This window comes from Enhydra lutris, unplaced genomic scaffold (assembly GCF_002288905.1).
Source record: "Enhydra lutris kenyoni isolate GAN:26980312 unplaced genomic scaffold, ASM228890v2 scaffoldscaffold12, whole genome shotgun sequence".
Classification (NCBI taxonomy): Eukaryota; Metazoa; Chordata; class Mammalia; order Carnivora; family Mustelidae; genus Enhydra; species Enhydra lutris.
The window spans coordinates 71,842,367-71,979,124 of record NW_019154096.1 but is presented as its reverse complement, the minus strand read 5'-3'; the positions used below and the strand labels follow the sequence as shown (position 1 = coordinate 71,979,124).

Here is a 136,758-nt window from a genome sequence, read left to right as displayed (position 1 = left end):
GCAAGCGCGACCGTGACCATAGTCCCTGTGCAGCATACAAAGAAGGTGGCGCCCGCGGGGCTGGCGGAAAGCCAACGCCCAGACCCACGGTTACATGAAAAAATCAAAGAGCAGAAGCAATCAGAATATAATCATTCGTGTCAGATTCCTTTAAAAAGTTGTTTCGGGTGGGATGTGTGCTTGTACCCGCACAGAGTAGCTCCGGAGCGAGACTCCAGCGGCTGGTAATGCGCCGGGGCGGGGGCGGGGGGAGTCTGGGTGAGACAGGGGCTTTGTACCGCTGCATTTTTCACCACGTGCACGAGTGTCCGAAAACGTTGTTGTTAAATAAACGAGTTCATCTCTGATCTTCCACTTGAGTCTTCAGCGCTTCCTTGGGGACAGATGCAAGTCAGGACGTCACCTGGAGGGGCACCGGGGACTCCGGAGGTGGATCTAGGTGCCCTGGTGGCGCCAGGCCCCCGGCGGAGGCCTCCAGGCCAATGCTGAGCAGATGAACAAAGCTGACGCCTGAGGACCCAGGAGGAGACAGGTTCACACACGCCCTGCCCAGCCAGAGACGCCCAAGGGCGGGTGGGCTGGGACCGTGAACCTTGGGTGGAGTAGGTGTGGGAGGGTGCACAGGAGGCTTAGTGATTTTGCACTATTTTTTTTTTTTCCTATTTGGATGGTTCCCTCGTGCACAAGATATTTTTCCAATAAAAATAGTTTTAAAAAGTAAAATCCAAATATTTATAACCACCCTTGCCCAAAGCAGGTTCCAAATGTGAGCCATGCTAGAGGGTGGAGAAGGGTGCCTGGGACCAAGAGTTGGGAAACAGGAGGCTCAGCAGGGGTGAGCTGGAGAAAGACAAAGACGTTAGGGAAGTATTTCAAAGCCAGAACCTCATCCTTGTGGAAAGCGAGACCTTGACCCAGAATTCACTCAGCCCTGGATACGGGAGAGGAGTCAGCTCCGCTGACTGGGGGCGCTGAGTGCCTGGCTATCTGTGATTACCCCAAAAGCAGGGTGCCTAGGGGTGAGGGAAGTAATTAACAAAGCTCATCAGCCAGTAATGAGTGTCCCCATTGCGGTCCAGGGGACAGATCAATTAAGCAGGGCCTGTGGTGAAAACTTCTGTCTAGTACTCGTATCTTACAGATGAGAAAGCTAAGGGTCAGGAAGGATAAGTGACTCCCCCAGGGTCCCACTACCAGTTCAGAGGGGTGCAGCGAGGACCCCATCCTCCACCTTTCAGCCAAGCTACTGGTGTGAAATAGCAGATTAAAAACAAAACTATATGCTGGGTGGGTCTCCTGGCTTTTTCCCTAACAGAGTACAAGTCAGTCACTGATGGTTCCACGGAGTCCCCCTCCCCGCCTTCCCCTCCTTCCCTGCTCCATCTCATTTTCCCACCACACACACTTTACTCCCCCAGTGCTGAATAACTTGCATTTTCTGGAACATACCCTCTCCTGTCAAAAGCCTTTATTCTTTTGCTCATGCTCTCCCCTCCTCCTGAAATGCCCTTCCTCCTCTCCAGGGTGATTTAGTGTGACCTAGTGAAGCTGCCAGGAGACACGTCATATGATGGGCTCGGGAGTCAAAATCCGGCTTCTGGCCCTTCATTCTGTGACTTTTGGTAAGTTTAAGAACCTCAGGCACCTTCACCAGGAATGTGGTGGTCACTGCGCATCTAGTGACTGAAAAGGTTGTTTTGTGGCCACAAAACCACTCCTGTGATGGTTCACAACCTGAAAAGGGTGTTCGCAATGGCGATGACCAGGAAATGCAAGTCACAGAGGCCACATGGCTCTTCTGCCACATGGAAGGAAGAAGGCATCACCCCGCCCCGGGACCCATGCTGTTGGTGGCATCAAGGAGTCAGCGGAGGGACGCATGGAAGACGGAGCCATTCCCAACAAGCAGAACTCACAATGCCCAAGGTTTTAGAAAGACCGTGATCACATCACATCATGTCCCAGGCATGACCGCAGCTCCCCCGCTCCCCCGTCCCCGCCCTTAATTAACAGGGATCACTGCGAAGCCAGCCCATCGGAGGGCCCCACCCCCAAGCCCTTCGACTCCGAGGTGGAGAAATTAAAATCCCACCTGAAGGGTTAGGGAGATCCTGAACAGTCCACTCAGGAGATGTGTGTGTGTGTGTGTGTGTGTGTGTGTGTGTGTGTGTGTGTGTCTGCCTATGTCCATGTGAGGGCATCCATGGAAGGTCACAGAATAATTCAATTGAAATCTGGCATCAAGAGCCCGCCATTGATTACTCATCCTTTAATCCCAGCATTTCCTTTTCTGGAAGTAATGCTTTGGGTCTGAAAAGGCAAGTCTTTCTTTTCCTTCTGACCCTTCCGTTGCCGTTTATAAAGACAGTTTCTTACGAGATGCATATTTTTGATACATCATGAAAACTCATTTCTCACTAGGTCTTGGCACAGATTCCTAGAGAAGATTTTTTTCCAGAGGAAAGGGGGTAGTTCCAAACCACAAGGGTGAGTTCCGGAGAATTCATCCAGAATTCTCTATGTCATCTAAACGGCCTTTCAAGCCCGATTGTCTTCTGCGTTCAGGGTGGCCGACATCCATCCCCCAGCCGCCCCTTGCGTCCATTTCCCTCTTCTCTACAGAACCTCGGCTGGGGACTGGCTGCCCAAGTAAAAGATGACTTCTGAGCCAGTGTTGATTCCCTTCCCTCAGAGAACCAGGCACATTCCCATTATTCCCATCGGAAAGTATCATCTCCTTTGACAAAGGGCACACCGTTCTCCTGCGTCTCTAAAGACAGTCCCATGTCGGTTCATTTTGGTTTAGTTCAAGAGAAACGTCTCGAGCATCTGCCATGTGCTGGACACTCTGCTAGACACTGAGATGTGGCATTAAATACCAGAGCCGCTGCCCCCAAGGAGCTCAAAGTCTAGGAGTTTTCTGCAACGTTGGAAATGGTCTCTACCTGTCCCAGCCGGTAGCCACTATGTGTAACTAACTACTGATCCTTAGAAATGTGGCCCATGCAGCTAAGAAACTGAATTTTTATTTGTATTTCATTTTAATTCATTTAAGTGTAACCATAGGAGTGCTCCCCGTTAGCCATATGAAACGAGCGCCTATCACACTGGAGAGAGGGATAAGGAAACGAGTGCAGGGTGACCGGAAGGAACTCCAGGAGAGGGAGGAACTGGGAGTGTAAGGATGTCAACTGAGCTGCATCTTGAGGGCTGGGGAACAAGTCACCAGGCGGACAGGAGTGGGCGGCGCACAGGTGGGGAGTCGACACTGTGCGTCCACTCAGTTGGGGGAAATTGCCAGCTGTCAAGTGTGGTTGGAGGCAGGAAAGGGGTCTCCGTGGGCAGGAGAGGCAGCTGGAGGGGAATGCCAGGTTGTGAAGGGCTCCCGCTGCCCTCCTGAGGAATTTGGGCTTTATCCTGGCGCTGATGCAGAGCTCCCCGGGGCTTGGAAGGAGCTGCATTTTGGGCGAATCACCTTGCAGTGTGGATTCAGCAACAGACATTTTTAAACAGAGCTACATTCTTAGAGTTTAGGTTAAGAAGCACTTTGAGTTAAGCTGAAGATGCAGCTAAAGTAACTTAATCAGACAAGAAGTGAAGAGATTCCAATAGCTTGGTAACAAGTTATTAACTCATTTTGGTATGACCTCTTCAACGCAATCCCCTCCTTCAGAAATATTGCAAATGGTGAGGATGCTTAAAATATTTTGGGGAACTTTAGAGGCACTTTGGGAATATTAGCATTTCTAATATCAAATCACAAAACGTTCCTGTCCTGTAATTAAAGGACCCGTGGGAACAAGTCCTGGCCTGGCTGCTGTTCCATGCTTTCTGTCAAGCCTCCAAGATCTATAATTCAGATCTTTCATTAATTTAGACTAACCTGTCCCCTAAATCAATTGCAGAAGACCTGCCATCTGTGTTTGCATTAATCAGCTCTTTCCAACATATTTGCTCTAGAAAATTAAAAGTGCATGTCATATGACCAAATGTTTCCAGTCTCCTTGACCAACTCGATCAGACAGACCCAAGTTCAAATAGAACCACAGGCAGCAAGCAAAGTGTCATGAATGACAGCTTGTCCATTTTCTGTGACTCGGGAGCAGCGTAAAAAGCTGGCCAAGGTCACGTATAGAACATGCTGCCTTTGGGCGGGAACATGTGAGGTCAAATCAAAGAAATCATGAGCCAGAATTTTAAATGTGCTTGTAAAAAGAAATTTTTAAAAACGGGGAAGGGTGTTCAAGCCTTGAGTTATTTCATCATCTAGTTACATAGGCACTAAAATACACACAAACATCCAAAGTTCTGTAACTATGAGAAAGCGTTTACTGAGTTTATCAGGAGGATCTGGGAGATGCTTGGATGCCAACATTTTAAACCAACTTGACCTAGATACGGCCCAGATTCTTTCTCTACAAACTTTCATTGTTATTTTACATATACATTGTGACCTATACGGGCAAATGTTTATTTTTGTTTAATCCCTATACTAATAGGATCGGGAGAAATGTGAACTGTGAGAATATAAAAATGGTGCCCCTTTCCTAATGGGTGCTCTAAAAGCATTGGCCCCAAGTCATTGAGGGTGGAGGTCTCTGCTTCCATAAACCCAACCCAGCAGCTGGAGGGGGCCGCCCAGGTGGCCTTCTACGGGCTGTGGGTTTCCTCTACCCAATCACATTCTCCCACCCAGTGCCTTTTCCTATCTCCTCTGTCTGCTGCACTGGAAATATTTGTCGATATTCTTGACTTACCAGCTATAGGGAATATCTACCTTGAATTGCTTGACCCAGAGAAGGGCTGAATCAACCCTGGTTCTAGCTGTGAGGCCGGGGGTTCTCAAACCTGAGCGTGCTTAGAAGCACCTAGAGGGCTGGCTGAAGAACAGATGGCTGAGAGGCACCCCGAGTTTCTGAGTCATTAGGTCGGGGGTGGGGTGGCCTGAGGATTTGCATTTCTAGGAACTTTGAGGTGATGTTGCTGTTGGCCTGGAGACAGCACATTAGGTAACAAATAATCTATGTCTGTCTCCTCTCCCTTGTCCACCTCCCATTCCTGCTCTGCTGGCCCGTCTCCACATACACGCTGGGTGCTATCACCGGGGGAGAAGCATGGCTTCATTTAGGGGAACAGATAACCAGCCTCAGAGGGGCTTCTGCCGAGAGACCCCCGAGCAAGCCTTAGGAGTGAGCAGGAGTTAGAGACCAGTGGGCAAGGAAGGGCGGAACAGAGACAGCCTCTGTTTCCAGTTATTGAATATGGAGGAGCTCTGGCTTCATCTAGCGGTTTTAATCAGGAAAGGGATGTGGTCAGGTTTGTGGGTTGGGAAGACCACCAGGACCAGGGTGAAAACGGGTCTGAGGGATGGGGGTGTGGAAGGAGGGGGAGTCTGGAGGCAGGTTCTAGCGGGAGAGAAGGGTCCGAAAGTTTGCAGCTGGCATCATGGAGGAGCACACAGAAGCAGTTCGGCCCTTTGCGTAGGACCAGCTCCTCTCCTTCCCACCCAGCATCCAGCAGAGACTCTCCAGGGTCAGACATGAAGGGCACATGTCCCACTGAGCAGAACGGACTGATGGCCCCAGGCCTTCAGGAGCCGTGCCTCCCCCCCCCCGCCTCCACCCTCCTCAGCTGTAGTCAGTCCTGGATAGAGAATGTGTCCCAGTCTTGGGTGCAGGGGCATGATACATAGCAAAGGTATTGTCCCCTCGCCAAGCCAACTGCCTATCTGGTTCAGCTCCGGGAGAGGCATCTTTTCCTAAGCATATAAAGATACCTCAAGGGCTGGGTACCCTGAAAACTCTTACCTAAAGGGCTGGTGACCTCAGGGAGGGCATTCTCCTTTCTACCGTCCTCCTCTACAGGAGGGGTGACGGAGACCCCTGGTGTCCATTAGAATCCCTCACGCAGCTCTTTCCAAATGATGACATCCTGGAATTTGGCCAACTTTGATTAAATCCAGTAAATAATAGTAGTGGGTCAGTGTTGATTTTCTGATTTTGATGACTTTACTGTAGTTACATAAGAGAGAGTTGGTTTTTATTTTTGTCTTTTAAAAGAAAATATACATGAAAGCATTTAGAGGTCAAGGGCCTTCACTTTTAGATGGTTCAGAGGTGGAGAAACAGCAAGTGTGGTTGACCTGTGGGGAAGCTGGGGTCAGGGTAAGTGAGAGATTTATACTATTTTTATGACTTTGGTCTAATCTTAAAATTATTTCAAAATAAAAAAAACTTTTTTAAAACTAAATACCCCAGATCAGTTGAGTCAAAAACTCTAGAGGCACCAGTAAGCATATGAAAAGATGCTTAACATCATCGGTCACCATCAAATCAAGACCACAGTGAGCTTTTGATTCACACCTCCTAGATCACTTGTATAAAGAGTCTGGCGGGGATGGGGTGACTGGGGGATGGGCATGAAGGAGGACATGTGAGGGAATGAGCACTGGGTGTTTTATGCAACTGATGAGTCACTAAACTCTACGGCTAATACCATGTATGTTAATTCATTGATTTTAAATCAAATTAAAAAATTTAAAAGTCAGGGGCGCCTGGGTCGCTCAGTGGGTTGAAGCCTCTGCCTTCAGCTCTGGTCATGACCCCAGGGTCCTGGGATCGAGCCCCGCATCGGGCCTCTCTGCTTAGCAGGGAGCCTGCTTCCTCCTCTCTCTCTCTGCCTGCTTCTCTGCCTACTTGTGATCTCTGTCAAATTAATTAATTAATTAATTAATTAAAAGTCAGGTGATAATGGGAGATGGCAGAACTGTCAAAAACTGGGAACCCTCCCACCCCACTTGTGGGAACAGAAAATGGTGCAGCCACTTTGAAAACAGGTCTGGCTGTTCCTCAGATCATCACAGGGTCCCCCTGTGTGACCCTGTGCACTCCCCGTGCACACCCAAGAGAAACAGAAGCACGTGTCCACACAGAAACTTGCTCACGAATGTTGACAGCGACATTATTTGTAATAGCTAAAAGGTGGAAATCACCCCAATGTCTAGTCGCTGCTCTGTATCCACGCGATGCAATATTTCTCAGCCATAGAAAAGAATGAAATACTGGCTCCCGGGACAAAACCAAAGAACCATGAAGACAGGACTTTAATGGAAAGAAGCCAGTCACAAAAGGCCACATGTTGTATGGCCCCGTTCACATGAAATGCCCACCTCAGGGAAATCCACGGAGATAGAAAACTGGTCAGTGGTTGCCTAGGGCGGCAGAGAGGGTGGTGGGATAGGCAGGTAATCCTAAAGGGGAGAGGGGTCCTTTCGAGGTGATTGAAATGTTTCAAAATTGCGGTGATGTTTGCACACTTGGGGACATACTAAAACCCACTGAGTTGTATCCTTTTAAGTGGTGCATTGCATGGGATTTGAACTGTATCTCAAAGAATTGTCTTAAAAATGCTCTATGCGGCGTGATGGAACGTCCCTGATGACGACTTTTCCGAGGCCCCACCCCCACCCCAGGGACGCTAGTGAGCAGTCAGGCTGAGAACCACAGACCAGCCATTTCTCTGTGTTGACACCATGGGAACGCCCGTTTAAACCCTCCCGTTCTTCCACAGCCAGTGTGCATCCAAAATTCCATGGCTCTGGGAATTCTATTTGTCTAACTCCACAGCCTGTATTGGAATCAGCCAGGATGTCTTCAGATGGGACACCATCGCCCTCCCCCCGAGGGCTGGGAGCCATCTGGAACGGGGCATCTGACCTGCCCATGCTACCCGCCAGTACCAGCCCTGTGGGGCTCAGGTGGTTGTACGGACAGCAGACGCCTGTACAGCACTGAAGGCAGACGTTTTATCTTGATGTTCGTGTACTTTCTTCCCTGAAATTGATTCCGTTTCCCCCCCACCCTTTGGTACCTCTGAATCCCCTTTACCCATCTCGCCCAAACTTGCTTCTATTTTTGATGCGTCCTCCAGCCGTCAGCTGTCGGCACTCCTGGACGGCGTGGCACCCGCAGAGCATTATCCCTGATGAATCACGGCCAAGGTACTTTTCCACTGGCCCCTCTCCATCCTTTCTTAAAGCTGTGTCACTTCACGTGGTGGAGACTTGCGTCCCTCTTTCCCGATGGACTCCACTTCTTGTAGGCAGTTTCTGGGCACTCAAGCCTAGCCCAGTGCCTGGCACCCAGTCATTCAATGACTTCACTACGCCTTAAGGTGACTCCTTAAAAAAGAAGCGTCACCACTTTAGAAATAGATCCTGAAAATCACACCGGCCTTCCTGTCACAAAGACATGCCGTTTGAGAGAAGGGAGGGAGAAATAACCCAGCCCCCAGTGGCAGGAAGACCAAGCCCAACCACTGCGATCAGTCAAAGGGGAATCAGGAAATCCTCATTAAGGCTCCACTTTCCTAGTCTGAGATTCCAGAGGAAGCCCAGTGACGACCCAGGGGGATGCCGATACACTAAGTAAGAAATGCAGGATATAAAACTGTGCCTGCTGTTCGCTCCTGATTGTCCAGAAACTGATGGCCACACTCAAACATGAGCAGAACAAAGCCCGAAGTTGATTCTGGGTGGAGGGGTGAAGGGTGATGGATGGTATTTTCTGTACTAACCAGTAACCCTGGGAGAGGCAGACAATTAAAAGAAGGAAGAGAAAGCCAAAGCCTTTTCCATCAGTGGGAGCCAAGCTCCTAGGCAGGCTCTCCCTGCAGCAGGGGCTCCCGTCTGAGGACCCCCCCCCAACACTGGAAGGTGCTCCTACCTGTGGTCACACCTTGTCCCTCAGGCCCACCCTGTCCCACTGCTGAGCTCAGCATTTGCTCCGATCTTCTCTAGACTCTACTCGTTACTGCCTCCCACATACCCGGGGCACAGCTGAACGTGCACCAAGTGCTTAGCACTGAACAAATCCGAAGAATTTATAGATTGTTCCAAATCTGTATCTTCTGACATTTTAAAGCAAGGATGCTTTTCCATGCTTTTTAATCCACCAAGACAGTCATATGCCTTTTTGACGTCTTCCACAAAGCTCTGTCTGTCTCTGGACATGGCTTATTCGTTCCCTTCCTATTTCCCAGTTTCTGCGTCCCCAACATTAGTGGCCTGTGCCCTGCTCTCCGGCACAAGGAAATAGCTGTATGAGCGCCATGGAGGTGAGGACTCCCTGGATACCTTTAAAGGTGGTGTTCAGATATCACAACATAATTTTTAATCAGGACTGTTGGGTACTGGCATGAAGATAAACATACGGGCCCCTGGCATTGTTGGGAGCCTGCATCAGACTCAGACGTCAAGCAGTAACCTGATTTCACAAACACATGATTGCAATTAAGTAGGGTCTTTTCAATCAATGGCATTAAATCAATTAGCTATTCAGATGGGGTGAAAACGAATGTAGGTCCCATATCAAACATAAAAATTAATTCAAAGTGGATCATAGACCTAACTTTGAAAGTAAAAACAATGCAGAGTTCAGCGAAAGGCTTCAGGTGGGAAAATATCTTTATGATCCTGGGGTAGGCAGGGAGATTTCACAAAGAGGACACATAAATCACTATTTTAAAAATTGATAACAATGAGTTAATTAAAATAAAGAACTTCTGCTCATCTAACTGGAAAATCATCCACTGGGAAAAGATACTTACAACACCTGTTTCTAAACAAGGACTCATTTTCAGAATATACAACTCAACAACAGAAAGACAAATAGAAAAAAAAAAAAAAATCTGAGCCAAAGAATTCACAAAAGAAGATCTCCAGACGGCCAGTGATGTCAGGAAAACACTGATTAAAAGAATGACACATGCCCACAAAGATGGCTAAAATGAAAGTCTAACAACCCCAAGGCAAGCGGAATTTTAGGACCACCTCCAAGCTTTCCTCTGCCTGATATATACGCCCTGTAAAATCCCCTCGCCTTGAATGTGGGTAGGACCGTGGGTGGGATGCTGTGATTAGGTTGTATTAAATGCTGAAGACAGAGGACTATTACAGTTGTAAATAAGGTCTCTAATCAGTAATTTAAGCAACCGTGAGTTCTACAGCTGCATGGAAATGAATTTGGTCAACACCTGCATTTAGAGGAGGACCGCAAGCTGCCACCTCCTCATCCCCTCCCCCCAGCTCCTATCTACAAATTGTCTGCACCAGGCGCCAGACAGTGGGGCAGGAACTAGAATGTCAGCTCTCTGGGGACAGGTGCCTCTCTACCCCAGCATCTCTTGCACAGTCTTGCACATTGCAAGAGCTCAGCATAATTTAAATTTTAATTTTAAATTAATACATTGAGACATGGAAGAATGGGTTGAATGTGTCTAATGTAAGTGAAATACAGGATTTTTTTGTTTTTAATATTTTGTATATCTTCCTCTGAATTTAAAAGACAATTCTTTCTTCTATAGGTATTTTGCAATTTTGCTGGTACCTCTATGGGGTAGATTCAAATATTCATTGCACCCCCATAGGAGGATTATAGGATGTTGAACCATATAAAATTGCCATGTTTCATCATTTTTGACCTAATAAAATGGCGATCATATACAGTTCCACCTCATACTCCCCTGCCCTTTTGATGTCAGGCTTGACCATGTCATTTTTTCGGCCAGTGAAACGTGAGCTCTAATGGTATGTGTCAACTTCAGTTCTAGGTGAGGTTACACGACCGGCAAGCAGAGCCTTCCCTCTCCCGAGACCACCATTTTCCACATAGAGGTTGCTCGATTCACTCGCACTTCGCTGAAGAGGGGAGCTATAGGCAAGCCCTGACGGACGGACAGACAGCATAACTGACAGATCAGCCCGGATGGTTATAAGCCTCTGAGGTTTCGTGACTGCCGCAAACCCGGTGTACTCTGTCCGACCGTCTGGAGTCTGCCATTTGATAGAGGCAACTCCTGTGTGTCTCCCTCACCTATGTCTTCCCCTCCAGAGCTCAGCAAAATTTCTTGTCCCTAGGAAGCCCTTGGAAAATGACTGAATTTAATCAAGCACAGCATTTCTTCTGCTGGGAAAAAAGCTGGCTGAGCACAACCAAAGACGTTTTGTAACACTCACTAATGCCTGTTCTACCTTGAAGCCTAAGGACAAGAAGCAGTCATGAGCCAAACTCTATGATGTCAGCAAAAATCCCAGGACAATTAAGGCTCCTTAAAGGCTAAAATGAAACTGTTTCCAGAATCGGAATGAGATCCAGTTGTTGGCATGCCTCTGCTAGCTCTTCTTCCTGGGGACACCCCCGCCCCCGCACCCCCGTGACTCTAGGCAGGACGCTGGGGTGCCTCCTGCGACGCTGACACCGAACCCACGGCAGCGGGAAGGCGGGAGCCAGGACCGGACCCGGGTTATAGCTGTTGTTTTACGAACAACGGAAAAGTATCAAAGGTTTTTACCTGATAAGTAAACAATCTGATGTCTGACACGTGACACTAGACTGTAGAGAAACAGTGGAAACAGGGATGGAATAGAAATTTTCTCAGAAATCCTAAATTAGGGGCACCTGGCTGGCTCGGTCCGGGGAGCATGTGGCTCTTGATCCCTGGGTCGTGAGCTCGAGCCCCCACGCTGGGTGTAGAGATTACTTAAAAATTACTCTTAAAAATGCAATAAACAGAGGCACCTGGGTGGCTCAGTCGTGAAGCATCTGCCTTCGGCTTAGGTCATGATCCCAGGGTCCTGGGATTGAGCCCCACATCGGATTCCCTGCTCCGTGGGAAGCCTGCCTCTCCCTCTCCCACTCCCCCCTGCTTGCGTTCCATCTCTCGCTGTCTCTCTCTTTCTCTGTCAAATAAATAAATAAAATCTTTTTTTTTTAATGTAATAAACACTAAAAAAAGAAAAATACATGTCATAAATTAATAATATCAACAAAATTTTAAATACTTGAACCAGTATCTATGGAGAAAAAGAAATATATGTCAAAACAAACAAATAAAAACTACCTCTGAAAAAATTCTTGAGGCGAACGGGTTTCATGGTTGAATTCCTTGAAACTTTAAGTGAAGAGTTTTATGTTCTTTGAACTGAGAGAGAACATGAGAAAAAAGATGAAAAACTTCCCAATTCACTTTACAAAGCAGGCACATGCCAGTATCAAGCATAACAGAGAACATTCCTTCTCTCCCCCACTGCCAAAAAATATAAAAGTGAATATTATATATGGGCAGAGCTATGAAGCCACTAAACATAAGCAAATCGATCTGCACTGTATGAAAGAATGGAGTAAGAATGAAAGAATGCTGTCATTCAGAAGGTATTAATGTAATTTTTTCATATCATTCCAAATGCCAAAAAGTATCTAGTGAAATTCCATATCCATTCCTGACTGTGGGTTTTTGTTTTTGTTTTTGTTTTTTGGGGTTTTGGTTTTTTGTTGTTTTGGGTTTTTTTGTTTGTTTGGTTTGGTTTGGTTTGGTTTGGTGTTTTTTTTTGGTGAACAAAAAAAATAAGGAACTTCCCTAACATGATAAAGAATATCTTGGGACGCCTGGGTGGCTCAGTCGGTTAAGCATCCAACTCTGGATTTCGGCTCCGGTCACCATCTCAGGATCATAGGAGCATCAGGGAGCCTGTTTGCGATTCTCTCTCCTTTACCCTCCGCCCCTCCCTACTCTCTTTCTGTGTCTCTCTAAAAAAATGAATAGAGTAAAACAAAATAGAATAGAATATCTGAAGTCAACAGTCAGCACGATATATAAAAATAAAACACCAGAAACAATCCTATTACTATCTAGACTAAAGCAAGTGTGCCAGGCACTAGAGGTTCAGGACAATTCAATATATGTATTTATTTATTTGACAGACAGAGATCACGACTAGGCAGAGGGGCAGACAGAGAGAGGAGGAAGCAGGCTCCCTGCTGAGCAGAAAGCCCGACATGGGGCTCCATCCCAGGACGCTGAGATCATGACCTGAGCTGAAGACAGAGGCTTAACCCACTGAGCCACCCAAGCACCCTCAGGCCAATTCAATAATTAACAACCGGTTTCCTGGGGGGGGGACAGTTTATTATAAATTTTATTGATATGATTTGTAATTATATATGATTTAGCAATCCTAATAAAATATACAATACTCTTTATTGTGAATTCCATATAGACAACTGACTTTCACAGAGCGCTTTCTTAATCATGGATCGGAGGTTAGCAAACTCGCCTTGCAGGCCAAATCAGTCCATGTCCTGTTTTTGTACACCCTGCAAATTAAGCATGTTTTTTACATTTTTGAGTGGCTGAAAAAAAATCAAAAGAATTATATTTTGTGGCACAAGAAAATTATATGAAATTCAACTTGCAGTATCCACAAACAAAGTTATACCAGAATCAGCCCTACTCGTTTGTGTGCTGTCCACGGCTGCTTTCCCCCTGCAACAGCAGAATTAGTAGTTGCGACAGGGGCATATTGCCTGCAAGGCCGAAAACATCTACCATCTTGCCCTTTACGGGAAGAGGTGCCAACCCCTCGTCTAGACGATCAACAGAAGAATAAATCAAGCCCGAATTTGTAGCATTTGCCAATTTCCAGGCTAAGTGCTCCGACTGTGGCCAACTACCACTATGGCATCGATCTATTCAGAGCTGGGAGGAAAGCTCCAGAACACAGCATTGGGTTGTGCCTCGGCCTTCCAGGTACAGCACCTAGAAATAACCCCAAGACCATAGATAATGAGAAGGCGCAGTAGAATAACCAGGACGTGATGAGTTGTATTTATAACTTTCTTCCTAATGTAGCTTACTTCACTGTAAATTTACAGTCTAATCTTACTAATGGCTGTGTGTGCAAATGACGAGTTTGGCGAGGATGCGGGGAAAGGGGAACCCTCCTACATCGTTGGTGGGAATGCAAGCTGGTGCAGCCGCTCTGGAAAACAGCATGGGAGTTCCTCAAAAAGTTGAAAGTAGAGCTACCCTACGACCCAAGAATTGCACTACTGGGCATTTATCTGAAGGCTATAAACAAAGTGACCAGAAGGGGCACCTGCACCCCAAAGTTTATAGCAACAAAGTCCACAAGAGCCAAACTATGGAAAGAGCCCAGATGTCCCCTGACAGATGCACGGATAAAGAAGATGAGGTCCACATACAACAGAATAACACTCGGGCATCCAAGAGAATGAAATCTTGCCATTTGCAATGACTTGGATGGAACTAGAGGGTATTAGGCTAAGTGAAATAGTCAGAGAAAGACAATTATCATATGATCTCACTCATATGTGGAATTTAAGAAGCAAAACAGAGGATCATAGGGGAAGGGAAGGAAAAATAAGATAAAAAACAGAGAGGGAGGCAAACCGTAAGAGACACTGAACTGTAGGAAACAAACTGAGGGTGGCTGGAGGGGAGGTGGGGTAATTGGGGGATGGGCATTAAGGAGGACACGTGATGGAATGAGCACTGGGTATTGTATGCAACTGATGAGTCACTGAATTCTACCTCTGTAAGTAAAAATAAAAAATGGCTGTGCAAGCTTGCAAAATTCCCCCAAATTCAGCCATTGTCTTACCAGCCAGTCCCAGCACCACCACCTATATGGAGTGACCAATGGTATGACAGAGATGTCAGCCCTCTGGCCTGTGCCCACAGCAGGTTGCACAGAAATGGGAAGGACGCCCTTGTCTGTGCCCACCCTTCCTCCTGGTCCTTCATGCCCCTCCCAGCTCCAAAGTGAAGGTTTCGTTCACAGCCTTTGCCGTATTCAGGGACCCACCTGTCCCCTACCTTCATGCACACAGCGTCCTCTCTGCAAATCTTACTCCCCCAAAAGGCAAACCCTACAAGGAGAATCCCTAGTTGGGACAATCACCTGTCCACAGAGCCACCAAATGCAGCCAGACTCAGGGAGCCTCATCACAGGTTTTACGGGAACAAGCACGCTGACAACATTATAAATTTGGTGTAATTACTGTTTCTCAAAAGTAGGATTTTTTTGGAACTCAAAAATAAGGATTTGAAGATTCAAAAATACCATGGAAAAACATGCCTTTAATATTAAAATGTATTACAAACAATTACTAATATGGTATGATACTGGCAGAGAATTATTCAGAGTCTAGAAAGCTCAGAAATGGACTCCAGTGTAAACCATGACGGCCTGCGTGCTAAAGCCTGAAGCTCTGTGTCCCCCTCCAACTGATGTGTTGAGCCGAGCCTCCCAGGGGATGTACCAGGAGGAGGCCCTTCGGGAGGTGATAGATCATGAGGGCACTTCCCCCCCTTAGAAGAGACTGCAGAGAGCTGCCTTGCCCCCTCTACCATGTGAGGACCCAGTGGGCAGACAATCATCTGTGAACAAGCAACATGAGCCCTCATCAGACACCAGAGCTCTTGGTGCCTCAATCTGAGACTTTCAGACTCCAGGACTGTGAGAAATAAATTTCTGCTGTTTTTAAGGCACCGAATCTATGGGATTGTGTGATAACAGCCCACACTGGCTAAGACACTGTTATAAATGGTATTTCAAATCTGTGGGAAAAAATAGATTTTTAAAACTAATAGCACAGGGGTGCCTGGGTGGCTCAGTCATTAAGCATCTACCTTCAGCTTAGGTCATGATCCCAGGGGTCCTGGGATTGAGCTCCGCATGGGGCTCAGTAGGAAGCCTGCTTCTCACTCTGGCACTCCCCCTGCTTGTGTTCCTCTTTCACTGTCTCTATGTCAAATAAATTTTAAAAATAGCTTAAAACTAACAGCACAGAGGAACTGCTGAACTTGCTCGTAGGCGTCAGGTGGTGGAGTATATTGGATTTTTACTTGTTACTATTTGTCAAAATTAATTCCAGTTGTAACTAACCTATAGGAGTAAAAAGTTATAATAAATATATCAAGAGATACAAGGAGGCATGTTAGTAGTTTTGTGGAAAATTACTTTCTAAGCATGACACTAAAGGCAAAATCCATAAAGAAAAAAAAAAGATACCCATAAACAGAAGCATCTAAATGAGAGAGACAAGTGATAAACAAGGATAATATTTAAATACAGAAGACGAACAGAGAACAAAGATTAATAGTTCATACACATACAGTTCTTGGAAACAAACAAATTCAAGCAACAATAAGAAACATAGATAAGGGGACGCCTGGGTGGCTCAGTTGGTTAAGCAGCTGCCTTCGGCTCAGGTCATGATCCCAGCGTCCTGGGATCGAGTCCCACATCGGGCTCCTTGCTCGGCAGGGAACCTGCTTCTCCCTCTGCCTCTGCCTGCCATTCTGTCTGCCTGTGCTCGCTCTCTCTCCCTCTCTCTCTCTCTGATAAATAAATAAAAAATCTTAAAAAAAAAAAAAAAGAAACATAGATAAGGACAAACACAGGCAATCCACAAAAAGGACAAAGAGAAGTGGCCAATTAACATTTAAAAAAACCTGGACTTCCCATAATTTTCAAAGAAGCATAAAATTGAAATCACAAGAAGATATCCTTTCAAATCTGACTGCCAGAAATGACGGACTCCAGCACTGCCCAGGACACGAGGAAATGGGCTGGTCTCACGCACTATCGGCGGGAGCAGAAATGACACACATCCGTCCTAGGAGACCGGCAGGACCAGGTGTGAGACATGCACACCCGGCCGGGAGGCACCAGCCCTGGAGGCAAAGACCCAGCTTGCGGCATCGTTAGAATGGCAAAAAGTTGGAAACAACCAAAAGGTCCAGTGAAGGAATGGGTTGAGAATTTTCTATAGAGATACACAACTGAAGATTTAAACCTCAAGACATAGTGGGGTTGCTCCATAGTCACTGATACGTGAAGGTGTCTGTGATATTTTGTGGCGTGGAAGGAAGGCTACAAAAAAGCTTGCATCACATTGTCCCAAATACATAAACATGCTTATGCCCGCATGTAAATAAACACAAAGGCACGTCCGGAACAAAGCGAAGTGTGGGAATGTCAGGTGCCTTTTACATTATTTTGTCTGGGGCGTCAAATTGAATGTCAAATGGAACGTGCATGTGTGTGCAAGGGGCCTGCGGCCCTCCAACAGCTGTGAGCAGCTGTCCAAACTTCTGCGTGCGTGAAGGCCTTGCCCGGAGAGGTCGTTCCTAGCAGCGGGTCTGAAACCCACTTCCCATCTCATGGACGGCCCTTTCGGGCCTATCTAATCAACAGAGAGCTAGATTTGGGCTGTTTCCACTTCCTAACCTCTTCCAATTTTGAAGTCATTGGTTTTTAAAAGGGACTCCAGGAGAGAGAGAAAAGCTCGTTAGTCAGCCCGGAGTTAAAAGGCAGGAGCTTCAGCTGAATTCCAGCTGCAAGTAACTGAGCGGATGTTGGCCTGGGGAGGGCGAGGGAATCGGGTACTCTGGGGTCATCATGGCTTATGTTGTGGGAAAACTGAGAAAGCAATTCCAACGCCTCAAGGAGAAAGTTGCACGTTAGCGCGAACTAAAGGACGAGTGGAAGTACAAAGCCAAGACGACCAGGACACTGGCCTTCTGTAAAGAGCGGCGACAATTATGGCAGAGAGGTGGGGAAACCAGCAAACAGAGAACGATTCAGTTGCTCTGGGACGTGGGGTATACAAGAAGCACTGTGTGAGAAGGTGGAAGGGCTGTGAGATTAAGCTGTTAAGAAATTAACAGTTTAAATACCGTTCATATGAGTGTTTCGCAAACAGAGAACTCAAACTTGCTTTCCAGAGATCACAGGTGCTTTATGAGAAATTTTACATCTCGCACTTGAATTTTAATTTAATTTTTAAATAACTCATAAGGGGACACTTGGGTGGCTCAGTCAGTTAAGTGTGGGGACTCGATTTTGGCTCAGATCAGGATCTCAGGGGCATGAGATCGAGCCCCACATCCAGCTCCGCGCTGGGCATGGGGAATTTGCTAATGATTCTGTCTCCCTCTGCCTCTGCCTGCACGCTCATGTACTTCCCCCGGCTCAAATAATCTTAAAAAAAAAAAAAAAAAAAAAAACTCCTAAAATGGATCTAGATGGTCTCCTTATGCCTGAATGCTACCACTCTATTTCGATGTCAGTGTGTGTTTGTCAGCACCGTGGCACGAGGTAAGACACTGATGAAAGCGCCATGTGCCATACAAACCATTTGTGTGGTTTGTTCACATTTGTTCGTACATCTGAGCTGAAGACGTGAGCTCTTGCACTCCGTACTTTGCTCAGCTCCATGCAAACACATCTGAAAACGTAGAATGTATCATTGTCTAGGAATGTAACGTGTCAGAACTGAGTCTAGGTAAGACAGAAAACCCAAGCATATCCATTTTCATAGAGGAAATGGGAGATCGTCGGATACGCCCTCCCGCAAGAGGTTCAGAGGGCAACCCTAAGGGAAGCACCAACTCTGCAGAGTAGTAATCAGACGGGCCAAAGCAGAGAAGGATGGACGGACAACACGAGTGACATCAACCAAGACAATGAACACCGTGTATGCCAAAGTCACAAAGGAACACATACCACTGGGACCAGGGGCCCCTATTTGGAAACAGTAAGTAAGATTCCAGAGGGAGCAGATTTTCACCTCATGAAGGTACCAGAGGCAGGCGAAAATGGGCTTTGATGCGGCAACTTTCTGAATCATGGGAAGTTCTCCACATTTCCCATCCGCTCCTCTCCCCGCGGCCCCCACCACACACACATGCTGAAGAAAGCTAGTGCGGCTGGTCCAAGGGGCAGAGTTTGGGAGGGAGGGAGAGGAGGCAACAACGTTGAAGAGAATGTTTACATTTTGGTACCAGTTTGGGCCCTTCAAATCCCAAATCAGCATCTGGGAATGTACTTGTCATGTCACGTAGTTTTCACTCTGAGTTCCTTCTTCTCTCCCGGGACCTTGCGGAGGCCCTTCCAGCACAACGCTGGTCACCCAGTGCCTCGCTCCCTGGCCACGCCAGCCTCTGCCCGTGTGGATTTCCATGCTGCCGCAGGCTTCCACACTTACTATTTACGGCACTTTCTCTCTCTCCACGGATTCCTTGTGGACATGATCTTCATAGGTGTCCTGGGAATCGCCTATCATACACCAGAGACCGCAATTTGCCCAAGATCTTGTATTAGGTCAAAAGCTTCCCATCCTACAGGTGATTAGAACCAGTCCCTACAACTATTTCCAATGCAAGAATTTGTCATCCTAAAACAATTTGATTTTATAGTCCTTATTCTGGTAATCTTATTAAATTTATACGATGTCAAATGTCAGGGCTTAAAATCTCTCAGGGAGGTTGTGACCAGGATACTTAACATACTATTCTCAAGTGCTAAATTTAAATGTATATATAAAGAAATTATTATTTTCAAATTTCTATCATTTGAAATAGTATGGTTCTGGGAACTATTAAAAAGAGATTGAATGAAAGTTAAACTCATTTAATAGCCTGGAGATAGGACAAAATAAACAAAGAATAGTTTTTGAGACTTCTACCAAGGCAGTTAACACCGTAACAGTTGAGAACCCAAACTGTGGTATCAAAAGAATTGTGGACTTTTTTTTTTCTAAGATTTTACTTATTTATTTAACAGAGAGAGAGAGAGAGAGAGAGAGAGAGAGAGAGCGAGCGCACAAGCAGGGGAGCAGCAGGCAGAGAGAAAGGGAGAGGCAGGCTTCCCTCACAGAGCAGGAAGCCCAACTCGGGGCTCGATCCCAGGACCCCGGGATCATGACCTGAGCCAAAGGCAGATGCTCAACTGACTGAGCTATCCAGCTGCCCCCAAAAGAATTGGATCTTAAGTCTAATATTACCAAGTTCATTACCAAACCTGTAAAATGGGATGCAGGTGTGGCTATAAAGGCATCATTAAGAGGTCCTTGTGATGATGCAATTATTTTGTATCTTGACTGTATTTGTCAATATCCTCATTATAATATTTTACTACAGATTTTCAGCATATCATCACTGGGAAAGGCTGAATAAAAGATACACAAGAACTCCTACAACTACACGTGAATCTGTAATTCTCTCCGAATAGTTTAAAGAAGTTATCCTATGCAATTACGTATCTTCCCTAATTTCCATGATGAGTGAAATAAAGCGAACTAGACTACAAATAACTTTAAATTTAGCAATGACATAACCAGAAGGTGGCACTGTTACCACATGACCGTAGTCCTGTGGTGACTATGTGACTATGGTCACATAGTAAGGCACTACTCACTTTAAATGTCCGGAAAATGGAATACTAATTTTATCAATCAAAACTGTAAATGCTAACCCCAATTCAGTAATATTTTCAGTAGGTCTTAGATGAGGTTTGCAAAAATATAATTTCATAAATCATTAAAAAATAAAAATATACAAATAATTAATTTGGGGTCTGTATAACATGGATAAGATTGCAAATGGAAAATACAAACTCATCAAGTGTATTTTCATCATGTCTGATGTAGACTGTCATACCCGTAGAAAGACAAGGAAAATTCTTACCAAATCTGGTATTAATTCGTTATGTCTCTGCACTTTTTAATACAAGTATTTCCTGCCTCACCTACTGTTGTTTTGATAAAAGTACAAGAACCACTTAAAGAAAATTCCCGAAATGCAGCTAGAAGGGGAAAAAAAAAAGGCTGAGAAAGGGATTTCTATTTTTGTGAAAGCAACAAAGTTTAGAACTTTCTTGTTTTGGGTCTTTTTAAAAAATAAAAAGCATTTAAAATACTTTTCAGGGAAAGAAAATTAAGTTGCACCAGTTAATAAAGATTACTAAGAGATGGCCTTCATCCAATTCCATCATTATTCGATGCTGCCTATACAGCAGATACGGACTCTCTGTTACCAATAGTGGGTCTGAAAAAAATAACCTCTAACATGACAACGGCCCCTCTGAGAATCAAAACGCCCTCTGTCCTCCCCCTCCTTGGTCGTGCCATGTCCAGTCTAACCAGTAACCAAGCAGAGCAAAAGCAGCCTGGACAATTCAGAGATGCTTTGAAGCTAACATGTGTCACAGTACTTTTGAGGACATGTTTTTCTTTTGCTTTAGTGAAGCAAAATAAGCAAGCCCTTTTTTCCAAAACCAATCATCTTTCCTTGTACAGATATATCAAACTATGCCTTTCAAAGGTTACCAAATAATTAGTCTGTCCTTAAATATGTAACTTCCAGTCAATCACCCATATTTTCTACTAATTCTACTACCTGTTCACACCAGAGCGGAACCAAACCAAATGAGAAGTAAGTTAGAATTTTGAGTTTATTCTCAAGTCATTACAGTGTTCAACCAGTTTGACATTATAAAGATAACAGACATAAAAGTAAACACTGGGAAGCACACGTACATTCCCATTCTGAAAGAAGACATGTTATATATACAGAAAAAAAATGCAGCAAATATTAAGGTATTCAAAGTGATTTGTTGACAATTCAGATGTGACATATTTACAAGAAAAGTATAAGTTTTAAAATAATTAAATAATCTTCATAGAATTATAAAAGTATTGAGATAAATATTAGAGGAGACCCTGACAATCACAAGAACATTTTCCTATGCTACTTAATACAAGGGCAGTTCTATAAAAAGTCCCAAAATAGAACCAGTATTTTGCCACTATGAAATATATCAAATTACCAATACCAAAATATGCTGAAATGAACATGCAATGTAGAAGCTGTACCAAAGAAAAAAGCATGAGGCTCCTAAATATTGCAAACTGTCTACACAGGATTTCTTAGGTGTGTTCATGAAAAAGTAACTTTCAAAAGAGCCATTATAATGGATACGTTGGCAGAAAAAGTGATAGCTACTTAAAACTTTCCATCTACCATTTTCCAATGTAGCTGCAAAAAAGGAAAAAATAGAAATATAACTTTTTAAAATATTAGCTTATGAATAAAAAAGTTGAGTGGTGCACTTAATGCATTTAGATTTTTAAACTGATTCCATAATTCCCCTATAACAGATGGTAACCTCTGGACCCCACCACTGTAGTAGGAAATCTCTCTCCTTTTCTCAAACCAGACATCATCTTAGAAAATGCAAAGGAGAAAAAGGGACACATATGAATTCATAACAAAACAGCACAGTAAGATGGTAAAATATCATAAAAATAGCAGCATGTGAAATTCAAGACTAGTTTCTTAAAGCAAATGTTTAAGACTCAACTGTAAAAATGGTACTTCAAACTGGTCTATTACTCAACGCTTGAAACTAAGGGTTTTTAGAGCGGTGCTGACATTTACGATATCCCTGTGATTAAACATATACTCCAATTTGTGTTTTACAACATCTCTATTGCACACGTAGGAGAATAAAAGCATCCTGGCATCTTGACCATGAGAAGATATCTTACTGAGCACATTCAACTATGCTACTGAAAATTAATTTTATCCCAATGTTAAAAACCGATCACGTAGGACTTCTGAGCACATTATTCCAACAACATCCTCCAAGAGGAGAATACACAGGCGCTTGAATAGAGGTTAATCAGGGACAAAAAGGGGAGGCTGCAATCACACAGCTAAGGGCAGAGTGTCTTTACATATACACTTGAGGTCTTTCACTGATCCAAATATAGAAATAAGAACTATTTATAAAACCTTGATATGAAAATCAGATCACCCAGAAATTTCACACCAAATCATTTTCACTGTTTCATAAAAGCAAAGACTGCTGCAAGTCCCAAGTTTTTTTCCAACTCATGTCGAAGACACAGCTGTGTGACTTCTAATTTCCACCCCATGCAACCTACAACCCTCACTAACAGGTCCAACGATCTCCTCTACACAACACTGGCCACTCACCTCAACGCCCAGAGCAACAGAGATGGTTATCGTTTCCAAGCTGTCCACACTGTAGTATAAATTTTACAGCACCACAGACGTCATGATTTTAGATATCTTAGTCTGACAATATTTCATTCAATAATATTCACCAGTAAGAATATGTAAATATCAAGCATCTAATAGGAAATCTAAGTAGCATTTTAAAAACAACCAAAATAATTAATATGCATTTTTAATGTTTTAAGTTGTTAAACATTTAAACTGTCAAATTCACTAGGAAAAAATACCACACACACATTTTCATCACCCAAAAGAGAGCACACGAAGCTTCAGACAGTTGATACTGAAACAGGTTTTTTTCTCGTGTTGTGTTTTTTTTTTAAAGAAATTACATTTGGCCACTCCCTAGATTCTTGGTTTACCAGCTTATAAAGAGTACATCAAAGAGGCAGTATAATATGTGTATTAAAAACCATTTCGTCCTCTATCATCTTTGGCTAGAAGGGCCGAGGAGGCAGGTGAGGCTCCACGCGCTTCCGTCTCACACGTCACTGACCGGAAGGCTCGCGTCATCCAAGTCCACGGGGTCACAGTCCTTCTCCTGAGGGCCATTTCTACTTCGAGGTTTTAGCAGCGCTTGTTCAGTCACTTTGGAAGCTGGTTCTCCTGGAGAGACAGTCTGGACCTTGAAGTTCCCTGGCTTGACCTTGGCAAGAGATTCGTAAAATCCTCGCTTCTCCACGGTAAAGCTTGAGACCAAAGAGTTGCTGCGAGAGGCTGCGGAATGTGGGCTGGCGGCTGCGCCGGCAGAGCGGCAAGCGGGTTTGGATTCGGAAGCACAGCTGGGATGCTCCTGCAAAGACGGGTGGTGGTCAGACGCAGGCAAACAGTAACGACAGCATTAGTAACTCAGTGTGAGACTTTCTTCTCTGAAAAACAAACGAAACACACACACACACACACACACACACACACACACACACACAGAGAGAGCAGAAGCATGAGCCATGCAGCATACATGTGCAAGTTCTTTCCCAAAGCAATGCATTTTTAGAAGTGAGGTTAAAGCCGTGACAGTCGACAACCATTTCCACTAAGAAACCAGTTCTGTCACCAAAGCTTTGCCACTTGAAGACTCGGGCAGCCTACCCTGGGGTGCAGGGCTCCAGCTGCAACCGAACTGTGTTTAAGAAGGGGGCCTAGCAGCTCTGCCATCCTATTTAACAGCATCTTCTCAATCAACACTAGGAAAATCCTCCCACACATTTTAGGAAGATTAAAAAAAATTAAAATGCAGAATGTAAAAAGGAAAGGCCATATTTCTTTAGTAAGTGGAACTTACTGTTTTCCAAACCTACGGTTTTCTCTGACAGTCTGACAAATTTCGTTTCTCATCCCTGAATTTTGCTGCAACCAGTAGTGGCGCAGTCTTTTCACTGTTCCTTTCACGGCACTTTCTTAGTTTTGAGTATGTCATACATTCATACGGTTAAAGGTCTTAAAGGCAGCAAAGGGTACATATTTAATCACTTATTAAAACTGGAGAAATAACTATCAGTTGTGAATCTTAATTCTAATTTGCTTCTAATTAAGGATATCCTTAATATGACCATTCCAAATGCATTGCCATACAGTTCTCAGCATACTGCGTTCACGTATGATACTAGTGGCTTGAAAACAAAGTGCTACAAATTGACAAAACACTATAGATTCCCAGGAGCTGGCTTAATTTCACCTGAGATTTAAAATGTCATGCAAAGTATAGTAACGTAGAGTTTATCCAATGTATATGCATGCACGAGTCTGCATATGCTATTAGAACAAGGGTGCGGTTAAATGGTGTAGTATAAAAAATTTCAAAATACATAAAATACGGAAGTTGAAACTTGTGGCAATTCAGGAAACTAATTTTTAGAAAACAGCTTAATGTGACTTTTTCAATTAGTAAGGTTCCATTCTTTTCATGATTTATCTTTTTCATCATTGTTTAAATATGCACATCCAACCGGATGACTGCAGTGAAATAGTTTGCGTTAGTGTCGACGAAGTCAGTTACGGTAACTGCAAAGGGCAGTTTGGTTAACTCAACTTTCTATGATCAGGTGTAAGTAGTGAGTGAGTCCGGGCCCTCTAGTAAGAAGGCACGTTTGCGTGAGAGCCCACATACGTGCTGCATTCACCAGTTCTTGATGTATACCTCTGTATACAAGGATTCGACAGCCTTCTGGCCTGCCGCATCTGGAACACAGTGCAAAGCTAAGATTAGAGTTAACCTATACCGGGGAGAGGGAGGAAAAGAGAAAGTTCTGCTGACAGTTACAGAGTCCACTTTGCCCCCACCACAAAGCACAAAACACAGGTGCCCTTCTCCAGTGTTTCCTCTTCCCAAAGACACTGTTTTTTGCAGAGAGTCCCATACCTGGCGGCTGGAAAGGTCACATAAAACACAGGCAGTTACAAAATTAATACTATGAAAGTGACTTCTAAGATATTCCAAAAAAGGATATAAGGAGAGTAACTTAAGAAGTGAGAAACTTGGACTTGTATTTACTGATCTGTAGTTATCACTACCAGGAAACTATTTAAAGGCAGAATTACTACTAGAAAAATACCAAAAGTGCAGAACATCTGGCATTAACAACAAATTTGTAGAAGGTAATAAAGGCTTTCATGCTACACGTGAGACTACATTCTGCAGACAGAAGTGCTACATTTCAAGACACTTAACGTTCTTTTTTCTCGGGACACCTGGGTGGCTCAGTAGTTTAAGCGTCTGCCTTCGGCTCAAGTCATGATCCCAGGGTCCTGGGATCCAGTCCCACCTTGGGCTCCTTACTCAGCAGGGAGACTGCTTCTCCCTCTGCCTGCTGTGCCTCCTGCTTGTGTTCCCCGTCCCCATCCCAATAAATAAAAAAAATCTTAAAAATTTTTTTTTCTATTCCTCAGTAGAGATGAGAGACCACTGACCAAAGTATTCTAAAGCCAAATCTTATTCCTATGATGTTCTTAAACATGATAAGTTAAAAACATTTTTCTTATTTCTGAAAATGTTTAACATTTCAATTTTATTATCATGTTACCACAAAGACAATTCTGATAGTGAAAAGCGGCAGGTTTTTAAATTACCCTACCAGAAAATGAAAATGAGACTATGCAATGGAAAATAGTGGCTGAGAACAGGAAATCGTATTAATTCTGGGTTCAGCTGTTCAAAGGTCTTAGGGCACTAGTAAGTTAAAAAAATCCTCAACTAAAATTAGAGGGAGTGAAGAGGAAATTGAGGCTTTCAGCAAACTGTGTAATGCTACAACCTCAGGTGCTTTACAGGATTAGGCCACATCCCATACTAAGAATTTGTCAAGTTGTAACAAATCTAGACCTTGTACAAGTAAGAACTCCTAAAACAAAGCAAGGAAATGTTCATTCTTTAGTTGCCCTGCTTGTGCATTTAAGACAATACAATGCACAGAAAGTTATGTATACATAACACTACAAGGAAGCATTAAATTAGAAATGCATTATTTTTTTGCAAGTCCAATTGGTATGAAAGTCAACATGCAAATAAATCTCAATACAGAACAAAACCAGAAGGATTAGGGGGAGAGGAAGGAAAATAACTCGACAGGATGGCGGGAGGGGGGGCTCGGGAGTATCACCCCAGAGAACAGGGAACGTACAGAAGACGCTGACCGGCCAGGCCCCCGCTGGGCTACAATGGCACCAGAGACTGCTTTAATCCAACTGTGCATCTCCTCGGGACTATCAGCCTAAGGGAGAGAAAGGACTCATTCAGTTAGTTCGTCCTCAAAATCAGTTCCTATGTCTACAGATCCAGTGTGCCCATTCTGGTAAATTACAGAGTCAACAACAAAATCATTGCAAGGCAATGCTTTCCAAAAAATTTTAGAAATCACTTTTTAAAGCCAGGTTTTGCAGGATAAGTTATTATAGAGACAAAAGTTGGACACCTGATATTTTAAGATCAGACACATCAAAAAGCGTCAACATGAGTACTTCTGGAGAGAAGATGAGAGGAAGAAGTCAAAGACAAACCTCATCTTGCTCTATCTACTGCTATACTGTCTGTTACAAGAGTATTTATGTAATTGTGTGGTTAAAAAACATTTTGACATCATTTTGTATATTACTCTCCTAGAAATCTTTTCTAGTACTACACTAAATACTGAAACTCTGGTAGTCCTATTCCAAAGTAGCATATTCCTTGATAGGATCTTGCTTCCCAATGTGAATTTAAAACTTTACTATGACTTTAAATCCAATTAAACAGAGATCCTGCCTTTTACTTATGTCCAAAGATTTTAAGTCACAACATGTTCTTTTGAACCAATGATTATAACAAGGACTTTTAAAAGGAAAAACTCAAATCAGGAAAGATAAAGCACAAATCTAGAAATCAATGTGGCAAAAAAAAGGAGTTTAAAAACGTTGATACTCTGATGGCCACTCCTGATCTAGAAACTTAACCTAAAGAAGAAATCAAGGCAGACTTAAGCACACAAATGTTCACTGTAAGGGCCTGCCCCTCTCAGAAGAACTAGCTTGTGGACCCCGGAAGTAGGGGCGGGGCAGGCCGGGTGAAGACGTCCAATCGGTGTGGCGTGGGTATATCCACGGGGTGAATTAGGATTCAATTGGCCGCCTGTGTAGGGGCGGGGCTCAACCACCCCCATAAAGGTTGGTTGCGAGGCTGGCGAAAAGGAGAAGGAGGAAGAAGAAGCAGCAGAAGAGTCGGCGGGAGAAGAAGAAGAGTTGTAACAGCTCTTGTAAGAGCTATAAGTGCCGCCAGCGGTCCCGCGCCACCAGCACCCCGACGCCTGCGGCCCCGAGACGCCAGCGCCCCGAGACGCCTGCGCCCGATGCCAGCAACCCCGCCCACACACTGCAACCCTCGGCAGCGGCACCGCAGGGAACGGCCTAGACGGCAGCAACCTCGCCGGGAACCCTGAGCCGCTGCCTCGCCGGAGCGGTGTCATTCCGGGGAGCGGCTTCGTCAGGGAAGAGGCCTCCTCGGTGAGCGGCCCTGCGGGAGCAGCATCATCAGGGAAGAGGCTTCCTCCAGAGCGGCCTCGCCGGAGCAGCCTTGTCAGAGTGGCGTCATGGGGAGCAGGATCTGTGTCATCGGTGTTGTCCTCCCTGTCATCATCGCTGTCGTCATCGCCTCTTCTTGGGAGCGGCTCCAACTGGGGAGCGGCCTCATCTGCGGAGCAGCCTCGTCCGGAGCGGCCTTCTGGGGAGTGACCTTGTCGGAATCATCATCGTCGTCTTTTCGTAAGAGACAGCCCTGACCGGTCAGTTTGATTTTTGATGCTTGGCGTGAAATAAAGCTCTGTTTGATTTTCGCTTTATATCCGTCTCGTTCCTTTGATCACGGACCCTAACATTCACCACCACATTATTTATCATAGTAAATATACAAAACTATGTAAATAACCAGTTAGAGGAGCAGAGAAACAGTTGAACTGCGGAACATTCACATAACAGAACACATAACAGAACATTGTTATAAAAATATACCCCTTTAAGAAGACACTAAAATAAGAATGATTTCCTGAATGTGGGATTTTGTGTGCTTTATATCTTTTTCTTCGTATTTTTTTATATTTTCCAAATTTTATGCAATCATCATATGTAACTTTTATAAAACAAAAACAAATGTTCTTTAGAAAAAAAAAACTTTCAATCTAACTAGTTTGCTGTATAAGTAAAAGGTGTATTTTAAACTTAAATACAGGATGCCTGTCTCCCACCTGTGGGCTCCACTGTCTGTTTTTATTGTGGGTATTTTAGACCCGGTTTCTAAAATTACCAAAAATGATACAATCAAAATTCCAAAATATGTGCAAAAATAATCCAAACTGAAAGTTAGCATCTAAATTAAAACAGCACTTCCCTTCCCACAAATACTATTTAATTCTATTCTGCCACTCAGAACAGAGTGCCCCTATCTGCTAAAATGACCTACCAATAATTTTACATGTAACTTTTTTTTAAGTTGTGAATTACAGCTGTCATGTTTTTCTTTTCTTATTCACATAAGCAACAAGTTTATTTTTATTTACTTCACCTCCAAAATTATTAGTCTCTTGGTAAGAGGATCTATAATCTCCAAACTCACCTGCACATAGAAAGTTCGAGACGATGTTACAATTTCAAAGAGATTGTCCCTCATCATTATGTCACTGTCAACAAAAACAAACGTCCAATTGCACGTAAATAGCAGTTGTTGGATAGTGTGTGTTTCACTTGTTTATCTAGTACCAAATATACGTCAGTAAGAGAATAAATAGAGGTAAAATACTGGTATAATTTAACAAAACCAAATTAGCAACCTTTTCAATTTATTCTTTACATATTTTATATAGCTATATATATATTTTTTAAAAGATTCCTAAAGACGTATAAAATTCAAAGTTTTCAATGGCGAATTAATCAGTCTGCTCAAAGACACACTGGCATAGTTAACACATTTTTCTTACAATGCCCTATTATGTAGCAACTTCCAAATACTAAAATAAGTAATACATCAATCTGTCAAATATGATAGAAGTTGTTCATATTAAATATTTTCCTTCCCATTAATAAGCCTAGGGATTGTTTCTTAACTTTCAGTTTTCAAATAAAACAAAAAATATCTCGATACTTTAATCTGAAGATTTTGTAAGTTCAAGTATATCCCAACTACAAATAAGAGTTTAAAATAACCCTAGAAATAACACAGAAAAATATCATCTGTACACATCAATCAAACTAAGGCAACATTGAGTATTAATAAGTTGTGCCAGGAACTAAGTGAGAGCTGGTGCTTACCTCTGCTTACATTCCTGGACTTTATGAACCTCTTTAAGTGGTATTACACGGAGGGGTTCTTTTTCCTGGCAAAAAAGCAAACAGATACATGAGGTATGTTCTTAAAATCCTTTTAAGAATTAGCTGTCTTACTTGGAGATCCGTATGAAAACTGTGCTTCTTTCTTGAAGCACATCTAAGACCTAAGACCTAAGACCCTCCTGAACCATCTAGCATCAGAAGAGACCAAACACTAGAACCTTATACACACTGTAGTTTGAAACAAGGAAACTGGCATATAACCCTTATTCACATTATTTCTGGTCTTAATGACAGTGGAGCTTACTAAAAGCCATTAAACCATCAGACTTTCCCCTGATGGGACTCCTATGCACCCTGTAGGTGTAATGCTTCCTCTTCTGGAATGTTTTTTAAATACAGAAGGCACCAGAGTAGCAAATACCCAGATTCTTTGAATTACATTTCTCATTTAAAGACTATCACTTTTATATGAATACATTATTTTAACAAGCACAACTTATTGAACATTTACTAAGTGCCACAACATCTGCTAGTTTTTAAACACGTTACCTCACTTAAACTTTCCACAACCCCACAATGCATGCACTACTATTCACCTGAGGAAACAGAGCCCCAGACATTAAGCACCTCATCTAAGGTTACAAAACTAGATACAAGACACAACTAGTTCCTAATAGCATATTTATACTATACATTCCATGAAATATTATATGCCGTATTTCACTGAATATCACATCAGAAGTTTAAGACATACCATTATTTGATGCAGCACTAAGAAAAAACTAAACCATGCCAGAACACTTTTAAAAAGAAATCACGAATCTTTAGGTTTTAGAAAATAGTTCATTTCAAAATAATTTCAGACTATAAAAGGCTTACAAAAATAGTACAAAGAATTTCTGTGTATGTACTACCCTGTTCTCCAAGATGTTAAAATTTTACCCTTGCTAAATCATTCTGTTTGTGTTTATGTATGTGACTATGGTGTGTATACATATTCCTTTCCTGAAATGTCTGAAGGCAAGTCACAGCTAGGATGTACTTTACTACTGAATACTTGAGTGCAGATTTCCTAAAACAAGGATGTTCTCTCACATAACCTGGTACAATTAGGAGAACCAGAAATTCCACACCGCTGCAATACTGTTATCTAATCTACAGACCATCTTCAGAGCTCATTAACTGCCCAGCAGTATCCTCGACAAAAACAGGAAAACCATGGCTTTTCGGCTTCAGGGTTCAATATGGAATCAGACCTTGTATTTAACAGTCATGTCTCTTCATGTCCTTGACTGTTGAAGAGTTCTGCTGTCTTTTTTTCTCTTTCATGACCTTGATAGTTTTCAAGAGTCCAGGCCAGTTATTTTGTACAATGTCCCTTGATTTGGACTTGCCTGGTGTTAACCATGCTTGGATTCAAGCTGTACAGTTTTGGAGGGAAACCACCGATGAAATATGTTCTTCTCATCCCATCATTCTCAGGGAGTGCATGAGAGTGGTGTGTCCCATAACGAGGATGTTAATCCTCATCTCTTACCGTCATGTTTGCCAGTAACTAGAAAGTTATCCTCGTCTCCTTTGTTGTTATCATCTTGTGGGAAGATACTTGGAGCCTATGGAAGACCTAGTTTCCCCTCATTGCTTTGCCTACTAGTTTTATCAAATTCAAAGAATTCTTGCCTGAAACCATGACTACAGTAGCTGCCAACAGTGATTTTCCCCCTAACACCATCAATTCATCTATATATGGTAGCTAGAGTTTTGCTCTAAGGAAATGGTTTTCCTCCCATTTAAGTCATTTAATTAATTAATGAATAAAAATTCATTCATTTTTATTCCTATCATTATTTATGTAGGTGAACAAATTGTGGGAGTTTGGGGCACTGGAAGTCCCTGCAAGCTGGGTTTGCGTCCTTTTGGCATATCTCCATCATCCTCTGAGCCACTTCCTTATCTTCTGTCACAATTCACTTTCTGGGCTCAGCTTGTCCTATTCCTCCTGGCCCACCTCTGAAATCTGCCATCTCTCCAAGAGTTCACATTCCTTTTGTTAGAGAATAGCCCTTACACTTGTTTTGGGGGGAGAGGACTGCCCATCTCTTCACTCAACCATGGCTTTCTCATGAGAGATGAGAAGTAATATTTCTCTGAGGTTTTAACTTACGCTTCTTTAAGTATGAGTGATGCGGAATAGCTCATATACGTTTAAAGGCCATTTAAGTTTCTCCGTAGATGAACTGTCTATTCATATCTTTTAGTTCTTTTTCTACCAGATATTTTCTCTCTTGGTTTTCTCTCTGTAAACTTTGAACCAACCACAAACTTAGACAAAGGCTGAAAACACAACACAAAGACCTGACCTTCCTGTACCATTTCAGAGTGAGCTGCTGACCTGGCCCAATGACCCTACACTTTACAGTGTATTTCCCACAAAGACATCCTCTTATCACAATACAACCATGGAAATCAGGAAAGTGTCCCCCGAATGTCCTTTATTAAAACAAAAGAATTCAGTTCAGGATTGCTGGCTACATTTACTCATTTCATCTTTCTTTTCCTCAGCCGTTCTTGACTCCCACAGTCTTGACTCTACTGAAGTCTCCAGGGCAGGGCAGTTATTCTGGAGAAGGTTCCTGATTTCGGTGTGTCTGATCCTTCCTGAAGTCTAAATTCAGGTTAGGCGTCTTTGGCAGGAACATCACAGAAATGAGGCCACAACCTTCTCAAGCTATCCTGTCAGGTGGTAAATAACTTTAATTCCTCTCACCACTGATGAGCTCCACTCTACTCATTTGATAACTGGATTAGAGAGGTATCTGACTTTAGATTACAGTGGTAATTCTATCACTGTAAAGTTACTATTTCCCTTTTTGTACTTAATGTGTATTTTGTAGACAGGGACTTTGAAGCTTTGTGATCTCTGGTTCCTCATCTTACATACACAGACTCATGCATACACTCATTTATATCTATGTGGGTTCATGGATTCCTACTTTATTCAAAGGGCAATAATCTGTTACCAACATTACTTATTTTGATGCTCAAAATGCCCCCAACATGATAAAGTACAATGTTTTCAAGTTGGATTCTGGGTCCTTCTGACATGTCCCTAGCATTCTACGAATACTTCTTTTCTGATACAAGACATCGCAGTCTTAGTTTCTGTTCATTTCTCCTGTCTCAAGCTTTGTTATCTCACCATTTCTCCAGGAGTCTAGGTTCCTTTCAGTGGAAAAGGGTGGGTTTTTTCCAGGTGCACAGAGCTACAGAGTATATTAGATGCATATATACATAAGCACATGAATGCATTTACATCTATATTTAATTCTACATCTACCTGCATATGTTAAATGTTCACATTAACTCCAATCTAATATAAAAATTTTCTCCTTTTCCATATTTATTATTCCCTTTTTTGACAGAAACTTGGCTTTTAATATATTTCCTTATTTTATCAATAAGTACACACGTCCACATTCTCTTATCTCTGCCACCACCCTCTCTCCCAGTGTGGATGTGCTCTTCTCCCTACACCATGTTGGGCTAAAACCCCCAAGAAGATGGCCTCATCCTTCTTGGCCTGTGAATGCTGACACCAGGCTACTCTGGTTCTTCTGCTCCTGGCCCACCAGATGAATACCTACATTGATCTGCCTCAGCTAAAAATTGTTGGCCTGAATTGTTTGGGACTCATGGGAGGAAAAGAGAGCAGAGGGTAAGGAAGGACCCCCTCAATTTTTAAGATTCTTTAGGGATATTAATGTTTTCTCCCTGATATATATTACAAATATTTTCTCTAGTTTTTCAGTTGTGTGCTTAAATCCTCCACACCTACTAAAAAAAGCTTTTAACTCCTCTTATTTTAGAAATACATACATAAAATAAATTACATATTTATTTACATATGTAAATAAATACATACATAAAATAATTACAGAGAAAATACTATGTCTAGGAATTATTTCAAAATATGAAGGGGGAGGGGCACCTGGGTGGCTCAGTGGGTTAAAGCCTCTGCCATTGGCTCAGGTCATGATCCCAGGGTTCTGGGATCGAGCCCCACATCGGGCTCTCTGCTCTGCAAGGAGCCTGCTTCTCCTCTCTCTCTCTCTGCCTGCCTCTCTGCCTACTTGTGATCTCTATCAAATAAATAAATAAAGTCTTTAAAAACAAAAAAACCAACAAAATATGAAGGTGGAGTGGGTGGTGGTACCTAAGAAACAAAACTAGCCATGTGTTGATAATTACAAAATCCAGGTAAGGAATATACAGGGGTTCCGAATACTATTCTATCTACTTTCTGTCTAAACTTTTAAATGATCAAAAGGTTTTATAAAAAAGCCCTTTTCCACGCTGAACATCAATTTTTATCATCTGTCATTCTTTTTTTTTTTTTTAAAGATTTTATTTATTTGACAGACAGAGATCACAAGGAGGCAGAGAGGCAGGCAGAGAGAGAGTGGGGAGCAGGTTCCCTGCTGAGCAGAGAGCCTGATGCGGGGCTCGATCCCAGGACCCTGGGATCATGACCTGAGCCGAAGGCAGAGGCTTAACCCACTGAGCCACCCCGGTGCCCCTATCATCTGTCATTCTTGAGCCTATGGAGGTACATAAGCAAATTGGCTAAGGTTTTTTAAAACTTCACATTCAGATTCCAGCTCTTCCGAATCACTTTCTGACTCAGAGCCAACAGTGTCAACGTTTCTCACTCCATACCATTCTCTGTGTCAAAAAGAGTGTTGGGGATGCAGCATCTCTTAAGAATGCCCCACTGTATCCCCGAGATTTTCTTCACTGCAGGATCTGGTGCTGGGGTTTTCAGATCTTACGCAAGGGGCTGTGTGCACACAAGCAATGTCAACTACCGCAGAACTGCTGCTCGACCGCCCTCGCCTGCAGCAACTCTAAGACACCCCACGATTTCAGAAATGTTAAATGTGGGGGAAATGCACCCCTTATCTATTGGTATATTTACAGATTCTAGCTTTACCTGTGTTTTCTAAATGCTTAACACAGTCCTACATATACATGGCTGTCACTTCCCTCCCTCCTCTCTTAGTTCGGTATTCTTTTATCTCAAGTTTAATAGCATCATGTCTATATGCAGGTTTTCAAAATTTAATAAATGTTTGCATAACAGTTCTTGTCTCGTTATAATCACTGGGGGTGATAGGGGTACATGTCAGTTTCTCTGGCACAGTTGAACTCCTAAAGAAGGCCATCTTCTTTTTTTAAGATTTTATTTATTTATCAGAGAGAGAGAGGGAGAGAGGGCGAGCACAGGCAGACAGAATGGCAGGCAGAGGCAGAGGGAGAAGCAGGCTCCCTGCCAAGCAAGGAGCCCGAAGTGGGACTCGATCCCAGGATGCTGGGATCATGACCTGAGCCGAAGGCAGCTGCTTAACCAACTGAGCCACCCAGGCGTCCCAAGAAGGCCATCTTCTAACATCACTAACTGTTCTCTTCGTTCCCAGTTCCCAGGAGAGGGCACCAGAGCCATGGAGGGCTCAACGAATGTCTGTTGCATTAATGACTCTTTCTAAGAGTAGTGTCATTTATTAAAAGCAATGCATCACCCTACTAATCAGGCAACGTGTAGCCTTCTGAGACACCAAGTCTGATACTTTTTGAGCCAAGTAACTACTATTTCCAGTTGAGGCTCTTACAATTTGACGTCTGAGCAAGGCTAAATACCCATGTTAAAATGGCTATTCTTGCTACGCAATGCCAATTTCCATTTGAATATTCAAAAACACTTATTCATTATCTACCAAGTACCAGGTGCTGTGTTCATAAAAAGGGTATAAAAGAGATCTCTGCTCTCAAGAAGCTCACATAAGTAACTGGTAAAGACAAGTATGCATACAATTACAAAACACAATGGGCGGTATTAGGATACAAGTGGGCAACGGGCACCATGATGTGTAGGGAGAAGGCACTTAATCTAGAGTCTGAAAGACTTGCAGAAGAACAGACACCTGAGATGAACCTCAAAATATTCCTTTCCTATTCTCTAAATACTCTCCTGTCCAATACAGTACCACAAGCCATGTGTAATTATTTAAATTAAAATGGTTTTAATTTTAGAATTGAATAAAGCCAAGCTCCTCAGTCATACCAGCCATGTTTTCAGCATTCATCAGCCACATGTAGCCAGTAAACCTGGCCAACGCAGATATAGACCATTTCCATCAGTGTAGAAAGTTCTACTGGATAGGGCTGTTCTGGTGCCTTCATGCGAATAAAGTATATGTTCCCTACTCAAAGGTCCCATAAAACAGGAAGAGCCAGGACAGACATGTAAGGTATAAAAAGGCATTCAAATTATCCAACAATCTGTTGCAGAACTTGGGCTATGTGAGAAGAATATTTTAAATAAGGATGTTACTCAAACAAGTAAAAGAGAGAATTTCAATCTTTGATTCCACCTTCAGATAGGATAAAAAGCTCTTATATGAGGAAACTTAAAAGTCAATCTGAAACAGGAAAAAAATATCAAGAGAGGGCAGAGAAGAAAATACAGAAACTTTGTATTTACAACTCTGTAGAAATACAGCGTTAAAATGCTGACTTTTAGAGACTGAATTCTTCCTACAATCTCCTCCAGTTCCCCTTTAGAGGAAATCTATAGACTAAGGAGTTCTGGTATTTTTAATTCTTTCAAGGGGAAATGCCTTTGAAGATATAATCTTTTTATTTAAGATGTATTTACATCATTACCATTTAAACATCACAACCAAATAAACTGAAATATATGTACCTCTCAAAACCAGAATTATTTTTAAAAATAGAAAACAGGACAAGAAACTACACACACACACGCGCGTGCACGCGCACACACACACACATACACACACTTAAAATCACCACCGCGTTAACACTCTGCTCAAACATTTCAAGGCAACATGTATGACGGAGCAACATACCAGTTCAGATTTGAAGTAGCCTATTGTGTTTTCATCCAATTGAAAATATCTTCTCTTCCAGTTTTTCATCTACCAGGGAGGAACACAGACATAAGACTTCTGTTTCTAAGAATGTCAAATGTTAGCAGCCACTTAAATATTCTGATGAGCCCAAAATCAGAGATGTCAAGCCCTGAAAAACCTCACTACCCTCCCCTGAGGAGGACATTCATGAAACTTCATCTCTTGCACTACTCGGGCCTTGAGCTCCTAAGTCAACGTTGGTGGCTAGTTTCAGCTTGTACGATGTAATTTTATACTATGGTTTCATATTTTCAATACTCTAAAAGTTAAAAAGAAAAAAAGGCACTTCCCCACCCCCCAACCCCACAAAGTAAATGCCATCAAGAGCTCAAGAGCCAGCACAGGAAATGTTATTAAACCACATTAAGTTCTGTAAGATCTGTAAAACGCAAGAATCTTTCTCTAGGTACTGTATACTTAGTAGTAAAGCATCAAATACTTAACAAAGTGAACCCATTTGTACAAATATTTTTTTGTCACCGAAATACAGTTTTCATGCAAGCACTTCAACATCACTAAGGGTTGTTATTTTGGACTTGGGAGTAAAACAAAAAGAAAGAAATGTCTCCCTAAAAGCCCTAATTAACACAAGTGAGTCACTGCCTGATGAGATTTCTGACTTTACCTGTAGACCTATGGTGACAGATTCTCAACCTTCCCCTTCATTTCCCTCGGCTTAAAGGTCAGTAGATTAGGGAGACAAGAACTTTTCCATGGCTGACCTAAGCTAATTAGAGTTGCCAGAAAGTGATGTGAAGTCAAATAAACTGCCAGTAGAATCTGAAGTATTTCTTTACTCACAGAATTTTTTTTTTAATTTTCAAACTTTAAAGTTTATTTTCTCATGAATTTCTAACGATCTGGTTCACATACAGAGTGACAAACTTTGGAAAAGTACTATGGAACCTTAGAAATACTGGTAAATTTACTTGCTCTTCCTACACTGTCCCACCCATGGGTCTGGTTGGATGAGAGGATCTGGCTAACTAACCCTTACCAGCTCTTACTAGGACCAGGTGCTGTGTTAATACTATCTTAATTTACATCTTTCAAAAAAAAAAAAATCTCCAGATGGTAGGTTTTATAACCTAATTTTCCTTAAAAAGAAACTGAGAGACTGAAAGGTTAAGTAAGAAGATCAAGGTCACAGAAAATTCGACTGAGGTCAGCCCAACACCGAGTGAGTGAGCCTTCCCACACCCCACAGCCCTGCCTCCTCTCTTCCTGCACCTCCCTGCTAGAGCTCTCTTTCTCTGACCCACTCACAAGGGAGGAAAAATCAATAGGAAAGCCTTCTGGGATAAGGTGTTAGGAAAGCGGATTTAAAATTAAAGGTCAGTGGTAATAAGCATTAATTTATCCAGCCACTCACAGACCAAGAAAATAACACTAAGTTATGAACATACAGCCACCCCTATTCTATCTCCTGACTCCTCAGCCCACTGGTCTCCGACTTTGGGTCTTTCAAAAAACAAAGCACGTGGCTGGTATGTTGCGAGTTTGCTATCAAAGGACTCATTTTTCATTATTCCTATACATACCCCATTAAGGTACTCACCACTGCTCCTTGCTTTACACAATATCCAGCTTTGATGACTGCACTGTCTGGGGGTGGCTTAGGAGCAAAGTAGGGAAGATGGCTTTGGGACCGTTTCAAATTATTTCTGTCAATACTTTCACCACATTCATTTACTTCTTCTTTCTACAAAGAGGCAAGTAAAGAAATTCTTTTCTTGCTTGTTTAGCTTCAAGGCACAGTTGTATTTTATGTTGTTATTCTAATAAAAAATCTTAAAATCTAATCTTAGTTCAGTTAGGAACACAAATTTTGAAGAGTTTCCTAAATAATTCGAGGTACTTAATCATAACACTCACATCAGTAATAAAAACCATAGATTTCTATTTCTCTTGTCTGCTCCCAGTGCTTTTTTGGGGGGGGGTGGGAGGAGGTAGAGGGTGAAGGGGGTGAACCTTTGATTTTGAAATAATTACACACATTCACTAATATAGGAAGTTGTGAAAAAAAAAAATGTACAGGAGGTTATATATACCCTTCAGTTCCCCCAAGAGGGAAACTGTACAACTACACTACATTATCAAAACTGACACTGGAACATCCCACAAACTTCGTTCAGATTTCACCAGTTTTAATGCACTCATCCGTCTCTGTGTCTGGATCATTCTATGCAATTCTGTCACATGTAGCTTTGTGTAAAACCACCACAACAGTATACAGAGGTGTTTACCATTACAAGGCTCCCTTGGGCTACCCCGTTAGAGTCCCTATGCCCAATCCCTTGGTAACCCCTAATTTGTTCTCCATCTCGATTATTCTGACAGTCAGGCCATGGGATTTAATGGATCCTACAGTATGTGACCTTATGAGATCAGAACCCTTCCCAGGAAGCTCGTCCAGGCTGCTCCCTGTATCACTAGTCTGTCCCTTCCTCCTGCTGAGTAGCGCTCATGGTCTGGACATACCATGGGCTGTTTAAGTCTTTGCCCGTTAAAGGGCATTTGAGTTGTTCCCAGTTTTGGACTATAGGAATAAAAGTGCTACAAACATTCGTGTACAGATTTATGTAAACATAAGTCTCCATTTCTCTGGGAGCAATGCCTAGGAGTACATATGCTGGGTTGTATAGTACTCACAAGCTTACTTTAATAGAAAACTGCCATGTTGCTTTTCAGAGCGGTCATACATTCCCACCAGCAATATAGGGGGGATGCAGCTTCTCCTCGTCCCTGCCAGTGGTCAGCATTTCTGTTACTCATATCTGAGCCATTCTGAGAGGTGTGCAGTAATACCTCACTGCAGTCTTAATTTGCATTTCCCTACTGACTAATGACACTGAGAAGCCTTTCTAGAGCTCCTTTGCCACATGTCTGTCTTTTGGTGAAATCTCTGTTCGTGAATTCTGCCCACTTCCTAGTTGGATTATTTTTTCACTGCTAAGTTTTGATAGTTCCTTGTATGTTCTCGATACAAGTGCCTTGTTGAATATGTGGCTTGCAAATATCTCCTCTTAGTGTGTAGCTTTCCTTGCATCCTGTTTCACAAAGCAAACATTTTCAATTTTGATGAGGTCCAATTTATCAATTTTTCCTCTGATGGACGACAGTTTTGCTGTCAAATCTAAAAACTCCTTGTCAGAAGATTTTCTCCTTGCTGGAGACAAACCACAAGAGACTGTGGACTCTGAGAAACGAACTGAGGGTTTTGGAGGGGCGTGGGGTGGGGGGTTGGGTGAGCCTGGTGGTAGGGATTATGGAGGGCACGTATTGCATGGAGCACTGTGTGTGGTGCAGAAACAATGAATTCTGGAACACTGAAAAGAAATAAAAGAAAATAGAAAAAAAAAGAATCTAAAAGTTCTGTAGGGTTTTTGTTTTGTTTTGTTTTACATGCCAAGTCCAGTGCTTTTAAAAAAAAGATCTAACTACACTTATGTTTTCATGGTCCCCAAAGCACTGGCTTCTGTTTATTTATAGTATGCAACATATTATAATCTAGAATCCCACAAATCAACCAAACATGTATTTTGAAGAACTCTTAAATTTCAAGAGAAAAACCAATGCTCAAGTCTCATCTTGAGGAATTTTCAACCTTTATCCATTTAGACAGGTCGACATCAAGAATTATGTACGTAAATTCTGTAATCCCAGCACGTAACTGCTACTAACCCAATAATCACTGAATAAATTAATCAAGCAAATGAGATTTATCATTTTCTTGATAATTTAACAATTAAGTGCTTTTATAATGAGTAAATACTCTATGAATTTAAAAAGCTGTATTACAAAAAGCAAAGTAAAAAAAAATTTTAATATGGCAGCTGCAATGGAATCTTAGAACGTACTGAATACACCAAAATTAAAACACAACAAAATCTTAATTCTGTATAATGTCAAAATAGCCAGAGATACAAACTACTATCTTAATACTGCTACAAATTGTCTTACCACTTATATCAGCATAAGACTTAAGACAGGTGAAAGCAACTTAGTATAGTTTTATCTTAACCAGAAGTCTTAGAGATTAAAAATCATTACTTTTTTTAAAAGTACACATACAAACACAATACTAGCTTAGACTTTTATCCAACTCTGGTGAAAAATGTAAGCTCCCACTAGAGCATGAATTTTTTTGTTCATAATATACCCTTAATTTAGAATAAAGAAAGCACTAATTAGTTAATTAATGAGTTAAGACTCTCCACTATCACCCTTCCCTGACACAAGACCTGAAAAATATGGCGCATAAAACAATTTACAAGGTTTATGAAGTGCCAAAGTCCTCTCAGTCCAAACAGGCACAGAGACAAGTAAAGTGCCCAAAGTTGGTGACAGTAATCCATTACCTCTGGACCTGGAGTTTCTCAATAGCTGGTAATTCAATCTGTATTACAAACTCATTCACTCAACAGCAACACAAGAAATTTAAGGTCATTCAAAAGTTTTAATTTCATTCAAATTTTTTTTTATAAATTTCTATTCTTCATAATACCCAAATAAGATATGACTTAGCAGACTGGCACTTGTGTGATAGAACAGAGCAAAATTCTAGTTTCTCTGTGTGGTTCATCTAGGTCAGGTTGCAGAAAAACAGGTTTAAAAAATATTCGCAAACTCTTTGATGTGGCATTTTATTCTAGGACTTCATCCTTTAAAAAACTATCCTCCATGTCTCCAAAGTTTATGCTACAAGAATGTGCATCATAGGGGGCGCCTGCGTGGCTCAGTCGGTTAGGAATGTTCATCATAGCATTTATGGATAATGGAAAATACCTATTGGTCTCTGCCCCTGGTTCCAAGCACACAGCTCCGAAGATCCTTGTAAATTCCTAAATGATAAGCACTAGGAGCATCTCTTGTTCTAATGCAGTGGCTCTGGGTGGGCTCCTAGATGAGGGATGGGCTCCCGGATGGGGGCTGCTCACCAGAAAGACCAAGTCATGACTAGAACCTTGGGACTTTCAGACCCACCTGCCATTCTCCAGAGAGAGGAGAGGGGCTAGAAACAGAGTTGATCATGCCTACATGATGAAGTCTGTATAAAAATCCCAAAAGTACATGGTTCAGAGAGCTTCTGGATTGGTGAACACTTGGGAGGTGCTAGGAGAGTCCCAAAGCGGGCACTGAGGCTTCACGCCCCTCTCATCTCTTCCATCTGGACGTTCATGTGCGTCCTTTATCATATCCTTTATAACAAACCAGCAAACAGCAAATACAATGCTTTCTTCTGTTCTGGGAGCCACTCTAGCAAATGACTCAAATCTGGACACGAAGTCACGGGAACATCCAATTTAAAGCCCATCGATCAGAAGCACAGGTAATAACCTGGACTTTTAACTGGCATCTGAAGGGATGCAGGGGGAGTCCTGGAGGACTGAGCCCTTAACCTGAGGATTCCAGGCTGAATGTCAAAATTGACTTACACCGTCGGACACCCAGCCAGCGTCGCAGAGGCCCACACTTCCGATGCCAGCAGCATGCTGAGTGTGGTAGTGTGGGGGAGAAAGAATGGGCTTTTCCTACTCATACTGTTTACAAAAGGAAAAGGAACTCTATTCAACAACAGAGGATTTGTAAACTATGGTAAATTCATGGCAAAATGACCACAGTCATTAAAAGTGATGTAGAATAATACTTAATGACTTGGAAAATGTTTGAGATATAAGGGGAAAAAGCTGTTTACAAAGTATCTCCACTTCTGGCGACAAAAGCATAAAAGGAGAAAGGCTCAGAGAAAACATGAAAAGTGTTAAGTGTTGTGTATCTGTGATTTCCAAATGTTTCATAATAAACACATACTTTTGAAATAAGAAACCAACACTAAGTTTTTAAAATTAATTAACTACTGTGTTAATTCAGTAAAGATGTTCTATTTTATAACATAAAAATCACTACGCAGTGGGTAAACCGTCACACAGTAGACTAACCAATGCATTACCTGAGTTGGGGTAATGATGGGCACACCGCCAACAATGTCCGTTCTGTAAGACACTTGCTTCTTCCCACATTCACTCTGGCGACTTAGGTTATCAGAATGAGGCTGTGAGTCTGACTGCTTTGGTACCTAAAATAATATGTAAATGAATCATTTTACAACTAGCATTATTTAGGAGACCCTCTTCTATCACAGAATATCCAACTAATCATCCACTTACATATAACTGACATACATGAAAACTACATATGTGTGTGTGTGTGTGTGTGTGTGTGTGTGTACCCCTTTAAGTTCTCCACTAACGTTTCTGTTTCAGTAATACTTTACAAACACAGCCACCATGTACTGAGTGTTTACTTCAGCAGCTACTACTTCATACCTTCTCCCACTTAATCCTTTGATCAACCCTATGCGCAGGGCGTGTATCTTCACTCTCTCAGTGAGAGAACAGACGCTCAGAGGCACGAAGAAACACAGGTTTAGATCCTGGCTGTACAATGTTCTATTTAAGTTCGTGTAACTCTCTTGTACAGTCAACCACTATACTATACCTCCTGTTTATTACAGAACTTGACATTGGGTTATAGTTCTATGTTATCTCTCCCTGTCCGCCATTCCTGCCCCAGATTCTGCGGCACCCCTGAGCGCAGGGATTGTGGCAAGTCAATCATTACCGTTAGAACAGTCTACTACTGAGAGTGGAGGAGGTATTCAGTAAACGGTGAAAGACTGACTCAGGGGATGAACCCAAAATCAGCAGGAAAAAAAGAGTAAGATACTTAAACTAGAAGTCAAAATGTTCAATATAACTTAAAGCTTATTGGAAATTTTTAAAAGAAATTCCAATACTTATATCAATGATAAATCACTCACAAGTATCTCACTAAAGTGGACTCAAACAATCAAAGGCATCACAAATGTTTAACCTATGCTTCAGCTTTTCTTATGTGGCCTAATCCAGAAACAAAGTACTTGGCGAAGCACTAGTTCTATCAATAGACTGCTGCATGTTGTCTATCTTTGAATTATAGATTTTTCTTGGCTCTGAACAAAACGTAATAAAATATGCTTGGCACTGATGTGATGTTAAGCTTGACAGTTAACCTTGCCACTGATTTAAAGGGCATTTGAGGATTCTGCAGTGTTTCAGAAACATCATGACAACTACTTCCAATAAGCACCGTAATTGTGATATAAAAACATTTAAAATTAAATAATACTTGCCTGCCATACAGTTAATCCCTGTTAACAGGACACTGGCACAGCTCCAGGGGACAATAATCACATTGCAGTCAAAGACCCAAGCCATTTATTAATATGATTCCAGTGTGGTTTCTTAAGCTTTAACATTCATGAAGTATGAGCCAGGAACATTATTAAAAACCTTCAGATTCCTAGGCTGCATACCCAGAAATTCTGACTTGTGAAGCCTCGGTGGTGTGACAAGGCTGCACTTTCAGCAGGAATTCCAGAGGTTTCTGAGATAGGTGCTTCAGAAACCAGCCTGAGAAACACTGCTGCCAGACCTGTGCTCTCCCACCACGTCTGGGGAAGAGCAGGCGGACAGCAGTGTCTGCAGACAAAGCTACACGAAATATTGGGTAAACATGCGCTACATGTGTCTAAGCGTAGGCCAATCCACATAAATATGATTTATGGATATACTTTACGGATATAATTTATGGATATACCAACTTGTCTCTTGGTTGACTTCTGCAACTCCACTCTTTCCCCTGTCTCTCTCCTTTAGAAATGCTTCCCCACAAGGCTCTCTCCCCAGGCCTCCAGCTATACTTACACTATGAGGCAGGTCACTGGCAGAAACAAAAGTGAGGGAAACAGGAAGAGAAATGAACCCTGCCACGGAATGCCTCCAGCATTCTTCTAAGAGGCTATACATTGGACTTTTTAAGGGCAACAGATAATGGCTAGAACTCTACTTGACAAGATTCACATAATGACATGATAATGAAGGGGCGACAATGGACACTACACACCCGGAAACAATCTAAGGAAGCCTATAATGTTTGAATGAGTGGTATCATGTATTTCAATTATGACAGATAAGATGGGACCAAGTTATCTCATTAAGAACAGAAAACAGCATCAGAAGAATTTAAAACCAAGAACTCAACACTCTTCTCAACTGTGTTAGTTGAAATGTGCTAAGAGGTGACCCAGGTGAAATCAGTCCTTCTTTTAAGAACTTGAGAGTTTTAGTCATATGTGGGCATTTCCTAAGAAAAACCTTTAATACCGGCCTAAAAATACATTGACACTTATACACTTATACTTTTCTATTTTTCTTTCAGAAATGATGATGTATTAAAATCCCTTCTCTATGTTGCTAAGCCCCACTGCTTCTAATTTGTCCTAATAATAAAATAAATGCTAAGTATGGCATAATTCCAATGCTAGAGCTCAGTAATTAACTTCGATCTGTACTTTACAATAAAAATTATCTAAACTATGTGGTGAGCACTGAGTAACAAGCAGAACTTTCAAATCAGTATGTTGTACACCTGAAACTAATGTAACATTTCATTACAATTTAAAAAAATAAACTGTAGGGACACCTGGGTGGCTCAGTCGTTAAGGGTCTGCCTTTGGCTCAGGTCTCAGAATCCCAGGGTCCGGGGATCAAGTCCTACATTGGGCTCCTTGCTCAGCAGGGAGCCTGCTTCTCCCTCTGCCCCTTCCCTTGATCGTGCTCTCTCTCTCTTTCTCTCTCTCTTGCTCTCGCTGTCTCTCTGACAAGTAAATAAAATCCTTAAAAAGACAGTAATAAAAAATAAACTGTAAACATTCTCCTAAAACAAGAAAAATATAAGCAGAATACCTACTCCTAAAAATTCCGAATATTAGTCTAAATTCAGCCATTAAAATAAACACGTTCAGGACTAACAAACCAGCCAACTACTAAACGAGAATCAGAAAAATGACCCCCCAGGCAGACAGCAAGTGTCAAAGACGCTGGACGTGCTTGCTCCCGTTGCCCCTGACTCCCCGTCTCCTGCTTTCTGTCTGTCCTGCGGCTGCTTTCTGCGAGAAGTCTGCATGTATTTTTAGGTGTTTGCTTGTGATCCTAACAGCAGAAAAAGAAAAGGGAGTCAGAGAACGAGGGATAAACAAATCGGAGAAAAATGACAGGGCTTACACAATAAAACCTCGAATGTTCAAACACAAATTACTGAGTACCCCTGAGGGTACTCAACAAGAGACCAGAGACCACCATGTTCATACTCTTACTGCTATAAATGAATAGTTATTTGAAAATATACTTTAAAATTTGAATTTCCCAACTCCAGTCACTGATACTCCCCTCAGGGTTGGTTCCTCTAATACTGACTCTCTTTTCTTTTCAAATAAGGGGGAAATTTTTTTTAAATGGCAGCCACCATAAATTTTCACACAGATGTTAGCGAAGTAAGCCACAGACCAGGGTGTCAGAGGACAGTCCATTAAGATGACAGGTACTATAATTAGGAAGTAGTTTAATAATCACCATTCCCTTACCACGACCCCTTCACCATCCGTATTCTGAAACCACATACTCCAAAACCTAATTATGAATTTTTTTCTAATTACGAATTTTTTAAAGTTTTAAGTTTATATGTCACGTATACAGTTGACCAAAATGTCATTTGGAGAGATTCCACAGAAATGTAAACCACACATAACTAAAATGTATTTAATTTTCCAAAGAAATATGTATGTAAATCATTGGCATTTCCATAGGAAAGTATGACAAATTAGAGATTCCATTCCCTAATACATTTATTTACATGTGTATTTATGCATATGACATTAAAATTGGCAAGACTCTTTAAATAAAGATTATTTATTTATTTATTTGAGAGAGAGAAAGTGTGTGAGCAGAGGGAGGGGCAAATGGTGAGAATTTCAGGCAGATTCCCCACTGAGCCTGACACAAGGCTCGATCTCAGGACCCCGAGATCAAGACCTGAGCCAAAACCAAGAGCTGGATCCTTGACAGACTGAGCCACCCAGGCGCCCCCTGGCAAGACTCTTTAGAGAAAAAAATTAAAGGTACCTCATGGAAGCATGGGAAATTCTCTCGTTGCTATCATGTAAGTTAAATGTTTATTTAAGATTGATCTTTAGTAAATACTATCACTTCTATATCACTTTAATTCACTGTAATATCACTATATTCTTTTTGTTGACTGGCTAAGGATTTCTGTATCTTTCATGTACTCCTATCTTCTAAATGTGAATTATAAAAACATGAATTATAAAAGAATATCAACTGATTTAGCTTAAAAACTATAAAAATTTCAACATGTAAAACAAAGCTGTAAAACCACAAAAGCTGGTATCAGCAGTCTTTATACTTTGGAACATTACCCAACCTCAGTTTCTCTTGCACTTGAACAAGCTTAACAGTGTCATCTGTACCAGATGGTTTCCCACCATTAATAAATTAGACACAGCAATTCAAGAACCCCCAAAATGGCAAAATCCTGAGACTATCCACTACTTTTTTCTTAAAGCACTAAGAAACCAGTGCTTCTTATTATTTTAAATTGCTATTGCAATGAATAAACTCAGCAAAGCTACTAGGTACTTTCCAAAGAAAATTTCGCATTAAAAATATATATATATATTGAATTAAAAACAATTAGTTAAGACCTTTGAAGAATATGTACTTGTGCATCAGCTCAAAAAAGTGCTTTCCTGAAACTGCACAAGCCTAAAATAACTTCTCCATGTACAGATCAGATGCACGGCGTGGGTGTTTCTGTCATGCGGTAACAGGCTGTGCTGCTGCAAGACAAAAACTCTGACTTCACTGAGAACAGCTTTAGTTGTATTAACTCTTCATTGTGTTGTGATATAAATATGGAATCATTCATTTCAGACGGAAACTATCAAGTAATAACATATGGCAACTTTCAGAGCACATGTCTTTCGAGGGTTGAAGTCATTTAAGGTCAGTAAATAACTACACTTTAACAGAAGCACACTTCAATTTAACAAACCTCACACAGGAACTCCTTCCAGATCCTTTCCATGCAGGCCTCTATGTGTTTCTCTACAAGTGTGTAAGGAGGAAAAAAGCCAGGAGAGGTAGGATCAGGGCACAGAACCTCTCTACTTGCCTATCATTGTGAGTGTAGTAAACGCTCTCAGAAAAGTTGGGTTTTTGCATTAGGAACAAAAGAGTAGGAAAGGGCTCTTTTTTCAGGAAGCAGTAAGGCACTGCTCTTCAGGGTCTGGCTCCAGAGTCAAATGGGCTGGGTTTGGCTCACGGCTCCACCACTTACCAGCTCTGAAACTGGTAAGCTTCTCAATCCTTCAAAGCTCACTTTTCCAGATAATTTGGGTAAAACCTGCAGGGCAGGGCCTGACACACTGCAGATAATCAATACACATATCTGTTCATCAGAAAACCAAAAGGAGAAATGCAGGTGGCAAGCGGGAAGCTGGAGCACAGAAAAGGTGTGCAAGGACGGCAAGTCCCGAAATCCAGGAGGAAGAGGGATCCAGGCAGGTTTTAGAGCCTGAGACAGACTTCCGGGGCCATGTGGGCAGCACCCTCTGGCCGCCATAGCTCTCCAAATGCACTCCCTATCCCTGTGCCTCACTCCCACTCCCTCACCTCCGCTTCCTGCTCCTCTCTTCGAACTCTACCCTATGTGACAGGAATCCTGCCCATGGCCTGGAAGACAGGAAGGCCGACGCCCAGTAGCTGGGTCAGTGGCAGGAAGCCCCTTATCCTACTCAGGAAGAAAAAATATGCATTTTACCCTAGAAACATTACTGCATGCAGTGGTTAAAATCTACACTAATACACATCTTATTAGGTACATAATGGTTTCAAAAGGCATTTATGTATGGGCTATTTTTAAGAGCTGATAGTCACCTTGCACAAGGCAATGTATTCACATTATAAACACCTGTGTTTTAAACAAACTTGGAATACACAATCCGTTGGTAAACTAGAGACACTAAGCAGATATATTTTCAAAATGTAAAGATTATTTCCAGACATTAAAAATTAAAAAAAAAAAAAAAAACAAATACTTACTGTAATTTTTATAGCTTTGTTCAACACATTTACCCATTCTACCAGGTCTTGCTGATCATTAGCTTGTAGGAAGTATTTCCTCATCCCTGCATTCATAACTGTTGAGAGAAAAAAATAAACTACAACACACGAAATTTTGCACTTGTTACAGCTAAATTTATATTTGCAGCTACTTTCTGAAAAACCATGCTAGGTTCAATACTGTGACTCTCTTGGATTTGACAAGATCATATGTAATAATGCTTTTATCACTCAGTAACATAGGTAAACCTCTTATCTTTAATGGCCATGTTTTTCATGAAACTGAAATACCACAATATATTTAGCCAATCCCCTAACGATGGACATTTAGGCTATTTCTAATTTTTTAAAATCATATAAATTATCCCAATGAAACATCATGTATATGTATCTTTCCATACTTGGGTTACCAGTTCTATAGCATAAATTTCTTATCACAGATGTGTTGGGTCAAAAGTAATTCACCTTTAAAATTTTTATAGGTATTGGGCAACGTGTCTTCCCAAAAGGCTGAACCCATTTATATTCCTAACAACAGTGTATGCAAAGGCCTGTTTTGTCAAGTGCCCCACACCAGTCTTGACTATTAGCACCTCTGCTAGTGAGGGACCTTGTATTCAACCCCAGGACTCTATGATATTGGAGCTGCAGTCTGTAGACAATATTTCCTACGACCCCTTGCCAGCTCGGGCCATGCTCTGCTAATGGGAGGTACTGAAGGGAGACTAGAAGGTGTGAGGGAGGTGAGGAGAGGGCACTTTCTCATAAGTTCCTGCTACCCCTGTCCTTCCACCAGCAGCAACACACACTAGCTACTGCTCAGACGCTTCCCCCACTCTCCCTGCCAGCCCTGCAGACTCCCCAGACACCCCTCGCTAGCTCCATCCTGGCCCCCTTCCTAAGTCCTAGGTTCAGGTGATACTACTACCTCTTCCCCTTTCATTTCATTTCATTTCTTCCCCTTTCATTTCTCCAGCCATGTGGGTGATAGTGGCCTTATATAGTTCCTAATGCCTAGGTTTATTCAGCATTCCCCTTTGTGCTCTTCCAGCCTTCCAACAAATGGGTAACCAATTCCCCAAAACAAATACCCCAGGGTTTGAAATACCTAATGCAGACTACTTTCCTGACTGGACTCTCACAAACACAGCAATCTTTGGCTACCTAATTGGTGAATAATCACATCTTGTTTAAATGTGAATTTCTTTGATTATTGAGACAAATTACTTTTTATGTTTCTTGGCCATTAGAATTTGTTTTCTGAGCTTTCTTTTCTTTACCCATATTTCTCCTGAGTGTTCACTTACTTTGTGTTGACTTGGAGAGCTTTTGTATTAATCATTTCTATTTCATTTCAAGTTCTTTTTCCCAGTCTGTTATTTGCCTTTTCACTTTGCCCATGGTATCTTTTATCGAACAGGAATATTCTACCAATCTTTTCTTTTTCCTGTAATGACTTGAGCTTTCACATATTTGAAAATCTCCCCAACTCAAGGTTATAAAAATAAACACCTTGATATTTTCAGCACTCTTTTATATCTATGTCTTTATATCTAAAATCTTAATACATTTGGAACTTTTTGTACAATTTAACTTACATATACCTGTTTAGTGACTATCTATTTGTATGAAGCAAAGCATACCAGCATACACAGTTGTCTACCAACTATCCCTGTCAACCCTTGAATTAAAGCTTATTAATTATATTTCATGTGCATTCATTTTTAAAAACATAAATATCATTCTAGGAGCTAATGCACTTCAACAGCGACACTGCTGCAATTCTGAACTATGAAAATAACTTCCAAAGTTATTTCTCAAATGCATAGGACTTTGAAATTAGAACTGAGACCAAGACACTAAACCAGAGCTTCCTTGAACTGAGATGAGAATCTGAGCAAGGAAGTCAAAAGTCCCTTGGGAAGTGCTGTACGACAACTGGTCTGGAAACTAAAGAAATTTAGAACACTGTAAGTCAGTTCTTTTATATCTTACTAGAGATTGGAGAAATTCTAAATGCCATTAGCATAAACTAAGATAAATGAGTAGCAGAGTAGGATATGTTAACACGCCGCTTTTATTTTTAATTTCTAACAATTGGCAAAGCACCCTTTTACAATCTTGTTCCAACTCGGGCTGAGGCTGAGTTCCCCCTACCTCCCCCAATGGCTTCTTCCCTCAACACTGTTCTGGGCATCTGCCCAGATCATCCGAAGAGTCTGAAAATCTGAGCACTTGGTACTACACTGTACCTGCTATAAAGCAAGCGCTTAATACATCTATTTTTGAATGAATAACATTTATATAAGGACTTCTTTTAAGGGAAAAGAGGCAAATACAACTCTCAAAAAGATTCTTAGCAAACCCTGCACTCCAAATAAAAATTCAGGTGCTGTATTATTGTATATAGTGCATGGCAGGAAAGGGCATAATGATATGATGGGAGGGAAAAAAATCAGAGCCGGGAGTCACTCAGACCTGACCAGCTCATGCACTCAACTAGCAATGTCATCCTGTAAAACCCATGCAAACTCTCTGAGCCCCATTTTCTTCATCAATGAAATGGATGCAACCCACCCATTCATTGAGGGGTGGAAGTGAGAGATGTAAAGAAACTAGGACAGTACTTGGGACAAAACAGAGATCATCCTCTTCATCATTATCATCTGGAGATTTCCAGTAAGAACGCACTGTGGAAAATGTAAAGCAAGTTACTGGGAAGGGGCATATTAACAACACTGGGAGGGAGGTGGGGACAGAGAAAGAACAAACACCAGAATAAAACAAAACTACACAAAAGCTGTAAGATGCCACGCTTTTAAATCAGGGGCTTTACAGTGTATGATGGCTCCAAACCAGATGCTGGTGTTCCCACTACCTCTTCACTTGAGTACTTCTTTATTTTATTTCAAAATTTTTTTTTAAATTATTTATTTATTTGACAGAGCACAAGTAGGCAGAGCAGCAGGCAGAGGGAGAGGGAGAAGCGGGCTCCCCACTGAGCAGGGAGCCTGATGTGGGACTCGATTCCAGGACTCTGGGATCATGACCTGACCCAAAAGCAGCCGCTTAACCACTGAGCCACCCAGGAGCCCCTTCATTTCAAATCTTCACCATCGAAGTGAACATACTGGATGCTCATGCAAACATGAGCCTGACTGCAAACAAATGTCATCTCACAACCCAGGAGCAACCTGGGTTATGGTTCGAATGCAGTTACGCACCACATGGTGATGCGACGCTTTCCGCATGCCTTCCTTGTCAGTGTCTCTCTTCCCTCTGTTCTTTCTCTGTCCTCTTCCCTTAGTCAGATGGCAGATTACCTTAAAGGAACCTCTAATTTTCTCATTTCTCTCCTCTCATCTTTGTCTCTGCTCTACTTTTAGATTTTGACTTTTTCTTTTGAGTTTTGCCATTGTCTTGTGTCCCTTTTCCTATTTGACAGTTCTCTCTCCTCAAATGTCATGTAATCTTGGGCTGTCTATTCATACTTTCAAAAACAAGGTACTAAAAAACTGATTGGAAGCTCTCCTGAAGATTTGTAGGGTTGCTAACTGCTGGACTTTACTACACAACAAACTCCTCTAGTAGAAATGCCCAGATGTCGGTACCTACAGCTCTCCTGTCTAGGGTAGGCAGACTCCCATCCCACCATGCCTGGCTGCCCAGTGCTCCAGGACTGGACACAGGAAAAGGGTGCATTCAATGGGCGGATCTTCACTTAGTCCTCCTATCTTCAGTTTCATGCCTCAACCCTCTCCTACTCCCCAAGCACAGAGCCTATTTCTTTTTTTTTTTTTTTCAAGTTTTTACTTATTTAAGTAATGTCTATACCATCATGGGACTCGAACTCATGACCCCAAGATCAAGAGTCATGTGCTCCTCCGACAGAGCCAGCCAGGCACCCTTCACTGATTCTATTTCTAAACATAGTACACATGCCATTTCTTGCTGGGATGGTGGAAGGGAGGCTGCCTAAGCCAGACGGAAGCAGGGACCAGAGGCTATCCCTGATACAGACATCCAAACGTAGTCCCTGTTTCAGTCCCTCCTCTTGTTGACTCCCCAGAGAGCACCCAGAACCTAGCTCCAGCTGGAGTTGGCATGGGGGGCAGGACCCTGACCGGCCAGCTCTCCACTGGCCTTTGCTGCAACCTGCTAAGTTATTTTACGTTCCTCCGCGCACTTCCCATCTGTCTACACTGCAGATTACAGATGTCTGCCAGGTTCATCAAGATGATTGGAGTGTTTCTAGTTGTCACTTGTTTTTGAGCAATCTGAGATGGAATAAAGGCAGGAGAGTCTTTCTGTTGCCATTCTGAGTGGAAGTTCCGGCCTCTGCCTACTTCTCTGAAGGCTAGCATTTCAAGAATCTCTTTTCTATCCCCTCTAGTAGTAAAGACTAATAAACTACTGGCAAAACAAAACTCTTAATCTTTGACTCCAAGTAAAATCACCCATTCTAAATACTCCAGTAACTGAACCTCACATCTATTACTATATAATCCTATTCCTTCAAACCTCGGGTTTGAGATTTACATTAAAGACTTTCAGGAGTATATGCTTTACACATTCTAAAACACAAAGTACTCTGTTACTCGACTTGCCCCCACTAGCTTTTCACTCACAAAGTCTGAGGTATTTTCCTATTTAGTAACCAAAATTATAAATTTGTAATAAAAACAAAACATTTTTTTTAGTTTCTTAATGGTGATAGAAGCCTTACAGAGAGGGGCGCCTGGGTGGCTCAGTGGGCCCCAGCCCACTGAGGCCTCTGCCTTCGGCTCAGGTCATAATCCCAGAGTCCTAGGATCGAGCCCTGCATCGGGCTCTTTGCTCGGCAGGGAGCTTGCTTCCCTTTCTCTCTCTCTGCCTGCCTCTCTGCCTACTTGTGAACTCTGTCAAGTAAATAAATAAAATCTTAAAAAAAAAAAAAATTAAGAAGTTTTACAGAGGATTCTCTGAACAGCTACCTTACATCCTGCTCATATCCTGTTCTCTTGCTGGATGTACATGACTGCCACGAGCTGTTATCCCTCACACAATGCCTAAAGAAGAAACCTGCCCTTTACAAGCAAAAAAGAACAAGAACATTAACATCAACTCTACCACAAGAAGCATCTACTCTCACGTAAAGCATGCCTGTTGGCCACTGTGAAATGTCTTCCCATCACTAGGTTCTACGAACATGCTGAGGGCACACCAGATCCCCCAGCTTCAACTACGACCCGCCATCATCGCAGGTTCCAAATTCCTCCATTCCTGATCTTGAGGCTCTACCCAGTCCTCGATTATTACCACCACAACGTTTCCATTTGTTGTTTCCCCACCACATCACACTCCTCACCGAACATTTTACCCAATCCAGCTCTCCCTGACCCCTCATTTCTTTACTAGAAATGAACCTACCAGAAACCTCTCTCTTCCCGCACGTCGAGTCACCAAGTCCCTTCACGTCTCCTGCTAGCGATGTCTGTCCTTCCTTCCGCTGCCACCACCCAGATTCAGTCCCTTAAGGACTGTAGTTTGGGAGCCACTGAACTAATCTACCTGCATCAACATTCTATCCATGCAAAAAACTTTTTCACCTTATGTCAGCTTTCTAGACGCTAATTTCTCACCTCTCGTTTACACACACACACACATGCACATGCACACACACATTATTTGTCAACATGTTATACCCGGACTCCCGCCTGCCCTTTTACTTTTTGGTCTGTTGCCATTCGTTCCCGGCAGCTTCACGGAGTGTTCCGGCGTCCGCACACACCATGCTCTTCTCCCGTGCATGTCTCTGTCCCTGTGCCCCCACCCCACCCCCGTCTCCCCCATGGCAGAGGATGATCAAGGGTAGGTGGCCACTGACTCCAGGGTCTCCTCACCCAGTGTGGCTTCCCCTGACTCCCCAGTGAGGATGTGAAACTCGTCTGTGGTTCTTTAACAGCCTGTACACTCCTTTCCCTGCTGACAGCAATAAATGCAATGATCTTGCCAGCCACGGTGTCTGTGAGACAAGGAGCCTGTGAGGCTCTTAAGGGCGACGACTGCTTCTTGCTGCTCTCCCAGCCCCAGGGCCAAGCAGAGCGCGCGCTCAACATTCACGGCTTGCTTCAGACTTTCACTATTCGGACGAGACACCCTCGACTACCTCCACCCCCAAGCTATAAACTCCTCAGCACCCACAAGCTGAAAACCAAATACTTTCCGTTATTTACACATTTATGATAGAATAATACAAGGTAGAAAGGTAAGAATTACTGGAAGTCTTGCTGGCGGTGATCACTATACATGGTAGCTAATGACTACATCCAAACAAGGGAGGCGCTGGGACTGGGCTGGACACAGGAAAGAGACTTCACGGGCAGGGGAGTTTTATTTCTTCACCTGGATGGTGGTTTCAAGGGAATTTCCCTTAGAATAATCCATTAACCCATAGGTTTGTGTGTGTGCTTTTCAGGGACTGTTTTCTTTTACAGCATAATGTAATTATATTAGCCAAACTTTAGTTAACAAACATACAGAAAATGGCTACTTACCAAAACAGAACTCAGCCTTTGGCCTTAGCTTAGTTGCATCGCTAACCTAACAAAAAAGAGAAATGTGTCACTCCCTTCCTCATATGCGAGATAACCAACTTTAAATGCTGCACGAACGTGCACATGTATGATTTCCCAATAATATGTATCTAGCAAACAGATCTAAAATTAAACTTTTACGGCTACTGAGAAAGAACAGCAAATTAAACACAGAATACGGCTCCCAACTGTGAGATGTTTAAAACAAATGATACTTCCATGTTCTTTCTGAATATTTACTCAAAGGAAATGTGAAGAAGTTGAAAGTAAACCATTAAAAGTTTTATGTAACACACAGAAAAATTCTTAGTTTAACATAATTTTCAAAATACCCTCAGAATACTCTATAGAAAATATGAATTCTTTCCAAATTGCATATTTCTAAATTAGCTGTGAACCTTTAGAGATAATGACTGTGGGTAAGGGGGAGACTGTAATTAACCAAGCCCCCAAATCCAGAAGGTATTAATCTGCAATGAGGAAATGAAACCAAAATGGCACTGGATCCTCTTGTAAATGAGAACATCTTGGGATAATGGGGTCACGCTGCTAAATGCAACACACGGCTTTCAGAAGGTGAAACGACTAGTTGCACCTGGTCGCTGTGACCCCCCCCCCCCCTTAATGAAGTAGCCTCTTAGAAGCCTATTCGTGACTATCACCATCTGCTGTCCGGTGATATCTCATTGCAGCATCTGTTTTGTACCTTCAGAAGGAATTCTAAGTCTGGGTTCCTGACTGATCCCAACTACAAATTCACAGCTCTGAGTCACACTGGAATTTGTTCCAGGAATAAATTCTGGAAAAAGGAGGCATATCTAATGCAGAGTACAAACTGTACAATTCAACCTTCGGGAAAGCTGTGGGACAGAGATTAAAGTCAACAGAAGTGCACAGAGAAAGTTATATTTTAAAAGGGGAACAGAGGAGTTGGGAGGCAGGTGGCCAGAAGGCTTACTTGCTTAGTTAATACTTTATTTTTAAAAAGAGCTCCCGTTTTTAAAAAGACCAGCCAACAAATGACTGAAAAGATACAAGCATATCGGCAATCTCTCCCTCCACTGCCTATTCCTCATCACTGCGCTGAGAGTCAACAACTCCTGGCGGCGTCCTTACATCACAGTACACTTATGCTGCAGGCAAGCAAGAAGACGGGGGGCTACAGTTGGGCTACAGTTTGTTTCGCAGTGGAATTTTATGCTTCCTAATAATAATCACTATAGAATTTAAACTCAAGGTACCCTAAGGCATTTATAAAATGTCTTAATTTACAGGGACAACTGAGGTATATTTAAACAATATTCGTCTTTTGCAAATTAAATAATACGGTTTTAATTAAATAAATAATAATAAAATGTTGCCCTTTAAATATGTAACCTTTTTGTGCACGGGCTGATTCTTTTTGTTGTTGTTGTCAACTAGAACAATATTGAGAACAAAGTACTTTGTCTATAAAACTGTCTGTCCTTTAAACAGAAGCACACTTGTAAACCTGTCTTTTGTTGAAGACCTTTGCGAAGAAATTCCAATACATGCTTAATAGTACGCACACGCATATGACTCCATGCTACTCTTCACATCTCATAACTTAAGTCATCTACAAACATTATTTTGTATAAAAACCCCAGAGGTTTAGGTCCTCAACTTCTATCTCGCTTCCCAAAACACTGATAAAATCAAGGGGGGGAAATACCTGAAAATACCAAACCTAAATTTTTTAAAAGAAAAACAGTATTACAAAAATTCCAGAAATATCAACAACAAGAAAAGAGAAATTAGAAGAAACAAAGTGAAATGAAGGAAAAACCGATGTTTCCTCATGAAGATGGTTCTTATTTTCTTCAAAATAAAACATAAATAAAAAGTCAAAGGTAATGGCATTAAAAGTTGGAAACAGTTTAAATAAATGCAAACTCAGAAAACATCTTCTTCAGGTTTCCCAAAGATAGAACCTGTTAACTCATCTTTGTCCTTCTGATGCCCTTCCAATGTCCTGATGGCCCAATCACAGAAGTTAATGTTAACTTTTGCAATTTGCCACATACTCTTCCGAATTTTATAAAAGAACTTCCTACCCATAGTGAGCAGGTACTATTTTCAACATGATATGACCCCAAACCTCATCACTAAACGACACAGAAAGGAAGCTGCTCTTTTGATTATTCATACTCTCATTCCAAGGAATTTTAATTCAGGCATGAATATGAAACAATACAGAAAAACTACCTTTGAAATGTAGGTAAGTTTAATGGCTCCCACACGTGATGATCCAGAAGGTAAGTTCTGGAAACAAATTATTAATATATAATTAAAATCCAACATTATTAATTTATTTTATATTATAATGTTCTAAACGTACCAGAAAAAGTTAAGAAATTAGATTTTTTAATATCACATTTTACAAATCAACTTTTTTAGTTCAAGTATTTACAAATCAAGTTGACAACTGGATAACAAAACCAAACTCTATTTTGTTCCACCATAATGCATCCTATAACTAAAAGGCTATTTCTATCATTGTGGCCAAACTTTTTGTTAAAAGCCATAAATGCAGGGTTGTAACACGGTATCATATAGGGTTGTAGTAGAAAACAGTGGTTTGGGAACTTGAACTGAGAACCTAACTATATAGGACCTAAATTTAAAAAGTAGCAAATAATTTATACTGTTAAGAATTTGCACCATTAACAAAGGTTTGTGAGCATTCTGTAATCAAATCAAAATTGTACTTTAATATATCCTATAATATAATAAACTGGATGGATTATAAAAGGGGAAGATGGAGGCAGGAACACCAGATAAGAGAGTCTGGAAAAAAATAATAAAAGAATATAAAGGAAAACTCCGACAGAATATTTTAAAAGTAAAATTAAAACAGTGTTAACATTGAAAGCTTCCTCCACTGCAGATTACCTAAGATCAACTTTTTAACTAACTTTATGATCATGTACATTAAAAAGAAAACCTTTGACTTTGCTTTATGAATGATTAGGAGGTACCTTTCTCAGACCTCTCTATAAGCTTACTAGAAACAATTAATTATATGAAAGCCGAGACATTTCAAAGACTCAATTAAGATTCCCAAACGTAATTACTGGTTATTGTTGACAGGGACAGATCTTTTCAAAATTTTCACTCCTATGTAAACTGCATTATGTTTTGCTTTAAACTATATACTACATTCAAGCTTCTAAATATAAACCATAAATATGTATATAAAATAACATTATAATTTTTAAGGTATACTGTTAAATTGTGTTCTTATATAAAATGTTTTACATTAAGAGGTTGCTTTGTTGTTGTTTTTTAATTTTGGATTAGTCAATGAAATGTTAAAATGCCTTCAAGACCTCCTAACTACGAAGTGATTTTTTTTTAAATACTACTAACCTTCCATTCAGAAGTGTTATTTTTCTTTTAAATCCTCCAAAAATTTAATCTTTTAACTAGCTTAATACAGTTCTAAGCCCTGTATGAGGAAGAAAAATGAGAAGTATGTCATGGCCGCATGACATGAAGTCATGTCATGGCACAGTATAGATTAAACAGTGGCACAGTATAGGGAAATGTAAGTAGCTAAGAGATAAAGAATATTCAAAATACCTAGTTTCTATGGATCAGTGAGATTACTGCCAAGTTCGACTACAAAAAGTAGGTTTCAAAATCTGTTCCCTGACAGTGAACAAGAAATAATCAACTAGTGGCTTTTAAAATAAAAAGGGAAATGAGCCATTTTTCTTATGAGTTCCTGCACTCCTTTTGCCAAAATACTTCTTTCAAGTTTCTTCAAAGTCACTTCCTGAACAGATACTCAATTATTTAATTCTCCACCATTACCCATACCCTCAACAAAATACAGAAAGCTCCAAATGGATCTCTAGTAATACACTAGAATGGATTTTCAAACCAATGGTTAGTGGTAAAGAAAGGAAAATAGAGGAAGAATGGCTCCTACGGACAGGTGAGCTAAACCGATTTTTTTTTTCATATCAGGGTTATTATGACTAGCATAAGTGTGTTACAGTACCATAACATAAACAACTAGATTGAAGCAGATAGAACTTGTCATTTTTCAGTAGATCAAAATGGTGGTATACTGGCAATTTCATGTGGTTCAACCTAAGGTAATCATCCTAACAAGACATTTTACTAATGTTTTCATTAAGAGCTGTAAGTCTTAATACATTTAAAAATGACACAAAGCTAGTATACTGATGGCTAATCCACCAGCTGCAGAGTCAAGACTGTAAAAGATTCTTATCAGTTAGAATGAAGAGTTAAAATTCTTAAGAACCAAAAAGAAAGACAGACTTAAAATTCTGTACTACATTCATAAAAACCAATGTGCTAATTACATCATGGAAATCTGGCTTTTTTTTTTTTTATAAGATTTTATTTATTTATTTGACAGAGATCACAAGCAGGCAGAGGCAGGCAGAGAGAGGAGGAAGTAGGCTCCCTGCTGAGCAGAGAGCCTGATGCAGGGGCTCGATCCCAGGACCCCGGGATCATGACCCAAGCCAAAGGCAGAGGCTTTAACTTACTGAGCCACCCAGGCGCCCCAAATCCGGCTTTTTAAAGAGTTCATGTTGGGGCACCTGGCTGGTTGAGTCAGAAGAGCACATGACTCTTGATCTTGGGGTCATGAGCTCAAGCTCCATGCTGGGTGTAGAGTTTACTTAAATAAATAAACTTTTTTTTTAAAGATTTTAATTTACTTGAGAGTGACAGAGAGAGCAAGCAAGTGAGCAGCAGTTAGTGGGAGAAGTAGACTCCCCACTGAGCAGGGAGCCCAATGCAGCACTCGATCCCAGGACCCTGGGATCATGACCTGAGCCAAAGAGACACAGCCAAAGAGACGCTTAACCGACTGAGCTACCCAGGTGTCCCAATAAACAAACTTTAAAAAAAAAAAACCACTGCAACTCTTAAAAACAAAATATCAGTTCATGTGAGAAAGATCTAGCTGAGTGCAAACTTTTAACACACAACCTCCCTGCTACAGCCACAGGGACCTATTCTCCATATAGGCACAGGCCTCCTTGCTTGGACTTCTTGCCCGTGCTATTCTATGAGCACTGGAACACCCACTTCTCCAACTACCGGCCAAAATCATATCCACCCTCTGCGTCAATTTTGAATGCTACGACCTCCATGAAGACCGTTAACTGATTCCAAATTCATTTTTCCTTCAGTGTAATAAAAATAGTCCATTTTGTGCTCACCTTCTTCTAGCTCTAAGTGCGAAGTGCTGATAAAAGGATGAATTCTGAGGGGAGAACCTATTATTATGAAGAAAGAGAAACAACCAAGGAGCTTTAAATGCAATCCTGAAGAATCCATATGTGTCAGTCGCCCAGATCTTGTGAAGAGAGACAAACCAGGAAGAGCACAGGCCAGAACTCTGCAATGTCTCGTGCAGGTGAGGAGAACCAGAAACCAGGATCTAGTACCCAGCAGTGAGAGGGAGTCAAGGGGAATTAAGTTACTTTCCACTTTGCAAAAGAGAGTTTGGGAGGGGATTGTGCCGCAGATAAAAAGGTGGAGTAATAAAGGGGAGAAATCTGATTTCTATAAAAAATATAAAAATAAATAAACATGGACTTTTGATTTCTGCTGACTTGCTCCTTCTTCCACGGACTCTGGCCCAGTAAGTAAAGGTATTAATCATCGTAGTTGCATAGCCAGGTTACTACCACCCAAGAAAGGTGGTTACACCCAGAGATAAGGGAGTAAAACAGTGTCAGTAAACTCTATAAGAATAAGGATAGAGAGTAGACAGTTCCTAGGAAAAAGTCTCAAAGTCAGCACTCAAATAATCTACACTGAATTAAAATACAAATTATCCTCTAAAATTTGAAAGATTGTGTCTGGATAAAGGACTAAACTTACTTTATGGAGAATCAGGGATAGGTAGGATTAATGGGGAGCAGATACAAGCAAAGAGATTTTGGCTCACAGAAGAAATAATAATGAAAGTGTCTCAAATAGCATAAGTACTTTTTCATAATGTGTAATTCAACCAACAGCTAAAGTGAAGATCAGGGATAGACAGGCTTCCTGCATTGAAGAGGAGGTGGAATTTGTACTACAGTTCCTTACAACTTGAATGCTATATAAACAAATATAAACGCATTAGTACGTAAATATTTTGTCTAACCAGAAGTAAGTACAGGGTGGTAAAGAACATTAGATTGCTTCTCAGGGGGTCTAGTTCCTTCTCCGTGAAACAGAATGGAACCTCCCACCAGTCCCCACTCCTCCCTTGACTTTAAGTTCCTCACCCACTAGACAGAATCAGCTTAGACGTTTGCTAGGGACTCAACCTTGCAACATCCATCCCAATTTGAATGGAGAGATTCACAGAGAGAGAAAACTTAAAACTATTCATTAGATGATCTCTAATCCAAGGTCTTTCACAGATCTTAAAACGGAGATTCTAATTTTTAATTTATGACATTTCCCCAATGATTTGAAAGGCAACAATAAAATCCAAGTGCAATTCAATCCATGAATGGCATTACACAGCTGACTCTCAAATCTGTCACCACAACATGAAAGGGCTACACATGTGTACAAGAGTGGCAACTAGCTCAGGTAGTTTCTATACCAAAAGACAGCGGTCTCTATCCCAGAGACAGTATCTTAAATTTAAACAATTTCAGAATTTTCTACCAGGGACAGCATTTCTCGAGGAGGGTGGGACACATATACGTATGCACAAATAAACTTAGTTTCATGTGAAATTCAAGTAAGACAGCAGGGGTTGAACATGCAGGACAGGAAGAACGCAGCCAGGAGAAATAAATCTAAACATAGATTGTTTGGGAAAACAAATCCTAACAGCCATACAGTATGTTAGATATATTAACAATGAAAATTCTTGTGTGATTTGAAAAAAGGTGACCATCTGGATTTCACAAACCTGTGGGTTATCCATGTACCATACAAAACTATCTTCTCTGGTATCCAGTATGAAGTACCTTCGAAGGAATTTCCCACTGTTTTCATTTTCCTCGATGTCTAGAAAACCACAAATGCGATTCTGACGATCCACATAAGGCATTTCTGAGCCTGAACATTACACTGTAAAATAAAACATTTGACAGTAAGTACTTCTCAGTGGACTTCAAACCTACAATGTGCTATTTACAATTTGTTTAACAAAGAGCCTCCTTCCCAACATGAGGTGGGGATGTACATGTGGATATGTACAAAGCATGGGCAAAACCATTTTTGAAATTAAGCTGATTGTGAGTGGTTACTAAATACAGCTATACTTACCGACTGGAACAAAGAAGAACGGTTCACCTCCGCTGTATTAACTGACCTACTTTCTTCCCTAAACACACCCAGATGAGCCAAAAAATTAGCTATCCAAACTTCAATTTCCTCACTTATAAATCCAGATAATCTACCTTTCAGATTATTACAGAGTATTTTTAAGTTCACAGAAAAACAATAGCTAACAGTTATTGGCCACTAACTAGATGCTAGGCTCTGTGCAAGGTTCTTTTCCACGCGTTTTCTCACTGAATCCTCAGAACAACCCCATCAATAGGAATCATCGTCCCCATTTCACAGATAAGACTCAACACTCACAAGGGAAAGTGACACTCAAAGATTAGAGAACCAGTAGCTAATAAATGAAAACATGAACCCAGATTCTTGGGCTCTAGAGCTTATATCTTAACATTTACACCACACTTTTCTCTAAAGCTCTTTGAATTGCTAAAACTAAAATGAATCATAGTAAAATTAATTAACACCATGAAAAAGAGAGATAAACAGGTATTATGTGCCTCCTGAGGGAAGACATAAACATCACCTATGAAGTGAATATGTAATAAGAAAAAAAAAGTTTTTATCTGAATTGGATCCAGTCTCTAGATCTCCCTATGTCAAACCACCAACTTACAGGAAATAAAGAACACAGAGGAACATAGGAAACTGCACCACAGGGTTTCACTCAGCCAAAGCCAGACTGTGGGAAACAGCAGGACAAAGAGCCCAATTTCTTCAGTAAATAATTATGGGGAGGAAAAGAGGAGAAGAGAGAAGTTACAGATTAAGAGACTTCAGAAACACATCATATTCTGATTCTTACAGTACTAAAATTTCTGTTGTACTGATTAGAGTTAAAAACCACGACCTGAGTAAAAAGCAGAGTTCCCAGCCAATTTTCTTCTCTAGAAACGGCACTTATGTGACTCCTTCCTTGTGGATGCAAGCTGCAGACTGTCCCTATTCCGGCTCTTCTAGAGCCGGCACCAACAGCTTTCGGCAGGCTGAGCGTATATACGTAACTAGTTCTTTACACAACGGCTCAAGGTTGTTTCATCCACAATGAAAATTCAATTAGAACACATCCCGATACACCGCGTATCTAAACACTACTCTGTATGCATCCAGAGCAGTAGTAAGATACACCAAAAATTTTTAAACAAAATTATCCACTAAGGTCAGGTATGTGTATTGTTATAAATCTGGCACTTCGAGAAGATAATTCCTTTAATGAACTTACCAACATTTTTAAAATTTCTAAAATGTGATCAAAACTTGGAAAATTAATACACTATACTAATGTACAGACACACCTCATTTTTTTGTGCTTCACTTCACTGCACTTCCAGACACTGTGTTTTTTACAAACTGGAAGTTTGTGGCAAACATGGAGCCAAGTCTACTGGCATCATTTTTCCAACAGCATCTGTTTACTTGGTGTCTCTGTGTGGCACACCTGGGTAATTCTCACAATATTTCAAATATTTTCATTATTACAATATTTGTCCTGGTGATCTGTGATCAGCGATTATGACTCGATGAAAGTGCAAATGATGGTTAGCATTTTCTTAGGAAGAAAGGGTATTTAAATTAAGATATGTACATTGTTTTCTTTTTTTTTTTTTAATTTTATTTATTTATTTGACAGACAGAGATCACAAGTAGGCAGAGAAGCAGGCAGAGGTGGGGCGGAAGCAGGTTCCCCACTGAGCAGAGAGCCCAATGCGGGGCTCGATCCCAGGACCCTGAGACCATGACCTGAGCCGAAGGCAGAGGCTTAAACCACTGAGCCACCCAGGTGCCCCCTGTACATTGTTTTCTTTAGACGTAATCCTATTGTACACTTAACAGACTACAATATAGTGTGAAAGTAACTTTTATACGCACAGGAAAACCAAAAAATTCATTTGACTTGCTTTATTTTGGTATTTGCTTTATTGTAGTAGTCTGGAGCCTAACCCACAATACCGTCCAGGTGTACCTGTATCCAACAGTAAAAACTATCCACCTGAGTGGTGCCATGAGGACAGAGACACACCAAAGGAATAGTCCTGAGACCCCAGACAAACCCATACCTATATGGCCAACTGATTTTCAACAAAGGTGCCAGTGTCATGCCACGGGGAAGATTTGACCCCTCGTCACACTACATGAAAATTAACTCAAAATAGATTAACAGTCTGAATGTAAGATAGCTAAAACCATACTTTAAGAAAACATGGAGGGGCACCTGGGTGGCTCAGTGGGTTAAGCCTCTGCTTTTCGGCTCAGGTCATGATCTCAGGGTCCTGGGATCGAGCCCCGCATGGAGCTCTCTGCTCAGCGGGGGCCTGCTTCCCTTCCTCTCTCTCTGCCTGCTTCTCTGCCTACTTGTGATCTCTCTCTCTGTCAAATAAATAAATAAAATCTTAAAAAAAAAAAATAAGAAGAAAACATGGAGGCTGATATTCATGACCTTGGATTTGGCAATGAATTATCAGATATGACACCAAAAATATGAACAAAAGAAAAAATAGCTAAACTGGACTTCATAAAAACTAAAAGCTTTTTTTTTCCTTTGAGAGAGAGAGAGTGTGCAAGCAGAGTAGGGAAGGGAAGAGAGAAACTTAAGCAGACGCTGCACTGAGCTAGAACCCGACACTGCGCTCAATCTCAGGACCCCAAGACCACAACATAGCTGAAACCAAGACTCAGACGCTTAGCCCACTGTGCCACCCAGGAGCCCCAAAACTAAAAGCTGTTTTGCAACAAAGAACATCAAGAAAATGAAAAAAGAATCTACAGAATGGGAGTAAATGTCCACAAATTACGTATCTGACAAAAGTCTAATATCCAGAATATATAAATAGCTCTTATAACTCAATAATAAACAATCCAAATAAAAAATAGGCAAGGACTTGAAAAGACACTTTGCCCAAAGAAGATACACAAATGGCCAAACAGAACACAAAAAGATGCTCAGTATCATTGGTAATTAGGGAAATGTAAATCAAAACCACAGTGAGATACCACTTTATACCCACCAGGATGGTGATGATTAAAAGAAAGGAAAGTAACCAGTGTTAGCAAAGACGTGGAAAAACTGGAACCCCTCACACTGTAAAATGGTACAAGAGCTGTGTAAAACAGTTTAGTAGTTCTTCTAAAGTTGAACACAGAAATACCATACAACTCAGCATTTCCACTCCTAGATATACACCCAAAAGAAGTGATAACAGCTACTCATAACTATTAATAGCAGCACTGTTCACAATAGCCAAAAAGTGGAAACACACATGCTCGTCAACAGGTGAACAGTTAAACATGTGATCCGTCCAACTCAATGGAATATTATGCAGATACAGAAAAGAATGAAGTACTGATATAATAATCCAATAAAAAGTCCAGAATATTTTATAAAAATAGAGAACATGATATGTATTTTATGATATATACTGAAATGCAAATGACCTAGAAAAGCCCAATCTATGGGGCACCTGGGTGGCTCAGTCATTAAGTGGCTGCCTTTGGCTCAGGTTCTGAGACGTCCTGGGATCTAACCCCGTGTCAGGCTCCTGGCTAAGCAGGGAGCCTGCTTCTCCCTCTCCCTCTGCCTGCTGCTCCCCCTATTTATGTTCCCTCTATGTTTCAAATAAATAAATAAATAAAAAGCCAAATCTTTCCACCAAAGAATGGAGTAGGATTACTTACACTATTTGATTTTAAGACTTACAAAAATGCTATAGCAATAAAGACAATGTAGGACAGACTGTGGAAAAGAAAAAAAAGAAGAAGAAGAAGAAGAAGATAAATCAGTGGAACAGCCTAGAATCCAGAAACAGACTCTTACATATATATTGTCAGTTGATTTTCAACAAATCTGCCAAGGCAATTCCACAGGGAAAGAATAGTCTTTTCAACAAATGGTGCTAGAACAATTAGGTATTTATGTGGGAAAAAAACGTAACAAAATTAATCACAGACCTAACACAAAAGCTACAACAATAAAGCTTCTAAAAAATATATAGGAGAAAGTGTTCATGTCCTTGGGAGTACACAAAGATTTCTTAATTAAGACACAAAGAGGATGAGCAGTATACTAGTTGTTATATTGGACTTAAAAAAATTAAAAACTGCTCTTTGAAAGACACTGTTAAACCAAAAGACAAGTCACAGGATGAGAAAAATATTCAGTACATATATGTGTATCAAATAACTGGTATCAAAGAACAGGCAAGAAATTATTATAATTCAATAGTAAGAGAAGTGACCAAACAGGAAAATGGCCAAGAAAATCTGAAAAGACAAATAGTAACAAACAGTCAACGAAGACACAAGGAGTAAACGAGCACATGAAAAGATGTTCACGATCATTAGTCAGGAAAGCACTGCAAATACAAACCACGAGATACCACAACAAACCTAACAGAATGGCTAAACCAAAAACAAGCCAAAAAACAACACCAAACCTGACAATATCAAATGCGGACAAGAATGTGGAACAAGTGAACTCCCTCTCATACGCTGCTGGTGGGAATGCAAAATGGTACAGCAACTTGGATGAACAGCTTTCACAGTTTCTCGTGTAGTTAAACATACCACTACAATATGACCCAGCAATCCTACTGTGAACTGAAAGCTGTGTTCGCACAAAAATCTGTCCAAATGTCTACAGCAACATTACTTATAACTGGTAAAAAGCAGAAACAACCCAAATGTCCCTTGACCCATAAACGAATAAACTGTGGTACAACCAATATGATGGAACACTGCTTAGCAATACAAAGGAACAAACCATAGACACATACAACATGGGTAAATCTCGAATCTACCGTCGCTAAGTGAAAGAAGCCAGACCAAAAAGGCTGTTGGGACAGGGAACAAATCAGTAAATGAAGGGAAGGACTGGTAATCTTTGTAGTGATGGAACCATTCTGCATCTTAATTGTGCTGGGATGTATCACTACGCAATGCATTCATCAAAACTCAGGCCCATACACCGCAGAGTAAACTCTACTGCATACGAGTTAAAAAACAAAACAAACTACAGTGCTAAAAAACAGATCAGAATTGCTAAGGCTTGAGGGGCACCTGGGTGGCTCAGTTGGTTAAGTGTCTAACTCTTGGTTTCGGTTCAGGTCATGAGATCGAGCTCTGCACAGGGCTCCCTCTGCACTCAGTGGAGTGTGTGCTGGAGATTCTCTCCCTTTGCCCCTCCCCCTCCTCTCTCTCTCTAAAATAATAAATAATAAATCTTGGGGAAAAAAAGAATTGCTAGGGCTTAGGATAAGGAAAAGAACCACAAAGGAACACAAATCAAATTTTTTTGATGATGTAACTGTTGTGTATCCTGATTGTGATGGAGCTTCCACAATTATATGCACATGTCAAAACTTACAGAACTGTGCCCTAAAATGAGTAAAATTTACTATATGTAAATTATACATCAATAATCCTGAATTTTAAAAAGATACCATATATACTCACCAGATGGCTAAAATTAAGCTAAATGACAACATGAAATGTTGTCAAAGATGTGGCGCATCCAGAATTTCTGTACTGTTGATGGGAATGTAAAATGATACAACCACTCTGGGGAAAGTTTTGGCAATAAAACCAAAATAATACACCTAACCTCTGACCCAGCCATTCCATTCCTAGGTATTAATGCAAGAGAAATGAAAACATATATTTATGCAATGACTAATTCACTAATATTTAGAGCAGTTTTATTTCTAATAGCCTCAAACGTCCGCCAACACATGGAGATAAATAAAACGTAATTTGTCTATACAATGAAATACATTCTACTGTGTGAAGGAACTATAGCCACATGCCACAATATAGTCAAAACTCATCAAACTGTAAACTTTAAATGGATACAGTTTATTGTATGTAACTTACAGTTCCAAAAAGTTAATTTAAAAAATCCAGTAGCAATAAAAAATTCATTGATAAAATTGACCGTGCATAACTTTTTTAAAAAAGCTTTTGCATGGCAAAAACCTGATAAGCAAAGTCAAAACCAGTAGAAAATATTTACAACTTACATCATCATAAAGGGCTAATCTCCTTAACATTTAAAGAGCTTGCAAAAAAAGTCAAGGGAAATATATCAGAAATTCAAGAGAAAAATGGGCAAAATGCATGAACAGATACTCTGCGAAAAAGATATAAAAATGGCCCTTAAAAATAAAAAGATGCTTGACTTCATTCATAATAAGAAAAATCTCAAATAACAGAGATACAGTAGGCATTGCCACTGACACCATAAAAAAAAGGCAAGCAGACTTCATGTGCCTAAGAACATGATAGCACTTACGAAACACCTCTGAAAATAAAATGCTTGAATGTGACCCAAACCTCTAGATCTAACTACCAACTGACAGGGAACACAAAAAACAGGGAGAGAACATGTTAAACCATACCACGGGTATTCAAATAGCAAAATCCAATCTCTCACTCTTTCTCAAGTAAATAAAATCTTAAAAAAAAAATTAAATAAATTTTAAAAACACTGACATATTTAAGAAAATTGATATTAGGGGGCCCCTGGATGGCTCAGTCGTTAGGCATCTGCCTTCAGCTCAGGTCATGATCCCGGGGTCCTGGGATCCAGCCCTGCATCTGGCTCGCTGCTTGGCAGGGAGTCCACTTCTCCCTCACCCTCTGCCCCTGCTTGTGTTCCCTCTCCAGCTGTCATTCTCTCTCTCTCTCTCTGTGTCAGATAAATGAATGAAATCTTTAAAAAGAAAAGACAACTGATATTAGGATACTGCCTAACTGTATTAAGAAAATGGGTCTTTATTTTCAGTGTGATAATGTTATTATGGTTATGTCACCAAGAAAATGAATCCTTACCAGAGGTATCTACTGATACACAAAATAGTACCTGCAAAATCTAGGGGTAGGGAATGAAGGAGGCATGGCCTGGCCTGATAGTTGTTGGAACTACTTGATGAGTACTATAGTTATATAATTCTAGACTTTTGTGGATGTTCACAACCCTTCATAATAGAAAAAAATCTGTGTTACAGAGAGATACCATTTCTCACCTACCAAACTGGCCAAAAGCCAAAAGCTTGCCAATACACTATATTGGTGAAGTTATTAGAACACAGGGACTCTTACATTGCTCATGAAAAGGCAAAATGGTGCAACCCTACTGAGATGAATACAGCACTATTTAACAAAATCACACATACATTTACCCTATAACCCAGTAATCCCACTTGGTATTATTAATTCTGAAACCATTTTCAGTTTTAGTGTTCATAAACTAAACAAAGTAATGTTCATATCTGTTCATGCATTTTGCCCATGCCCTAGGTGAGCTCACTTGTTTACATAAGTCTACATACAGATGGCTTCCAACAGCTGTCTCCAGCCCTGGACATCCAGCTGAACTGCAGACTCATGTATACAACTGTCTACATATCTACTTACTTATCTAACAGACATCTCAAACTTAAACAAACAGCATCAACCATTCCCCTTAGAAACCTGTTGTCTCGGTCTTCCCCATCTCAATAAACAACCACTCCCCTCTTCCAGCTGTTCAGGCAAAATATCTTAGAGTCAGACTGGAATGAATCTTCTTTCTCTCTCATTACACATCCAATGGATCAGCAAATCCTATTGGTTCCATCTTGTAAATATCCAGAATCCCATTACTTCTCATCAATTGCCTTGCTGCCACTCTGGTCCAAACCACCGTCATCTCTCAGCTAGATGACTGTTCCTTGCTTCTACCCTTGCCCACTTCACTCTATTCTCAACACAGCAGAGTGATTCCATTAAGACATATATTTAAGTGTTTATTCAGTAAACCCGTATTACTACTGGCCAAGCACTGTTCCAAATATTTAAATATTAGCTTAATACTTAGAACAACTTTACAAATGAAAAAACAAAGAACAGGGAATTTTAAAAATTACTTGCCCAAGGTCACAGGTTTAGGAAATGGCACAGCTCAGATTCAAACCAGAGGAGTCTAGCTCTGGAGCCCAGATTCTTCAATACTAGGTAACATCACCCTACTCAAAACTCTTCAACTTTACTTATTAGAATTACCGAGGGATTGTTAAAAATCCTGATGCCAAGGTTGGACATCCCCCATCCCAATTAAATCAGAAACTCTAGGAGATGGGGGGTGCCTGGCTGACTCAGTCAGAAACAGATGTGACTGCTGAGCTCAAGGGTTCTAAGTTTGAGCCCCACGTTGAGTGTTTAAATTATTTAAATAAATAAAAATTTTAAAAAAGAAAAAAAAGAAAGACACTCTAGAGATGAGATCTAGCCATTAGTACCTTTTTCAATTTCCCCAGATTAATTCCAGTGTTCAGCCAAGTTTAAGAACCATTGTTTCAATGTGATCTCATCTCATTCAAGTAAAAAACCAAAGCCCTTACAAAGACATGCAGGCTTCACCTACATGTCCCATACCTTATCCCAGTCCCCCCTTGGTCACTCATCTGGCTACTGGACTCCCTATGTCAGACAAGCTTCCCACTCAGGGCCTTTGAACTCAAATATCACTTTCTCAGAGAAAGAGTGACACCCTATCTTGACACTATCTAAAATTGCAAATGTGAACTGTACTGCTGTACTGTCCTATCTCCCTTTCCAACTTTATTCTCTTTGGCATTTGGGGGTAACAAACAATATCATTTACTTATTTACCTGTTTCTTGTCTGTTTCCCCACACTCGAATGTAGGCTCCACAAGAGCAGTGATTTTTTTTTTTTTAACTATTGTTTCTTCAATGCTTAAAACAGTGCCTGATACATGGAAGGCACTCAATAACTATTTGTTGAATGAAGTATTAAGGAGCCCATAATGATTCCAACAAATACTTTCTTCCTCCACAATGGTTTTATTCAAGTATAATCATCACAGAGTATTATGTTAGTTTCAAGTATACAATATGGTGATTCAACAATTCTATACATTACTCAGTGCTCATCGCAGTAAGTGTACTCTTGATGCCCTTCACCTACTTTACCCAGCCCACGCCCACCTCCCCTCTAGCAACCACCAGTTTGTTCCCTGTATTTAAGAACCTGGGGTTTTTTCTGTTTGTCTCTTTTTTCTTCGTTCATTGTTTTTGCATCTTAAATTCCACATGAGTGAAATCATACAGTATTTGTCTTTACCAGACTGACTTATTTCACTTAGCATTATACCCTCTAGATCCATCTGTGTTTTTGCAATGAATATTAATATTACAGTTTCTAGATAGAAAGTTGCTTTTTCCTCATTAGACAAGATATCCTTTGGCAGATTTAACTAACTGGTTTGCTTAGCTGATGGAAGGCAAAAGTTTCAAACACTATATTTCTATTTGTATTTATATTTTTAGTAAACTTGGTATGAGGCAAGAATAGATAAAAGTATATTATTAAAACCTTTCCCCAAATGTATCCTCACTCTAAGGTATAGTTAGATCATACAATCAGTCATCAATTAACATTTTCACAGTTAATACTTCATCAGTCAGGACCCAGAAAGTAAGCCAAAAAATCAAAACAAAACAAAAATCACGGAGACACAGATTAAAAAAAAAGAAAAATTAAATTCTGCACAGTGAGACAGCACTAGGCCCACAGGGCTTCACTATTATTTTTAACCAGTGTTGAGTGGGACTAGCCTTGTTGTCCCAAATTTGCTATCAAGCTCAAAGCTGAGGATATATAGACATCAAACATCTGGGAAACCCAGCACTGACACCCCTTCCCTCACACACATACCCCTAAGGGCTCTGGCACCATAATCAACACTTTACCATCACTTGATAGAAACATTTGACAGAAGAGAGGGAAAAAATTGGAAGTCTTCCAAGTCTGCAGGGAGAAGACACGGAAAGGAAGGAGATATTCACCCCAAAACAATGGCAGGAGCCCTCTAAGAGAAGAGTTTACAAGAAGGAGAGACTGGCATCCCATTCTTCAGTTCAATGTCTACTTAAGAAGCAGACTGAGTCTGATCTGTACCTATTTGAGCAGGGGGACAAAAAAAATTAACAAGAAATGTAAGGGCACAAAAAGGGGGGCAGATTTATGCAGCTAGCATACCACGGCTTGGCATCACAAGGAAGTGAGTTTCCAGTGGGTTAAGTGGAAGCTGCAGGAGGTAGCTAGACTTGAGCTGTCTTGCCATTATCAAAAAATCTGGCTGTGGAGAGAAAAGATCCCCAAAGTACCTCAGCCCCACACAAACTCCTAGGAACCAGAGGGTAGGACTGACAGGTCACGAACAAGGAGGACAAGGTGGCCGTATACGCCCAGAGCAAATTTCAAATCCAGGAATTAGGGGCACTGGGGAGTCTCTCTGTGAGAGCTCACCAAAAATTCCAGTGCAGACGCATATCAGTGAACATCAATGGCTTGCCATCGCTAATCAAAAGAGGGCTTTAACAGCACCCAGTAAGATAGACGTGCCCTTTTCCATTTTTCTTCTTACAAGTCCCTGACCAAGTAGATCCCAGAAGAAGAAAGAGAAAGAGGAATTCTGGGAGCATACCACAATTCCTCCCCAGTCCAAGTATTTTAAGTAATAAGTGCCTGACACTGGGGTAGGGGAGGAACTTGAAATTGACTAGGAGACTGAAAGTTTAAACTGAAAGAGAAAGACTAGAGTTTTAATAGCTGTAAATGATGGAAAAGCTATCATCTGTCCCTGATATGATGAGTGGGAAGAGAGGGGAAAGAGGAAGACCCTACATATCACAGTTCAAAGCAGTGAATGGTGAAAAATAAAATTGTCTTCTGTTTGTTTTCACCAAGCTCAGACTACTCAATAACCTGATGATACACGTAACATCATCACTGCCCTTAGTAATGAGAGGAAACACCAGACATGAAAATTCCCATGGGGGATTTACTGTACTGGGTAAGATGCTACATTAGAAGTCCTCTGAGATTGCTTCTAGGTCTAAGTGCCTGAGATTGTCCTTTCTTCAAGGGACTGTCCTTTCTTCACAGAATCCAGAGTTCAATGGATAAACTGTAAGAGGCTAGACTATATAAAAGGGTAAAACCACAACTTTTTAAAAAATAAAACTGTCAGACTGACAATAATAAGATTTCCGTAGGAAAAAAATATTTAAGACTCAAAGGTTAATTTAAGGCTAAAAATTATCACAACTGACACTGATTTTCTTTTACAGTCAAAAGACATTTCAATTTAAATTCTGATACAAAATCCTCAAAAACACTCCCTGCATTCAAAGCAATTCAACTAATCAAAAGGCTTATAAAAATAAATAGCAAATATGTTTGCTTAAATATCTTCTAGGAATTAATTATAAGCTGAAATATTCTTTATTACAGAGCAGCTACTAGGAGAAAATATTACTCAGAGTTCAATGGTTTAATGTTACTCATTAAGCATAACTGACTGAGTCCTACTGCTATAACAAGTATCAACATGAATTTTTATTTTTAAATAAAAACATCCCATATTTTTATGTTTCTAAAAATAATTAAGCATTACAGACAAGCATCTAAAACCACCAGAAGTTTCTGCCCTAAGAATTCTTTGATAACATGTTAATACCTTTCTAAATGTTGTGTACCTACAATGGTGAAAATAATTAACTCAGTTTTAATATTTATTTCCTACTGAAACCATTTTATTATTGCAGATCAGAAATATGAGAATCTAGAAATTTAAAATCAAAATTTAATATTAACAAAAGTAAAATGCTCAAGCATGTGAAGAAGTAGTACTTCTATATCACTTCAGCTCAAAGCTGAGGCAGTTACCACTACTATGGCATTTGAAGTTTTCAATCTCATAAAAGCAGAGTGTTAATTGTTATCACATCTGAAAAATTACTATATTGTATTCAGAAAATGATCTCTCTTCCATTCTTAAATGACAGAATTATTTAAACAACAACAACTTAACATCTAGCAATATTTCAATATCGAAGTCAAACTTAAATTACACTAATAAATTATTTCATAGATTTCACTCTGGGTTACAAATTATCATACAGTCAAAATAACAGGAAGTTTTATGGTAGGACTATAAGAACTTTGAGGCTCAAGTGAGTCTTTTGTTTTGTTTTGTTTTTAAGCTGCATTAGACATTTCTAGAGGAAAAGCCTCTACAAAAATATAAAATGCTTCCATCTTTCCTAAATATTTTCCGAGGAGAATTCAGTATTGCCACATCCTATATGTTAACAACAAACACGGGAGGACTGCCCATAGTGGCTTTTTAAAGAAAATATCCCAATGCTATTCTCAAAGTCCTTAAATATTTCTAAAAAGGTCCTTCCGGCTTATGAACTCATAGCAGTTTCCTAACAATTGTACACTTATCCTGTTTTACTGTCTCTGTGGGTCTACTGACAAACTCAAATTGACACACCACCTCTCTTTCCTATTTTGCTACATTGTTAAAACAGAATAAAAAGATATAAACCTGTTACTTCCCTTCTCCCCAAAGCAACCATAAAACTAGTAACTAGCAAGATAAAGTGCCATGTGAAGCCGTTTCAGCACATATAAATCACATCTTCTTAAGTCACAGAAGTTACCCACTACTTAACCACAAAAAGCAAATCCAAAGCTATATCCCTTGATACTCCTTGATATGGCTCTCTCTTCAAGAGAAGCCCATCAATGCATATTCTGTGGGGTTTACAGCACTATAAAATAAAGTAACCATTAACTCAAATTCTGCTAAGCTCAGACATTCTTGTTTAAATATATAAATATTCTAAGATGTAATCTTCCTTGGGAAGATTTGGTCAAGATGAGGATTATTTAAAGAAACTCTATTTGGGGAAATATTTTTTTGCCACAAGTGTATTAATATAAAAACGAGGAATATGAAACGTTACAGGCATTTTAGTCAGAATTCATCTATTTTTGAAATAATAGTTCTTCAAGTCCTTCACATTGTGAAGAAAAATGTAGCTTTACAGAATGATTTTCTTCAAGTTTTTCTCCGATTCATATAAAGCTTAGCCAAATTTCGCTGTAAAGTGTTTCAGTGGCATTAAACTCACATAGAAAGTATGCAAGCTGAGTCCTTGGCGGGGTAATAAAGCAGACTGATCAGTAGTTCTAAGATAAAAGACAATGGTTATAAACCTCAGAGAGCACTACTTGTTCCAGTCATTAAACACACAGGAAATAAGATTTTCTAGTTAGAAAACTAATTCACAAAGGCGATGACTTCATTAAAGCAAAGAAAGTCCTGCTGAAACAGACAGCAATCAATCGTAAAATAAGAAAGCAAGTATTACAGGGCTGGTAGGTGAAAAGGGAGAGAAAAATGGCACAAATTGCGTGCATATTTCTTCCCCGAACCTTCTCTCACATCTGCGCCCGCAACAAAACAATCCAGTGCCGCGCGAAGGGCAGATGCTCTGTTTTGGGACTCAGCATAACCAGAATTCGACAAAGGCAATAAATGCTATAAATAACAAGACCGTTTTCACTCGGACACCACTTTCCCTTCTGATGATCTATCCAGGAGGGTCAACAGAAAGCATCTGAAATAAACCACAAACCACTCAGAACGTCCCCAAGGCGCTGCGGCGGGCAGCTGGCCACGAGGCTGAAAGACCAGGGTTCTTTCTGCTCGCCTCCCTGGTCCTACCTGCGTGACCTTGGGCAAGTCACTTTCAACGCTCGCACTGGTCATCCGCACCATTAAGGTGCGAAGGTAAAGCATGATTCTGAGGCACAGGGCGGAGTCGACTGCTGACTCCGCGGGCCCTAAAGTGAAAGCGCATGCAGACAGTAGAGAACGATGCCCAAGGCAGTGGAGCCCCCCGGGGCACAGCCCTGGAGTCGAGCCACTCCGACAGGCGTCGCCCGCCGGGAATCCCCGGACAGCTGTCCCTCGCAGGGCGCCCGGGAGCAGCGCGCGACCGTCCTTTCCAGCAGAACCCCCGACCAGCTCGTCGGCGACCCGGATCGCCGCCCGCCTCCCCGCCCTCCCCCGCAGGACGCCGCGGAGGGCTGAGGTCAGGAAAACAATAAAAAGGAGTCGCGGGAAGAGGACGCCGCCCCCTCCCGCCGCCCCGGAGCCCGCGAGCAGGTGAGCCGGCGCCGCGGCCTCGCCCAGGTGCAGCCGCGCGCGGCGGACACACGAGGAGAGGGGCCGCGGGGCAGCCCGGTAACCTGCGTCGCCCGCCGCCCCGCACTCACCAGCGCCCGCCGGCCCCTCGGCGGACGCGCGACCGCCTCCCTGCTCGCCTCAGTCGGCGCGGCGCTCCCGGAGCCCGGCCCCGCCCACCCCGCCCCGGTGCGGCCGCGCTCCTCACGCCCAACTTCACGTCGGCCCTCGGCCCGCAGCACCCGCGCAGCCGCGGCCCCGGCTCCCACAGGCACCGAACTGCCGGAGTGGCGCCCACGACGGCCCGTCCACACACTGCGCACGCGTGCCCGCGCCGCCTCAGCCCCCAGACGGCCGCCGAGATTCCGGAGCCGGCACTCCCAGCCCGCGGAGACTACAAGTCCCGGCACGCCCCGCGCGGATCCCCGCGGCGTGGCGGGCCGGGCATCGGGCGTCTTCCTGGTTCCAGAGGAGGTGGCCTCGGCGCCTCGGGGCGGGCTGCGCGTGGAGCTCTGGGCCCCTGCGCTGCGGCGCCTCCTGGGATTGGTAGTCTTTGAGGATGGAGGGGCTTGGTTCGGAGCGGGGCGGGAGGAGGGGGAGGAACTGGGGGTTCTCTGATGTCATCTCCTAGAGCTTCGCAGCCCAGGAATCTTTAAAAATAGGCTTCGTTCGGGGCACCTGGGTGGCTCAGTGGGTTAAAGCCTCTGCCTTCGGCTCAGGTCAGGATCCCAGAGTCCTGGGATCCAGCCCCACATTGGGCTCTCTGCTCAGCAGGGAGCCTGCTTCCCTTCCTCTCTCTGCCTGCCTCTCTGTCTACTTGTAATCTCTGTCAAATAAGTAATAAATAAAATCTTTAAAAAAAACATAGGATTCTTTCGCTTGCGGGTAATTCGTTTGCGAGCTGTTCCGTAATCGGTCTGGGAAGTATAAATTCGCAGGCTCCTGTGTGACCTGAAGGAAAACAGTTTACAGCTCTGCGCGCCAACTCTTCGCTCATAATCGTTTCTGCCTAGAACTATTAGCACCACCTCCTACTTTATAGGACAGGGAGCTTGGAGAAACTTAAGGAAGGATGAATTCAGATTCTTTCCGGAAAGATGCCCCATAAATATGTAGTCTCATGAACTATTCATAAAAATTTAACATATTTGTTGAGCACTTACTACATGCCAAATCCCGTGACAGGCACTAGGTGTACATCTGAGAACAAGACAGACACCATCCTGCCCTCTTGGAGCCTGCGATCCGTGAGGGGAACGAGTCCTTAAACAGGATGATTTTAGATTTCAAGGCAATGAAGAAATGGCACAAGTTAAAGAGATGGGGAGGTACTCTAGAGAAGGCGGTCGGGGAAGGCTCTCTGGGGAAGTAATATTTGAGCTGAAACCTGTAAAATGAGAATTACTTAGACATGCAAAGAGCTGGGAAAGAACTATATGCCACGCCCTCCACATGCATGGCACACACTAGGCTCTCAATAAATACTTGTTCTCTGTGTGTCCTTTTCCTTCCTTCGGCATGCACAGCTTTAGATCACAGCCTTCACCCCTCAAAATCTTTATCAACGCTTTTCAGAACATGCTTGCTATGTGAAGATGTAGAGGAGATAGGTCGACGTGCAGTGGTAGGACAGGCTGTAGGGCTGCTGAGACAGAAAACACCAGATAAATGCTGATGACCTGGTTACATGGCAGAATCCTGATTCCTTATCTTTGTGAACTGGGTTAAAAGTCTGGGCACTCAGCCTGGCCTCTTGACTCCATTCTGGTTATGAGGCAGAAAAATTGGATTTGGAATTTGTCTTTATTAGGATCCTAAAGATACTGTCTCATCTGAATCAAAGGAGAAGTGGAAAACAACCCTACACTTACCTGTGGAGATGTACCTGTGTGACCTTAGGCAGAGGGTGACGCTTTGTCTTTCTTGACTCAGTGATTTCAGCTGCTGAACTTGAAGAATGTTCTCAGAGTCCCATAAGCTGTTGGAGGGGAAATACACACATCTTCCATGGGATGCTCCTGTCCTGGCTCTTTCAGACTGCTCATCGTCAACATTTCTAAGACAATGGTTCTGTTACCTTTTGAGAAACCTTGGCTGTGTAGCCTTGCTGACAGCTGTCTTCTCAAAGCTTCATGTCTTCATCCATATAATGGTTGAAAGTGTTTGGCCTGATCATAGTTTCTACAGTAGCCACAGCACTGTTTCCTTTGGTTCACAGTCAGTTTGGGTTTTTTTTAAAACTATGTGGCTGGGGCACCTGGGTGGCTCCGTGGGTGAAGTCTCTGCCTTTGGCTCAGGTCATGATCTCAGGGTCCTGGGATTGAGCCCTGCATGCTCAGCAGGGAGCCTGCTTCCCCCTGTCTCTCTGCCTGCCTCTCTGCCTACTTGTGATCTCTCTGTCAAATAAATAAGTAAATAATATCTTTAAAAAATTAATTAACTAAATTAAAAAATAAAACTATGCAGCTAACATTCAAAAATAGGAAGATTTTGGGGCAACTGGGTGGTTCAGTCAGTTAAGTGTCTGCCTTTAGCTCTGGTCATGATCTGGATCATGCCCCAAGTAGGGCTCCCCGCTCACCTGGGGGGTGGGGGAAGGGCAGTGGCAGTAATCTGTTTCTCCCTCTGCCCCTCCTCCCTGCTCGTGCACTTATGTGCTCAGCTCTCTCGCTCTCTCTCTCTCAAATAAATAAAATCTTTAAAATAAATACAAATAGTAAGGTTTCACATAAAATTCCAGATGTCACCTTTCCGATTTCTATAGACATTTGAGCTTGTCTTTCCTGACCTAGAGGGTCTAAAGGGAGTCTCCAGCTCCAGAATCCTAGAAGATTCTAAGTGGGATATTTGGAACATACTTAAACCAAAACAAACAAACAAAAACTCCTGTTTATCTGAAATTCAAATTTAGCATGTATTTGATCTGGAAACCCTAGCCCAGAGATCAGACCTCTGAAGTGGAGAGCCTCTCCCTCACTCTGGACGGAACATTATTTGGCTGAGTGGTTTTAAATTATTCCTTTGTGTTTTTGGCCTAACAAGCCCCAAAGGTTGTTTGATATTGAGAGCCACATGTACAGACAAGGGGGAGAGCCAGAAAAGTGATTCAGATTGCCCAAAGACACATAGCCAGGTAATCCCCAGGGCTCCTTTGAGGTTGCGGTATAAACGGAACCTGTTAACACCCTAGGGAAGGGGGAAAGAATGGAATTCTCAGGATCAGCCAATAAATAAATGATCAGTGGTGACCAAAATAACAGTAATGATGATGACAATAATAATAATAACCATAATAATACTCTTCTCTCTCCTTTACCCAGCCTTTTTTTGGATGGAGAGATTATTACATAACAGTGCTCTTAGTGTGTTTGTTTTTGTTTTTGTTTTTTTAAGAAGAAGAAGTATGTGGAATATTCCCTTGTTGAAATTACAGTCTGAGTACAAACCCAGAACATTCAGGACCCGCAGACAGCACTGAGGAATGCTGGAATATTCCATGGCTACTTGTCATCTGAAGAAAAGGGAGAGGAGGAGTCTGAATTCAAGAATCTGCAATTTACCTTGAAAACATCACTCTCCTCCTCCTCATCACACCTCGAGCGTGTAAAGAAAGCACTTTGATGTTGCATTTGAAAATACTTATCGAGTCCTTTCCATATGCTTACATGCAGGACCCTGGATCCTCCACATAGAATTAACCCTTTTGACAACATGAAGAAGAGCAGTGTAGACAAGTCACATTATGATCCAAAATCACACAGAAAGTTAGTGAGCATGCATCACCTCTAAAATCTATGGCCTCCCCTCACGGACACTTCACGTCTTCCTTCCCTGCTTTATATTTTTCTCCTTAGCAACGATCGCTTTCCTGCACATTATATCTCTTACTTATCTATCCTGTTTATTTTTGGCATGTCACACTAGTGTGAAGCCTGTAGTTTTTTTGTTTTTGCTTTTGTTCTTGTTTTTTATCTGTTTCGTTCATCACTATATCCTCACTGCCTAGGACAGAAATACTTGTTCAGTGATGAAGGCCACCAGCTTGCTTCACGGATAGGCAGAATCAGAAGTCGACAGAAGCAGCAACTCCAGAAGTAAACCCCTGTTCTCTCTAGAAATCAGAACCAAGATAGAATAAGAATTAAACATGAACCAGACACTCTGCAAACCCAGCTTTGGTTCTGTCGTGCCTTCCAGAGACTGGGTGGCCGAGAGTGAAAAACAGCTCTTCCCTGTTTTTCAGTGTAAAAATGAAACCCGCCGCAGTCGATAGGGTTGCTGTTCCGGCAGTCATCAGAAGGCTGCCTCTCCCGGCCTTCCCACGCCCTGGGCTTCAGCCAAGCGATAGGAACGACGAGTCTCAGTAATTACCCAGGGTGGGGTGGGACTGAGTGACCTGCCCAGAATACAGGTCAGGTGACTGGATGCTCCTTCTGGAGCTCATTCTTGCGTCCCAGGGCTGGAGCTAAGTCCTTCAGGGAGGACCTATGAGGGACCGTCCCCAAGTCATGCTCGCAGAGGTGTGAGAACAGAATTTCAGAACAGGTCAGCAATCAACCCAAACTCCAGGCCCAACAAGAAAAAAAAAAAAGAGAGAGGGAGAGAGAGAATTGCCTCCAAGATTTTTAGGGAGAGGAACCAGGTATGTCCTGCCTTAGGACCCCTATTCCATAGGTCCCTTAAAAATCCTCTGCAACCCCTGTGGTCTCTGGGGTCTGGTGAGGTTCCGGCCCTGTCACACACCCCAGTAAGGTCATATTTTAATTATCCTGACCACACGTGGCAGGTCTGGGATGCTCGTAGGCCCTCAAGTTATGGAGCACAGAAGGCCTGCTATCATCCAAACGTGATCTCTTGCTCCGGTGTGGCATGAAACCATGAAAAGGAAGATTTTCTGAAGCCAAGGGGCTTGTCCCGTGTCACAGCTGGGTAGCTAAGTTGAGGAACATTCTAGAAGGTAAAGGGCTCTTTCTTCCAGACAGAGCTGGGAGAGTATCTGGGAATGAGTCCATCTTGGGCTTCACACACTCCTCAGCCTATGGGAATTCCTCCTCAGACCTCGGCAACTCGCATGTCCCACTCTAGCTAAGGTCCTCCTTGTGTCAAAGGCCACTGGTTTCTCTCCACTCCACCTTGTCGTTCATCTGAGGAGTGTATTTGCCTTCAACAACAAGAACCAATGTCTCAAGCGTTTGGGAGGGCTGCCATGGTCTGACCCCCAGAAGAAGAGAAATGGAAGTCACAGCTTCTACCACAAACCCTGTGGACATTGTGGGTCCCACCCCAGGAAAGGACAGAAAGGAGCTAGGGCTCTGAAGTCCGTTTGCACGGACCAGCTGTAACCTTGGGCTCCTTACTTTATTTCTCTGAGCCTCAACATTTCCTCATCTGTAAAATGCAATTGATAATAATTCCTACCTTACAGCTCATCATGAGTCTTAATGAAATAACACATATTAGCAAATATGCACTCAATTAGCAAGGTGTCTGGCACACATTCATGGCTCCACAAATATCCACGACTGTATTATTCACTTTAGTCCAATCCCCAAACTTGCCTGACCAAGATGGATGATACATTTAAAATCTCTCACTTGGGCAGCTGGTAAGTTCTAGAACTACTCTGACGGCTGTGGATCTCACACATATCTAGGGCGACTGGGATGGACGTACTCACCATGGTCTAGGATCCTGGGGAGTTTGGTGCAGCTGGAGAGCAGTATCGTGTGGATATGGTAGTGGGGAAGGAGGCAGGGCTCCTTCAGAAGAACCAAGGATGCCAGTGTAAGGGGGATGTGATGGCTAATTATACGTGGCAGCTTGACTGATGCTCAGATAACTGGTAAGACATTATTTCTGCCTGTATCTATGACAGTGCCTCTGAAAGGGATTAACATCTGAATCGGTAAACTGAGTAAAGACCTCCCTCCCCAACGTGGGTGGGCATCATCCAATCCATTTTGGCCCAAATAAAACAAAAAATGGAGGTAGGTGACTTCATGGCTGCCTGAGCTGAGGAGACATCCATCTTCTCCTGCCTTGAGACATCGGTGCTCCCGGACACCACCAGCTTTTCCAGCTCTCCAGCTTGCAAGGAACAGATCGTGGGACTTCTCGTCCTCCATAGCCACGTGAGACAATTCCTATAGTAAGTCTCCTTTCTCGTGTATCTATATCTTTGTGGCTATCCGTCTATCTATATCTTTCTATATCTATTTTTATTTTTCCTAATTAGTCTGTTTCTCTGGAAAACCTAGCCTAATAATAATACAGGGGGCCCTCAGTTTGCCTTCCCATGTGTACCCCACACCCCCTCCTGGCTACAAGAGTAAATAAACATAAATCAATTGACTTAGACTAGATCAGGACAACGATGGCTTCTTCATCATTTTCAGTGCTGTCCGCCTCCCTCAGAAACATTTCGCTTTCACCTAAAAGCTGGCAGCCCCCCCACCTCTCCCCCACCACAGCCTAACAGCAGGGGTAGCTCTAAAAATAGCGCAGCTCCGCCGCCCCCCCTGGCGTGTAAATACATCTTTGTTCCGGCCAGCATTTAATAACTGTACTTTATGGTGAAACAAGAGCTGTAATTAGAGCCCAACAATGGAAGGTGCAGTCAGGGCTGAACAATACTCAGAATTCCCATGGTGGTCCCCCCACCCGCAGCTGTGAGAACCACAAGTCCCCAGCACGAATTCCATTCACAATTATTCACCTAGTCCCAGGGCGGCTTATTCCAATCAGGGCTTTCCTGCCTCCTCAGCGGGGCTGCCGAGAGGCTGCAAAGAGATGCTAAGCCTGGGCCCCTGCCAGGAGCAGCCGGTGCAGGTGTGCGCGCAGGGGCCGGCGTGGAGAAGCCTGCGCGGTGGCCCCGGGGACCAGCCAGACTGCCCCGGGGCTGGAGACCTCAGCAGCCACCGCGGCAGCAGCCCTTCATGCGGGACTTCCTCCAGATAAAAGGGAGCTTTGCACTGATTTCCTTAGCCGTCGCTGCGGTCTGTGCATTCCAGGATAAGCCCAGCGGCTGGCTTCCCCTGCCAGGTTCAAGTCCTAGAACGGTGGAGAGAGGAGGTCTTCATAAGAGGGACTACAGTCTCAAGGCCTGGGGCATAGCAGGATCATTGGGCGGGCTTTAAGAGAATACTTGGGACAAGACCCCACCCCCAGACCAATGGCATTAGAATCCCTGGCAATGAGCAATTGACATGGGTATTATTTTTTTCTCTGTTTTTGTTTTGACGAAGAACTCAAATATGGTGTTATGGACTGAACTGTGTTCCCCGCCCTCCCCACCCCCCCACCCCCCCACCCCCCGCAATATGTTGAAACCCCGACCCTCAATGGGACTGTATTCAGAGATAGGGCCTTTATGGAGGTAATGAGAATTAAAGGAGGTCATAAGGAGGGGGAGGGGCTGACCCAATAGGATTAGTGTACCCATAAGAAGAGACACCAGAGCTCACTGTCCCCACTCCTTCCAGCGATGTGAATATTCTGGGAGCAGACAGCCCTCTGCAAGCCAACAAAACCCTCACCAGAGACTGAATCACGTTTCCTTGTTAGTAAAATCGGGCTTCCCAACCTCCAAAACTGTGAGAAATACAGTTAAAATATTAAAATATTTTAAAATATTTTAAAATATTTAAAATATTTTAATATTTTAAATATGAAATATTAAAATAGTTTAAATAAATAAATTAATATTTTAAATATTTTAAATATGAAATATTAAAATATTTTAAATAAATAAATTAATATTTTAAATATTTTAAATATGAAATATTAAAATATTTAAAAATTTAAAATATTAGAAAAAACAAATTTAAGCCACCCCATCTATGGTATTTTGTTATAGCAGTCCAAGCTGACTAATACATATAGCAAATTCCAAAATTCTTAAGTTTAAAGCCCCATAAACTCTAACCACTACTCAGATCAAGAGACACTTCATTTAAAAAAAACATTTTTTTTTTATTAAGTAATCTCTACATCCAATGCAGGGCTTGAACCCACAACCCCAAGATCAGGAGTGGTATGCCTTATCAACTGAGCCAGCCCGGTGCCCGAAGATACATTTCTAACACCCCAAAAGGCTTCTTATGCCAGCCACAGATCACCACTAGTCTGATTTCTATCACCATAGATTAGTTTGACCTGTTCTTGAACTTCATGTAATTGTAATTACACACTATGTCATGTACTCTTTGGCGTCTAACTTCTTTTGCTGAAGATTGTGTCTGTGAGATTTATCTATGTCCTTGAGTGTTGTAACAGGTCCGTTCTTTTTTTTTTTTTTAATCACTATGTAGTATTTCATTTTATGAGTAAAGCACAATTTATCTATTCTCCTGTTGATGGACATTTTGATTATTTTCCCTTCTGTTTCTTTTTTCATGTTGCTTTCTCTGCCCTGAATGGCTTTTCCCTCTAGCCCCATCCCACCCCCTAATCTCCCACAAATAAAACCCACCTGCTCTGAGAGGCAAGCTTTAATACCCCAGTCAAAACTCATCATCTCTTGGAATCTTTCTGGACTTCCAGGGAGAAGTGACTCTCTGTGACCCCACTACTGACATTTTTAAATTATAGGGGTGCATCTGGCAGGAGACCAGGGTTACCTCACGGCAGAGACCATGTCTTAAGATCTCTGGCCCTAGAGAAAGGAAGGTCAAGAAACAGTGGCTTGTTCCTAGGAGGCTGGTACCTTTCCAGAAAAGGCAGGTATGCCTGCGGGATTTTGGAAGGGAAGGCAGCATAAAGCAGGCAAGTTCCAGCCCTAGAAAGGGCACTGAGACTGAAGGACAGCGTGACAGGAAGTCAGTGGGACAGACTGGGCATGAGCAAGGTGTGCAGCTACCCAGGACTCACTCCTGGTGATTTATTTATTTTTTTATTTATTTATTTTTTATTTATTTTTTTATTTTTTTATTTGACAGATCACAAGTAGGCAGAGAGGCAGGCAGAGAGAGACAGGAGGAGGCAGGCTCCCCGCTGAGCAGAGAGCCCGATGCGGAACTCGATCCCAGGACCCTGAGATCATGACCCGAGCCGAAGGCAGAGGCTTTAACCACTGAGCCACCCAGGCGCCCTCACTCCTGGTGATTTAATCCCAAGCCCCCAGGCTTACCTCCAGATGCTGAGCCCACATAGCACCCATGGAGATGGACTCAGGCATCTGGCAGAATGGAGCCCTTGGCCAGGGCAACAGTGGGCCCAGCTATGACAGACTAGGGACTGCCATGTCCTGGTCTGGCCTGGAGCACCATCTTGAACACAGCCATAAAGCCCTGTCCCTCACGGCTGCTGCCCCCTTTCCAGTGGGGCACTTGGATCTGGCCAGGACGCTGGTCAGAGGAGGCCAGCAATTTTCACTGTATTTCCTGCCACAGGATTCCTTTTCTCTGATTTCTTTGTCTTTCACTTAAGTCAACCAAATGCCAACCAACAGAGCTCTGCATCCAGGAGGGCAAACCAGCGGCATTACTCAGAAATCTCGGTCTCCACAGCAACAGGTTTGTAACTATTTGGGCTCTTTGTTGTAGAGGTGATTAACATTAGTTAGAAAATCTGCTTTCACAAGTACCTAAATGATCACATCTCTGCGATTTAAGCTTTTTGACCCATGATGCTGTAGTAAGGGGATTCTGTTGGTTCCAGAAAGATCTGAGTTCAAATCTGTGGCTTGTTGGCTGGGTAACTTCAAGCCACTCACTCTAGTGTTCTGAACTTTGGTTTCCTCATCCGCCAAGTGATCCCTCTGCTGCACAGGGATCGTGAGGCTGGGGCTTAGTGCCCAGGAGCTGTCGTGATAGCGACTTACCGGGACACTGGAGAAGGTAGGCGCCCCCCTTTCCCCAGCCCTATTCCAGGATTCGTCATCTTTATTTTCTAACAACAAACAGGCTTTTCTCTGGAAGCTCTCCTGGTTATCCTGAAATGCCCTCCCCCACTTCATTCTGGTGCCCACACGCTGCCCGCCAGACTGTTTGTTTTGGATGCAGGAGGCCAGCCAGGGAGTGGCGGGCCTGCCCATGCAGTTCCTTGAAACAAAAGTTGCTCCCTGAGTCACTGCTGCGAGAAGCTATCCTACCCAAGCAAGCACCCACACGGGCATGTCAGAGGTAGGATGCCCTGTGAGCAGGACTTGTTGGGTAGAGTGGGTGCACAGGCAGAGTGATAGGAGAGAGAGGGCTGGTAAGTCAGGCACAAAGTGTACGCTTGATCAGGGGAGAAATGGAAAAAAGGGTATTGAAGGCTTTCAAATAAGAGAGAGCATATCAGATTTGTGGGTTAGCAAAGTCTTTCTGGACTTTCAGGAAGGGAACTCATTCCCCCAGCCGTCCCCACCATATTCCAGCCTCTTTTCCTTCCTTTGCCTATCACAAATTTTCTGCTCTGGCCAAACTCCTAGACAGACTTTCTGTACCTTTGTCCCATTGAAGTGCTCTCCACCTGGTGACATTTTCCCTAGTTCAAGGCCTGGCTTGATTATTCATTCTCCAGAAATCTTTCTCTGTCCCCCAACACGTGTTCATTGCTCCCTTCCCAGAACCCAGGGTTCTCTCCTAAATACACAGTGGCCACTGCCACTCAGAACTTGCTGCCCTGTGTGGTTAACTCTCAGAGCACATAGGCTATAGAAAGAACAGAACTTCTGCAGTGAAAGAACCTGAGCTCAAGTTCAGATTCTGTCCTTACCAACTTGTGGTCTTTAGCGTCTCACTCAACCTCACCGAGACACACTTTGCTCATTTGCACCATGGAGCAATGTGATGCATCTTCTAGGCCCATGGCGGGTGTGAAAGGAATGTAAAGATATTCTGTAAACAGTGACAGCAAAGATAAGCTGGAAAAGGCAGGCGCTGCAGAGACTAGAAGACCTGGGGTGAGACCTGAGCTCCATCTCGTACTTGTTGACTCTCTCTAGACAGGTCACCCAGTCCCTCCGGGCTTACTCCGCCTTTCCGTATGTGCCGAGCTTAGTACCTGCCTCTGGGATTAATGTGAAGATCAAGTATATTAAGAGATTGGCTCCGTGCTAGCACATAGTAGCCTGGCACCAGGTTTTAACGCCCTGCCGAAGTAGGACAGTAGTTCGGACCAGGGAATACATACGTGTCTGTTGATTGCCTGGTTAATTTCATTCCTGACCCACCAAGTGACACAGTGGGTGGGTAGGTGGGTGGATGGGTGGAGGGACGGAGGGACGGAGGAATGGAAGTATAGACGGGCGGGTCAATAGAGGGGTGGATGAGTGGGTTGGTGGACAGATGAATGTTTGAGTAAATGAGCGAATCAATGAGCGGACCACCAATCTGATAAAAGAATAAAATCAAATGAAAGTCTGAGTGAATGAACAATGACTCGAGTAAACAAATCACGAATGAATCATGAGGGACATGGTGGTAAATGACTGTTATCCTTTGGCCCAGAGGCCCACCTTGTCCTCCTGGCCTCTGGGGTAGGAGTAAAGTGCTAGTTACTTTGAAGGCCCTCCCTTAGCAGCAGCCGGATGCCCCTGCCCCGTAATCAGGGTAACCAGGTTCCTGGAGAGAAGCCGAATCTGGCTTCTGGGAAAGAGCATCTGGGCCTATCTTGGTGACAAGGATGAATGCATCTGGGACTCCATGGATGCGGGAGGGTCCCACTCTGAGCCACCAGTGGGCAAACTCAGGCTAGGCGCTCTCCCAGCCTGGTGTGGGGCTGTATCCTCAGCAGTCCCCGCCTCCTGTCTCGGAAAGGCAGCATTGTTGGCCTTCCTAGAGAAGAGGCAAGTGAGGGGAGTGGGTTAGAAGCCCAAAAAGAGGGGATCTGGAGAGAAGTGGGGGCATGGCCCCTACCCTGCAGATCGTGAGCCTGGGGGTCAGGAGATGGCTCTGTCAGTCACGGCATCGCCCATGGGGCAAGGAACAAAGATACATCTGCGAAGGCCCACTGACTGAGGAACCATTCACAGTCATGGCCTCTTCTTACAGTCAGGCTTCAAGGCAGCCAGGCAGTGCTTGCCTCTGTCAAGCCATTTACAGAGAAAGAGCCCCAGAGAGTCAAAGAGTCTTGCCCAGGGTATGAGAGTGAAGCCGCAGAGCATGAAAAAGCCCAGAGTCTCTCAATACTTCCCACCCTTTTCTATAAGGCTCTCAGTATAAAGCCAAGACCCACTTGCAGTTAAATTAAAAGTCTCATTAACATCTTGCAAAAATCAGTCTGGCCTGCCAGCTGGCCGGTTACCTACTACCGCTTAATTCCCCACTCGAGACCTTTTGGCATCTAGCCTCTTACCACTTCTTTAAGGCAATGAAAAAGCCATAGATTTTTAATCCCCTCTTTTGCTAATGGACACACAGGTAAACGGGCCAAAGTGAACAACCCATGTGGGCCGGACCCCGTTTTGAATCCAGTTTTAGACCCTGTTTTGTGCATATTGTCTCATTTAGAGCTGACAACAGCCTGGTCCGGTATTTCTCCCGCTTTACAGCTGAGGACACGGGAGCTCATGCGCCTAGGAAGTAGAAGAGCCAGTCCTTGCATTTCCAGCCAAACCGACCGTGTCTGTTTTAATAGACATACGAGAGCACTACACTTCATGGAAACACACACACCAGGTCTTTTTCATATCATATTCTGCATGCACAAATTCCCCAATGGGAAAACCAAACAAATCCTTGCTCATCAAAGCTAGGGAAAAAATGTCATTGACTCTAGTTTCTAGTTATCTAGATTACTTACATGAAAGAGGACCTTCTAGGGTATGTTAAGAATTGGTGATATCATTCTTTAACACCCAGGACCTCAAAAAATTATTATTATATGACCATTTTTGTTGCTGGTTGAAATATTTAATAGGCACCAGTCTGTAGAAATGCACGATTTCTAGGATTTGTCTTCTACTTGGGGTTAAAAATGAAATTTAGAAATTTCTGGCTTAAGTGGGAATTTGAAATGAACCGAGTTAAGAGCATTCTCAAGGGCCTGGTGGAGAGGGGTGAGAGGGTGAGGGGGGTGGTTTACCCAGCCTCTGATTTGGGATCAGAGAGGCAATTGCTATGTATTGAGCTCTTCAGAGGGGCTGTCACCATAAGGAAGCAGGCAAGTATTTTTCCTGTGGTTAAAGCCCTGAACCACACATCTGTCCAATGAGCTACCACACACGATTCCACCCATTGCCAAGGCCAGGTGGATATGTCTTTTCAGAGCCCTTTTATTTCTTTTAGACTTTAAATCAAAAATGACTCCCACTGTAAATAGAACACAAAGAAGAAAGGGAAAATCGCTCCCAAATGCTACCTTTCAAGTAGTAGTCCCTCAAAAATCTGGTGAACATCCTTCCAGACACCTTCCTGCACGGATACTTCCCCTATCGATAAAACTAAACGATTTTATAGAATGACACAATGCTCTACATACCTTTTTCTTAAAATGCTTTTTATTTGGACATACTTATAGGTTCTTAGGGAGCTGCCAGGGTAGTTCAAGGAGGCCCCCAATACACTTCACCCAGTTTACCGCAATGGGTACATCTCACACGGTCAAGTACAACATCAAAACTAACTGACATCGACACAATCTATGTGTCCTGTCCCAGCAGCCACTGACCTTTAACTTTGGTTGTTGTATTTTTCAGGTCTAGACCTCCCCTTAGATTCTTCTATAATCTTCTATGTATTTGTTAAGCCTTCTATGTTCTCACTGACCATTTCCATTTTTCCTTGGTCTCAAGCATGTTCGTAATTGCCCATGGAAGCACTCGTATGACTGCTGCTCTGAACTCTCCATCAGCTCATTCTAGGTCTGTGTCATCTCGGCCTTGGTGTCTGTTGATCGTCCTTTCCACTCAAAGTGAGATTTCCTGGTTCCAAGTATGATAAGCAATTTTTAAAACCTGGACATTTGGGTGTACTATGCTCTTCTGGAGCCCGTTTCCATCTCATGCTTTAGCAGGTCACCTGGGGCAACCCCCACCCCAACCCCGGCAGGTGGCAAGAGGCCACCTTGTTACTTCCGGGTAGGGACGACATTCCAGGCTCTCTACTGAGTCTCCCAGACACCAGAGTGGGAGGCGTTCCTGTTATTGCTGGGCAGGCCTGGAAGTTCTACCTCTCCAGTAGGTCTCAGCCGATACCACCCTGGCTGTGAGGGGCAGGGATGCTCGTTTTGTCCCCATGTTGCCTCTAAAGACACCAAGGTAGGAGGTGGCCGGGTTACTCCTGAGCAGCGGGAAGTCTGACTTTCCCTCTCTGTCTCCTCTGACACCACGCCAGTGAGGACAGGGCTAGAAGTGCTTTGTAATCTCTGGCTGGCAGACAAGTCGAGGCTCCCTGGGTGTTCTGCACCAACACTGGGAAGACAGGCTTGTTGTTACAGGTCCCATCTTTCCACTTGGCCTGTTCTGACAACCTCCCGGGAGTGAGGGGTTAGAGCATCTCATTATAGTCAGGTAGTGGAGAAAGTCGAGCTCTTCACTGAGCCTTTGCCTGCTGAGCAGAGGTGAGGCTGCAGTTTTCTCTGTGATGCTTGGTTAAAGTGTGCAGTCATTGTTCAAGAGGTTTCTGTTTTGCTAGGCTGACCCCCTCGCCTGGCTCTTTGGCTAGACAGCTCTTGGACCTTTTTTGGTCTGCACCCATTGGGGTTTCTCGGTCACCAGCATCTCTGGAACACAGGTTAGACTGTGTGAGGCAAAAAATAAAAACAACAACAAAAATAAAACAGGAGGGCTTGGCTGCCTCAGTTGATGGAGCACAGAGCTCTCAACCTCGGCATTGTAAGTCTGAGCCCCGTGGTGGGTGTAGACATTACATTAAAACAAAATCTTTAAAAAAATAAATAAGGGCACCTGGTTGGCTCAGTCAGTGAAGAGCCTGCCTTTGGCTTGGATCATGGTCCCAGGGTCCCAGTCTCACATCGGGTTCCTGGCTCAGCGGGGAGTCTGCTTCTCCCTCTGCCTGCTGCTCCCTCTGCCTGCCCCTCCCCTGCTTGTGCTCTTGCGATCTCTCTCTTTCTCTCTCTGTCAAATAAAATCTTTAGAAAAAATAAATTCTCTTTTTGCCATGACTTCCCGTTTGTCAGCATTCTCTGCTGATCAGCGACAGAAGGAAGCGTATTCCTGCCTCTAACTCAGAGTCCTCTCACTGGCCTATAAACTCCATGAAGCCTGCTGGGTTGTGAGTAGAAATGCAAGACAGCTGATTCTCCAAACTAACACATTTCACCTGCTAAAACAGTTTGGCATTGAAAACCTCTCACCCAGGTTGGTCCCCATCCCCAGATTGAAAATCTCTTACTCCTTTAACTTTGACTCACAGGTTTGAGGCCCCACTCCCCTTGACACGGCTCCTCAGAACACTTGAGTGTCGGAAGCCCAGGGCAGACCACAGAGCTCTGTTCTGTAACCCTCGAGGGACTTGGGGAAATGATGCTGGTATCCTGTCTGACAGGTGCATGTTGGAGCATCAAGGTCCCTCCTTGATCAAATGAGATGCTGTACATACTCTTGGACAGTATTTATTTGAGAGAGACAGAGAGAGAGAGAGATGGCGCACATGCAGGGGAAGAGGGAGAGGCAGAGGGAGAAGTGAGCTCCCTGCTGAGCAGGGAGCCCAATGTGGGGCTCGATTCCAGGACCCTGAGATCATGACCCAGGCTGAAGGCAGACACTTCAACTGAGCCACCCAGCGCCCACTCTTGGACATTTTTATAGATTTTGGTAATAGAAATTGTCGAGCAGGAGCATGCGTAGAAAGGAAGAGGGTGCAGTTCCCTGCCTCGTTCTGCGGGGGAAGGTCCATCCATCCCTCGCTCCCTGCAGGCCAAACCAGCCTCCACCGGCAACCCCGGACAGTCTCTGGGGCCGGCAGAGCTCCTGCTACAGTCTGAAGTCATGGAGGAGGAGGCAGGTGGGTCAGTCCACAGCCATGTGATCTGTCACTGTGGCAAACAAACTCATAGAAGGAGTCCTGGAAGGTGTTCAATCTGCCCTTGACCTCAGGCTCTAAGACATGTTCCATCCGATCGGCAGGTGCCAGGTTTGTGAGGGATTCTCCAGCATATGCAACTGCCCTGGACCTGTCCAGGGCACAGCGCCTGGGTTTGGGTCCAGGTCACCACCCCTGACTAGCAGAGGCTCCCTTCTCTCACCTGTGATCTCTTCATGAACCCTTTCTGGAGTCCCTTAGACCCTCCCTCTCCCCGGTCCTGCCTCCAGAGTTGGCTTGGGTCACTCTCCACTCATTGCATTCTGGGGTGCAGGGCATGGGGGGAGGGGCCGCAGAAAGACCTACCGTTGGGAGGGCAAACCTAACGTTCAGGCCATTCTAGCCCTGGAGGTGAAGCTGGAGCAAACAGATCTCCTAAGAACTCTTCTGCAAAAGGAGGTCTTGCCCCTGCCTGGCTTTGGGCCCTAAAACAAAAGCCCCTACTTACGATCTTGACCTCCATCAACAGCTGTGCCTAATTTTATTCACAAGTGTTTACTGAGTGCAGTTCACTCTGCTAGATCCTGGGGATCTGTCTGTGAAAAACCAAAGATGCAATTCTAGTTCTTTCAGAGTTTATGTCCCACCTAGGTGGGGTGGGAGGGCCAGATAATGCACAATGGGCATAATAAATGAGTAAATTATATGGTACGTGGAAAATGACAAAGTCACTCCAAGTAAAAGGAATTACGGATGCCAAGGAGGGATGGGTGTGGTCGGGGTTGGCCTCCGGGAGCAGGTGACGTGTGTGCAAACACCTGGAGAAGGTGAATGAATGAGTGAGCTGCGCGGATACTTGCGGGAGAGGCCCCCAGGCCCAGCTGCTATGAGAAGAGTCCCCCAAGGGCCTGTGAGATGGCATATTTGAAACTTCAGGCACTGAAAAGACAGCATCTGGACCTATGAACCTTCAGAAACGATTAAAACCAGGAAAAAACCTGTTAGCTCTAGATAAGAAAATGACAATATGATTATTAATAAAATGTTCAATTAAATGTCCCCATGCAATGTAACACGTTGTCAACTTACTTAGTTGTGAAATTGAGAGTTGGAATTTCATGACCTTGAAACAGAATACACTTGATTTCTTTCACTTCCTGAAAAGTTTCCAGATATATGTGAAGGCTAAGAAATTGTAGGCAAGTATTATACATTAACTACTTCGTATAGGCAAATAATTTCAAACATAAAATTATAACAGCCCTTTTGAAATTTATTGGAAAATTCTCTTTCACATGGAATGGGCTGGGTTTTCATGTTTGATGGGACAGGGAGTGGAGCCCCTGAAAACGAGACTGAGCCCAAGATGATCTTATAAGTGTCCTGCCCGTCCGTCTCGCATGTTAGCACCAGCCCACAAAAGCAGACCATGTTTCAGGCCCAAGGTAGTTGCGGGACAAAACGCAGGGTTCACCCACTCCATGCTGAACTGACTGGTTCCAGTGTAGCCACAGCCTGTCTGAGCTGAAGGGGTGTTGAATGGCTCTCCCAATTTCCTGGCATAAAATTTTCCTTTCCATTTGGAATCTCATTTTCTGATCGCCTTCCCTTGTCATTTCTGGGCTGGGTCAGTACATCGCCAATCCTCAAGATACTTAAGCAAGATGATGGGGGAGGAAGAAAGTATCACCAGCTCTTCCTCCCACCCAGGCAATATACTGGAATTCACAGGATTTGTTAACTGGGGAGAATTCTCCTGGGTATTTAGCAAACACCTATGATGTGCCTGCCACTGGGCAAGGCTCCACAGTCCAAGGAGATAGAGGACCACCTGCTCTTGAGCCACAATGCTCCCAAGTTCACCGGTAGGACTGGGCTTGATTAGAATATCTGGTGCTTTAGAATAAACTGCAAGTCCTCAAGAAGAAAGAGGCTGTGGGAAGACCCTGGAGTGGACAGCAGAAATATCACTGTACTCACACCTCTCCCGGCCACCTCCCCCAGGGAGAAAATTCCCTATTCAGAGAACATTTCAGCAGCTCAGTCCTACCAGTCCCCTGGGAGCCTCAGCATCACCTGCTGCTTACTCATTAGAAATGCAAATTCTCTCTTCTCACGGGGCACTCACTAGCACTGGTTGAGTCCCACTGCTGGGGTGGGAGCCCAGCAGTCTGTGTTACAAGTGGCCCTCTGGGTGAATCTGGCACAGGGACACCAGAGTTTGAGAACCACTTCTCCAGATGAAGTCATCTGGGTAATTCCATCCTTGCTCCAGCATCATGGTGTCATGCACAGAAATGACCTTGGACTCTGCAGAGCCCTAATCCAGGGAATCTTTCCCCAAAAAGTCATAATTAACCCCTTCAGAGATGGATCTGGAAGGTGATGCGATGCAGCAGGTAAAGGCACTTTGAAACCAGACGGTCGGGGTCCAAATCCCGGCTCGGCCAATCACGAGCTGCACCTCCTGGGCAGGGCACTCTGGCTCTTTGCAGCCAGACCCTTGATCTGTAAAATGACCATCAAGACAATGGAAAGAACCTCATAGGATAATGGGGATACGCCCTTGAGAGCTCTTAGCACTGTGCCTGCACATAGTAAACACTTGAGCCGTCCTAACGACCAATAACCCTTTTGTAAATTAAGGTTTACACCCACTGGGTCTTCTTACAAGAGTGGTCATGACATTGAAGCATCATCCCAACAGAATCTTAGAGCAAATGTGGCTTGAAGATTCCTTGATTTGAGCCAGTGTCCCTGCAGGACAGGGGAGCAAATAGGGCCCAGCCTCACAGTCTCTGAACCAAACCCACCTCCAGTTCCCCTCAAAGTCTGTGTGGCTTCTCCCCCAGCCCCTTCTTGGCCATCCTGGCAAGCAAACCAAACAAAGCCACCTCTGTCTCCTACCAGAGAGCTGGTGGCTTTGGGGATCCTCGGGTTGTCGGAGGAAGTCCCCTATAACCAGGCCTGAGTGAATAATAAACACCCATCAGGGCTGTATTCCCATTGCCTTTGTCTACTGAGAAAGTCTCTGGCTGTAGATTCATATACTAAAGAATAAAGAAAGGGCACCTGGGTGGTTCAGTCGGTGAAGCGTCTGCCTTTGGCTCAGGTCCTGATCTCAGGGTCCTGGGCTCAAGCCCTGCATTGGGCTCCCTGCTCAGTGGGGAGTCTGCTTCCCCCTCTCCCTTTCCCCTTCCCCCAGCTTGTGTTCCCTCTCTTTCTCTTTCTCTCTGACAAATAAATAAATAAATCTTTAAAAAAATAATAATAAAGAATAAAGAACACTTTGAGGATTCCTACTTTAACCAAGCTGATCATTAACCTTCACCGTGAACTCTAAGTGGGCTCCGTGGGCTGGTACAGCCCTCACACTTCTTACCCACCCTCGGTGGGACATGTGCAGAAACTGAGAGTCAGCATTTAGAAGTGTGTACAGCATTTTGATGTCACAACATACAAACCCATCGTTGTGGAGGTTGTATTTTGTAAGTTTTTGTTTTTCTAGGTATTCATCTTTTTATCACATTTTATAGAAGTGTCAGTCTGAGGTGGACTGGGGGGTCGAAAATACAATAAGTTCCACCACAGACAAGCAACAGCTCTGAAGGCCTTAGAGAGAGGCAGGGATAAAGAACATTCAGGATTTTGAGGTCTGGCTATTGACTTCTCAAAGGAGATGACCCTGCCTAAACAAAGAGTTTCTCTGGCTCCCCTCTACCCTGCCCCCTCATGCGCATGGTGCTATAAATTTTGACATTCTAGAATGACTCAGGACATCATGCTCTGAGAAAGATGTCCCGGGGGTGGGGCGGGGGTGGGAGATTTTCCTAAACACTGGGGGACCAGGAGGAACTTTCCAAAGTCTCCCCGATGCTTGGCCAGAGCAGCCCAGGCTTAAGAAGGGCGCACAGGCAGCACAGAGGTGAGGGCAGAAGGATGCCATCTGTTAATGATGCTAGGAAATGGCCAGGAGGGAGAAGGCAGGAGGAGCAAGACCCCAGAGCAGCAGGAGCTCTCGCACCCCCGTCTCTGCAGCATCGTCAGAGGAGAGTAAACAGAACTGTGATGGGAGAACCGGGTGCACGTTCAGAGCTTTCCACTGGCTCTTACTCAGGCCGTCCTGATGGAAAATCACTTTGTGGGCTTCCGGTGCCTTTTCACTTGGCGGGCTCCTGAGATTTTCCAGACCAGTGAGCAGTGAACTTTGGTGGACAGCAGGAAGGAAACAGGCGGCAGAGAGCACCTGGACGGGTTCAGGGGAGACGCCCCCCATCAAGGGGGTGACGGAGTTTTGAGACCCGAGTGATAAGCAGAGACCATCTACTCGAGGACATGCGGAGCACGGTTCCAGGCAGAGGAACAGAATGTTCAAAGGCTCAGGGTGGGGGAAGTCTTAGAAATGTTTAAAGCAGTGGCCAGAAGCCTAATGCGATGGGGCATGTGGAGAGAGTGAGGGCAGAATATGAGGTCCCCGAGTGGGCAAAAGTGGGGCTCCCGGGATCCTGTCCATCAAGGTGAAGAGTCGAGATTGACTTCATTGTATTCAGTTTGGGTTGCCACATAAATACAGCAGGCCCAGCTTAATGTGAATTTCAGATTCCTTTCGGGACAGGCTTATACTAAAAAAATCTATGCGTGGTTTATCCAGAATTCAGATTCAACCAGGCCCCTTGTATTTTTTGTTATGAAATCTATTTCCATGTCCTCTTTGGGATGCAGTTGAGGCCTTTAAAGCAATGGCGCGATGATCCGGTCTTATTTGTACTCTACTGGCGATGTTGGGCCTGCCGTGTAGACTGTGGGCTACGGTGGGGCGGGGAGGAGACGTACAATTACAGATCAGGAGACAGAAGAGCTGCGTGCCCAGGCCAGTGCACCGAGAAGCACAGCCAAGCAGGGGAATGTTTTCTCACAATAGATGAGGCGTGAGGCCCATGCACTGGCCCATGCACTGAATCCTCAGGCAGAAGGAATCCCACTGGTGGGTCCAGCACCCAGGTCACAGCACCTGTCCCATCAGCGGTGGTGCTGCTGGGCTAACACAACTCTCTGAGATGCCCGGAGCCTGGAAAGCCCCGTGACACCTAGCATCCTGTCTGCTTGTCACCTTGATGGCTCTCCAGGTGGACTCAGAATACATGTGACAGAGGAGGAGTTGTTCCCGGAAAGTCATGCTTGAGCTCCAGTGACTGCCACGTTCCCCACTGTAAAGTGTGGGGAACACTGGGCAAGGAATGGAGGGGCTGCTGTGAGACAGATCAGTGGGTTATCCAGGGAACAGCTGTCCTGGGGAGAAACTTCGGTGGGTGCCCACAGGCAGGCCTGGCAGGAGCCTGAGGGTCCCAAGGCCTCACAGTGGATGGGCACCTCACACACAAGTCCCAACACCAGTGGTCCCAACACCCAATCCCCTGCAATGGTGCACTGCATTATTTCTTTGGGGGAGTTTCACGGGAAACATAAGGTTTTTGGCTTGAATCTTTTAGTGACACCAGCAGCCGGCAAAGTCCCAAGAGTGGCGTTTCTCCACCGTCCAGGTCAAGGCTGAGGTGCGCCCGTAGTCCTGAGATGCCACCTTGAGTGCCAGAACGTGCCAGGTGCCATCTTGGATTGTAGCCATGCCATGCTGTGTGTCAAAATGGGCTGAAGGCTCCCTACTCCCTCCATGTCCAGCCTTGTCACTGGACCCCAAAGCAGCTCAGTGTCCTTCCATGACACTGTCTGTCAGAGTCCCTTGGAAAGCAGTGCCTTAGGCTCTGTCCAGAGTGTCTCCCCACTGGATGGGGGCTTACGTCTGGGTGACAGGGCAGGATGGCGGCAGACATCACTCCAGCCACATAGCCCCTCACAGCCCTTGTGGAGGCACTTTCCTTCCCTGTGAATAGACACCTGCAGGCTGGCACCTTGCCGCCTTAGCAGACACACACCCCAAGTTTGGCCTCACCTGGGTCTGGCTACGTGACAGCCATTCTCGTCCACGTGTGCAGGATTTTAGTTACAGGCCACCCCGTATCAGTTTCCTGTGGCTGCTGTAACACAGGACCACGAACTGAGTGGCCGGAAGCACACATTTACTCTCTTATAGTTCTGGGAGCCAGGAGTCTGCAATTGGTCTCGCTGGGCTCGAGTCAAGGTGTTAGAGGGGCCCGTTCCTTCTGGGGGCCCTGGAGGACAATCTGTCCCTTGCCTTCTGGGGCTTTCGGAGACCGCCAGCATTCCGTGGCTCGTGGTCCCATGACTGCAGTCTCTGCTTATATAGTCTCATCCCCTCTGTCTTTCCGACCTCTTATAAGGCCCCCTGGGATTACCCAGGTCCACCCAGAGAATCCAGGATAATCCCCCCAACTCATAGCCCCTAACTTAATCACACCTGCAATCGCACCCATTTGCCACATAAGGGAACATTCGTAGGTTCCGGGGCATGGGATGTGGGCATGTCTGGGGAATCATTGTTCTGCCTCCCACCCATCACCAGCTTCACCTTGTTTTGTGGTCACAGAGGATCTGTAAGGACGAGAAACAGGCTCAGAGACGTTATGCGATTTGCTTGAAGCCACACAGCTAGACAGCTGTAGGGAAGGGGAGGGGGAATCTAGGTCTCTGTGATTCTAATTGAATGTAACAGATTATATAATAAAGTCAGAGGAGTACAAGGAATCTGCAGTGTAAAAAAGGTTCCGCTTTCCTCTCCCCGATTCTTGTGCCCTAACATGCCCAAGCAGGCCTTTGTTCTTCTTTCTTTCTTTCAAGGGCTGAGTTGAGTGTCTGAGCACAAAAGGGACACCTGCAGACTGTCCTAGTTCAAGGAGTGACCCACATTAGAAGAAAGAGTGAAGCGGCCACAGCTGGGGCCCAGTCTTGACGGCAGTTCAAGGGTTGCTGGCACAGCATGCCCACATATGGTCTGGTAAATGATTTTCTCAATTAACCTACGAGTCAATAAACTTCCTATTACTTAAGGAGCTGCCCCACATCCCAGGGACCGGCAGCCTTGATTCAGCAGCCAGGAAAAAAAGAAAGGAAACAGAGTAGGAAAAAAGGCTCTAAGAGCAATATCATATTGTTTTAAATAAGGCATTGCCGATTCAATATTGAGTTGGGGTTAGAGGAGAACAGCAGGCAATATTCCCTCCCCGGACATCTCAAGGGCACAGAAAGGAACAGTCACACTCCCTGAAATGAAGTGTGCACAGGCCACCGTGGGACATGCACAGTAAGACATCAGTGACTCATTCAGAGCTTGCTGGGGAAGCCAAGCAGTTGGCCGTGCTGCTCAGTGATGAGGAGATTAAAGAGAAGTTAATCACTGTGTTCGAGACTCACGGAGCCTTTTCCGGTGCGCTGGCTGGACGCAGGACCACTCCCCAGCTGCCAGCCACAGTCCATCCCGCTGGCATGACTCCTGGCTCCCTGCTGGCTTTTCGTGATGCACCTGAATGTTCCTTCTCTGTGAGGGAGTCCAGGAGTAGATCAGGTGTCTTGGTTGGGGTGACAAGTGGGTCAGGGGAAGGTGTCTCTGAGTGGTCAAGAAACCAGGAAATCCTGTTCTGGGAAATAAAGGTTAAAGCTCCCTTTGCTCTAACTCACATGAGCTCTGAGAGTGGACTGACCCGCCTCTCAGATGTGTCAGCAGGAGGCTGGGGACGTGACTGGGACGTCGAGAAGCAGGAGGCCCATCACAGCTGCTGGGAAGACACGTTGTGACGTCCATCTCGAGAAAGCGCTCTAACAGCAGCAGACTGAAGTTGCACGTGCCTTTGGACCCGTCAATTTTGTCTCAAAATACAAGTAAAATAAGCATATTTTAATGGAATCATACTTTTGGAAATTGTTTTGTTTTCCTAATTAATACTAATTCTGGAAATCTTGCCACTAGCATACCTCAATAATAACCTTTTTCAGGATTTATTTACTTGAGAGAGAGAGAGAGCACGTGAGCAGTGGGGAGGGGCAGAGGGAGAGGTAGAGAATCTCAAGCAGACTCCCGGCTGAGTACAGAGCCTGATGTGGGGCTTGATCCCACCACCCTGAGCTCATGACCAGAGCCAAAATCAAGAGTAGGATGTCTAACCAACAGAGCCGCCCAGGCACCCCTCAGCAATATCTTTTTGATGATTGTATAGTATACATATATGTACCATATTCTATCTAATCCCAGCTGTTGGATACTCTAAGATCATGCCGATTTTTTGTTTAATTTTTTTTTTATTTATTTGACAGATCACAAGCAGGCAGAGAGGAGGCAGGCAGAGAGAGAGGGGGAAGCAGGCTCCCTGCTGAGCAAAGAGCCCAATGCGGGGCTCGACCCTAAGACCCTGAGATCATGACTTGAGCCGAAGGCAGAGGCTTTAACCCACTGAGCCACCCAGGTGCCCCCATGCCGAAGTTTTATATCATAAACGATGCTTCAAGGAACACCTTTGTAACTTTATAAAATAAATCGTTGGGTTTTTTTTTGATTTTTGTTTTTATCGGTATAAAGTAGATTTGTTTCATCAAAAGGATATGTATTTCAGTATCTTTTGTGAGATAAGTGCCCCCAAAATTTAGTGGCTAAGAGAACAATTATTTCTTGTGATGCTGCTGATTGGCTGGAGGAATCCTTTCCTATCGATCCCCCTCTCACTGGAGGCCCCACTGGGCTGGAAGGCTCTAGATGGCCTCGTTCACACGTCCGGCAATTGGTGATGCCAGTGGGCCAAGGCCCTCCGATCTCTTCCAGGTGGTCTCTGAGCCTCCCGCGGGCTGGTCAGGGCTGCTATATTGCCCGGTCTCGGGGTCTCCACAGGGCAAGAGTGGGAGCTGCAAGGTGTGTAGAGCAGCAAACACACACGACGTTCCCCTGCCACACTCTATCGGCCAAAGCCAGCGCCGGGGCCAGGCAGGTGGAGAAATGAGACACCGTCTCTCCAGGGATGGAAATGGCAAGGCCAAGGGCACGAACACTGAGAGGTGGGATTTCCTGGGGCCGCTGTGATGATAACCCATCACAGCGCTTCGCATCCTAGGACTTTTCTAATACGTTGCCAAATCGTCCTCAGGAAGGCGGTACCAATTCACACGCTGCACTCCGGTGCCCTTTGGGGAGAGTTATCTTCAGACAAAAAAGTGTGCACACAATGTGTGACGGCAGAAGAGCTTTCTGTTCCCCAAGTGGCCGCAGTCACACCCTTAGGTGGTGCCGGGGCCGGACACATGGTCAACGTTCACGCGGGGCAGTGAGGGGACGATCATTCCCTTTGGACAGAGCAGCGGTGAGCTCCTCCTCTCTGCCTGGCTGTCACCCCTGCCCGCGCCCCCTCACCTCTCCTCGGGGGTTGCCACCAAAGCCTCCTGAGTGTGCTCAGTCCTGCTCTGTCCCCACCCCCTCTCCTTTTGCCGTAATATCATCCAGAATGAGTTTTTTCACAATGCAAAGTTCACCAGGTCAGGCCCAGGCTGAAAAACTCTTCAACGCTCCTGACTGCTCTCTGGAAAAAGACCAGACTTGCTCCCGGGGCTTCCGGTCCTTCTGAGGTCCCACTCACCCTCCGCCCCAGCGGTTTCTTCTGCTTGCAAGGCCGGCTCTGGCCACTTGGCCTTCTGTGTCTTCTAGGCATGGTTGCACATGTTGTCTTCGGGGCTTGAGGCTTTTCTCGAACGGCCCATTCCTTCTCTTTTCACTTTTAATGGCTTTATTGATAAGCTAGATCACGAATCATACAGTTCACCCAGTTACGTGCCGTGTTCAGTGATTTTTAGCATATTCAGAACTGTGTGGCCACCACCATCCGTCCATGACATCCTTATTGCCCTGAAAGAAATCCTGTGACCCTTAGCTATGTCCCCCATCCCTCCAGCCTCCTCTTGCCCACAGCCCTAAGCACCCACTCACCTACTTTCTGTCTCTGTTCCAATTTCTCTGCCCAACCTATTTTTTAAAAATATTTTTATTTATTTGACAGACAGAGATCACAAGTAGGCAGAGAGGCAGGCAGAGAGAGAGGAGGAAGCAGGCTCCCTGAGGAGCAGAGAGCCCGAAGCAGGGCTCGATCCCAGGACCCTGGGATCATGACCTGAGCTGAAGGCAGAGATTTAACTCACTGAGCCACCCATGCACCCCTGCCCAACCTATTTTAACTCCACTCCTACTTCTGCTCTGGGCCCAAGGGTCACCTCCCTGGAGAGGGTCCTTCCTGGGCCTTACTCCCCTGCCTGGGGTCTCGGTCAGCTTTCTCCACTTTATCCTTTCCAGGAACTGGGGTCCCTCTCCTCAGGGCTCTCAGGCATCTGTCAACACCTTTCTCTCCTACACTGTAGGCTCCATGAGGGTAGGGCTTGTGTTGTTCCTCTTTGAAACCCTAACCCAAGGCAGCGGCCGCTAGATGTCCGTGGAATGAGAGAATGAGTCAGGGAATGAAAGTACAGAGGGCACATGACTCACTCAAAGTCACGAAGTAGAGCCATAGAAGTCTTTTGTCCTCTATCCACTCAGTCCCATATGGTAACTCCCAGCCACGTGTGGCCACGGAGCCCTTGAAATTTGATGGAGAAACTTGGTTGTTAATTTTATTTCTTTTTAACTTATTTAAATTTAAATAACCATCGGTGCTAGTAGAAGAAGAGGGGTAACAATGGTATCCCACCATACAGAGCTGAGTTTGCTGTTGTGAGACTAGAACCTTTTGTCTCCCAGCCTGCCTTCGCTCTGCTCTCGGGGAGATGCCCTTCACCCAGCGGTCTGCCCTGGGGAGAGCCTCTGTACCTGGAGGGTTTCCAGAATCAGGAAGGACCCAGTCCTTGCTCTGTGCTGGGTCCTGCTGTCACTCTGCTCCTACCTGCACTTATGGCCATTTAAATTTAAATACATCAAAAGGAAATAAAATTAAAAATTCAATTTCTCAGTCCCACTGGCCACACTTCAAGTACTCAGTGGCCAGACGTGGCGAGTGGCTGCCATATTGGACAGGGAGGCTATAGGACATTTCCATCACTGAAGAGGTCAGTGGACAGCACTGCCCCAAGGATTCCCTCGTAGAGGCCTCTCCCTCTCTGCCGCCTTTTCCCTGTCCCAGCTCTCCAGGCCTCAGGACTCACCACATCGTACACCAACACCCCGTGGGCAGATGGAGCCTGGGACTTCCCCCACCCGGTCCCTGGGGAGCCCACCCCCTCCCCAGCACTCAGCAACCCCCCCCCCAGCACTTCCCCTTCTCAGCCTAGGCTTGCGAGAGCAAAATCCCTCTCTCCTCTCTGGTCCCACAGACACACCAGCTTCCAGGATGCAAAGCCCTCTAAAAAGGAGAGAGGAAAAAAAATACCTCTTACTCTTTCTAATCCCTTCTCATTCCAGTGAGCTCTTGGAAAAGCAAGACAGCTCATTTCTTCCCCAGACCCTCCTTCTTCTCTTCACAGGCTCAGCCATCCACTTCTGTTCTCCTCCACTCACAGAATCAGAGGACTGGAAGATTGCAGCTGGAAAGGTCCACCAAGAGCATCTAGTTTAACTTTTCATTTTGTTTAAGGGGAAGTGGGCCCAGAGAAGGAAAGAAACTTGCCCAAGATCACACAGTGTCCATCTTAACCTTCACCTAGGACTAAAGGTCACCAAGCCGTGAGGGAAAAGCAGGAATAAATTGTATGACGCTCCTGCTATGCGTCAGGTGCTTTATAAATCACACATCAACATATTAACACTTAACCACAGGGTTTCTTGGGGCGCCTGGTGGCTCAGTTGTCTCTGCTCAGCAGGGAGCCTGCTTCTCCACCCAACCACCCCCCCTACCCTGGCATGCCTCTCTGCCTACTTGTGATCTCTGTCTGTCAAATAAATAAATAAAATCTTAAAAAAAAAAAAAAAAGAGGAGCAAAGACAGGTGTTCGTGGATGTGGCACACAGCAGGTTATGCTGACCAGCACACCTCGTCACTGCTTTGGGCATCGTGACTGTAGGTTTTAATATTCTAGTCTGGGAAGTTCTCACAAAGAGGAGCTTTTAACATCATTTTAAGAATTTTTTTGTCTCAAGACTCATGCTTCCTGAGCTCAGAGATGTTATGATGCGAGCATTGTAGACGTTCAAAGGACCCGTACCTCATCCAGGATGTACAAAGTTCACTTTCAACTACAAAGCAAGAAGAGGGCAAGAACAAGTTTTTGGTTGCAAATTTCTGCCGCGAAAATCTGGTTCCCGTTTCTGAGGCAGACCTCGCCCCCTAGTGGAAACGGGTGGGCTCTGGATTACCCTGGGTGGTTCTCCCCCATGCTAGGGCACCCCCCTGAGGTTCTGCTTCCTTCACAGGCTTGGTGGTGGTGTCAGATCATTCTCTGCCGGGTAAGGGAGGCAGTCGGGTGTGTGTGGTAAGGAGGGGGACCCTGCTGGGGGACTCGACACCTTCAGGTTCGGAGTCTCTGGGCGCAGCAGCAGACGTCCTGCCTCAGGGTCTTCCAGGAACCTGTTAAAGCGCACGCCCCCGGGGGAACCCTAGACCACAAGGTCAGCCTCTCGCAGTTGGGGCCCAGCTCCTGCTCTTGCGCCAGCTCCCAGGGGATCCCGGTGGGGCTTCAGTTCAAGAGTTGCAGACCTGCCACTCCCCGCTGTTTGAGCAACCCCAGGGTGCTGTGCCCTACCCGTTCTCCCCTGCAAGGACACGGCCCACCCTCCTAAGCCCAATGACGGGCTACCTTCCCAATGAGACCGCCCTCACCCTGTCCCAATGCCCCGGTCAGAACCACATGGCATTTCCCATGGGACGGCACCCTACGTGCCCTTCAGCCCCTTACCCCATCCTTTCGCAGGTTGCCTTCCTCCTACCTCCCTGGCTTTTGGACCCCTCGCAGCTTTACTATTCACCCCAGGGAGGCATTTTGGGCACTGCCGTGTTGCAAGTTTCTCCCACTCCTGCCAACCCCAGGATCACGAGTTTGCATATTCTACAGGACTGAGCTAGAACTTGCTTCGCTTAGAAGGTGGGCAGTCATGCCTGTCACAGAGCCTCCAAACAGCTTCTTCTCTCCCGGGCAACTGCAGACTTGCTTTTCAGAAGTTTCTAGTTCTTATCTTCTCTGTCATCCCACAGGAGTGTGGAAAAATGCCATGTGGCTGCTCTTTCTCTAGAGCCAGCAACACGGTGCCCTGCCCCCATGGCTGCACAGCAGCTGGTGGCCCAGAGAGGGACTGTCCCACCCAGCAGCTCATGGTCCCCAGGGGGAGGCAGAAGCGCTGGTTTAGGCCCTTTTTATAGACAAGCAATGTTCACTGAGGGTAAGCGATGAGCGACGTTTCTGACTTAGCACAATTAGTCTGGAGACGAGGCAAAAACATCATTGTCTTCTTCCCCAAATACCGTGCTCCTCTGTTAAAGAAAACATTCTGTTTCATTCTTGGGGGAAAAAAAAGTCAGGTTCTAAGGAAGATGCGCTCTATCACCCCATTTTGAGTGGCAAAAAACCTATAAGTGTCCCTAAAAAGATTTCCAAGAGGTTGCCTGCCAATCTTCTGAGTGATGGGAGTCCCAGTGGCTTTTATTTTCTTCTTTGTGTTTTCTTATTCTTTTCTTTGACAAGCCTGTATTATTAGAAATAACATTTCATGTTTTAAAAAATGAAAAATGAAACTCTCGTGCTTATTGGGAAAGAAACCATAGCTCCCTGTGGAAACATAAATGAATCTCTTCAACAAGATGTTGAACATAAGCAAGCAGGCACAGAAGAGGACGGGCTGGATGACACTGTCTACTCAATATTGAAACTCAATGGCCAAACTAATAAATGGCGACAGTTGGGATAGTGTTTACTTTCCAGGGGTAGTGACCAGGAGGGGGGTGTCTGGGGTGTGGACCAGGCTCATTCTGTTTTTGATCCGGGAGCTTCTCCTAGATACATGTTCACCTCATGGTAACCCACCAGCCTTCATCATAGATTTTTAGTGGCTTTATTTTATTTAATAAAATATCATTTATCTCACAGGGAGCCTCTGTGTCTCAGTCAGTTAAGCGTCTGCCTTCAGCTCAAATCATGATCCCAGGGTCCTGGGATTGAGCCCTGCATTGGGCTCCCTGCTCAGCGGGGAGCCTGCTTCTCTCTCTCTCTCTCTCTCTCTCTCTCTCTCTGCTGCTCCCACTGTTTGTGCTCTCACTCTCTCTCAAATAAATAAAAACTTTAAAAAGTATTATTTATCTAAATTCCTGAGTATTTTGGTGCAAGGTGTGTGCCTGACTTGTCAGACCCTCGCCCCAGCCCTGTGGGGATGGGAAGAGTAATCGAGGCAGTGCTTTCCAACAATCTATCCCATTGCACCACGTTGACCAACTTCTCAAAACCCTTTATGTCAAGGATTTGTCTGGAAAGCACATGGGACTCCAGGGATTACAAACAGTATAAATATGATACAGAGAACTGATTGTGGGGATGAAGGAAGAACTAAGAAGTCAAACAGGAGAAGGGGGAAGCCCAGAGACCAGCAGCAGAAGGAAGGCTGCACTGCCCCTCGGGCTGAAGGGACACAGACCCAGAAGCAGGGCCATTTAGTGGCACTGGGACCATGGCAGGAGGCTGCCAGGCAGAAACCATGAAGGAGACACAGCCATTGCTGAAAATATCTGGCTTCTCCCAGTCTCTTGTCCTTCAAACCCCTGCCACTCCTTCTCATGGTCTGGACCTGGCCAGAAGCAAACTGTTGAGGGAGATGGGATGGGACTTGCAGAAGAGAAGGGGGGATGCACATGGGAATGAATGCATTTGTTCCTCTCCTCCAAAGCCTCCGCTGGGCTGCCTTCCCATCTTCCCACCAGCCTCTCTCCCTCCCATTTTATCCTGTACAGAGCATCAGTCCTCTGCTGGAAGGATTTCCCTAGGCCCATGTCTGATTCTAAGGTGATTGTTAGACTAAATTTACCTACCTTTTTGTCTGCACAGTATCAAGGATGCTCTATCACTCTTCCAAAGACACTGGATAACCCATTGTGGTGGACGCACTTCAGGATGCCCCCTTGTATAATCCTCTTCCCTTGAGTGTGGGTGGAACATGTGACTCAATTCTAGTCCAGAGAATATGGCTAAGGTGATAGGATGTCACTCCTAAGTTACCTTACAAGCTACAAGACTCTGTCTTAGCAGACTAGCATCAAAGAGACTGTCCTATGGGCATTGAAGGATAAAGAGCCATGCTTTGAAATGTCTATAGAGAGAGATGGCCGGCAGGGAATTTGGGGGTTACTGGGGCCTAGATGCTCTTCTCCCAACAGCCAGTAAGCAACCAGGCCCTCAGTTATGTAGCTGCAAGAAAATAAATCTGCCAACTCCATGAACTTGGACATGGGTTCTCCCCAGTCATGCCTTCAGATGAGAACACAGCTCTGCTGCCCCTAGACTGTAGACTTGGGAGACCCTGAACAGGAGACCCGGCAAAGCTACCTGAACTCCCAACCTGCAACAAATGTGAAATAATAAATGTATGTTGTTTCAAGCCTGAATTTATGGGACTTTGCTACACTGCAATAGAAAACTAATCCACAAAGTGGGAAGAAAGGCTCTCTAACTCACTTTCTCTAAACTACTGAGCTCCATTTAAAAAGGCGGATGGTCTGCAAGTCACTCTCTACCTTGTAATTGTTCCCTTCCCTCCCTGTCCTCCGCAAAACTGCAGGGACAGAGGTCAGTGTGTCCTGGTCAGCAGGTAGAAAAGCATCATGAAAAGGGGAGTGCTTGGTACTCCCAGTTGGAGAATGTTGTCAGCTGCTGACACTCCCATCACAGTGCTCCTGCGAAGGCAATAAGTTAGGGCTGGCCTCCAGGTGCTCTGAGGTGAAGGATGGTGAACAGACTCAGGTCTGGTATTTTCCATCCACATATGATACAAAGATGGTGCTCGGGTCTGAAAGTCTCCCTAGAACTCCTGTGTTGAATCTCAACCCCCAAAGCTGATGGTTTTAGGATGCGGGGCTTTTGTGAGGTGATTAGGTCACAAGGACACCACTCTAACCCTTACAAAGTAGCCTCAGAGAGTCCCCTAGTCCCTTCCACCCTCCAAGGACCCAGCAAGAAGATGGTTGTCTCTGAACTAGGAAGCGAGTCCTCTCCAGAACCTACCCTGAATATGCCAGCATCTTGATCTTGGACACCCCGCTTCCAGAACTGTGAGTGATAAATATCTGTTGTTTATAAGTTCCCCTACCTGTGGTACACTGTGACAGCAGCCCGACTGAGACAGTGGGCAAAAGTTCTACTAAGACCATGGCCAGCTAGGAAAGTCAGCTGAAGGCTTGAGTGGTCCCTTCAATGTCATTTTATTTTCTTTTATGCAGACTGGTGGAAGAAGGAAAAATCCCATAGATCCTTCTGGAAATTGTCAAGATGTTGGGAAGATGAATGAAAAACTTGCATAGATTGGGATGCCCACAGTTTGGACTTTCAGGGCCTAAAAGATAAAACAAAACAAAGCAAATAGGGCTTTTAGGATAAACACAATTGCCCTCTTGAGGAGGGATGAGGGAGAGAGAGGACTTCACAGTTGTGTATGGCAGTCATTCCCAACTCTGGCTGCACATGAGAACCACCTGAGGAAAGTCTTTAAAACAAACTCTAAAAAATTTAAGTATAACATAAATACAATAGAGTACGCACTTCTTAAGGGTCCGGCTTGGTGAATTTTCACTAATGAGTCTTCCTGGGTGACCACAGTAAAGAACATTTCAGACACCTCAGAAATCCTCTTTATATTCTCTCCCAGCCAATATCCTAGCCACCCTGCTCCCACCTCCACAAGGGAAATTGTTATTTTGGCTTCTGACATCACAGAGAATAGCTTGGGAAGCTTTAAACACCACCAATGCTTGGGCCGTACGGTGGCCTATCTGGTCTAAGGAGCTGGATGGGGCTCAGGGCTGTAGAGCATGCAAAGGGCCCAGTGTTCTGATGTGCAGTCAGGACTGGGAACAATTCCCTGGCTTAAAGCCGAGTCCCATTCCCTACAGGACAGCAAGGGAGGACCCCGGATATTCTGGAATTCCTAGGTTCCTTCTAGGACTACAGCCAGGCTCCCTGGCCATCTTTGGATTTCACCTGTCAGGACCTGGGCCAGGTAGGGAATCACCTGGATGTTGGTGTGGCCACTGAGGCAGGTAGGTCAGGCCACGGATCTTGGTGCACATCCCAGGCCATGTGTAGGTGACAGTGGAGGTGGAGGGGACAGATAACACTCCACCAGGTCTCTGCTCCTCCAGCACAGTACCCTTTGACGTTTATAAAATGGATCTGGCATTATAGTGAGAGTTTTCAATGTCCCTCAGCTTTTCATTCAAGTTCTCACTCTAGCGTGATATGGAGCTGTGATTATCTTTTAGAAAGTGAGCAAGCGTCCCCTGGAGATCTCTGGAGACGTAAAGCCAGGGATCCCCAACAAGGGGTGGAGGAGAGAAAGAGCACAAAGGATATTAAGGAGAAAAGTCAAAGACAGACACTCACATGGCTTTTGCAGGATGGCTTGGCGAACCCAAACTTCTGGGTGATCTGGTTGGTCCTGAACTCTTGCCACTTGCCATCCACCAGGGTCTGGGCTCTGATCTCGTACTTCACCAAGCGCTCCGTTCTCAGGCTAACGGGGCCGTGCTCATAGAGCAAGGATGGGAACCCCAAGTCAGTGTGCTTTACTCTCTGCAAAAAGGGTGATCCACCTTAGGCGGAACTGAAAGTGGGGTGACCCAGAGTTAGCGACACCTGGTTCATTGGCTCTCCCGCATAATGTGTGCCCAGAGCAAAGGGGTATTCCCCCCCAGGGCTCCATTTCCTGAGAGCTCCTGCTGCTGAGTCAGCTAGTAGCAGAGCCCTCACTCTGCAAAACTACTGACTCACAGACTGGGCTTTGGTGAACCCAGAAAAATGCCTTTAAGTCAAGCTGTACTGAATTGGAAGGTCTTCACGATTGCTTGGCCTGAATTTAAAAACCAACATAGTATTCACATGAGCATTTCAACGGGTGTTGTTACAGAATTCATCTCTCCCATCCAGTAAAATCCATTATGTAGGGAAGTGCCTGAGTCACTGAAGACCAAGAACTGACGCAAGAAAGAGATGTGACTCACTCAAAGGTATGCGATGGGGGGTGGCAAAGCTGGGGCTAAAAACTCCCTTTTCTTCACTCACGCATCTGTCCATTTATCCATTCGTGATACAAACATATCTTCCCTGCATTCCAGGTACTATGATTAGTAGTGATAAGAAAAAGATGAATGAGATATGGTTTTCCCAGGAGCTTGATGTCTTAGAGACTTATGAAGCAAATCCTAAGTGGAACACAGCAGTCCCTGGTCATGGTTGTCATGATCAATGTCATCATCGTCATCACAGAGCGCTTTATGGGTCAGGCCCCGTTCCAGTGGCCTTTGTACAAATTAACACAGTAATACTGCCCACAGCCAAGTGTGGTAGGTCCTCTTACCTTCTCCATCTTAAAGCTCAGGATGCTGGACATAGGAGGTTCGTCGGCTTGCCAAGGTCACACAGCTCGCCATGCAGCTTGACTTTGACTCTCTGATCTTCAGCACAGTGCTCTTCCAGAAGTCTACCAGGAGCACTGAGGCAAAGCCATCTGCCTTCCTGACTTCACCAGTGTCCTGTCCACCACCCTGCTCTGACTCTCTCAACAAGACAATTCCCTCTTCCCTTGTGGGCACTGTGTGTTACCTCCACCAAAGAGGGGCCATCAATAAAGGATCACCCACCATGTACAAACTGATGATGCACTGAGCCCTGAAAGTGGAGTCAGAATCTAGAATTTAACCCCAGCTTTGTCAATAGAGGCCATTCGAATATGAAGACTTTCAGTTTGGAAATCTCCCATCGATTAAACAGGCCAACGATAGCAAGCTCCCAAGGTTGTACAAATCAAATCATGTTGTAGAAACATGATTAATATCAGGTTTACAACACATTCCATGGTCATTATTAATGAGTGATTAATCAATTATTATTGATTTAGTATGAATTGAATAATGATTTAATATGAATCTAAAAGACCGTTTCAGAGACACACCTTTCCTGGGCTCTGTCCTTCTTACCTGCATGTAAAAACTATAAGAGGTAGTATCATGTTTGATTCCCTTTATCTCAAAGAAGAATCCATATACGGCAATCATTTCTGAATGAGTTGTATACTCCTAAATTGGGAAGGATAAACAACAAGAGGAGCGGGGAAGAAATCTTCAGTGTTCAATGGCATGAGGACACAGTAAAAAAATTCTAGCTAAAACAAAAATGACTAATTTGACTGCTGGTTTAAAACACAACAGCAATTTTAGCCTAGGAAGAGCCAAATTGTAGTGACTTCACAAATCCCTCGGGTTAGCACTCAGTGACATATTAATTGCTATGTGTGTCCTCTAGTGGGGTGAAGAATGCATTAGGCATGTTCTTAGATGTTCAGGGGCTTGCAGACCTTTGGAATAAAGCATCTGCTCCAATTTAATGGGCCTAAAAGACACTCCATACTCATGGTATTGTGAGGTGTCCTGACCCCTGAGGTCAGCAGTCTGTCTACTTAGGCAGGTCTCTGCAAGCAAAGGGGGAGACCCGGCCCATCCAGTGCTGACCCAGAGGGGAGTTTCTGATGATAGATTCAGAGCCTCAAGTCCCTGGAACACAAAATCTTTTGAGATCACTACTGGGGAGGCTTTAGAAAATCAGAGAGCAGCAATTTCTTGGAGAACCGTACCTATCCCAGGTAGCCCAAGATAGAATGCAGTCCCTGGCCTTGCATACTCCCTTAGGGACTGAGCACCCAGATGCCTTGCTGCCAAGCTCCCTAACCCCTGATGCTTGGATGTGGGGGAGGGACCCATCAAAATATCCACCCAGAATAGGTTCCCCCTTGCAACTATAAACACGGCTTGGAGTGGAATTTCTCATTGAGCCATTGGCAAGTCTTGATGTTTGTGGAGAAGAGAATGACCAATTCATCCCAGTTTGTCCAAGCCTTTCCTGGTTTTAGAACAGAAAGTTCTGCATCCCAGGGAAACTCCTCCATTCCTGGAAAACTAGGACAGTTTGGTCCCCCTCAAGGAGAAATTCTGGATGTGCACACCATGTCAATGAATGGCCTGTCCCAGGACCCTGACTTGTGAATTTCATTTCCTAGGGTGTGGTGAACATGTAGGAGGAGACACGACAATTTCCTTTTCTGTCCTGGTCTTGCTAAGGGAGGGAAGAAGCAATTATACAGAAGTTCTTAACCAAGTGTGGAAGGGGACAGTCCTTCCCCTCGCTTGGGCCCAGTGGTCTGTACCTGATTAAAGAGCAGCCCGAATCTCATAGCCTGGGTGGCGAGATCTTTCACGTGGACCATGTCACCTCCATTCTCCAGCTGAAAGAGAAGCCCACGGGCTACCTGGACACCAGCGCCTCTCACCATCTGCACGTTGGTTCGCTGACCCCACAACACCGACCATGCTTGAAAAAGAGTTCTGTCTCTGGATCCCACACTTGGCCACCCAGCCAGGCTGCAGGATTTGTTGAAGCCTACCCTGTGCCAGGTCCTGTCTCAATGCTTTGAGAAGATGCCAAGATGAGAATGGGAAACATGCCTGAGCAGTCTCCCCAGGGAAATCAAATGTGTACATAAATAGCCTGATCACTCGTAGAGGATGATGGTGGCCATAAAGTCAAAAGCATGATCCCGCACGGCAGCATGCATGACACTGGCAGCAGGGGGCAAAAGGAAGGAGGTGGGCTGGGTCAGAAGAACAGAAAGGGTGGGGTGCAGGGGGGACTTCCTGAGGTGTCCAGCCCCAGGGACAGTCTCCCGCCTCAACTCTGCTGTTAGAGCCTAGATCTGAGTTATGTCCAGAGACGCTCGGTTCCATGGAGTCATTATCTGCTGTGCTGGGGCACTGGGCACTGTGGTTTGCACATGACAATAGGTGTTTGTTGGGCTGAATTGAGTTTTAACCAGTGACTCATAAATCCTCAGAACTCAAACACTGCCCTACTTCATCCCTAAAAATGCATGATTAGAAACACAAGAAGGACAACAGTTTGCGTGGACAATTCACAAAGGGGGACATGCCACATAGAAAAAATATTCATATTTACTAGTAATAAAAGAAATGCATAGAGAAAAACGAGATTTCATTGTTCACTTCTCAATTAACAAAAGTGATCCAAAATAAAAATGCCCCACATTGCTGAACATGTACAAAGGGAAGTAAGCTCATTCATTCCCGGAGAAAGAGTAATTTGGTCCTAAATTTTTAATATGTATCAAGAACAAAAATGAATGTTCCTTTTTGGGCCAGTATTTTCTATTCTTAAGATCGCCTGTAAGAAAATAATTCTGGGGTGCCTGGGTGGCTCAGGTCACGATCCCAGGGTCCTAGGATCAAGCCTGCATTGGGCTCCCTGCTCAAGCAGGAAACCTGCTTTCCCTCTCCCCCTCCCCCTGCTTGTATTCCCCTCTCTTGCTGTCACTCTCTCTAATAAATATAATCTTTTATAATAATAATAAAAAAGAAACAATTCTAAGTATGGTAAAATAAACTATCATGTGCAAATACGTTTCTCATACAGTCATTTATAGTAGTTAACAATTAGGAACACCACAAATTTTCCACTCTAAAGGAAAGGCAAAGTAGCATTGTTTAGAGCCAATGTTCTTGGTGGAAGAGTTTACAGCCAATAAACACAATGAGATCTTAGCAGGCGCTGTCTCTGGGCGATGGGTCTGAGGATGTGTCTTTTCTTTCAATTTCTCTGCATTTAAAAAATTCCCAATAGCAAGCACATGTTACATGAGGGTCTCGGGAGTTTGGTCCAGAGGGCCATAGAGCCAGTGTTCCCGGACCCCATCTCATGCTCTGGGTCAATAGCGCGCATGCGTGGGGTGCCTGGGTTCCGAGCCTGGGGTCCCCTCCCCATCTAGCCCTCCAGGCTTGGCTTTACCCACTGCCCCAGAGGAGGAGCAAAAACCATTTCGACCTCAATAGCCCAGGGGTTTCAGATGCAAAACACATCTCCAGAAAAAGCCAAGTCAGAAAAGCAATAAATTTCAATAATTATTTCCTTGCTGAGCTGGAAACTCACTGCGTGGTAATGGTTGGCTGTAACTCGCATCAACCAGGACTCCGGGAAGAAATTAATGTGCCTTAACTCCTCCAGATTTTTGCCTTGGAAGAAACACAAAGAGAGCATTTTTATAGTATATTCATCACAGACTGGCAGAAGTCTAATTTATGGAGAAAGGAGGAAGTTGAGGGTTGAAGACTGGAGGGTCTAACCAGGGTCCCGGCGATCATAAGGTGCGTGGAGCCCAAATGGGATGGCACCGAGCATTTTCCTCCAGTGTTCACAGCCCCCTGGCCAAAATCCTGCCCTAGTAGGGCAGGTTGGGGTCTGATCGTTGGTGTCTTTGGGGTGTCTAGAAGCAACTTGGACAGAACTAGCTGGGGTCCACCAACTATCCCTGAGTTTTAGAGTTATCCATCATATCTAGATAATGTCCTTTCATTTGCAAAGTTCTCCCGGGGGCCACCTGGGCAGCCCCAAACACATTCCCTACTAGCTTCTGCCTCTTTCCAAGTCAGAGAGGCCTCTGCCAGGCCCAGCACAAGAGGCTGAGAAAGCCAGGCATGGAGCACAGACTCACAGGCTTCCCCCCAGCTGCTTGACCTGGAGGGGATGCTACTCTAAGAGGCGGCGCACGTGGCTAGAGGGCACTCACGCAGCCCTTGGCAGCTGCACACGCTTTAGCAATCCGTAGGGCCCTTCACCCACTATCATATTTCATGGAAGCTCTGACTATCCCCCACTTTACAGACAAGGACACTGAGACCAGAAAGGTACGTTACTTTCCCAAAGTCACACAGCTTGAAAGTGACAATGCCATCGCTCAGCCTATTCCTTCAACAATGCCTACTGGGTCTTTCCCAGGAGGGGCTGAGGGGTGGGGCGAGTCCCCAGCAGCTTCCCAGGAGGCTTACCTTTGATGATGCCATGCAGGCGAAGGCAAAGGAAGAGGGGCACCAAGCTCTGTCCTGCGTCCTGATCCAGAAAGGAATGCTTCTTGGGGAAGCTTAGCAGAGGGGAACAAGAGACTGTCATCAGACTGCTTTCTGGAACTGGTGAGGGGGAGTGGGAGTCAGGAGTAGACGGGGCTTGGTTCTCTCTGGATGGGTGAGGGGTGTGGAAGCAGAGGGCAGCTGAGGCAGCCTGGGCGAGGGTTGACCCCAGAGGTTGTAATGAGGCACTGGTTCTAGTCCCCTTGTCATCCCCCACCGAGCCACGCACCTGGCAGGTGCACAGAACATACCCAGGAAGTGACTGACAATAACGAGTTACTGTATAGAGGATTTTGAGATACATTTTTGAGATACACTTGGGTCTCCATCTGAGATACACTTGGGTCTCACAAACCTTTTGTGAGCCAGAGAGGGCACGTGTCTTCGGCTCCATTTCACAGATGAAAAACAAAGACTCAGTGAGGACTTGAACCTGGGACTTCAGGTTCCTCCTCTACACAGGCTGCCTTTTCAATAGTGGCCAATGTAGACCCTTTAAAAGTGCTTGCTCGGGCACCTGGGTGGCTCAGTCATTAAGTGTCTGCCTTTGGCTCAGATCATGATCCCAGGGTCCTGGGATCCAGCCCCACATTGGATCCCTTGCTCAATGGGAAACCTGCTTCTCCCTTTCCCACTCCCCCTATTTGTGTTCCCTCTCTCTCTCTGTCTCTCAGTCAAATAAGTAAATAAATAAAAAATTTTAAAAGTATTTTCTGGAAGGATTAAAAAGAAGGAATGTGGGTAACGAGTTCTAGTAGCTGTTTCCCAATCAGACCTTCAGTGGTTACTGCCCATATTAAACTCCAGTTAATTTCCACACGTGGCTGAGGTCAGGGCTGGGTTGAGATCAGATTCCCTTTGAGAACACGCATACACGTAGACACACACCCACCACTCTTGTTTTGAAACAACTCGTTTCGTGAAAGGGTCACTTTTCACCAATGGAGACCATGGGGGTAATTTTTCCAAGTCCCTTTGGAAATGCAAAGTCATTCCTTCAAGGCAAATCCGTATGACACCAGCCAAGGGCTCTTGTAGATTATTTTTCCATGAATCAAGAGGGATGTCCAAATCGCACCCTGTCTCAGCCAGACTGAACGCACCATTGGCCCGTGTCCTGCCTCTGCTGGGGGTGCCCGCCAGCCTGCCGAGGACCATTTGCTTTCAAATGGGAATTCTTGGGACTCTCCGTGTGAGTGGTCCCAGGAGAGAGTGTAAGGATGCTGAGGCATTGTGGAAGGAGAGAGGGGCACAGCAACAAATGAGTTGATTCAATCCAATGATTATTAATTAGAATCCGCTGGGTGCCAGTCTCCAGGAGCGGACAGGTCAGGCATGCGTAAAGGACGGCTGATACTTACAGGAACGCAGTGCTAGTGATCCCGGCACCAGCCCTCCATTCCCCGGGACAGGTGGAGCTGGGCTAGTGTGGGCCATACCACGGCCCAAGAACACGGTATCTTAGCCAGACAAATAACACTCGTTTGCCTCTCTCTCACCATTTAACCAAGGAACGAACTCCGTGCTATAACGTGGGGTGCAGGTGCCAAGGAGGGAAGAAGGGGCCGGGCTGGCACAGTCCCTCTCGTTCCCTGTCAAGCTGAGTGCTCTGGGGAATGAGCATGCACCCTTGGCAAGGGTTCCCACAGCCCGGCACTGCCTAGAGTGAGAACCTGCTGGAGCTGTGGGTTAAAGACAGTTTCAGCCCAAAAGGGAAAGGACAGTAAGAGGACAGCACTTCAGTGACTCGGAAGCCCCCAGGCACCAACTCTGCAGCTTTGTGGGAAGGAAGCCAAGACCCCTGAGTCTCCCTGGGGCAGGTGCTCAGACCTTAGAGCCCATCAGCCAAGAGCTCTCCGGAGAGACCACCTCTCTCCGAGGATTCGGGGAAGAGCTCTGTTGAGATACGTGATTGGACTTTAAGATCCCTTTGGGTCACAGGGACGGGGCATTGGTGGCGGCCAAATTGCGAGGTCATGAGTCTGCTCATCCGTTGTCCAGCCATGCTTTGGTGAGGTGCCAGTCCCAAGCCAGCTGGCCATCAGCCACGGGACTGAGCCTCCCTGAGCTCGAATCCCCTTCTCTGTCCTGTAGGGACAACAGCCATGGGTGATGGTGCTGGGCACAGTACACCAGCGAGGACTCCCCATCTTGTGACCACCACCACTGTCCTCTTGTCCCTGGGAAAGGGACTTAGAGTCAAGCTGGCTAAGTGTGTGGACTTTGTGATCACTGCCACCCTGTAAATGGCCCAAGCCCAGGGCCACCTCCAAGGAAGAAAGTAGTGGCCTCTGCTGATCTTCTAAAATCTGAAAGCACGAGCATCGGGGGACTGTGGTCCAACACCTTGAACGAGTCAGTAGAGCCCTGCCCCTGGAGCCCAGCGAGGTCCACTGTCACAAAGCCAGGACTCTCTGAGGCCTCCTGAGGACAGCCTGGGGCATTTCCCCCCTCTCCTTGCTCCTTTCAGCTGTCCGGAGACGGAGGCTTCGACTGTCTCGGGCTCAACCATGAGCGCATTCACCCCACTTCAAACAAAGTGAGAAAATGCTGACGCTAAGTCGGGGGCCTCTTTGCGTGGCTCTGCTGGTGAGATCGAGCGCTGGCGTGGGCCCCCTGGCACTCGGTGCCATGTCTGTGCCAAGATCTCTCTGGGTTTAGCACCGACTTTTCTGGGGCAAACTTCAGGCCATGGTGTCTGCCTCCTCAAGTTCTTCAAGAAACGCTTGGGTCATGACCCCTTCGGGGAGGACAGTTCCTAGGCCCTGAGACTGAAAGACACACCCAGGTTGGCTCTGGGTCCTGCTTTCAAGGGCCCCGGGGACAAATCCCCCACAGACTTCCTGAAAGGCAGTGCCTGGGACAAGTGCCCCTCTGACTGTCCCAGGTTGTTATTTTAGAGCTGCCCTTCGCCACAGCCTCCTCAATTCCCCCATCCTGTCATATGTTGGTCATTTGCCCTTCCTGTGAGCATCTGACTCAGAGCCCCAGTACCCCAGGGCTTGATTGTAGTCTTAAAATATACCCTTCAGAATTCTGACCCATGGTACTCCATGGACAAGCCTCGGGGACTTTATGCTAGGAGAAATAAGCCCAACACAAAAGAATGAACACTGCCATTCCACGTAGGCGAGGTCCCCAGGGTAGTGGGATTCACAGAGACAGAAGCGGAGTGGTGGGTTCGCTGGGGCAGGGGGCTGGCTAGCTGCTACTGTTGAATGGACGTAGGGCTTCCGTTTGGAAAGATAAAAACATTCTGGAGATGGAAGGAGGTGATGGTCGCACAATAGTGTGAATGTGTTTATTTATTGCCACTGAACTGAACACCCCCAAATAGTTAAAATGGTCAATTTTATGTTCTGCATGTTTTACCATAATAAAAAAGAATGAGGGTTAAAATATCACTCCATTTCTATGAGCAATCCATGAAGTAATAGTTTACATTTTAAGGTGAAGTTTGAAGAAAAAAGTTACACACTTTGGGGCAATAACTCACAATGAGAAAGGAACACGGCTTTTTTCAAAATGGAACTCGGTATAGAACTGGCCACCTTCAGCCAGCCGGGAGCCAGGACCCGGTCCTCTTGGCTCCCAACCCCACAGCCCAGTACATGAAAATGATTCTGAGTGCTGCCACCACCGCCATCACCTAGTAGACGCCCCTGACCAATGAACTTGCCTCTGTCCCGATATGCTAATGTCCATGCAGAAGGTCAGGTCCTCGCCAGAAGTCTCCCAGCCAGTTCACAGCAGGGGCGGGAGCCAGCCCCCGAGCTGCCATCTGCTAATGTACATCTTATTTACTGAATGTATGGTCTGGGTCTGCTTCTGAGGTGGGAAATGCCACAAGGACGGGGCTTGGTGTCTGTTTTTGCTCTCCTCCTCTCGGTGGTTCCTGCAGGGCCGGGCGCTCCGTGGGCTTGCAGTATGTTGAGTGAATGAATTGGATGAGGAATTGGTCCCACCGACCTGGCAGCTTCCATCCTCCCATCCCTTCCCTCCACTCGCCCACAGAGTCTCCTCGAGGAGGGCCAGCTGTCCCCGTCCCCAGCGCGCACACGCGCACACGGGTGCACGCAGACGAGGCTATTACGTGCTGATTTTCCTGTGCTCATGGGAGTCCCACCTGCTGCCGTTGACGGCTTATCTGCCAGGCCAAGTCCTGGCAGACATTCATTGAGACCCTGTTCCACGTCATCTTGACAACGAAGTCGGTCCTGACTGTAAGGGCCTGGTTGGCCAGAGGGAGTCATTTTGTGTTTCTGTAGTGAACTTAGATTGACCCTATGCACTAAACTTAGATTGACCCCGCCCCTCCCAGAGGAACTTACTTCCAAAGCCTAGATACAAGGGCGGGTCAGGCCAGGTGAAGACATCCAATCAGTGGGGCACGCATATATCTACTAGGGTAAATTGAAATTCAATTGGCCACCCGTGTGTTACCTAGCAGTTTTTTTCTGTGTGTGGCAGACTTAGTGTGACTGTGCAGTGTTCTCTGTGTATTGCAATCTCACTGGCTACCTGTGGATAGCCCGGCTAAAGGGCCTCTATAAAAGTACGTCTGTGAGGCTGGGAGGGGTCGCCTCTTTGCAAGAGACGGCCCTGACCGGTCAGTTTGATTCTCGATGCTTGGCGCGAAATAAAGCTTTGCTTGACCTTCGCTTTGTATCAGTCTCGCTCCTTTGATTACAGACCCTAACACTGACCTTTGCCCCAAGGCAGAAGTGGGTCCAGAAATAATGGTCATTTACTCTGCCCTTTGTAAGGACTCTTGAGTCACACACTTCTCACCCCTGAGACCCCTGCCACATCTCTAATCTTGCCAAAGATGATGCACTGGGGCTACCCGGTTTGGGTGGAAAGCCAAGAAGCCACAGGAGGGAAGTGAAAACTTAGCAAGGCATAGGGATCAATGATATTTAGAGACTTTGAAAACAAAGGAGCTTCAGCATCCAGAGAGCCAAACTCTAGGGGAGCAGGGGCAGCGTGGTCAGAGCAAGAGAAGAAATAAAAAAGGGCAAGAAACACCAAAGTCCAACGATGAGAAACCCTGTTGCCCCCAGATATATCCACCTCCCTGCATAGGGCTTGGTTATCTGAGACAGAACCATCCGATAGCTTTCATGGCCGTGACTCATGGGATGTTTCAAAATGAATGTTCTGGTTAAGAGATCAGAGTTGTCACACCAGGGGTGCCCAGTTTCATGATGACTCTTTAATCACAATAGACACATGGCTGATGGCTTTCCTGTCACATAGCATCACAAAGCGTGTCCTTGGAAACATCAGTGGGTTCAGGTGTCAGAGATGTGGGGGGCCACGGAGTGGCTCTATGCCAAGGCTCCCCTCACAGGACATAAGGGGAGCATAGCGTTGGCTTTATCAGGCCAGTGCCCACTCACACGGTCAGCACGTGCTCTTGTTCTCTCTGCAAAGAGAAGCTCAAGGGAGGAATCTGTCCAGTGAGCAGGTGAAATCTGGGAGGGCTTCCTAGAGGAGTCCTTGGGTCAGACTGGGATAGCGCCAAGGAAGGAGGGGAGACTCAGCTGCAGAGCTCATAGAAATCTAGGAGTTAGGATCACGTGGAAATTGGCTTTGCTGGTGGCAGTCAATGACCTCCTCCTGGAGAAGTTGTAAGCCCACCTCTGGAACCCATCCTTGTGTCAGAGAGGGACCCAATTAGTGATCAATCAGTCCGTTAAGGATTAGAATTACAGGTCAATCCATGACTTTCCCTCAAAGCAGAGAATCTCAAAATAAAAGAAGTTCAGGGGAACCCAGGTCAGCTCCTACCCTACCACCATGTTGCTGATGGATCCTGAGCCCGCCTCTTGCCTTCCCCGGCCATCTGTCCCTGGATGGAGTTTACAGATGCTCCAGGAAGTGAAAGGGAGGGCAGACATTAAAAGTGTGTACTGTCAGGTTCTATTTATACAAAGTTCAAAAGCAGCCAAGACATCTTGAAAGGAAAGGAAGCCAGGATGTTGTTTGCCTTTTTCTGGGAAAGGTGGGGACAAAGATAAGACACTCCAGGTGGCTGGCCACATCTGTCTTTGGGGTTGGGTGCTGCTCACACTTTCTGGAAATCCACTTTGGGTTCACACACTTTTCAGTATGTATTTTATACTTTGATGAAAAATGTGCTTTTTAAAAAAGTGCAAAGTTTGCCTGCCTCTGGCTTTACTCCAACTGAGGAGACTTTCCAGCTCTCCTGGATGTCCTCAGACTGCTAACTGGAAAGAAAAGATGACTTTTCCTCTGTGGACAGAGGCAACAGCTTTGCTTACATTTTTTGTTTTCCTACAAGGAAATGTTAAATTTAATTCTGGCCAGTCTATTTGTTTTTCTAAATTAACCATTGCCAGAAAAGAGACTGTGGGTACTGAGGGGAGCATGCGTGCGTGTGTGTGTGTGTGTGTGTGTGTGTGAGTGTGTGTGAGTGTTCCCTTCCTATAATATTATACTTAGCAATGAAAATAAGTTGGAAGATGTTCATACACATCTAGCTAGGCAGAGAAACTTCCCTTTCCCCTTTCCATCAGTGTCCCTGGCATAGAGTGCGTGTTCAGTAGCTATGTGTTGAATGCATAAAACATTGAAAAAAAATCAATGGATAAAAGAAAATAGGAGAATAAGAAAGGCTTGGACCTGTGTCTTTATTTGCAGGCATTATTCAAATACCTTCTCTCATGGCTTGTTTTCTGGACATTGCTAAGAGAGATCAGAAAAGGGGCATCTGGTCTATTTTTACACAGTCACTGCCCCAAGCCCTCCCGATGTGGATGCTGGGCTAGCCAAGACCACATCCAGCGCGGCAGTGTGGCTTGTCCCCGGGGCTCATAGGACCCCCCTTCCCCAGCTCAGATTCAGGCGGCTTGGCCCACTGCCACAGGTTATCAAAGTACAGTCCCTTTGGGGAAGTCCCCATCTGGTGATGGCCTCAAAATGTCCACTCTGAGCACTGGGAGACTCCTTAATAAATCACTCAGCCATTTACATTACGTCACCAATAGTAGTAACTTTAAAAACTGGGCCAAAGGGTCAGCTTCCTTGATTCTCATTCCTAAGCCTACACATTGTCTCCCAGAGGCAGCTGTCTCATCTTTTAATGCCCCATGGCACATCCCTGTTGGCGGCCACAGAAGCATGGCTAGCTGTCCCCCTTGGCCTCATTGAACTGTGTAGTTTAGTTCCCCTGGTGACCCGGCTCTGGCCCAGGTCTATGAGCAGAGATACCTTCTCACTGCCCGAGCCTTCAGGCCACCAGCCCCATTGGGCCAGCCACCCCGAGGCCCTGCCTTGCTACGGGTCAGCCCCAGGGATGGGGCTGGCCAGGACGGGGTTGACCAATACAGAGCAAGGGAACCACCACCGCTCACTGCCGTGTCTGGGGTAGACATCGCCAATCCACCAAGACGTAATTTCTCCCTGAGTCTAGAGAAAGCCTTGGAACCCTTCCTTGTCCAGAACACCAAATGGGCACCTGCCACGAGTCACCTGCCTCTGAGCCTCATTACTCCTAGTTGCTACAGACAAGGCATTCTCTGAATTTTACTACAGCCTATGAAGACCCACTTCTGTGAGGGGAACCAAGCTACGTGAAAACGATGGATGGGAACTCATCACTCAGTAAGCCCTTCCGTGCACAGCACGGTGACAGGAAGCAAGGGCTGAGATGAAGGCCCACACCCCCTTCCTTCAAGCTGCTCATGATGCTCCTGGGGGTCAGGACGTAGGTACCACCATGTGGTCATAAGGGAACTGGTCACAGAGGCTCTCCAGAGAGGCCCCGCCATGCACAGAGTGGCAGAGTGGGCAGAGCAGCCTGGGGTCAGGGAAGCAGGAGCAGCAAGTTCAGGAGAAAACCGAGGTTCAGGAGACTGGGATCTCCGGGCACATGCATTTGGGAGGTGGAGGCCATTGATGAGGGAGCACCTTAAAGGTGCCCCTGTTCTGGGGCAGGAGACCTGGGATGGGAGGAGAACCACCTATAATCCTAAAAATGGGCACATGGTCCTCAAGATCGGGGGTGGGCCCGGATGACTACAGTGAAAGGGCACCGAGGCCCAGATGGTGCGTCTCTCCTCCCTGGGGGCACAGAGCTTGCTGGAGGGGAGCTGGAGGGAAGGCAGGCCCCTGGGATTCCCTCCTGCGCTGTGTCTGAGAACATGGGGCCGGGAGGAGGTATGGACACCAAAAGGAAACTCACAAGTGGTTTCTAACCAGAAACGAGGTGGCATCGGGGGCTCGGGAAGTGCCATGAAGGGAGGTGTGGGCTCAAAATGGAACCCAGTGTAGATGCGAGAGAAATGGAAAAGCTAATGACGGAGGGGAGGAGCCTGGGGACCCCAGCTCAGGAAACCCAAGGACACCCCCCCAATTCCGCGGAGGGGGCTACACACCTGAGAGCCTCATTCCCAGTGTTTCTCCCACATTAAAAACACAGTTTCCACATCCCAGCTCATTTCCTACCTCCTGGTTCTAAGCCGTTTCCAGTATGAGTGCTAACTTGGAGCCAAATAGCAAGTTTTCCTGGTGTGTGTGACTCATAGGAAAAAGTGTCTTTTGGGCTATTAAAAGAGGGGGGGGGTGGTTTAAGCATTTGTGTTCAAAGCAAATTATATAGAAACTAAGCAAAGTGCATGTCATTCTGGCACTGACTACCGCTTTCCCCAAATAATGAGGCAGGAAAAATGAGCTCTATAGTTAACATCGTGCACAGATGTTCCAGAAAAGGATTAAATGCGTCGGAACAATGCAAATGAAAAACTTGGCTTAAACAGGTCAATCCGCTGATGAGTATGGGGCAGATGTGTTTATCTGTGAAACTCATACGTGCACAAGAAACGGAGCCTCTGGGCTTCCTGGGACACACTGGATGGTGCCTGGAGACCCCCCTCCTGCCAAGGTGGGGGGCAGGCTCCTCAACCTGACAGTGACGGTGATGCCATCAGTGACTTCCTCCAGGCAGAGCCTGAGGACCACCTGGGACTATCTTTGGCGACAGGACCCCCACACCCCACAGCCAGCCTCTGTGATAGACGTGAGTGTATTCACAAAGTATCAATTGAGGCTAGAGAGGTGCAAAATGGAGCCAGTAAACCACCAATTTCAGCCTCTCCCGACCCTGCCCCGCTGCCCCCAAGCTACCACAGCTTAACAGGGGACTCTTGATTGAACAGAGAGAAAACTCACAGCAGAGAGCAGACCAGGGAGGGGAGGACACACTGTAAAGCCCTCAGCTAACAAAAACACTGAACCTAGAGGCAGCCTCAGAATCTTTCTTAACCCAGCATGCAGGGAGCTATTACTGAACTAGCTGGAGCGGACGCAAGAGAGGAATCCTATCAGCCATCCTAGGAATGGGCAGCAAAATGCCTTGGGATTCAGCAGACCTGAGTTCAAGTCAGACCCCTCACTTGCGTCATCTCTGACAAGATAGTTCATCTCCACCTTGAGTTTCTTCATCTGTAAAATGGGAATAAAACCAGCCCCAGAGTCCAACTGAGATTACAAATACAAAGTGCCATTATCAGAATTACGGCACTTAACACGTAATTAAATGGTGTCCATTAAGCTGAAATTACTATTTTTGACTGCTCTTTTGAGATCTAGAATTTCTAGAATTCATAAGTTTAGAGAGTATAAGAAACTGAGCTAATTCTATGAAAGCTTTGTGCATTCAAATGCTTTTCCATTTGTCTAGGAAATTCACGATGTCATCTGCTCTCATGAAACATAAGGGAGGATGACCTGGTCTCATTTAGACACATTTTAAACATGATGTTTTGAAGGTTTGGTAATAAATTTTTCTGAATGAAAGGAGTACTTTGTGCATCATGTCTTTTACTGGACAGAACAAGAGTTCAGAAGCACATGGTTATCTCAGGTTATAACACCTACATATTCGCATTTTCAAGTACTCCAAGGGCTCCAAGGATCCCGATAACCTTAAGTCCCATAAAGAAAATTGCATTCAGTGCACTCTGGGTGATGCTATGAAAAATCGTATCCCTGAGGCTTTTGCTCCAGGATATTATGAGTGTAAAAACCAGCATATATGCATTTCATCAATCCGCACGGTTACGTTACCTTTTAAAAAACGCCAGCACAGTTTCATGCACTGGAACCGTCTGGATTTTGTGGTTCAGTTGCAAGAAGACCCACAAAAGTAGTGTTTTCAGAAGATGAAACTCGTTAAAAGTGAACAACCTGGCCAAAATGAAAGAGAAGAAATTTGAGGAGTAGCAACAACTCAGGCCATTTTTAAGAAAAAACAGAAAGTTAAGAGTGAGTTTAGGAAAGAGGAAACACCACCCCTGAGTCTGCAGGTCACTTCAGACAAAGAGATGTTAAATGATGTTCTCAAGGTCATGTTCTCAGGGTCACGGGACCCAGTGACCCATTGGTGATCCTTAGGGGAGCTGGGATGTGACCCTAAGCAACCCGCCCCCCACCGGCTGTGGTGCCAAACGAATGGCCGGCTTCAAAGAGACAGGAGTGCCCGAGATGTTTTCATCTGTTCTTTCATTTAATTCCGGACAATCCTGCAAAGTTGGGGTATGTTCCTTACTTATATAGATAAATTCAGACTGACCCTATATTTATGTAAAATTTTAATATTTCGTTCATTGTGGGTTTTTGCATTAATTTTTATTTTAAAATACTGCACCGCAATATACTTACCTCAGCAGCTGAGGTCTTTTGGAGCCCCTCTTAAGTTTTGCACTGAGATAAATGCCTCCATCATCACTTCCTAGTTCCTAGTCCCTAGCTGGGACTGAGGGCAACATAACTGAGTTGAGTTCGCAGGACTGTGGGGGCAGAGCTGGGCAGGGGTCAGTCCAGCCCCAGGCTGGCCGTGGAGCCTCCCGCAGATGCTTGTATCCATAGACAGTGGTGACAGCAGGTGCTAAGATTTCCTTAAGTGGCATGCTGTTTCCTGTCACTGCTTTAACAAACCACCATGAACCAAGTGGCTTAAAACAACACACATTTATGATCTTATGGTTCTGGAATTCAGAAGAACACAACGGAGCTCACTGGGCTAGGATCAAGGTGTGGACCGCATTCTTCCCGGGGACTCTACGGAGAACCGTTTCCATGCTTTTTCCAGCTTCCAGAGGCTACCCACATCCCGTAGCTTATGGCCCTTTCCTCCATCCTCAGGCCAGCAGCACAGCACCTTCCAATCTCTTTCCAGTTCTCACTTTCCTGCCTGTGGTCTTCCACGTGCAAGGATCCTTGTGATTACACTGGGTCCACCCGGGCGATCCAGCACACCCTCCCCAGCTCAAGGTCATCCCTCTGCAACCTTCCTTCCCCTTTGCCATGCAACTGAACATATTCACAGGCTCGGGTTGGAATGTGGACATTATCAAGCCGACGACATACACAGAGATCATTAGCGCAGGGCCTGGCACGGAGGAGCGAGCTAACGAACGGCACCTCTGACTCCTAAGTGACAGGGCTGGGTCCTGGCTGTGGAGCCCACGCTTTGCCCGCAGTGACATGAGACTTCTTATCTAGAAACAAGTGGTGAGGAGGAGTGTCACTCCCTACAACGTCAACTCTGTAAACCAAGGAGGTCTCCCAGAGAGCTTCTCCAAAGCCTCCCACCAGCTTGATTATCTAAGAAGTCATTCCAGCCAGTCTTAATACCCTTGATATTTCTCACCATGAGCACAGGGATGGCATGTTTGGCTCCCTAACTTATCAGAGCTTCTGCGTCCACCACTTTGAGCGGTCTTGGTGGGTGGGACCCAAGCTAAATGGTGACTCTAAAGGAAGTGGAAAGGTCACCCACCCACCTTTCACACTATTTCTGGCCACAGGAGAATGTCTCTTTGCTTTTGTTTTCAGGCCACCTACAGATGCATGGGCTTTGATGCTGGTTAGACAGGATCAAATCTGTCACTGTCTGGGCAATGAGGGTGAGAAGGGATGGGGGATGTCACAGAGCCTGTTAGTACATGATGTGCCCACACAGAACTCCGCCAGTCCACCAACCAGCTCTGGCTGGGGAGCTGCGTGACACCTGGTGCAGAATCCAAGCCCCAGGTCCCCAAACCCGGAGGTTCTTTGGGACCTCACCAAGGAGGAGCCAGCAGCAGCAGGGGAGGAGTCCCTGGGGCTCCAAGAATCAGGGTCCTGGTTTTACTTTTTTTTTTTTTGCGATGAGGATGGGATACGCCTGGTTTTACTTTTATTATGAAGGGTAATTGTTCAAATAAAGTCCTCTGTCTTTAAAGATTTATTTATTTGAGAGAAAAAGAGTGTGTGCGTGCGTGCGTACAGGCAGGGGAGGGGTGTCAGGGCAGGCTCCGCACTGAGCGTGGAGCCTGACACAGGACTAACTCAGGACCTTGAGATCACGAGCTGAGCTGAAACCAAGAGTTGGACGTTTAACTAACTGCACCATCCAGGTGTCCCAGCCCCTCCATCTTTAGGCCAAGTTCCAGTCCCCCGAAGTACTGGTTCCTGCTGAGGACATTCTAACATATTTTCATTTACTCAAGAGCTCTGATGGCCTCACAGAACCCAGAGATCCTAAACTTCCCTCCAGCACAGGTGAACATCTGGGCTGTTCTACCTGTGTTTATAGGTGCTCAGTAGTAGCCATTGGGAGGTAAGTGGTATTTGTTCAAGAGAAAAATGTTAACAAGACACTGCTTGTCTTTTTTTTTTTTAAAGAAAATTATACATAAATAATAAGGGCCTCCCTTTGAGTACAGACTATGAAGAAAGCTGTATCAGGGCAAACAAGAAAGCATGAACAAGGATCCCGAATAAATAAAAAAGCAAAATAAAACAAATGGCTATTAGGAAGGGAATGAAAAATTGCTCTCTATCCATTCACTGGAAGCCTGCACAACTTCAAATTGAAAATGCTAATTAGATAAGTAAGAATCGACATGGAGAGAACACAGCTCCTTGTGTCAGAAAACGAAGGAGGCTGGAGAGCACTACGGTCACGATGAGAACATTGATTCGAAGTTTAAGGTTTTTTGTGTTTTTTTTTTAAGATTTTATTTATTTATTTGACAGAGACCACAAGTAAGCAGAGAAGCAGGCAGAGAGAGAGGAGGAAGCAGGGTCCCCGCTGAGCAGAGAGCCCAATATGGGGCTCGATCCCAGGACCCTGAGATCATGACCTGAGCCAAAGGCAGAGGCTTTAACCCACTGAGCCACCCAGGTGCCCCCGAAGTTTAAGTTTTTACGAAACGATATTACACATTATTTATAGACATGCACGTATGGAGTAAGAATACAATCACAGGACTGGGTTCACGCAGGCCCAGGACAATGGTCTGATTGTCTTGGGGAGGGGGAGAGGCTAAGAGGATGCTGGGAAGGGAGCATGGTCGACTTCTGCTTTGTTGGTGATGTTTTCTTTCTTACGACAAAATGTCACTGTTCATTTTGGGAGGGAGGTCCAATTGTGTGTTCTAGTCGCCTCCTAACTTTAAAATTGTTTTACAATAAAAACTAACCATCAATATCCTTATTGATCTTGATTATCAATAGGGAAAAATGAGTCCTCATGCAGAGCACAGCGGTAGGCCGGGCTGGTGATCACCGGGGCTTTGAGGCCACTCAGACCTGTGTTCAAATCCCAACTCTCATGCTGCGTGCAGGGAAACTGGGCCAGTCCTTTCATTTCCTACACATGAAAACGCAGGTAACAGCACCCACCTCACTGCATGGCTGTAGGAGTTAGGCCAATAACCCACTCAAAGTGTCCTGTATACAACAAGTGCTTAATAGTTGCCATTAGCCAGAGAAGCATCAGCTTCAGGAAGAAACTGTTTGAGAGCCATGGCCTATGGTGCTCCAGATGTTGTGGGACTGGCTCACCATGGAGGACAAGGGTGACTTCTCCTGGGAATTCCTGAGCCCTCAGGACCGATGGTGTCATGGGCAGGAAGCCGAGGATAAGTGGACAGAGCCTGGGTTGTAGGGTGGCTTTCCATGTAGATAGGAACTGGACAGCTGGTGGAGTTTTCCACTTCTCCTAAGTCTACCAGGAGCTTGGCTTCTAGAAAAGCAGAAGTTGGAACGAAGCTTTCATAGTATTGGAGTTCGCGGAACAGGGTAACCTAGTGCTGACCTCTGAAGAGAAAGTGAACTGGCAGCCGAAGGCCCAGGCGAAGAAATGAAACACCAGAGGCCCCAGAGGTCAGGGAAGTGGTGTGTAGTTTACGCAAGCGGTGTGTTGTTTACGAAACCCAGAGGAAGACCAGGTCAAAGGGGCTTCAGATCGAGAAGGTAAATGGCCCAGAAGCTGAAGCGTCTGCTGAGATGGACGTTGTTCCCACGAGGCTTAGAGACCCACACACCATGACCAGAAGCTGGGGGACGGGCCGCTGTCTACCCTAAGTGGGCCCATGGGGATGGGCCATCCCTGACCCCTCACGTGCTGGCATTTCCACACAGCCCCTCTGGGACCATGTGACTTGCCAGGACAACCCAGCTGAGCTCTGGCTGCCAGGCAGCGTGGCCTCTGGAACAAATGACGAGACAGTGTAGTGTGGAGGGAGGGAGCCTGGACTTTGGAGCCTGAGCTCTGGGCTTGAGCGAGCCCTACGTTTTATTGTCCCTCTTATCCTTGGGACACTAACTGCACCTGTCACACAGGGCTGTGGGGCTTGAAAGGGATGGTGCACAGAGCAGGGCACCTACCCCAAGGGGCTCAATAAATATGAACTCATCTAAAGGTTCTTTTTTTAAAAAAATTAACATATATTGTATTATTAGCCCCAGGGGTACAGGTCTGTGAATCGCCAAAGGCAAGGGAAGCAAGGGCAAAAATGAACTATTGGGACTTCATCAAGATCAAAAGCTTTTGCACAGCAAAGGAAACAGTCAACAAAACCAAAAGACAACTGACAGAATTGGAGATATTTGCAAATGACATATCAGATAAAGGGCTATTATCTAAAATCTATAAAGAACTTAGCAAACTCAACACCCAAAGAACAAATAATACAATCAAGAAATGGGCAGAAGACATGAACAGACATTTCTGCGAAGAAGACATCCAGATGGCCAACAGACACATGAAAGAGTGCTCCACATCACTCGGCATCAGGGAAATACAAATCAAAACCACAGTGAGACACCAGTCAGAGGGGCTAAAATTAACAAGTCAGGGGATGACAGATGCTGGCGAGGATGCGGAGAAAGGGGAGCCCTCCTACACTGTTGGTGGGAATGCGAGCTGGTGCAGCCGCTCTGGAAAGTTTTGTTCTTAATCAGCTGTGGTCCAAGATGGCAGACCCACCAGCCCGCCAGCGTGCCCAGGTGAGGCGCCCGAGCCTGGGTAAATGTCTCAGACCCCACCCGGCACCAGGTATGGCCAGGCCCCGATTTCCAGCACCTTCTGTTCCCCACCTCCCTCCAGCTTCAAAGCAGGTGGGGGCTGACAACACCACAGCGACCCTCGACTGAGGAGAATCTGCCTGGGGGAACGTGAACAGGAGGTCAGAGCGCTGCCAGCTGAAAGCCTCCAAGGCACAAGGGCTGATGACTTGCTTGAGGCCACGCAGGGCCCTTTCCCCTGCCGCTGGGATGGCTCTGGACCGTGTGTGTAGACAGCTCCTGGGGAGGGGCGGGAGGAGCAGGACCCTGTTCCCACATCAGTCATGTCTCCCCAAGCTTGTGCGTCTAGACGCTTGACGTGGTATGTACTTGACCTCTTTTCCTGCCTCATGTACATTTTGTAAGGCCCATTCCATCACCGAGGCTCTGGCTGTGGTCAGACAATTTTTCCCTGTTCTTGGTTAAATGCTACCAGGGTGCGACAGCTCAGTCTTTCCAAGGGAGGGACAGTGTTAGGAAAAGTCTAAGGGATGCCATGTTTATCTTTTCTTCAATGCTTGTGTAACCTTTGCTCTGCTGGAGGGTGGGGGAGGGCACATGCGGGGGGGGGGGGAAGCAGCAGGGAGTGGGGTAGAATGACACCAGGAGGCCGCCCAGATTCCCCCGGGCGCTCCTGATAATACGGTCTCCCTCAACATTAGAACTCTGTTCTAACAACCTCATTACTCTTTAAGTATGAGAACATCGCAAGCCACTCGGTAAATTCAAACCAACAGTGGAATGAATCTGTCCAGATCTGATTTCTGAAATCCGATTGCTTTCTATGCCATGAGCAGGAGTAGACATTTCATCTCTGACATATGGCTACAAAGTTTAGTAGGATTTACTTCTCGCTTTTGAAGTTCACCCCAAGGGGATACAATCCTGGCAACTTGGCAATGGCCTTGTAAGGAGGTCCAAAGATCCTGACAGGTAAATACAGCCTGTCACCCTAAACCAGAATGTTCTAAAGGAGAGTGCCGGGCCAATGACGTCAGCTGTTAACATCAATGCCACATCGCGTATGGTTGGTAATTGCACTGCGGTCACATTAAAAAGTTCTTTTTATCAGCAAATAAACACGGAAGCATTTAGGAGAAACTGTAGCTGGTGTAGGTAACCTGCCCCCAGAGGCTCCAGGAGCAAGACGTGGGTACGAAACTCTGCACAGATGCAGATAATTGAGCAAATAGCAGAGATCGAACAAAACAGGGTAAAGGGTGTATAAATATTCTTTGTGCCATTCTTACTATTTTAAGTTTGAAATTATTTTCAAATAGACTATGTTTAAAAATACTTTTCACTTGTGACAAAACCAGAAAGTCCTTTTGACTTCGTTAATGGCACGTCTAGAAATTTAATGTGGGAAAATAGTCTGAGATAGACACACGTACATTGAAGGAGAGATCACCACGGTACTGTATTTATATTGGTAATACACTAGAAATAACCTAAAAGGTCAAGCACTGGGGATGTTTCCATGAATGACTCGAAGGACCAGAAGGAGCCAGCCAGAAACCAGGCATTTCGGGCAGGAGGGAGAGCACAACTGTGTGTGGCAGGTGCTCAGCGGGGCTGGAGTCTCAGGTGGCCCCGTGGATGTCTCGTGGCTGCTGAGACAGAGGGACAGATGTGCGCACCAGAGGCCCTTGGGCTAGAGACGTTCTCAGTGGGGGTCAAGAGCAGACACAAGACCCTGACTTAGAGGTCCCTGCAGTGGTCCAGAGAACAGCTGATGGAGGTCTAGGCTCTGGCTGGTGCCCAAGAAGAGAAGCCTGTAGAGATGGTCTGGGTGCGGGAGTGTTACTGACGCGCTCGGGGTGAAGGCGAAGTGGGTGTGGAAGGGTTCCCAAGGTTCTAGCTTGAGCAGCTGGTGAAGGAACACAGGGTGGGGCCCCAAGGGTTGGCTGTTAGCTTGAGCTGTCAGGTCAAACGCATGTCTGGGTCAGAGCTGTTCGGGAGAGGAGTCAGGGCTAAAGATAGAAACTGACTTAGGATAAGAGGTTTTATTTTCTGTTTTCTGATTTTCTCTATTTTCCCTTTACCATCATGAATGTGTATTAATGTTGCCAGGATTTTTTTAATTACATGGGCAATTATTGAATTAATTACCATGTGGATAACGAGACAGCGAGCACCCAGAGCATCCCTACCCCAGTGAAGGAGTGTGAAGGGGGTCCATCCCCACCCCACCCCCCAGCACTCCACGTTTTGGCCCCCACCTTGGGCTGGCTGTCCAGGAGGGCGGGGAGTTTGGGAAGGAGTGGGTGCTGAACACTGGGCCTGGCCATCAGGGGTATGGGGGTGCCCCGCTTGAGCACCTCCCTTCCAGGACCAACCCTACTGCCCCAGGATCCCCTCGGGGACAACACCTGGTCCCACACACAGCACCCCTGGGGACCAACTCTGACCTGGGGGACCGAAGCACTTTGTGGAGCAGCTCCTGCGGGATTTTCCGGAGGTGGATCTGCGTCCCCACCAGAGGGACCAAGTTCATTTCCAGCCACTTCTCACAGGCAGTGGTGAGCTGCGCTTCTTTATACTGAGAAGGACCAGAAAAGCCAATGGGTTAAGAGATCCCTGAACTCCCAGCGCCCTCTGCTGGCCCTTGGCGACACTACAAGCAGGCTCCCGGGCGTGTCCTGCTGTAGACACTCAAACCTTTTCTTCCAAACACACAAAATGCAGCAGATAACATTTTTGGAATGTTTGCTATGCTCCTGGCCACGCACCAGATTGATTTAAGTTAATCCTCACCATAATCCTATGTGGTCGGTTCCTTATTATCCCTATTTTTACTGATGGAGAAACTGAGGCCCCAAGATTGCTGCTCTTGCCAACGATCCAAAAACTAGCAAGTGGCAGAGCTGGGAGCAAACCCTGGTGGTGTGACCACAGGGTGGCACACTGAAACCACGGATCGTGGAAGGGCCCACAGGGTGTGACCCAAAGGGAGGCTCGTCCAAAGAAAAAAGTCCAAAGAAAACGACAACGTTCTCCCAGGGACGGACCTGGACAAGGTCTTAGTACCTCTTGCATGTCCTCGGAGTGACAGTCCTTCCCAAGCCAAAGAGTGGCTGAGAAATGCTGACCAGATCGCAGAGACGCTGCCCACAGAGTGACGTTTTAGTGCCTCATGGAGTAAAGGTGAGGGCACTGCATTATCTTTGCAAAAGAGGCAGTGAGTGCCTTCTTAGAGGCCATCACAAGGGCACTCTGACATGCCGACTGTGCGCGGACTGAACTTGGCAGTCAGATGGACCCGTTTCAAGGTCAATGGCGACCTCACAGAGGAAGGCTAGGATTGGACGGCCTGGGGTTCGAGCCCAGCACTGCAACTCAGAACTGACCCTGCTCTGTTTGCTCCCCTCCTTGGGTCTCAGTGTTCTCCTCTGACAATGTGACCCTATGATGACATCATTTATTCCCAGTACTGACACAGTGACTGGCCCCAGGCAGGGAGACACACATAATTTCACCTGACTCCAAGAAGAACGTCCTGGAAGATTGCCTGCTACTTGGGGTGAGAAAGGCTGTGCTTTTATTTGCCCTCCTAATTTTTAAGGCTTTTTAATTTCTCATTTAAAAATGTTTTTTGGTTTTAAAATGTCCTTTTAAACTAAAGTGATTTTTAAAATTGTTTCCTTGGCAAAATAAAATATGGGTACCAGTTAAGTGGGTGCTTTCAGATAGGTTTTGTTTTGTTTTGTTCTGTTTTGTTTTGTTTTTGGAGCTGGGCCTGGTGGGTAAAATCCCAGAGCCTGATGTGTTCTCAAAGTTCCCCAGGTGTGATGAGCTCAGTCCAGGTTATCCTCACCTTGCAGCCGGCCAGGTAGAAGTCCTTGATGGTGCTTGGCATGAGTCCGTTCATCATCATGGCCACACACCTGCAGAGAGAGAAATGCGGTTCTTGGAGACCCCCAGGCAGAGAACTTGGAAACCCCAGAGGTTTGCATCAACTCCAGGATGGTAGCAGGGGTGGAACTGAGGTGTGAAAGGGGGTGTGCAGAAGGTGCTGGTCCTGCCCCCCCCCCCAGGCCCTGTGTTCTTCAGGTGCTGGCTTTTGGCAGTGAGACATGTGAGCAGAATTAGCAGGGTTTGGAGTTGGGGTACAGAAATTGGTGCTCCAGGAGGCTGACACGTTCACGTGTGCCCCCCTTCTCACTGTCATACTCATTGGCCAGGCTGCATTGGAATGGTCAGGCTTCCCCAGATTGGGGGACACAAAGCAAGCCTAAAGCATGCACATACGTCTACACACGCAGCAAGCAGAATCGCAGCTGTGCCGTTGCAAGTGTGCGATGCTCAAAACCAAGGAACAGTACCAGCTGGAACCTCCAGGCACACACCGCACCCCCCGAACACAGGCAGCCTCGGCGGTGTGGGATCCAGACCTAAGCAGCCACCAGGGTGATTTTGCACTTGGCCAGGAGCTCAACTAAGATGGTCTTTGAGGTCTCATCCAGCACCTGGATTTGTGATGCTATCAGAGTAACCCAGGGCATTTCTGTTCCACTATACACTACACACACACACACACACACACACACACACACACTGAGGCGTGTGCTGCCACATCCTGGCCAACTGTACCATCAGCCTCTCAAAGGCAGGTGAGAGCCAGCCCAGTGGCGTGCCAGGCCCACCTGGATCCGACCTGTGACACCCACCACAATTACCTGGGGAATCTTGAGCAAGACCCATCTGCCCCAGGCAGGCCGAGGTTTGCTCATCTGGGTAATGAGGGCTTGTTATCTCCAAAGCCCTTGCTACTCTGACCTTTAAAACAAGTCGTGGAGGGGAGGAAGGAAAATGAAGGACATGTCATTCTTAGCTCAGCCCCAGATTGCCAACGCCACGGCTCCGAGAGTGAGCTGAGGCTAAGAATTTGGGCCCAAGGTAGGGCAGCTGTGGCTGATAGAGGCTGTAGACCCTGCTCCAAGAGGGAGGCGGACCTTCCAGCTTTCAGGTCAGAGATATCAGAGCACCAGGAATCAGGAAGCTGTGATATTGTTCTCATTATGGCGATGTGGGGCTGCAAACGGGTGGTGCAGGCCATGAACAGGGCATGGGAAATCCCAGCAGAAGCCAGACCTTGCCCCAGTGGAGTTAGCCCCAGAGCCCACACGACCCAGCTCTGCCTATACCTCTGGTCTCCTATCTCCCACAGCCACCCACCCTGCAGATCGGGCCAAGCTGACATGCTGGAGTGTCTCTTCCAGACTCTGGTCCCCTTGGCTGTCACGTCCAGGCCTCTGAGAGCCTGCATCCCTAAGCTCACATGGCGTCTGCCTCCCCAATAAGGCTTCTTGAGACTCCGGATCATGTGTCTGGCTAGAGTCATTTCAGATGCCCCAAGAATGAGACACTGGCTCAAAACTGTCTTCGGGGTAGAATCTGGCTGTTTGGAGTCTACAGAAATTGACTTGAAACCGGCACAAGTCCGGAGAGATCCTGCCCTGCGCTCTCCAGGGCAGCTGATGTCCTCTCTTGACCAGGACAGGAAGTTCTTGCATTCTTTCATTTCCTCAGATAAAGATCCTGAGGCAGAGAGTGGAACAAGCCAGATGGACCATCGCTGCCCTGAATCCCTCTCTGTGTGGAATCGCCTCAAGTGCTATGAAATCAGAGAGTTAGACGATACCAGCTCGATGCTCAGGATGTGAGTGCAGTAGGCACACATCCCAGGAAAAGCCCGAGGGAAGGGACAACATATTCTAGAAAAAGTGAATCCCATCAACAATTTTCCATTTGGTTCACTTACCCTTTCATAAATGTTACCGGAATGGAGCAATATTACAGGATACAGAAAAGGGGAACTCTAAGAACTGTTCTGGTCAATCACAGGGACCTGTTTACTTGCAATTAATCATACATAACACAAAATGTTCCGGTTGGGATCCCCATCCTTCATTCCACTTTGCTCATTTCCTGTGCCCTGGAGACCTGTGGGGCAGGAAGCTCTAGAGAGCGGGAACTCTGTCCCTTTGGTCCTCACTGTTCCCAGTGTCCTGAAGACACCCAAGGCGTCGTTCATAAAGGAGCAGATGAGTGACTGA

The 136,758-nt window shown here is 44.8% G+C and overlaps 2 protein-coding genes across 5 annotated transcripts in view; both read right to left on the bottom strand.

Moving 5' to 3' along the window:
* Positions 1 to 21,079: 21,079 nt before the first annotated feature.
* On the bottom strand, positions 21,080 to 76,562 carry LOC111145176 (pleckstrin homology domain containing A1). 3 transcript variants are annotated; one of them, XM_022499888.1, is made up of 13 exons: positions 76,497 to 76,562; positions 61,988 to 62,148; positions 57,289 to 57,345; positions 55,024 to 55,069; positions 48,467 to 48,564; positions 42,418 to 42,543; positions 38,023 to 38,166; positions 36,402 to 36,470; positions 29,455 to 29,519; positions 28,763 to 28,826; positions 26,304 to 26,393; positions 24,824 to 24,864; positions 21,080 to 23,479 (listed from the first exon to the last, which is right to left on the bottom strand). In XM_022499888.1, the coding sequence occupies exons 2-13, from the start codon at positions 62,126 to 62,128 to the stop codon at positions 23,272 to 23,274; spliced, it is 1,149 nt and encodes a 382-aa protein (XP_022355596.1). In that variant the 5' UTR covers positions 62,129 to 62,148; positions 76,497 to 76,562; the 3' UTR covers positions 21,080 to 23,271. The 3 variants fall into 3 exon arrangements, with proteins under 3 accessions (XP_022355596.1, XP_022355594.1, XP_022355595.1); XM_022499886.1 differs by lacking the exon at positions 24,824 to 24,864; XM_022499887.1 differs by lacking the exons at positions 24,824 to 24,864; positions 76,497 to 76,562 and having other exon boundaries at positions 61,988 to 62,302.
* A 32,034-nt stretch (positions 76,563 to 108,596) lies between these two features.
* LOC111145277 (BTB domain containing 16) overlaps positions 108,597 to 136,758 on the bottom strand; it is a 42,338-nt gene continuing 14,176 nt past the window's right edge. For both annotated transcript variants that reach the window (XM_022500107.1, XM_022500108.1), the window contains exons 7-15: positions 134,517 to 134,586; positions 133,111 to 133,241; positions 125,432 to 125,551; positions 115,262 to 115,353; positions 114,366 to 114,448; positions 112,573 to 112,650; positions 111,350 to 111,448; positions 109,758 to 109,946; positions 108,597 to 108,711 (exon numbers count right to left, since the gene is read on the bottom strand). In XM_022500107.1, the coding sequence (XP_022355815.1) occupies positions 108,643 to 108,711; positions 109,758 to 109,946; positions 111,350 to 111,448; positions 112,573 to 112,650; positions 114,366 to 114,448; positions 115,262 to 115,353; positions 125,432 to 125,551; positions 133,111 to 133,241; positions 134,517 to 134,586 (931 nt within the window). In that variant the 3' untranslated portion in view covers positions 108,597 to 108,642. The remainder of the gene's footprint in view (positions 108,712 to 109,757; positions 109,947 to 111,349; positions 111,449 to 112,572; positions 112,651 to 114,365; positions 114,449 to 115,261; positions 115,354 to 125,431; positions 125,552 to 133,110; positions 133,242 to 134,516; positions 134,587 to 136,758) is intronic.

Excerpts from the sequence above, each read along its gene's own strand:
- LOC111145176 (XM_022499886.1), bottom strand. The coding sequence starts at position 62,128 with ATGCCTTATGTGGATCGTCAGAATCGCATTTGTGGTTTTCTAGACATC. Across the intron at positions 57,346-61,987 it reads GGTACATGGATAACCCACAG|AACTTACCTTCTGGATCATC; the intron begins GTTTGTGAAATC and ends ATTTGTTTCCAG. Across the intron at positions 26,394-28,762 it reads CTCGAACTTTCTATGTGCAG|GCTGATAGTCCCGAGGAGAT; the intron begins GTGAGTTTGGAG and ends TCTCTCCCTTAG.